Below are 144,179 nucleotides of genomic sequence, written 5' to 3' on the forward strand. Positions count from 1 at the left end.
GGTCAAACAGTACCCCATCCCCATGGAAGGGAGGAGGGGGCTGAAACCGGTGATTGACGAATTGATCAAAAAAGGAACGTTCGAGCCGTGCATGTCCCGGCACAACACCCCGATTTTGGCAGTGCGGCAGACAGATGGTAGCTACAGGCTAGTGCAGGATTTAAGGGCTGTGAATCAAAGGACTAAGACACTGTTCCCCACAGTCTTGAATCCTTACACCCTGCTGAATAACATCTCTCCTGAGGACACGTGGTACCGTGTGATCAATTTGAAAGATGCTTTCTGGACCTGTCCTTTAGCGAAGGACAGCAGAGATTGCTTTGTGTTTCAGTGGCAAGACTCAGAAACGAACAGAATGCAGCAACTCAGATGGACATTGTTGCCTCAGGGCTTCATTGGTTCTCCAAACCTTTTCGGGCAAGCACTCGAACAAGTGCTGAGTCACTTTGTACCAACGGAGGGAACAAAATTGCTACAATACGAGGATGATTTGTTGATTGCAGGCCCGAGGGAGGAGGATGTGAGGACGAGTACCATTGAACTTTTGAACTTTTTAGGGGAAAAAGGATTGAAGGTGTCTAAGTCAAAGTTGCAGTTCACAGAGCCTGAGGTCAGATATTTGGGACATTGGTTGATCAAAGGGAAAAAGCAGTTGGATCCTGAAAGGGTGGCAGGGATTATTGCCCTATCACCCCCACAGACAAAAAGAGAAGTAAGGCAATTGCTGGGGTTGTTGGGATATTGCCGGCAGTGGATCGAAGGATACAGTGAGAAGGTGAAGTTTTAGTATGAAAAACTCATCATGGACAGAATCAAATGGACAGAAAAGGATGAGGAAGAATTTAGGGGAGTCAAGGAAGCGCTCATAGCAGCACCAGTGCTGAGCCTCCCTGATGTGAGACGGCCATTCCAGCTGTTTGTGGACGTGAGCAATCACACAGCACACGGTGCGCTGACACAAGACTGGGCGGGGTCAGGAAACCGGTCGGTTACTTATCTAGGCTTTTGGACCCTGTAAGCAGGGGTTGGCCCACGTGCTTGCAAGCGATCATAGCTGTAGCACTGTTGGCAGAGGAAGCCAAGAAAGTAACTTTCGGGGGACCTTTGGTAGTATTTGCACCGCACAATGTGTGGGGTATACTACAACAGAAGACAGATAAATGGGTTACTGATGCTAGATTGCTGAAGTATGAAGCTATTTTGATCCACTCACCGGATTTGGAATTGCGAACAACAACCGTGCAAAACCCGGCTCAGTTTTTGTTTGGGGAAGCTTCGGAAATGCTTGTCCATGATTGTGTGGAGGCAGTCGAATTGCAGACTGTCGTGGGTTGACAGCCTTTATCCCAATATCGTGTGTTGTGTCTGGCAGCTGTGCCTTTTCTCTCTTCCCCCCCCCCCCCGGCTGTCTTGCTGTGGCGGGGCGGGGAAGAGAGGGGGGGAGTGTTTGACCAGGCCTTTTTGGCTTTTGGCTTTTTGCTGCTTGGCTTGGCTAGCCGCTTTGCTTGCTTGCTTTCTGCTTTTTGCGCTGTTTTTTTTTCTTTTCTTTTGTTCCCTCTTTCTTACCCTCCCCTGAAGATACTGGACCGGTTCCGGACCTGACCTGAGACGTCCAGGACACCTGGAGCTTGCAAGAGAAGCTTGAAGCCCTCACCATACACAGTCTGTTTCTTTCCTTTTCTTGTGTTGGGGAGTGTTCTTTTGTTACTTGTAAATAAATAGGTTTTGTTTTCCACTTTGCTCCTCCGAGAAATTCCTTCCCGAACCCGGTGTTGGGGGAGGGGTGGTTGGAGGTTTGTTTTGTTTTGGGGGGCTCCCTTTTGGAGATTTCCCCTAATTTGTCCTAAACCAGGACACAGACAAAGATAAGAGCAGATTTGGATAAGGAGGAATTAGACAAAGGGGAAAAATGGTTTGTAGGTGGCTCAAGCAGAGTGATCGAAGGAAAAAGGAAATCAAGATATGCAGTTCTGGATGGGAGAACAAGGAAAGTGATTGAAGCAGACCCCCTGAACGCGGGTTGGTCAGCACAGGCTTGCGAATTGTACCCAGTTCTGAGAGCCTTGAAAGGATGGAAGGGAAAGAAGGGAACAATTTTTACAGACTCTAGGTATGCCTTTGGGGTGGTTCAAACCTTTGGGAAAATTTGGGAAGAAAGGGTGTTGATCAACACACAGGGACGGGGACTGATGCACGGGGAATTGATACGGCAAATTCTGGTAGCGATAAGGGAGACAGAGGAAATTGCGGTGGTCCATGTGAAGGGACATCAGGAAGGGATGCAGTTCTGGACCCAGGGAAACAACTTGGCAGACCAGGAGACCAAAACCGCGGCATTGATGATGGTAAGTACCCCGGAGATCAAAGGGATCGAGGTCCCAGACAACCCTCCTCAATCCTCCCGAAAGGAGATTGAAAGTTATGAGAAGATTGAGGGGAAAATTGGAGGAAGGTAAGTGGAAATTACTGGATGGGAGAGAACTAGTCTCTAAAGGTTTTACCAGGAGAATTTTGAGGAGAATGCACCAGCGAACACATTGAGGTACAGGGATGCCTGATCTGCCAGAAAGTTAACAAAACTAAGGCAAGACAAGCAGTCCTGGGGAGTCGCCCCGTTGCATACTGACCTTTTGAGAGAATTCAAGTTGATTTTACTGAATTGCCCAAGGTGGGAAGGTTCAAATTTGTGCTTGTAATAGTAGACAAATTGACCCATTGGGTGGAAGCTTTCCCCAGTCCAAGGGCAACGGCTCAGACAGTGTCCAGGAAATTGATGGAAGAAATTGTGCCCCGATATGGGGTGGTGAATTACATAGACTCAGATCAAGGGACTCGTTTTACTTCGAAGATTATTAAGCAGATGGTAGAGGCACTGGACATTCAATGGGAATACCACATCCCATGGCATCCCCAGAGCTCAGGACAAGTTGAAAGGATGAATCAGACTTTGAATGCACAGTTGTCTAAATTAATTTTAGAAACTCGGATGTCCTAGCTGAAATGCCTCCCTCTTGCCTTGCTTAATATCAGGACAATGCCTCATTCAGAGACGGGGGTCTCACCCTTCAAAATGCTATATGGAATACCATATAAGCACGGGATGCCGGTGGGACACCCCAGATTGGAGGACAGCCAAATTCAACCATATTCAACCATAGTAGCGATAAACAGAAACTTTCAGGAATTGAGAAAACAAGGGATAGTATCTCAGAGCGCCCCTCTGGGATTTGCTATCCACAAAATTCAACCGGGTGACAGAGTACTTGTGAAAGTATGGAAAGACATACCCCTCTCCCCTCACTGGGAAGGCCCCTTTCTCGTCCTTCTGACAACAGACACAGCCATTCGGATGGCGGAAAAAGGTTCGACACACACGTCCAGAGTGAAGAAGGTCGAGCATCAGGAGGAGGCTCCTGAGTGGAGGAACACCTCTTCTCCAGGCAACCTGAAGATCAAGCTCCAACGTCCTCATAAATGACCAACGGTGAACGGATAGGTTGTATACTGTCAGATTGTGTATGCTATCCGTTTGTACACTTCAAGTGTGGATATTGTCAAGGGGTTTTTTTTATACATTGCAGAAGGGGACAGAGGCCAAAGGGATTATGCACCCAGTGTCTGAAAGAGGAGCTTGAGCTGACTGACCACATTCTAACCCTAGCCACAAATTTAGGAATTATCAAATTAGATTCACAAGAGTGGTTCCACATTTTCCAGAACGGGGTGCTTGGAAAACTCAAATCTAAGGCAGAAATATTGGATGTGGAGTGTCAGAAGTCAATCAAAATACCATGCAGCTCAGATGCTGTCAAGCTCTCAAGGTGGGGCACCTTTAAGAGGAGGTATGCGGCAAGGTCTGAGAATGTATTCCCTGAAGAATACTCCTGCTGCCACGAAGATGGTCTTCCTTGCCGCTGGTGGCACCCCAGGGAGTGGAGGCAAAAGCAGAGAACTATGCCTGGTGGGAATCTGATTGGCCTGAGCCTAGCCATGTTCAGGGCACAGAGTCTGCACATTGAGGTCCCGATCCATGACGGAAATCAGAGCTCTGTGGATGAGTGTAGTAAGTGCACTCAGATGGTCCCAATCGAGCAAAGGGACAAGGGGATCACAGCATACCAAGCCTCAGAGGAATGCATCAGGGAGTCTGGCAGGTACTGTTTGATAAATGGCACTCAGGTCAAATTGTGCAGATTGGGCAAAGAGATCCTGTGTTTAGATCTGAAGGCTGGGAAACAGAATGGGCAGTCAGACAAGCACCAACACCAAGTACTGAAAAGAAATGTAGAACCAATGTCGATCCTTTTCGCAGTCAATGTAACCGAACAATGTGGGTTGGGGGAAAGACAGAATCAATGTTTGTAGCATATCACCAGGTGAATCCATCATGTTATGACAATTCGAAACTGGGAATGTGCATGATGAGCGGGAAAATGTGCTGGGTGGGAAGAAATATAAAATTTGATGGCCAATTCACCCTGAATAGAGAGCTGATCATATTGGACTTAGCACAGGCAAACGATGATAGTGTCTGCCTGCAATATGATAGGGCTGTCTGTTTTGCAAGGAACAAGGATGGAATAGATCCTGAAGGAAAGATGAAAGAGATCACTCAGGAACTGAAAAGAAGGGAGTCAGAACTGAGAAAGAAAAGGGTGGAACAGGAGAGTTTGAAAACTTTGAGCGAGCAGTATGAACAGCTTGAGAGACAATACGCTGATGGGGAACTACCTTCCCCAGATCGAAACTGATTAATTGATTTAGTTCAGGAAATTGCCAAGGAATTGGGATTGTCCAACTGTTGGATTTGTGGGGGGATGAAATTGGCAGAGAGGTGGCCTTGGAAGGGTGAGGGTTTGGCTCCAGAACAGCTTTTGAAATGGGACAACCCAAGTGTCACAGACATCTTTTGTGGAAAGTCCTTTCTTTAGGATTTTTCCCTCTTCTGGAAGGCTGAGGCCCCAGAAAGAGAATGTAAACAATGGTTATCTGCTGCTGTGGAATGCAACAGGTGCACCTGTGATTGGCCCATGTTCCATGTTTACAATTAAGGGCCAATCAAAGACAAGCTCTCTCTGGGACAGAATCAGAGAGAGCTCCATTGTTGATTCATTCATTTTCTATTCTTAGCTTAGCAGCTTCTGAACTTTTCTCTTTATTCCTATTAGCATAGTCTTAATGTAATATATATCATAAAATAATAAATCCAGCCTTCTGATCATGGAGTCAAGATTCTCGTCTCTCTCTTCACCCCTGAGGAACCCTTGCAAGCCTGGTAACACCCAAGGGTCTCAAAATTGGCACAGAGACCTGAGGGATGGGTGTTGGAGCAGCAAGTGATTGAAACTATCTGCATCAGTCGAGAAGGGAAAGAATATACTGAAATGGTGGGATACGCACCATGTATATCCACTTTGTCGGTAAATTCGAACAGCAAGAGCAAAGTCTGGCAACCAGAACCTCCTATGCGGTACTGGAGCCAGAAGAATGAAACAAATTGTGATTGGAATGGTCAAATAGGACTTTGCTGGGTCAAGAGTCCCAGAGCTAATCCTTACCAATTCTTGGCAGGCCTGAGAGAATATTGGGGAGACCCAGTGAAAACTAATATCAGATGGAAAGCCCCAGATAGAATTTATTGGATTTGTGGAAAGAAAGCATACAGTGAGTTACCTCCAAGGTGGAAAGGATCATGCACTTTGGGCATGATCCATCCAGTTTTCTTCACTCTCCCTCAAACAAAAAGCAACCTACTAGCGACTCCTCTGTATGAGACCCTGAGGAGGGAGCGAAGAAGCTTGAAGAAAATGATACCTGTCATAAGTGGCAGGCAAATTTGGGGGGAGGAGGAGTGGCTGGCAGCAAGGATAATTGATTATTATGGGTGGGCCACATGGGCTCAGGACGGAAGCTATGGATATAGGACTCCAATCTATCTACTGAACCAGTTGATCAGGCTGCAGGCAGTGGTGGAAATTGTGTCGAATCACACCTCAGAGGCCCTGGACTTGTTGAGTCAGCAGCACACTCAGGTACAGGCTTTTGTGTACCAGAATTGAATAGCTTTAGACTATTTGCTGGCTGAAGAAGGGGGAGTGTGTGGAAAATTCAATGAATTGGAATGTTGTATTGAAATTGATTATGGGGAAACCATAAGAGGATTAGCAGCCAAAATAAGGAAAGTGGCCCATGTCCCAGTTCAAAAATGGAATTCGATCTTGCAGTCATCTTGGTGGGACAGATTATTTGATGGGGCCTGGTGGAACAAAATAATGTTTTTCGTACTGTGTTCAGTAGCAGGAGTCATATTTCTCCCGTGTCTAATACCTTGTTTTATTAGACTGATACACTCTGTGGTACAGGGTATGCAGATAGCTGTAGTGCCCGTGGACCCAGAGTTGGCTTCCAGAAACACCGTGTCCAAGATCATGAGCCTGGGAGAAGGGAAGTGTGCAAGCAATGCTGCCGAGGTCCTGGCAAAATTTGAGAAACAGGTCAAAAGAAATCGGAGCAATTATAATGGTTATCAGGGAATCCCGCAAGGAGAGCATGGCATGAGAATTTAATAAAGCCTTCTCTTTGTAGGAGACCCTTAAAAGTGGAGGGTAGATGTAGGAAGTAAATAGATAATAGTAATTTGGGATGTAGAGGTGTGAGAGTCTGTCTGAATTTTCCCTCATCTGCCTCACAATCGTCCTTGGGAGACCACTGGAGAGAAGATCCCCCCTGTCTAGAATATCTGGCTCTGAAGGAGAAAAGTCACATGCCAAAGGCCCTGAGACCTGAAAGCTCAGTGTTGAGTTATTGTTTTAACAAGTGTGTTTGCTGTATGCTAAGAAGGGGACAACATGCCCCATCTGCAACAATAGCAGCTTTGGAAGCTGTCCCACCTCTCAGCCTGGCTGGACTTCTCCTGAGTTTCAGGTGGTCTCCCACAGAAGACCCTCATCTGTTTTACAACCACCATGACAGACAGACTGGGATATAAGAAGCCTCTCCATCAAGGACTGAGACATGAAACTCCTAAAAGGCCCCTCTGCTCCTTCCAAGGACTGGGACTGAAACCCCCAACCTGGGGGAGGTGTGTGGGGGAGGCAAGCTGACCAAAGCGAGATGTTTGCCTGCAGGTTGTGACCACTGAACCAAGAAAACAATGGCTCTCGCTTACTGCTGAGAACATGGACTACCTGGTACATCTGTTCCCTATTGTATCTGTTTCCCCCCCCTCACAATTTTCAAAAATAAAAACCTCTGAGTTAGCTAGAGCCTTTGAGATCTCCCTAGCGTAACAGGCGATAACAGGTGGATCCTCGACTGGACTGGACCAAAGGACTTCGTCTCTGTGTTGGTAGCTATATCCCCTCTCCCTCCCTCTCTCTCTCCTCTCTCTTTCTCTCTATCTCTATCTTTTTCTCTCCCTTAATCCCTCTATCACATTTTTGCTGTGGTTATTTCAATAAAACTGCATTTGTTTTGATTATCACTGCAAACCCCCTTGTACTGTGTTGGTTTTTGCACTCTGAGATCACTCCTACGAACCATCAGGTCATCTGTTCACTAGGACGGATCCTGACAAGAGGGAGCATGAATTAATATGTTGATATTAAAGGGGAGGGATTGTAATATATGTTAGAAATAATTCATGCTAGAAAATAATGTATTTTATAAAGATTGTGGAATCCAAACAAGTCTCTGACCACAAGCAGCCTGATAGACATATGTCTATTCAAACTCTGAAATTCCTGAAGGCGGCAGGATAACGATCAGCATTTGGCCCAAGAATAGACGCACCCAGCCCGATGATCACCGCCATCCTGAGCCATCGGAAGATGCCTAAGAGCGGATTCGATCAACGCTGGCTATCAAACAGGAAACAGCAATTGCCCAGCTCTGCACAGTGAAAGAGCCAACTATGAATATGCAGAGTTACAAAAGAAACTTGGACTCCTTCGCCTTGGGCATAATAAACAGTGTAAAACATCCCTGCTAGAAGCGGCTCTTGTGAATGAGGGGAGGTCCAATGTGATAGAGATCGGATCCAGGTTCACCCAGCGCCGATCTCAGGCTCAACGCTGTGTCTTTGGCTGTGGTGGTTTTGAGGATCGTATTTTGGTTGCGGAAAAAGATAAATAAATATTTTTGCATTTTTTGATAATTTGACTTTCGAGTGATCATTTATAACAGGGCTTTCCATTTAATTTTTGTATTTTCAAGTTCTTTCCCAGTAACTCCTCAGTTCTTCCAGGGATTGGTAAGGGTTAGCTGCAGAGCCTTTGATCCAACAAAGTCCAATTTTATCATTCCATTCACAATTGGTTCCCTTCTCATGACTCCAATATCCAGCAGGAGGTTCTGGTTTCCAGACCCTGCTTTTGCTGCTAGAATTTACTTCTAGAGTGGATATACATGGGGTATATCCCACTACCTCCATATCTTCATTTCTTTCTCTACTAATGCAGATTGTTCCAATTACTCTTTGGTCTAATACCCATCCCTCAAGTCTCCGTATCATTCTGGAGACTTGAGTATTATCTCATTTTAAAAGCTGCTCTGGAGTTAAGCTCTCACCTTTTCAAGGCCATTTCTCAGCTGATTTAAGCCCCCTGCAAATCCAACAGTTAGTCAATCCTAGTTCAGTAGCAATCTCCTGAATCAAATCTATAAATAGGTTTCTGTTTGGAGGAGGTAATCCCCAATCAGTATACTGCATTTCTACTTGGTCATATTGCTCACTCAGGGTCTTTAATCTTTCTTGTTCCACCCTCCTTTTTCTCATTTCTGATTCCTGTCTTTTTAATTCTTGGGCTACCTGTTTCATTTAATGTGGGATCTCAGGACTGAGGTGCAGAGTGACTGAGACCACCCTTGGGGGGCTCGGGAGTCCTGGAATGTTGCCAGAAGTGTCTGGTGGCTGGACTTCGATCCTACATAGGAGACGACACCTGTGTGAGGATAGGAGGATTTCACTGGGGTGAATGGTGAAGGGATAAGTTAGTTAGAGTGAAACACAGGGTTTAAGATTTCTGTACAGGGGGGTCTAAAGAAGTAAGATGGAGGAATTGGGGCATGTCCTGTCCTTCTTCTTCTTCTTGGCCTCCATCTTTTGTGGTGATGTTGGCACTTTGGGATTGGTTATTACTAAAAGTGCACTGGTTAATAAGGGTAAAAGGTATTGGGGAAAAATGATAAATATTGTATACGTAATTTCGAGTATAAAGATAGGTGACCGCCCCGGGGGCTCTCAGTGTGCTCATGGCTGGCTGCTGTGCAGACCTCTGTCGGGCCAAGAGAAAATCTTTTAGATAAACAATTAATAAACACCGAGACCGAGAAAAGATCTGAAGCCTCTTCTCGTCCTTTGAAGCGCGGGCTGTCCAAGGCCACCCCGGGCCTTTCCAGGTCACCTAAACAGCCGAGAAACCGACAATTTAACTTTCTGGATCTACTCCTTCTCTGTTCCTTGAAAACCAGAAAGTTTTATCATATTGTAAACAGGCCCGATCATCGCTTTCTTCAAGAAGATCCAGAATAACAGGTTCATTACTGAGGGTGAGCCTATTCTCATATTTCAAATTTTTCCTGACCCAGTCAGTTTTTTCATCCATTACACACATTTCCAACTGAGTGTTGCCGTAACACAGTTGGTTAATTTGAAAATATGCTACAAAGACTGATTTCATTTTTCCCCCAATCCACGCTGTGCGATTACATTGATTACAAGTAGGAACAGATACTCGCCCTGCGTCCCTCTTATACATTCTGCGCATGGGTGTCTCTAACTGCACATCCTTAGATCTCACTTTTAGGTTAAAACACACTGTTTTTCCATCCAATTTGCATATTCTATACTGAGTGCTGTTTAAGGTACAGTACCTGCTTTTCCCATCACCATGGCAGTCTTCAGGGTCTGGATATGCTGAAATTCGCTTTTCTCCTTGTCCCTCCAGGACAACCCGCAAGCATTGCCCACACTCACTAACAGGGCTCTGCCCTTCCATATGGAGTGGGTTTTCAGGGTGCAGACTAGTTGTCCTGCACACGACTAGGCTCAGACCCATAAGGATTCCCCATAGTTGTACTCCTCTGCCCTTGCCTACGCCCACTGGGTTGCCATCTTCCCAGCAGCAAGAGTATTCTTCTGGGGTTCCATACCCGGACTGAGCCACATACCACCTCTTAAAGGTGCCCTACCTTGATAGCTTGACTGCATCTGTGCTGCAAGGTACCTTATTCAACCTTCAGCACTCGACTGCTATGATTTGAGCCTTTGAGTCCAATTTTCCCCTTATTCCCTTTTTATACAAGAGGTACCACTCCAGGGAGTGCAATTCTATTATACCCAAATCAGTAGTGAGTCCTAAGATAAAGCTAGTCAGGTTTTGTTTGTCCTCAAGACACCTTGTGCACAAACCCTTAGGTCTATACCCCCTTTTACAATGCGTGACCCAAACCTCATGACAATATTCACATTTAAAATGAACAAACGGATAACATTCGCAACCAGTCACTGTACAACTTATCTGATCCCTCTTGGTCATTTACTTGGTCAGCGCAATTTTATCTTTAAGTCTCCAGGGGGAGAGGTAACTTTCCACTCAGGTATCTCTTCCCGGTGTTTGACCTTTTTTACTTGAGATGCGTGCATCCAGCCTTTCTCCGCTGTTCGAATAGCTGTGTCTGTGGTCAAAAGGACAAGAAAAGGGCCTTCTCAGTGAGGGGAGAGGGGAACCTCCCTCCAAGCTTTTATAAGTACTTCATTTCCTGGTTGTATTTTGTTTATAGCGAACCCCAAAGGAGTGCTCTGTGTCACTATCCCCTGCTTTCACAATTCTTGTAGATTTTTATTTATTGCTATTAGGTAGGGTTGTATTTGACCATCCTCTAACCTAGGGTGTCCTACTGGCATCCCATGTTCATAAGGCATTCCATATAGCATCTCGAAAGGTGACAGCCCTGTCTCAGAGTGAGGCATGGTCTTGATGTTTAGTGAAGCTAGGAGGAGGCATTTTAGCCAGGACATCCTAGTTTCTAACATTAGCTTTGATAATTGGGCTTTTAATGTCTGGTTCATTCTTTCAACCTGTCCTGAGCTTTGGGGATGCCACGGGGTGTGGTATTCCCACTGGATACCTAAGGTCTCTGCTAGTTGCTTAATGATCTTTGAGGTAAAGAGTGTCCCTTGATCTGAATCTATGTAATTTACTACTCCATATTGGGGTACAATTTCTTCTAGTGGGACTTTTGACACTGTCTGAGCTGTAGCCCTAGAGCTCAGGAAGGCCTCTACCCAATGGGTCAATTTATTGACTATTACCAGTAGAAATTTATATCTCTCAATTTTGGACAATTCAGTAAAATCTATTTGGATCCTTTCAAAGGGCTGGTATGCTATTGGGTGACTTCCCAATATTGCCTGTTGTGCCCTGGCCTGATTAACTTTCTGGTAGATCATGCATCCTTGCCCTTCCTGTTTAGCCAATTCATAGATCCCTTTACACCTGAAGAATCTCAGAAGTTGTTCTGCAAGGGCCTGGGCCCCCCAATGTATCTGTTGATGTAACCTCCTCAAGATTTTCCTGGTATAGCCCTTAGACAGCAGTTCCCTCCTGTCTGGTAATCTCCACTTACCTTCTTCTAATTTTCCCCCCATTTTCTCATATCCTTCAATTTCTTTCTGGGAAGGATATGGGGGATATTCTTGGGCCTCACTTTCCTCGACTTCTGGGGTACTTACCTTCAGTAAAGGTGCATTCTTAGCTTCCTTATCTGCCAAATTGTTTCCTCGAGTCTGAAACTGTATTCCTGCTTGATGTCCTTTCACGTGTATGATCGAAATTGCTTCTGTCTTCCTGACAGCTTCTAAGATCTGTTTTATTATTTCCCCATGTACCAGCCCTTGTCATCGAGTATTAATTAGCCCTCTTTCCTCCCAAATTTTTCTGAAAGTGTGAACTACCCCAAATGCATATTTTGAATCTGTGAAAATTGTTCCTTTCTTTCCTTTTAATCTCCTTAGGGCTTGCAATACTGTGTATAGTTCACATGCCTGAGCTGACCACCCAGCACTCAGAGGTCCTGATTCTATTACTTCTCCTGACTTGCCATCAACAATCGCATATCCCGACTTTCTTTTTCCTTCTATAACTCTTGCTGACCTGTTCACAAACCATTTCTCTCCCTCTTCTAATTCCTCCTCCTCCTCTAAATCCGGTCTTATCTTGGTCTGTAGTTCCACCACTTCAGCACAATCATGAATGGGTTCTCCTGAGGTTTCTCCAAACAGAAATCTAGCTGGATTTTGTGCAGTAGTTGTTCATAATTCTAAATCATGCAAATGGATTAATACAGCTTCATACTTCAATAGCCTAGCGTCTGTAAGCCATTTGTCTGCCTTTTGTTGTAGTATACTTCTAATGTTATGAGGAGTATAAACTCCCAACAGGGCCCCAAAGGTTACTTTCTTGGCTTCTTCTACTAATAATGCCACTGCCACAATTGCTTGTAAGCAAGTGGGCCACCCCCTGCTTACAGGATCCAGAAGCTTTGAAACGTACCCTACTGGTTTCTCGGCCCCTGCCCAATCCCATGTTAATACTCCATGAGCAGTATGACTACTAACATCCACGTATAACTGAAATGGCCTTTTTACATCAGGGAGGCTCAATACTGGAGCTGCCATAAGTGTTTCCTTCAATTCTTTAAATCCTTCCTCATCTTGTTCTGTCCATTTTAGCCTATCAGTGGTGAGTTTCTCATACAGGAATTTTACTTTTTCACTATATCCCTCAATCCTCTGTCTGCAATAACCTAGAAGTCCCAGTAGCTGTCTTATCTCCCTTTTTGTCTGTGGGGAAGGTAGAGCAATGATCCCTGCCACCCTTTCAGGATCCAACTTCTTCTTTCCTTTTGTTAGCCAATGTCCCAGATATTTGACTTCAGGCTCAGTAAATTGTAGCTTTGATTTCAAAACCTTTAATCCTTTATCCCCTAAGAAATTTAATAATGCTATGGTGCTTGCCCTTACATCTTCCTCTCTTGGGCCAGCAACCAATAAGTCATCTACATATTGCAATAATTTTGTACTTTCTACTGGCACGAATTGACTTAGTAATTGTTCAAGTGCCTGACTGACATGGTTTGAGAGGAAGTAGGTTTTCTGGGATATGCTGTAGTCACTAAGTGTTCAGATTTTAATATTGGCACTTAGTGTGGCTACTGAGGACATTGAGTACACTTCTGAGAACACAAGGGTTAAAAAGCAGAGCACTCTCACGGGAAGCTCTCTTAGTTTCATCGAGGGAAGCAGGTCGGACTTCCCCTGCCCAGACAAGAGCTGGGCAGGGGAGGGGAAAGCTATGCAGCCGGGGTGAGGTAGGCCAGGCTTCAAGGACGGAAGGGTGGAAGAGCACTGAGAGGCACTAGGCAGCTCCCCTCCTTCTTAGGAGACAGAGCGAGAGAGAGAGAGAGTCTGTGAGACTTTGAAATTCGATATCATGTGCTGGCAGATTCAGCCCGGCCGGGTGGAGAAAGTAGGGGGGATGCAGCGAGAAGATGTCCGGCGCTGTAGGAGGGCAGAGCCAGAGTCTTTTAACTCTTTTTTAGACAATGAAAACTTTACAGAACATTAACTTTTCTTAGAAGAGAGATAGAGATGGAATAGAAGAAGAAATGAGCAAGTATAGGAAATTCATGTGAGTGAAGATGCAGAAGAGTAGAGAAGAATCTTAAGTGAGAAGAGATGATAGAGTGGCTTAGCTGGACTCTTCTTGTTATAGCTATGGACAGAACTATGTTCCTTGTGACACAGAGACTGCATCCAGGGGGAGGCGATGGCTCAGACCCAAGAGGGTTCAGTGTTGAGACTCCTCAGCCCCACGGGGTGAAATTTGAAGGAGACAGGTGTCCCAAAAGTGAGACTGTGCTCTTTTTAGAATGAGACAAAGCATCCTTAAAAAGATGACCCTAGAAGTAGCTCTGGTCCATGTTCAGTAGTGAGAGCACTGGACATGAAAAGAAGAGGTCACGATAGCAGATGTTTTCCAAGTGGTGCCACGAGTGACATGGAAACACAAGAAGTTTCAACGGTGTTTCCAGGGGAAGCCTATAGCACAAGAAAGACTCCTCTCCTCTTGATGAACTGAGAATTGATTACCTAGAGAGTAGTGATAGATCAAGAGTTGGTGATTTTAAGAGATAGATGTATTAGAAATTTGGTAGAGAGAGAAAGAAATGTTTTTGGAAAGTTTTAATTTTCCTTGTGTGTTTCTTGCTACTTAGAGTTGTAGTTTAGTTAATAAAGCTTTCTTTTCCTTTATTTCTAAGTGAGAGCCTGCTTTGCTTATTCCTGGTCACATCTCACAGCAGACACCAGAGAGAGTATATTTTCATAGAGGCACTGGCATTGCGCCAGCGTCAAATCATGATACTGACCCAACAGGTTTGGTGAGTCTACAAACCGCTGAGGCAAAGATGTCCATCTGAACTGCTGTTTTCTGTTGGTCTCTGGGTCTTCCCATTGGAAGGCAAAACAGTCCCTGCTATCTTTAGCTAAGGGGCAGATCCAAAAAGCATCTTTCAGGTCTATCACACTATACCAGGTATCCTCAGGAGAAACATTATTTAACAGGGTGTAAGGATTTGAGACCGTAGGGAATAGTGTTTTAGTCCTCCTGTTCACGGCTCTCAGATCTTGCACTAGCCTGTAACTACCATCCGTCTTCCATACTGCCAAGATTGGGGTATTATGCCTAGACATGCAAGGCTCCAGAGTCCCCTTTCTTATCAGTTCTTCTATTACAGGTTTCAAACCCCTCCTCCCTTCCATAGGAATGGGGTATTGCTTAACCCTTATTGGATCCTCCGGTGTCTCGATTTCGATATGGATTGGCTCTATTTCTAGCCTTCCAGCTTCCCCTTGGGTATGCCAGACTTTTGGATCTATTTCATCCTTGTCCTCTGTGGTTAATCGGTATAGACTTAACCTGAGCTGGGATTCTTGTACAATCAGGCTTATACCCAGAGCTACCATCAAGTCTCTCCCCAGCAGATAATGGTCTGCTTCTTCGACCAGCAGCATATTCCCTAAGCAAAACCTAGTTTCTGATTCTATTTCTAGGTCTTTAATAACCTGAACTTTAAAGGGTTCCCCTTTTGCCCTGATTACCACCATAGTGTCTTTGCTTTTAGTGCATCCTGGTGGCAATTGCTGTACAGAACTTCACTCAGCTCCGGAATCCACTAAGAATATTAATTCCTGGTTTTGGGGTCCTACCTTCAGCTTTATCAAGGGCTCTTTAGATGTTCTGGACCCTAAATTAAAAAGCCCCTGACACCTCTAATCCTCCTGGGAGATTTTCTCATCTTTCATTCTCTTCTTACATTCCCTCCTAAAGTGACCTCTCTGTTTACAGTAAAAGCACTCCGGGATATTCCTCTGGCTGTTTGAGTACTTATTTTGGGAGGGGTTCTGCTTCTTCTGATGTTGATGGTTTTGCTCTGGCTTTACAGGGTCTCACACCTCTTCCTGCTTCTGTGCTTTCCTCACCACTGCTACCAACACTTTCACTTGTACTTTTTGCTTTTCTTCATCCCTTTTCATATAAATCCTCTGCACCTCTCTAAGTAAATCCTGTAATCCTTTCTCCTGCCAACCTTCTATTTTCTCCAGTTTCCTCCATATGTCTTCCCATGACTTTGCAACAAATTGCATTTTTAACAGGACCTCCCCGACTGGGGAACCAGGGTCCATTCCCGAGTACATCCGAAGACTTTTTCTCAGCCTCTCTAACCATTTGGTGGGTGTTTTGTCCTTCCCCTGGCATTCCCTGAGTACTTTGCTCATATTCTGCCCCTTTGGTACTGCCTCCTGTATGCCTTGTATTACCATATTTCTTAGCTCTATCATTTTCTGCCTGCCTTCCTCCATCTGGGCATTCCACGACGGTCTCTGGTCGGGCCATCTCTGGTCACCCCACCCTCCCTGGGGGTTCCTGTGTTCCCAATCTCGAATCGTGGCTTGCCTTATAATTTCCTGCTCCTCGTTATTGAACAGTGACCTCAGTATAGCATTTATATCATCGTGCATGTAGATGCTAGTCCCTAGGAATTCATCTAGTCTTTCTGCTACCCCCAACAGATCATCCATCAGCCTTCCCATCTCTTTCTTAAAAGCTCTTACGTCCCCAGTATTAATCGGTATGTTTACAAATCTGATAACTCCTGGACCAGTTGGTACTTCTCTTAAAGAGAGGAGGTTATGCGTATCTTCCTCATCCTCACTACCGTCATTATTCACCTTCCTCGTTTTGTGCCGTGTCCTTCTGGCTGGGGGAGAACTGGTTTCCCCGGTAGGGAGGGTTTGCTTCTCTGCTGTCTGTGGTGGGGGTGGGGGCTGGGAATAATCCTGTGGGTACTGCAACATCGAAGCCTGCTCTTGTAAGAGCAGGGCTTCTGGAGGCGGTACGGGCAACGAGGGTGCCTGGGCTTGTAAGGGTTGGTGCGGAGGTCCCATGGGTATGGGCAAAGGGACCTGAGCTTGCATGGGTTGGAGTGGGGGAGTTAGATAAGGAGGTGGGAGGTTATCTGAAGGTTCCCATGCCTTGCTCTGGTCCACAGCACCTTTGCGAGTTCTGATTTGGAATAACCCCGTGCTAGCATTTCCCCATAATCTGGCATAGTCCATTTCCTCTCTATCCTGCAGATATTTACCAGCCACATTATTGTATAAATCTTGGCAAGTTCATCTTTCAAAGGTGCCAAACACAGGCCAGACCAAATGTCTTCTAATTTCCTTATCTCCCCATATTTCTATGCAATAGTGAATAATTTTCTCCTTAGACTTCCCCCTCCTTTTGAAACAATCTTCCCAATGCTCTAACATCCACCCCAACGGGCTATCCCTTGGAATATTGGGTAAACCTTTTCCTCATGCCTTTACAGGCTTCTCCTGGGTTTTTCCCTGAGCCTTACTTTTATTCTGCCCCATCCTTCTTAGAAAAACAACTGTCCTAGTGTTTCCTTACGGTAACTCTGTGCTGGGATCCTGAAAAGAATCCTATGTCTTTAACCAGTACTGTATTTATGCCTAGTATTTGTTTAAGATTACCTGCCTACTAGCCTCACAGTGAACCAATTTGTGAGTTTTTCGGATGGTAATGAGCTCTCTTTTCCTTCCCTTCTGGACTTATCGGAGTCCTGGATCAAAAAGGTTCACCAGTTCCCAAACGCCTGAGAACGTTCCTTCCCTTTTTGATCCTCCCTGTGGTCAACCCCCTGAACTCCCTGAGTTTCAGGCTTTATGCGTGAAATGAGTCTTTTACCACGTTGCGTCCGCTTCCCCCTCAACCAACCACTTCCCTTGCGGGAAAGTGGAACTGCAATCTTGGGGTCCATACTTGCTTCGTGATAATATCACGTCTCACACACGTGCTCGATCACACCTCACTCAACCACGCAATACTTATGGTTCCTTTTCCCACGTGGGCTCTTCATGCACGTAGAATTTTAAGAGTGAAAAAGCTGCGCCGCAGCTTCGGAGATCCTTTCCCTGGATCTTTCCGTATTACCCGAGAGCTCTGGGCCCGTTTTTATCCCCCTTTTGATTGTGGGTCTGGCTTTTCAGTTCGAGATATGATTGCTTCCACGAGGTTTTCCAATCCTGTCAGGCCACTGAAATCAGCAGGGCACCTCCTGACTGGAGAGGGGGTCCCTGGACCCCTAAATCAGATCACGTCGGGGTCACACGGATTGTTATAGGTAATAAATGAAAAAGCCAATTTTATCATAATAATGATAAGGGTGTCAGATAGCCACAATCAAAGGGATAGCGTCGAGCCTGGGATCAGTGCTGGGTGAACCCTGATCCGACCTCTATCGAATCAGATGCCCTCCAGTCATGAATGCCATCTCCTTCGGGGTTGGTTTTATACAGTTTTTTCCACCTGAGGCAGAGGTTCCTCTATTCTTTTCGTTGCTTTGCATATTCATGCAGCGTCCTTTCTCTGTGCAGGGCTGGACAATGCCATTTCTGGGAAGGGATGAATGCCGATGTCCTGTTACGGGAAACTGGCATTTGGATGCATGTTCCTGACGACTCTGGCTATCTTGATTGTAGATACTTATTGAGTATTCATCACTTTTGAGTGTTTCCTGGATAGTCTCAGGAAAGGGCCCATCTCTGCATGGGCTGCATCCTTTTGCTTGCTAATTAGGTGTCCTTCCCTTGCTGCCATCTGGGATTTCGCAATTTTGTGTGGCAATCTTTTCCCTGACTGTCCAACGTTTTAGGCTTTAAAGATTTTTGGGTACAGACACAATTTATTCACAACTTATTTAATGTATATTTTATATAAGCACAAATTATTTCATACCACATATTACATTGGGAATATGACTTAATGGTTTACAAAACTAAAATGAACATTATTAAGCTGAATTAACAGTAATAAAAAAGCATTTGAGACTTAATTGCAGAGGATAAAGTAACAGAAATTATGATACTGAATTAAATGAATACATTTTTGCTTAGTGGGTTAATAGTTCATTCTCCTTTGGCTTTTGATCTTCTCACCAGAAGGGATGCTGTTCTTGGTCTCCTCTTTCATGAGGGGCACAGTCCTTTGTGTTTGATCTCTGCTTCAGTACTGGTGTTGTAGGTGTTTTTCTGTTGGATTCTGATGATGATGACTGTGAAGCAAGGAAGGGTGAAAGCAGCAGTGGGACAGCTTGAAGCACATGGCAGGGCTCTGCCCTTTCCAAGGCTGCCCCGCTCCAACCCGCCACGCCGCCTCTGCCTCGTGTCTCCTGCAGGCACAGCAGGGCCCGACCATGTCTCAGGGCTCACCAGCCCCGCCTCGCCTCACACAGTCCTGCGGGCTGGGGGCGGAGCCAGCTGCAGCCGCGCGGCCGGCAGGGGGAAGGTAGGTGAGGGGGAAGGGCAGGCACGGGACCAGAAAAGAAGGACTCAGCAGGAAAGAGAGGATCTCAAAACCACATGGTCGCACCGCTTTGAGAAGGAGCACCTGGAACGGTGTGGCCAGTGCCTTCCCAGGCAGGGAACGGGGCATATGGAAAGAGATGGGGGTGAAAGCGGACGCAGGGTGGCAAGAGGACGGTAGCATTCCCAAGTCAGCTCTGGACGGTTTCCGACCTTGTCCTCCTTCAGGGAAAGGGGGTTGGTGTGGTGTGAAAAATGCATGTATTTTATGATTGGCTTTTCGCAAATATTAAAATGAATATTATATGTGTTGTGCTAGAAAGTAATGCTGTATTAATTCTCTTAAATACTGTGTTAAATACAGTTTTAGGCTATAAAAATTGTTAAAATAGAAACTATGCTATGTAAGATGCTTTGTTTCACAGAAAGGGCTTGCAGTGAGATAGCAGCCACAAGACACCTAAATCTTTCAGAGAAAAAGAATTTATTGCCTTCTTATCAGAAGAAACTAACTTCTTCCCGCCTTGGAGGCACTGTTAGGATTAGAAGGAAGAAGTTGACACTGACCAGACAGAATCCTGTATTTGAATGGAATTTATGCATCATGTATGAGGTGTATGAATATGCAACAGGCTACTGTTCTTAAGGGTTAATCCTTTGTTAACGGGGGTCCTTTTTCGGGCTCGTGATGCCCAGAAAAAGGTACCCGGAGGTCCGTAACTCTTTGTTTTTATTGTCTCATATTGTCTTAATTCAATTTGTCCAAATTGTTATTACTCTAATTGTGTTACTATTTTATAACTATTTTATTACTATTAAACTTTTACAATTTTAAAAACAAGTGATTGGCATTTTTCACAATTTGGTAGCAGAGGATGGTTACTAACACCTCGATGCCGGTGCTTTAGGAGAGTCAGAGTGGGGAAGGCGCGCCCTGCCCTCTTTGGCAGCCTCGCTTTGTTTCCCCTGAAGTGACCGACAGACGCAGGTTACGATCTGTGGACAAAAGGAGGCAATAAAACAAAGAGAAGGGAAAAAGGCTCCCTACAACCGCAGTAATTGGCCCCCTAAGACTAGTAGTGCGCACGAAGAACCCGGGAAGGAAAAAGGATTGGTAAGTATTTCTCAGGGGGGCAGGTACGGAGGGATGAATGTGTGTGAATGAGAGGCGGGCTGGTTGTCCCAGACCTGCCAAGTGAGTGCGGAGTCTCCCATGCTGCGTTTTCGTCTTTTCGCTAGAAAAGCGGCCAGTAAAGAGAAAAAGAGAGTGATAAGAGAGTGAAAGAATCCCCCGGGGTTAACTGGGACTGGGTCTCAGGGAGGGGTTGGACCCCTCGGAGGTAGGGAGCAAGGTTTCCTAGCCCAATTCACTAGGAAACGGGACAGGAGGGGCCCCTAAAACCTGCTGGGTTGAGGGATTTATATTCCAAGAGCATCCAAGAGCAGGATTGAGCAGAATTCTGTCGGAGTGAGGATATGCCCAAGAACACTCAGGGTGGGACAACACAGCTAGATTGAGGGATGAAAATTTTGCCTAACAGTATCCTGGGTTGGACAACACAGCTAGATTGAGGGAAAAATTTTTGCCCAAGAGGATCCAGGGTTGAACAACACAGCCGGATTGAGGGATAAAAAATTGCCCAAGAACATCCAAGGTTGGACAACACAGCAAAACAAATTAAATGCCCAAGAGCATCTGTAGTTGTACCACACCACTGAATTGAGGGACAGAAAATGCCCAAGAGCATCTGCGGTTGAAATACACAGCTGGATTGAGGGAAAAATACCCAAGAGCATTTGGGGTTGGATAACTGTCCTGGGGTGACGTTATGATGCTTGTATCCCCATTCATCTGTTCTGTGCCTTTAAGACTGTATCTGAGGAGTGAAAGTTTTGTTTGGGTTTCTCTTATCAGGGACACAGAGACGGGCAGTACATAGGGCTGTTTTTGCTTTTTGCTTTTGGCTTTTCTGCTTTTGCTTGCTGTCTCTCTGCTCTCACTTTTGCTTTTGCTTCTGCTTATTAGCTAGTTTAGCTAAACAGTCCAAATTCCTTCCTGGACTGTTTCTCCTCTCCTGTTTCTGTGACCATCTCGAACCTGCTCCGGACTGGGACCTGGGAATACCGAGGGTTTGCACCGTTTGGCTGCAGCAGCTGCCCAGCGCCGGAGGGACTGAGAACAGAGCAACCACCCCCGAAAGAGACTTTCTGATTTTGCCATCTTTCTCAGAGTGGTGTCATCTGGTATTGTTCATTTTGTGTGCTGGGGGGTGCTGTGCCTGTCAAATAAGCAGGTTATTTTCACTTCTCTCCGAGGAATATTTTCCCGAACTAGTTGGGGGGAGGGGCCGTGTGGGTTTGCTTTCTGGAGGGGCCCTCCTTTGGAGGTTCTCTACCAAATTTGCCCTAAACCAGTACAATAACACAGCTGGGTTGAGGGATATCCAATAGCACCAGGACTGGCCAGTAAAACCTAAACTTGTAATAGGTGATGTGAAAGTAAATGGTACCTTATTGTTGTTTTGTGGTGTGTGAGAGTGAGACACACACTAAGTCAGCCTCAACTTCCCGGGCAGGTGGGAAGGGGGAGGCAGTGGAAAGAGGAGTGAGTGACCTGCACACTCACTGTAGGCTGTAGCACCCGGGTAGGTGGGGGCTTCTGGGCCGAAGGGTATGTGTGACCTACGCACCAGGCTGTGTAGCTCCCGGGTAGGTGGGGGCTTCTGGGCCAAAGAGGAGTGAGTGACCTGCGAACCAAGCTAGCATTCCCTGGGCATGTGAGGGGCCATAGATGAAGAGTGTGAAAGACATGCAGACAGCCTCACAAGTGAACAGACACCAGAGGCAACCAGAGTCAGGGCCCTTCTAGGGGGCCTGGTGACACTGAGACCTGGAGGTAAACCCCAAAGCGAAAGAGGGGGCTACAAGGACCTGTGATTTTCTAGCAATAAGGATCCACTTTGTGTCTTGAGAGTGTGAAGGAATGTGTGAAAGTGAACGAGAAATAAAAGCGAGTGAATTTAGACGAATGAAAGTATAGGTAATGTCGATTGTGCATTTTAAGCCTTACCATATCTCCTTGGAAGGAGGTGGATTGTATTGAAAAGCAGTGAGAGAAAAAGGGGTTGTTTTTTTTTGGGGTGTAAGTAGTTGAAAGAAAAGTGGTATTTAAGTTGTTAGTAAAAAGTGAAAAAGGGAAGTGTTGCAGTGTGTTGTAATAGCCTGTTTTAAACTTCCAGGTCCCTTCCCAGTTGTGCCTATACCTCTCTCCCTTCCCCCTCGCCCCCTTGCTGAGTGAGTCCTGTCAATCAGGCTTAACATTCCAGGAAGGTCGTGGTGTGGTTGGTCAAGTTCAAAAGATGCCCCTATGCCCAGAGGTCATTGGCCTGTCTAGGTGTCATCCTCCCCTGAGACCCTGCCCCTCCCACCTGGTTGGTGGCTCACCTGTCCTTTCCCTCCCCCTCCCCCGGGAGCTTAAAAGGTGAATCAAGCCATGCGGTCGGGATTCTGTTGGAGCTGTTGCCAAGATTCAGACCTCTGTGACCATGGAATAAAGCTCTGGATATAACCCTCCATCAGAATCCGTCTCCTTCTTCCTCACCATTAGCCTGAAGCTTTCCCTCCTGAGGTAAACGGAGTTCCTACCAAGCCTGGACTTGTTCAGCTGCCCAGCTGCAACCACCAGCAAGCTAAAGGTCTCTCTGGGGTGGTACGCCACAGTTGCCACCTTTGGCCCAGCAGCAAGGGTCAGACTGGCCCAGGCACAATCTACCTGGTAATATTGGGATTCATATTCCAATAGGGAAGCAGGAGACGAATAGATAGAAAATTGAAAAATGAGACAGAAATCCAGTAAGGTAGATACAGGAAAAGAAAAGCAGAAAAAATTACCAACAGAAATACCCCAAGATAGCACTTTGGGGGTTATGTTAACAAACAGAAATACAACTCCTTGCAAAATACAGGGTATGCAGATGTTGATGAGAAAAAACATGCAAACTTGTGAATTATATACTTTAAAAAACCATTAGAAAATTTAACACAAAAGAAAGGAGTTATATATTGATTCAAGGTATGCCTTTAGAGTAGCACATACTTTAAGAAAAATTTAAAAAGGGAGACTACTTAATTAAAGAAAAATATTAGTACATGAGAAACTTATTTTCGAGGTTTTAGAGGCATTAAAATTACCTAAGAGAGATAGCAATAATACATATTAAAGGACACCAAAAGGTAAAAACCCAGAAATAAGAAAAAATAATTGGCAGATCAAGAAGCTAAAGATGCAGCAGAATATAGAGCTCAAAGAGTTAATATTGACTCCAAATGAAGAAAAATTGGAAATTCCAAAGTTTAGAGAAGCAAAAAAAAAAAAGAAAAAAAAGGGGGAATTAAAACAAGATAGGTGGCGAACAAGATAAATCGGGGAAATAGAAACATCTTGATGGAAGACAATTCGATAATAAAACCCTTACTAGGGAATAGCAGAGGACATGTATCAAAAAGCCCGGTGAGATACTCAGGCTTTGTGTTATCATTTTTTTAAGGCACCATGGGTGCAATGAGACTTTTAGAGTAGAAAAACAAGTACCTGAAACATGTGTAATTTGTCAAAAGATAAATGAAAGGGTGATGAGAAAAACAATATGAGAAGGTCGTCAGTTAGCTCATCGACCATTTCAAAGCATCCAAGCAGAAGTTTAGAATTAAGTTAAGCTCTGGGTTTATTTGTAAAAACCGTTTAATCCAGAAGAAAAAGAGTATACCACATGCTGGGGAGGGGGGAGGCTGTAAGAAAATAACATTTTTGAAAGGCAATAAAAGCAAAACGGGGAAAGTATAAAGCTGAGAACAAATTGCCTCATCCATTCCCGTTCGTTCCCCCACTCGTTCGCACCAGCCCTCCCAGCCCCTGTGCTGGCTCCGGCACAGTCCATCTGTCCCAGTCCGGCCGCCCGGCCCGCGGCCGCTCCGCAGTTCGTGCCGGGGGTGGGGGTCTGTCCTGCCGTGTAGACCGTGGTTACCGCGCTGACCGCACCGAGGGGGATCCCGTCTGTCCCATCCCCGGCTGCCTTGACTCTGTCGGCTCCCGCCGCTACAGCCGGGGTCAGTCGCCTGCTTTGTCTGTGCCGGATCAGCCACCGTGAGCCACGTGGGGGCTATCCACGCTCCTGCTCGGCCTGCACCGAACACCCCCTCGGCGATCCCGGCTGCAGACCCCGCCTTTGGAGGACCGAGACTCGGAGCCACGCCGTCTCCCCGTCCTGCCCTGAGCCCCGTTCCCTTGGTAACCACAGCTCCGGCTGCTCAGGGGAACTTGCTAAAAGAATCACTTTATCGAAACACTAAAAGTTCAGTTAGAAGGAAGCCCTCTCCTGATTCTTCCTAAAAATACGAGAGAAAGGCTATAGAAGATAAAAATCCAAAACGAATGAGATAAAGAGATTGGTCTATTTCCATTACGAAAGGTTCTCATAGGAGGGGACGGATCAGAGTTTGTAAATGCTCCTTTGACTTCGTCTGAGGTCTGAAATTTTAAGAAATAAATAAAAGGGATATTTGGAGAATCCCATAGGCATAACTGAACAATTAGACCAACTTTTAGGTCCAAACATTTATACTTGAGAAGAGATGCGGTTGGTAATGAAAATAATATTTTTCACAGGAAGAAAGGCAATTAATCAGAGCAACTGAAATAAAAGCTTAAGAAAAAGATAATCTGCGGGGACCCCCAGAGAAGACAAAATTCCAACTGTACCCCCTGAGTGGGGTTAAAATAATGAGGAGGGGAGTAAACACATGAATTGTTATTGTAATTACATAACCAAGAGAATAAATGAGACAGCATGTCAAAGGCGAAATGCGAAAACAAAAGGTTATTGAAGGGCAGCTTTTAAAGGGGAAAGAAGAAACTCCAACTAAATAGATAAACAAACTTGAGAGAAAAAGGAAAATGGTCCTAAGTAAGCAGAAGATCTGAAAATCTTTAAAGAAATGGGCACATAAAAAATTTTAAAAAAAAAGTCATAGGCTCTAATTTTTTGGGGGGGACAAATACCATCTGGAGCCTGTGATAACTTTAAAAGTGGGTCCCCAAGAAGAAGAATTGGAATTTGTAATAGACACAGGGGCAGAGAGAACCTGCCTGTTAAATGTTCCAAAAGGTTATAGTGTAAGCAAACATATAGTGAAAGTAACAGGGGCAAAAAAAAAAAAGAGAAAGTTTTACATTTCGAGTCATTAAAGATGTGGTAATTGAGGGAAGAAACTAAAATTTAGATGGGAGATGTGTTATTGGTCCCAGGGGCAGGTAGCAATTTATTGGGAAGAGTCTTAGAAGTGCAATTAAGAAAAAGAGTTATATCAGAAAAGAGGAAAATGACAGCTAGAGTTTTGAAATTAGGCCAAGAAGAACAAGAAGTTTGGGCTGGAGAAAGAAATAGAGGAAGATTAAATATCGACCCCATAAGGGTTACAATTGAGAGCGAAGAAAGAGAGAAGTTGAAGTAGAGAGGTAGTTAGGAAACTCTGAGATGTTAGAATGTGAAGTGATGACATCTTGGTGCTAGAAGAGAGCAGAAGTGTGAATGCAAGTTTTTTACATGAAAGGCAGAGAAGTGTCTTAACACATGGTTGTTAAGAGGTTATTCAATGCCACACTGGGGTCCAGAAAGGCCTTAGCAGAACGGGCCCTCCTTAAAGGGAAAAGAGGATAAGTTGACTAGAGAAAAAAAAAAAAAAAAAGAATGTCAGGAGCACCTGGGGATGCCAAGTTTGGGGTTGTCAAGGTTGGGAGGTGTCTGACCGCTCCCTACGAGCGGCGGGGTCTCGGGGGCTGCAGTAGGGACCGATACATGGAGGTGACCCGGCGGCGGTGCTGGCAGTAGAGGACACAGTTTTGCCGGCCAGGAGCGGGCTGGCTCCGTGGCAGAACTGCCGGGGGGGCTCCCAGACTGTCGGGGTCCCGAGTCCAGGATGGCAGCGTCGGCCCGGTAAGTGGGCCGAGAGAGAGAAGGAAAGAGAAAAGGAGAGAAGAGAGAGAGGGCAAAAGAGACCTAAGGCATACCCCAGGGTCCCCCTGCCCGTGGCTGTTCTCCCCTGCTCCGGCCCTGCAGCCAAGGGGCAGCACCGAGGGAAGGACGGCATTGATAGCAGGGCTGTGAAAAGAGCTGGAGGGGGCCAGCACTAAAAGATAAAATCAAAGCAGAGATTGCTGACTCTCCAAACCTCACAAAGTGATCTGTTTTTCTTAAGAAGTTTTTTTAGTTTTTTTTGGGTTTTTGTTTTTTTTTTTGTGTGTGTTTTGTTTACTGTTAACGAGAAGGGTTTTTTTCCTGAAGAAGAAGGGGCTGCTGTAGAGAAAGCTTTTAAGCTAAACCCAGAAAGTTTAGAAGGAAAGCGAATAGTAAAAGTTAATGCAGTATTATCCTTCTTTTATTACTATGCTATTAAGAAGTCCTTTCCAGGCGCTACTGAAGCAACAATCAGAATCACAGAAAGAAGGTGGATTCATGCCAGCAGAATCAAAGGACTTGTGAAGAAACCTGAGGAATGGACTATCACCTTTAAACCGGGTGATACTGAACTGACTTTCCAATGGGGACTGAGTGGTAATAGTTTAGGAAAACCCAAATGATCCAAGAAATGTACAAAGAATAATACTGAATTAAGAAATAAGATAATGCTTATATCACTGTTTTTGAGCACTGCCTGAATAGAACATCTCCTTGGGGAAGGAATACCTCAGATAGAAAGATCAAGACTATTTTTTTTTTGTATTCTGACCTTAGCCTGAGAATTGTACAGGGGAGAAGGGGAATTGCCATTTCCATTAGTAAACTTTATTTGATTCATTCCAATACTGGACATGCTATCTGGGTTATAAGTAAATGCTTAAATTGTGAGAGTAATTAGTATTGTAATTGGCAAAATTTATGCTCTTATTGCAAAAAAAGTGTTAAAGTAATAACTTTGTTTTGTGAATGGGAATTATTAGTGCCTGTTGAATGGGAGATACCTGAGGAACAGTAGGTGACCACAGTTAAAGAGTGTCAAAAACAATTTGCCTGGAAATTAGTTAAGAGAAAGTGACAAGAAAATAGAGGGCAAGACCAGATTGGCCTCTGTATTCGCCACCGAGAAGATCAAATACACCTGCTGTGGGTTGCAACCTCACAGGCATGGGAGGTGGGAGTATAAGCCATACTGGACCTCTGTTATTCCTGTTTCTGGAACTCATTTGTTGTCTTTTCCCTTTTGAGATACCAGCAAGATTGTGTCACAAATGCTACAGAAAGCATCACATGGAAAGAAACCAAAGTTCCTCCTTTATTACACACACCTATGTCAACAGCCACTGTTATAACCCATCCAAATTAAAAACCAGTAGGCAAAATGGAGTAAATTATTGGATTACAAGAAACTTAGGAAAAAAGTGGTAATAGATTTAGAATTGAATGTCCAAAAGGATAGAGATGGATTTGTTTTTAATTTAATCTTGAAGATATGATTCAAGATTTGGTAGAAAAACAAATAATAAACGAAAAGGTAAAACCAGCACAGCAATCTAACTCTGTATTGACTCCAAATTATCTGTTGAATCGCATTACAAGACTCCAGGCAGTTATAGAAATGATAGCAAATAAGGCTGCCCAGGCATTAGAGTTAATATTAAGCCAGCTAAGCCAAACAAAAACTGTAGGGTATTAGAATAAGTTGACTTTAGACTATTTATTAGCCGAAGAAGGGGGTGTTTGTGGTAAGTTCAATATATCAGATTCTTGAAAATTGGTGACCACAGAAAAGTAATTCTATCAAAAGCAAAAGAAATCAAAAAGAAAAAAATATATGCATATAATAACCCAGGTACCAGTCCAAAAATTAGAAAACAATGTTAAAATCTAGCTGGTGGGGTAATGTATTAGAATAAATTAAGATCTTTAATTTTGTGTTCCAACTGTTTTTATATTTCTTACTTGTGTAATCCCCTGTTTTATTTTGCCAGCATAGTCCAGAAGATGCAAGTAGATAAAAAATGTTGCTCAAGCCAAATGATTTACAAAGAATAAGAGTGGGGATTGTGAAAAATGCATGTATTTTATGATTGGTTTTTCGCAAATATTAAAATGAATATTATATGTGTTGTGCTAGAAAGTAATGCTGTATTAATTCTCTTAAGTACCATGTTAAATACAGTTTTAGGCTATAAAAATTGTTAAAATAGAAACTATGCTATGTAAGATGCTTTGTTTCACAGAAAGGGCTTGCAGTGAGATAGCAGCCACAAGACACCTAAATCTTTCAGAGAAAGGGAATTTATTGCCTTCTTATCAGAAGAAACTAACTTCTTCCCGCCTTGGAGGCACTGTTAGGATTAGAAGGAAGAAGTTGACACTGACCAGACAGAATCCTGTATTTGAATGGAATTTATGCATCATGTATGAGGTGTATGAATATGCAACAGGCTACTGTTCTTAAGGGTTAATCCTTTGTTAACAGGGGTCCTTTTTCAGGCTCGTGATGCCCAGAAAAAGGTACCCGGAGGTCCGTAACTCTTTGTTTTTATTGTCTCATATTGTCTTAATTCAATTTGTCCAAATTGTTATTACTCTAATTGTGTTACTATTTTATAACTATTTTATTACTATTAAACTTTTTAAAATTTTAAAAACAAGTGATTGGTGTTTTTCACAGGTGGCAGATGGGCAGAAAGTGACAGAGAAGACGGTAGCAATTCCGAGCCATCCTGGCAGTTTTCACTCCTTGCCATGCTCTTAGGAACAAAGGGTAAGGAAAGCTACAGACAGCTTCACAGAAACTGAAAAACATGGGGGTTCACAGGAGGGAGGACCACTGATTTAGGGCATGGACACTGTGCATGCAAATTGTCCGTAACTGTCCATAAATAGCCACTCAGCCTTTACCGTCCATAAACTGCAGCAGACATGTCAGTAGAGTTGGTAAGAGCACCAAGCATGGTCCTTTTTGCAGGCAGACTAGCTGCTTGTAGCTCTTAAAACTTCCATCCCACAAAGAATGAAAGGACTTGTGCTCTGATGTCAATTCATCTCTCAGTCCCAGTAAGCCAGTCCCCTTACTGGATGTTTCCCTCCCTGTAAACATTTTACCTCCATGGAAGATGGGAGTCCTGCAGGGTGTATCAATCTGCAGGTGACTCACAGGGGTGCTGGTTGGCCTGTCCTCACTGGCTGCCCGCATTCTCCACCATTTGTAGCAGCATGTGGCTACAGGGATGATGGTGTCCAGGGAGGCCAGAACCCAACGGCAGGGGAAACAGACAAGACAAGTCTCTGTTGTTTAGCACGAGAGTCCATTTATTTACCCCCTCCCCCCCCTCTTCCCCTGCCGCCCCATGCCAGAGGGGGGCAGGAGGCAGAGGCCCGGGAACCTGAGCAAAACTCAGAGAGCCAGCAGACTCAGGGCCGTGGGAGGAGTCTTAAGATCAGATTACAGCCTTCTAAGAACGGGAAGGTTCTAGAGTGAAATAGTTGATATAAGTATACTTGTGTTAAAATGCCTGCTTGGATGGAATAACATCCAATGAACATATGAAGAGGACACCTGCTACAGATATGCCAACTATCAGCACCCATCATCTGAAGACAGTGTGGGCTGGGGCCTAAAACTGAAGGTGATGATAAAAAAGGGCTAAAATCACAGCAGACCCAAGGAGGAGCCGTGCTAAACAGTTCTTGGAACATGTAAACTAGTTTGGGGAACAAGTTTACTCTGAATAAGGGTCTATGAATATGCAACAGACTGATGTAAGGGAAAAGGTATTTAATGGATATTTCCAAAGGTAATGGTGTGGTCTTGACTGAGTGCCAAGATACACCCAGCCATAATAACCTTTGCTCTATGGTCCTTGTCTCCTATTATCCTTTATTAAACTTTTAAAATTTTCACAGGAGAGTGAATGTGTTTTTCACATGTGAACTAGTAGTAATGTAGTTATATGTTAAATAGATGTTATGTAACGGTTCACAGTCACCAGGAAACATCAGGTTCTTATTAGGAAATGGAGAGAAAGACTTGCATAATACTACTGTGGATTTTTTTGCCAAGAAAATGCGAAACCCTAATTTTTTTGTTACACTTGGTAAGTGTGACTTCTCATAAATTATGTTGTAATCCTTTTAAAGTGATATGTGCACTGAATATTTGGTATGCAAAATTCAACTGGAAAACTAATCTGAAACTTCGGCTGAAATCGCAGCTGAATCAGGCTGCCCAACAGGAGGTGTATGCAGAGATGTGTGCAGGGCTGAAATCACAAGATGCAGGAGGGAATATCTGAATTAGAATGACTAGAAATTACTTGGATGAAAAAAGTTATGAAACTTAAGACAGAAATCTTTATTGTGAAAAAGAAATCTGCAAAGGAATAGGCAATTGCAGTCTTTAACACTTTAAAAAATATAACTTCAATGGTACTGTGTTAAAAAGTGTGTGTATATAAATGCTTATATTTTAATGAAATGTGTATTTCATATGTATATTTATCAATATATTGGAAGGCTTATAACTGAGAAGTTGAAAGACACTAGTACAAAGAAAACTTCTATTTCCTCTTCATCTGTGAAAAACGCCAATCACTTGTTTTTAAATTTTTAAAAGTTTAATAGTAATAAAATGGTTATAAAGACAGTAATAATATTAGAGTAACAAAAATTTGGACAATTAGGGTTAGGACAATACGAGACAATAAAAACAAAGAGTTACAGATGGTCCGGGTACGTTTTCTGGGCAAAATAAGGCCAGAAAAGGACTCAGGTTAACAGAGGATTGACCCTTAAAAGCAAGAGCCTGTTGCATATTCATACATCTCATACATGATGCATAAATTCCATTCAAACACAGGATTCTGTCTGGTCAGTGTCAACTTCTTCCTCGAAATCCTGACGGCGTCTCAGGGCTGAGCGAGGCAGGAAGAATTTAGTTTCTTCTGATAAGGGAGCAATAAATTCTTTTTCTCTGAAAGATTTAGGTGTCCTGTGGCTGCTATCTAGGTGCAAGTACCTCATTCCTCTCTTAAAAAATATCCCACATACATAGTTTCTAGTTTAATTACAAAAACTACATTTTAACTACAACACTACATTTACCATACTATTAAAATGTGAATACAGCACTGCTAATCAATACAACATAATACATACAGTAAATATCTGCATAGAGCCATATAATATGCACTTTTCACATCGTCCAAAATGCTATGGTACGGTGGTCCAGTTGTGAACAATTTTTCATAAAAACAAGGTGAGGACAGTATAGAGATCTCATTTATGTATGCCAAATTGACTGTGGTTCTTGTGGCAGAGTAAGTTCTATAGAAGACTTGTGTAGAGCCCTCTACTGAAGTACCCTTGAATATTGTGAAAGGAGTGAGGGACTTGTTTTTACAAACTAACTGTGGGTCTGCTGGTAGATAAAACTAGCAGTGAGAGAGAAAAGAAACAATGGGAAGGATTCCACTGATTGATGAGTGGAATGAGAGAGATTTGTCTTTACAAACTGTAGGTCTGCTCATAAATACAACTGGATACTGAGAGATGAAAGAAACAATGGGAAGAACCAAATTCCATAGGAATTCCACTGAGTGACACAAGGAAAAGAAAAAATTAGGGGGAGAGTATACATTAGAAGGGAGTCTTAGGTATTAGGGATCTCAGTCTGTACCTCTCAAGTACCTCAGGCAATGAGGAAAGAGAAAGGAAAATGTAGTTGGGAAATTAAGATAAAAAGGAGGCTGCATCCTCCAAAAACTTGGGAGACCCTAAGGGAAATGCCCCGTGGCCTCTCCCTTTATTTAAATAAAGTTACAAGACTCCTTTGTCTCCTTTTTGGACATAAACCTCTGGTGTTGGTGGATTAATTTTCCTGACAATAGCTTCAGGATTTGGGCTTTTGTTTTTCTAAGCATTTTCTTCACACAATTGCTGCCTTTTTTACAGAAAAGCACTTTGACTGAGAGTGAACCACAGTAGTTGGAAACTTATTCATTTTCCCATGCAGAATCCTTTTTCTATTGTACTTGATTAGGATAAGGAAGGACAAGAGGTACAGTACTATTTAGTTCCTATGCAAAGCTAATATTGGCAAGGATGTTTGGCATCTTAAGTTGCTATACTCTGCACTCAGCTGTGTGCTGAGTTTGACCTTGGCTGGATGCCCGGTTCTCACCAAAGCTGCTCTATCACTTCCCTCCTCAGCTGGACAGGGGAGAGAAAATATAATGAAAGACTCATGAGTCTTTCATTATATTTTCGGACAAGGAGAGATCACTCAGTAATTACCATCACGGGCTTAACGGACTCAACTTCAGGATATTAATTTAATTTATTACCAATGGCTATTATCAATTAACAACAGAGTGGGATAATCAGAAATAACAACAAATCTTAAAACATCCTATGCCCCACCCCTCCCTTCTTCCCAGGCTAAACTTCACTCCTGATACCTCTCCCCTGCCCCCTTCCCCAGGAGGGCGGGGGGATGGGGAATGGGAGTTGCAGTCAGTAACTATCACACCTCTCTGCTGCTTCCTCCTCATGTTCTTTCCCTTCTTTAGTCTGGGGTCCCACCAACAGGAGACAGCTCTCCACAAACTTCTCCGCTGTGGGTCCTTTCCACAGGCTGCAATTCTTCATGAACTCCTCCAGCATGGAGTCTCCATGAGGTCACAGGTCCTTTGGGTGCATCTACCTGTTACCAAATCAGTTATATTTCTTTAAAAAGGAGCCTAGGCAGAAGTGGGGGGAAACTGTTGAAAGGAGAATTAATCTGTGAAATAGGTAACAGATTATGGACAAGATCTGGGTGATGTCCATGTGATAGAAAAACAAAAGTTTAAGGCCACATGTTGCCCTCTTCCTTTCCCCATTGGCTGAGGTACTAGGAAGGTACAGCCTTTCCAAATTGCCTATCACATACCCCCCCCTCCCCCTTGATCCTTTCATTTTCATCCAAAGTTCAGAAATGCAGACTTGCACGGACCCATTTGTCTGTTTCAGGAGTCAAACTGTAGGGGTTCTGTAACAAACCTGCAGCTTGAATTTGTGTGAAAAATGCGTATTTTATGATTGGCTTTTCGCAAATATTAAAATGTATTCATGTATTTATATGTAGTGTGTTAAATATAGTTTTAGGTTATAAAAAAATGCTAAAATAGAAACTATGCTATGTAAGATACTTTTTTAAAAAGAAAGGACTCGCAGCAAGATAGTAGCCACAGGACACCTAAATCTTTCAGAGAAAAAGAATTCATTGCTCCCTTATCAGAAGAAACAAACTTCTTCCTGCCTCGCTCAGTCCTGAAGACGCCGTTAGGATTAAGAGGAAGAAGTTGATGATGACTAGACAGAATCCTGTGTTTGAATGGAATTTATGCATCATGTATGAGGTTTATAAATATTCAACAGGTTATTGTTTTTAAGGGTTAATCCTCTGTTAACGTGGATCCTTTTTCAGGCTTATGTTGCCCAGAAAAAGGTACCCGGACCATCTGTAACTCTTTGTTTCTATTGTCTCATATTGTCCTAATCCAAATTGTGCAAATTATTATTACTCTAATTATATTACTATTTTTATAACCATTTTATTACTATTAAACTTTTAAAATTTTAAAAACAAGTGATTGGCGTTTTTCACAAGTTGGTAGAGTTATTAAGACCCATTTCAAAAACGTTACCACCCATACCCTCATCCATGGAATTGTTTGGAAAGACATTAGTACACATGTTCCAGATCACTACTGTGGTGTGTTGAAGGTTTGCAGGAAAGAATGAGAAACTGACCCTATCTTTGCAATGTGAGTCCACGGGTACAAGTGTGGTGTGACTGTAGGTGTGACACGGGATGATGGAAGGAGGGAGAAAGGGGACAGGCAGGAGGAGTGGTACGTGCAGCGTTACTCTAAGAACAGCTCTTCCTCGCGCCCGGGCCTCAGCGAGGGGAACTACAACTCCCAAGAGCCTTTGCAACATCAAGCGCAGGAGGATTCACGCCTTAAGCGTGGTGGCAGCCTACGCGACATCGAGGGTGCTCTTCTGCGGGCGGGGGCGTAGTCATTGGCTGAACTACAACTTCTAGCAGCCCTTCACACATCTCGCGCGTGCGCACGGCCTTGGTCCGGCCGCACTTTGCCGTTGTCGCCGTAGGTGTGTGTGGAGGGGGGAAGGGAGTGAGCGAACGCGGCGGTGAGGAGGGGGGTGAGAGTTCAGAGTTCAACCGCCGTTGTCCCTGCTAGCTTGCACTCATGATTCCTATATGTCCGGTAGTTTCTTTCACCTATGGTAAGTAATGGCGCTCGATGTTTCTGTGTCCGTGAGCGTGGGGGGAGGGGGGCGGCGGCGAGGGGAAGGAGATGCGGCCCGCGCGTGGGGCGGAGGAACGGTGGTCCTGAGGCACCGTGTCTGACCTGCGCTCGCGCGCACTTCTGTCTCTTGTCTGTCTGTCCCTTTCTCTCCCCGCCTCCTCCTGCCGGGCCTCCTGTCATGGCCCCGACTGCTGCCGCCTCTTGGTTATCTTCGCCACAGTGCCCAGCCGCCTGGGAGAAGATGCCAAAATGGCCACCGGCAACTACTTTGGATTCACTCATAGCGGGGCTGCTGCCCAGTATAGGTAACCACCGCGACCCCTCCCTCCGTCCCTCCGTCCCTCCCTCCCTCCGTCCTTGCCCGGAATCACTTCCCTCTTCGCCTCCGGTTTCGTGTCCCTGATCGGGATCTCCCCGCCCCCTCGGGGTGAGTGCTCGGGACTGCTCCCATCCTCCGCCCCGTGTGGAGCCTGCTTCTGCAATCCGCTACTCCGCGATAGTTGTGCTTAGGACCCATCTGCTTATCTGCCTCTCCCGCAGGTCTGTTTTCTTATCCTGGTAAGGACCTCCCTGTATCCCCAGTGGTGTGAGGGTGGGGAGGTGGAGCCAGACACCACGGAGGAGGCAGCATCAGATCCCAAGGCCCTTAAATTAAAATGACCACTTAGACTCAACAACGCCAACAAGTTACTGCCTGCTGCCCCCAGACACTTTTCCTTCCGTGAAGATGGGGCTTGCTCCCCAAGTCTTTGCTTCCCCCTATGTCAGTGTGGGAGGATAGAATCCTTTTTAACATAAGTTAAAATTACACCAACCTAACCTATGGGATACATAAGGGAAGAATAGAAACACCAGAAAATACAGGGGACTGTCCCATTCCACTGAAGCAATGTTATAAATAATGTATTGGAAAGTAGAGAAAGTACTTTTGGAGCCATGCTCCTTTTAAAAAGATTTCCTCCTTGGGTATCTAAGATCAGGAGCAGGTCTTATAGTGGAGCTTGGGGACATGTAACGATATATATTTTGTATAGGTATGTTGCCTTAAATTTTTGCATCTTTGTGCATCCAAATTGTGTGTCAGACTGTTGAAAAGTAATTGGTAGCATCTATTATCTCACTTTTTCTGAAATCAAATTACCTAATTTGAGAAAACCCAGATACAATCATGAACATCATCACATTTTTGACTTGTGTTGGAGTAGCACCTTGAAGTTCATATTTGAATCTTTGTTATTAGTTTCATGAATTTATAATAAAGGCCTTCCTTGACTCCTAAGTCTTAGTTAATGGGAAAATAATAGGATAAAGCAAATATATGAAATATGAGGGATTATTGGCAAATGAATGCAGATGTGTGCTACTGTTATCTATCTAATCAGAACTGCATACCTGACATAGTCTCAGGAATATACAGTTTTATGTGGGTCATGGAACGACTCCCAAATGATTATTTTCTGGAAATGGATATAAAATAAATGAATTTTCATTTACTCCAATGTATAATAGTTAAAGGAGGGGATTAAACTTAGCTAAGCTTTTTCTTTTTTTTTTTTTTTTTTTGATTAGGTGCTCACAGTATGTTTATGATTTACTTGAAAGTTGTGAAATTTGAAACTGGGTTGTCATGGGTTATGAAGGAGCTTTTAAATAACATAGAGGATTTTTTATTTTTGTAAATAAATAAACAATATTTGAGTGAATAATAAACTGACATCTATATATAATGCATTTTTGAAGTGTAGATTAATTTTTAAAAAATGTTATTCCTTTTATTGTGGAGCTGAGGTAGTCTGTAGACTTTGAAATTTCCTTAAAACCATATAATTGGAATACAGTTCAGGTTCAAAACTGTTTTCATAGTTAATCCTAAATGTATTCTTGAGAAAATGGAAAGACTGATAGATTGAAAGCTTTTTCTTTTGCTATCAAAAGTACAAGATACCATTCCATTTACGTATCAGTAAAAGACTCTATCCTATAAATGGTTTGTATATTTGCCAAGTCTGAAAGTGAAGAGGCAAAGCAATCAGTGTTAAAGCAGTCCTTTCATAAGAATTAATTTAATATTTTGAACAGAAAACACAGGAGTCAATGTCTAAAAGGGAGTTTATCTTAATGTAATGACATGATTTAATGAGAGAAGCATTAGATTATGCAAATACCAATACAGAAATTTTTTCTGAATATTCCAATACCTTTGTGCTAGTAGTGGTATTGGGTCTAGGGTTATAAGCCTGCATGCAATGCAAAACTCTGTTACTTATTTAAGTAACTATTAATCCATTTGTTTACAAGCCTGAAATAAATGTGAGATTTGGTGATACTAGTCCTCTTTATTTTGTATGTGTGTGTGTGCATTCTGTAGGCCACCTTAACCACTGTGTGTCTATTCAGTTTGACATGAACAACCTAATATTGGCTTGTTTTTCATGTGTAAAAAATAGCATTCTTGATTCACTGCTGGAGAAGAGGCATAATTATGCTTTTATTTTGAAGTTGGCTGACTGAAATGTGGGGATGCTGATGGAGAGATAGGGACATTGAGAATTGTTTGGACAGAGAAGTGTGCAAATGTGATGGTCTCTTATCTTGTTTCAAGATTTTGGTTCCTGTTAAGAAGATAAAGAACCTTTGAGCATCTGAGTTTCATCTTACTTATGTTCATACCGTGTACCTACTCTAACGAGGCGGGTCACAGATGCGATATTCTTGGGTAGTTAGGACTGAATTGTTAACTTTGAATTGCTAAGTGTGGTGAGTCTTTGCAGGTAAAGGGAATTTATTGTAGTAAATAGGGTCCAGAGCCAATCACAATGCCTGTGAGTTTAGATTAAGATGCAGTCTTCTAGGTAGCCATATGGAAGTGAACTCTTGCAATTATAGCTAGTTTTCTATTTGAGTGCAGTGTATGATGTTACTGGATATTTGAGACTTGTACAGAAGTATTATGACCCACCCTAGAAGGCAAGGGTAACCTAGCTTCTTGTTAATCCCTTGGGGTGGATTAGAGTGAAATGACACTGATTCATGTTTGTAAATATATACATATAGGGTTTATTTTAGAACAATTTGGTTGCAATGGAAAGCAGGTATGTAGCCATTTGAGTTATTATTATCTATAGTAATATAGCAATATAAAAGCATGAAAATATAATTTAAGACAATGTATAAGAGAAAAGAAAGAAAGGATAAGAGTAAGGGAACATATCACTACCCATGGATCTGCAATGAGACTTGATGCAATTTCGATATCCATTGGTCACAGTAGTGATCACTGTCTTGATCCATTAGGGGTGGGGAAAAACCCCTCAAAACACAAAGTTCAATGGGTTAAAATATGCTCAGGCTGTGTGGGAACCCCCAGGTACCTCCCCTGGGGGGGAGCTTTCAGTCTTCTGGTGGAAGGCCTCAGAAATTAGTCTAGGGGCACTTTGGGGGTCTTTGATGGTTTATAACACCTTCTAAGACATGGCATCTGCCTCTCACATCAGCACAGTTGAGCCAGTTATGCCCTATCAGACCTGGAGACTTGTGTCCAGTTCTGGGCTCCCCAGTGCAAGAGAGACATAGACATATTGGAAATAGTCCAATGAAAGGCCACAAAGATGATGAAGGGGCTGGAGCCTCTTACTTATGAAGAAAGCCTGAGAGAGAGAGCTTGGACTGTTTAGTCTAGAGATAAGAAGGCTCAATGGAGATCTTGTTAATGTATATAAATACCTAAAGGAAGGGTGCAAAGAGGATAGAGCCAGGCTCTTATCAGTGGTGCCCAGTGAGAAGACCAGAGGCAATGGGCACAAACCAAAACACAGGAAGTTCCCTCTGGACATCAGAAAATGTTTTTTTAACTGTAAGGGTGACAGCACTGACACAGTTTGCCCAGTAACCTTCTGGAGTCCCTCAAAGATGTTCAAATAGTAGTCTGGACATGGTCCTGGGCAACTGGTTCTTGGTGGCCCTGCTTGAACACGATTGTACCCTCCAGATGTCTCTTTCAACCTCAGCCATTCTTTGATTCTGTGATTTTGACAAGGAAAATGTTAGTGGTTGATAGTTTTGCAGGCAGACATAACATCTAAAGCTCAGTTCTTTTTGTCATGCATTATCATTGTGAACATGGCTGTTATCTAGACTTGAATAACATCAATGTTTTGATAATGAGCTGTCAATGGTGCGCAATCACGTAAAGAGAAGTAGATGGATGAATTCTGCAAGATTTTGAGCCAGTGTGGCCCTTCATTCCACAGAAAATCAGATTCACATGGAATTGAAGATTAGTGTGGAGAAAAATACATGGTCACAGCTTGCTGCCATCAGCCTTATCTAGCAGGTTTATTATAATGGTATTTCATAATATATGGCACTTTTTCTGATACTAATGTATCACAGACATCAGTATTTTCCATCACTAATGTCGGTAGAATTTAGTGTAGTTGTGTCCTACCAGTTGGGGGAGGGGCCCCTTGAATCAGCTTTCTAGAGGGACTCTGGCACGGGCAGTCGCTTGGTGATGTCCTCCAGCTAGCCCTTGCCTCCTGGCCCGTGCCAAGAGTGGCTGCCCCCTATCCTCCCCTCGGGACGGTCTGGGTGGCAGTAGAGCAGGGCTGCCTAATTCCCAGAGGCAGCAAAGCTGTTCTGTGCGTCTGCTGATAGGAATCCCGAGTCGAGGAAGCCAGAACAAAGGAGACGAGAGGGGCCACTTGTATAAGCTCTCAAGAGGGTTTAATCTCCAAGAGGGTCCAGGGACAAGTGACAAGCTCCAACAGGGTAACAGCAACTTAGGAACAGGGGAGGGTACTAGGGGAGGATACAAATCTTAACCAATAGTAGAACAGCAGAGGAGGAACGTAGGGCGGGGATCAGATTCCAGGTAACCAATAGAGGATAACATGGGAGGGGATCAGGCTTGGCACACCAATGGAACTTTGAGGAAAGGGTGATAGCCAAGGAAGGTTCTAGGGAAAGGGGTGGGGTTACATTTGATGAACAAGGGAAGAGGGCAGTACTTCCAGGACTGGCAGGGAAGGGTCTGGAAATCAGGGAGGTGCAAGGGAGATTGACATGGGGACTGACATAAGATTAGGCAGGAAAATAGTAAACAACTTCAGGGCAAAACCACTGGGGAAACTAAACAGGGTACATGGAACAAACCACTATAAACTCACAATAAGGAACACTTTAGGATTACAACAGAAAAACAATCTACCACAGGACCCCTTTGGAAGTTTCCTCCCAAATTTGCCTTAAACCAGGACAAGTTGTTATTCAAAGATTTGAGTCAAAGGTGTTTCTAAAAAGCCCAAACTTTTCTCATGCACTGTAGTACAAGAATTCTATGTAAAGAATTAAGTCTCTTGATCCTTGAGGATTTTTAGGTAAGATGTGAAAGATGAGAGGAAGCTGGGTATACATTGGGGTCTAAAACTTCTGAATATAAGTGAGCTTATTTGGAAGGAGGAAGCAAAGAGCATGTCTTCCCTGAAAATGTTGGGATAAATTAAACTCTCTAACACAATTATTTGTATTAAGGAGTAGACATTACTTTATTCCAGGCCAGGTGCATAAGGAGATAGCTACACCTAGGTGCACACAACTTTGAAAACTTTTTACTTATGTATACATTATTAGTAAACAAATTAATGTTCATTGGTCTAAATTACATAATTCTCTTCATTAATTAGTATTCTATCTTCTACTGGTTATTGATTTCCCATTTCTCATGCTTATTAGTCCACATTTTAAAGTATTTTTATTATCTTTTTTCCCAGACAGGGAGTCTGCAAAACATGTTAGATTGTCTTTGTAAGTCTCTTCTTTATCTTCTGGTTGCTTCAACATGTCTTTGGAAGGCTCTAAATTCTGGATTCCAGGTGTCCAGCTTTTTACTCCCTCAGGCTTTGTTCATTGAAACTTATCAGGGTTAGTTTAGCAAAACTTAAAGTTTCAGTGATCTAATAATCAAACTCTTAACAATAACAGTCTGTTAAAAAACCAAAAGAGCTACATGCCCTGCGTCAATAGCTACATGCTGGCTAAAGTGGAAAATTACACTGCTTAAGTAATGCGGCTTTGGGCTGCCATCGGTGTCCCAGACAGCCAAGTCCAGTTAAACACAACCTGTCCGGGCCCCTCAGGCAAGCTCCAGAGCCGCAGGCAATCTTAGCAAGCTCAGCTCTTAACTGAGATCAGCTCTTTAGTGATTCTCAGCTCATTAGTGATTTTCAGCTTTTTGCTTGCTAAGTGCCTCAGCAGCTGATGCAGGGAGAGAGAGGAGAAGCACTGTATGAGGTTCCACAGAGATGTCTTTATTGGCAGCTTCTGCAAAGGGTCTCAGTGACAGGTCTTCTGCCAAACTGGGCAGAAATAGGGGTTTATATAGGGTATAGGAGTTTAGGAAAACAATCCAATAGTAAGGGTCAAGGCAAAAGTGACCTATAGTCTTACAGAGAGATAACAAGGGTCCGAAGATGGAAGAGGGGCTTCTTTTGGTCCAGTCATCATGGCTAGGCATTTCTTATCTTAGGCTGCTGACCGCCAGGGAGGCCTTGCAGGCCCTGTGCCTGCTACAACTCCACTTTCTGTATTTAGTAAAAAAGCGTTCCCTATAGTTCTTTTAAAACAATGGAAAAGGCATGAGAACATAGCTAACACAATGACAATTACAATGAAAATCCAGAACATTCCCTTAACCAAAGATGCAACCCATCCTGTTTATCCTCATTGATCAAAAAGGTCATTGACCCAGTCAGGGTTGTTTTCTACTTTTAAGTCTTTCACAAGTTCCTTCAGTTTCTGGATGTTTGCGTGGATGGAGTCTGAGCATGAAGAGAGATCGAAGCAGCACATCCCTTCAAAGTCTTGGCAGCTGTGTCCATGGGCAAGCAGCAGGAAGTCAATTGCTGCTCGATTTTGAAGTGATGCATGTCTTGTGGTTTCTTCTTCCTTTAAAAGATCACTCAGGGCAGCAGATGTAGCATTGGCTTGCTTATTGAGCCAGCACCCTAGGTGATTTATTTCACTGAGGGCTTTAGCTGCAGCTATCCATGGTAGGAATAGGGAGACAGCAATCTTTTTTTGTTTGTTCCAATCGTATAATTTGGGATTGCAATTTTCATTAAATTTCTTGTAGGACCTTTTGTGGCATTTTAATTCACTTTCTTTTTTCCAATTATGTAACAAGGTGATATTTGGTGTGAGGGTAGAAAGTTTTCCAAGCATACAGGGACCTCTCTGGAGCTGCGAGGGGATCCCAGCCCATACTCTGTCACCACAGATGAGAAATGTTCCCTTGGGTAATACTTTGGGGTGGAGAGAGGATACAGAGATCACGTGAGCAGTGTAATTACACCAATTGGTCTAGTTATAGGCTTTGTTAATTGTTGATATGTCTTTTCAGTATGTGTTTTTTGTCTGGTCAATTTCTGGCCAATTATTTTTCAGATGTCTAAAGTAAAATTTGACACAGTATGTTGCCTTGGAGGACCCAAACAGGTCCAATTCTTGGGGTTCCTCTAGAGCATTGGCCAACATTTTTGTCTACTCATCCCAAGTATCTACCAGGTTTGGTCTCTTACCTGTGGTGCTGAGGAGCTCTAAATTATAGATAGGCCAGTTATCAACTACAAAAGGAATTCCTATCAGACATGTGGAAAGTGGATTATAAATGTTTCCCATGGATCAGCACATGTTATCCTGTTTCAATGTCCTTGCTAAGGTTACCCAAACATTATAGCTAGGCTGTGGCCTAATCCAGCCCATGGCATATGGTACGGTGAAGAACATCCAGGCAGCAGTGAGGACAGCACCAACTGAGATATTTTTCATCTTTGGACAGGAATGGGACTTCTGATAGGGAATATAAGCAAAATTTGTTATCTTTATGATGGGAGGGGAGGGTTAGGGTTTTCTCCCTTGTTCCTTTCCTCCATTCCTTTCCCTCCTGCTTCTTTTGTTTTTTTCTTTCTTTTTCTATAAGCCAAAGATGGGGGAGTGGGTATAAGGTTAGAGGGTTTTTGGTCAGAGTTGAGAAAGGGAAATAATAGGGTTTTTTAGGTTAAAAAGGGGTAATAACATATAATTCAGAGAACAGTTGTGTGTTCCAGCTGGGTCTGGCTTATGGCTTGATGCAGCAGAATGTTGTTTAGCTTTCTATTTTGTCTGCTGTCACGTGATGGGACGGTCTTTTCTTCTGCATGTGGATATTCGGCGACATCTTTGTCTCCAGGCAGAACTGGTCTGGTTTTGAGGAGGATTTGTATTTGACTCAGGGGAATTCTTGTCAGTGTTTGTGGGAGTAGTGTTTGCATTGCCTAGGTATGGTTTTATGTTTTTTCTTGGGTATCATCTTGGACCAGATGGTAGTAGAACACACACATATCCTCTTCCCCAGGTAATCAACTGGAAAGGCCCAGAAATTTGATGTATTTCTGGGTCCTTCACTAGCACAGGTGGTTTCTCAGTTAACCTTGCTTGGGTGGTATTTGCAAAGTGGCAAAGTATTGGGGGGGTCAGGCTCTGATGTTGTACAATTTATGAAGTTGATAATGTAGAGAGCCTTGCAAAGTCTTTCAACTGGAGATATGATTTTTGTTACTCCTGACTGTTGATTGAGGACTCTTTTGAGGGTTTGATTTGTCCTTTCCATGATGGATTGTCCTGTGGGATTTCAGATATGCCTTTCTTGTGTTCTATTCCCCACTCACTGAAGAACTCTTTTAACTTACAAGAGGTATAGGCAGGTCCATTATCTGTTTTGATTTCCTTTGGTACTCCCAGGGTAGTGAAGGCAAGGAGGAAGTGCTTAATGGTGTGCTGTGTAGTTTCTCCTGGATGAGCTGATGCAAATACTATTTCAGGAAACATATCAACTGATACGTGCACATATTTTGACCTCCCAAAAGGTCTGAAGTGAGTCACATCTGTCTGCCACAGCTGGCAGCTGTTCAGACCTCGGGGATTGACTCCCGTCCCCATAGATGGTATTTGGTAGTTTTGACAGTTTGGGCATGTCGCGACAATAGCTTTTGCTTGATCTTTTGAGAGCTTGAACATTCTGATAAGGGCAGGCACATTTTGATAAAAAAATGCGTGTGACAACTTTGCCCGGGCAAAGATGTTAGGGACATTAGCAGTTTGTACTGTCATGGCTAATGCATCCGCTTTCCTGTTCCCTTCTGTGATGATACCTGGGAGGTCAGTGTGTGACCTCACATGCATGATATGGTAAGGTTGCTTTCTTTGAGAGATTAAGCGTGTTAATGCAGAAATCAGTTGGTGTAACTTTGGATTAGTAAATCTCTTTGAGAAGAGCATGTTCCGCTCTCATAGCTATACCAGCAACATAAGCTGAATCTGTGACCAGATTATGGGGTTCGTATTTGAATTTCTCAAAAGCTCTGACAAAAGCTGCTAACTCCACAATCTGTGGAGATCCCTCCACTATTTGGATTTCAGATTCCCATTTTTGGGTCTTAGGGTCTTTCCTTGTCATTACAGACTTGTGGGAAGGCCTTGAGCCATCTGTGAAGATGGTTAGAGCTTTGAGAGGTGTTTTAGTTTGGACTAATTTTGGGGTCAGATGAAAGGTTACATCACGATTAAAAAGTTTATGTTTTTGGATATGGATAGAAATTTGGCCTGTATAGCTATCTAGGGCAAACTGGAGATTTTCATTGGTCTGGAGCAAATGCTCCAGGTTCCCAGTTGTCAGTGGCAAGTATTTGCATGTGAACTCACACCCTGCAAGGGAGCGGAGGTGAGTTCTGGCCTTTTTTATTAGATGTGCCATGATTTCTTGGAAGGTGGTAATTGTCTTTGTGGGTTGGTTGTTTGTTAAGATACATTCTAGTATCAAGAAAGGGTCTCAAAGTTGAGTATCCCATTGGAAAATCAGTCCATAGAACCAGGGTGCTTTTCCCAGAATGACGAACTGGAAAGGCAGGCTGGGCTCGAAGCGATGGGCTTTGCATGAAGACAGGGCTTCTTGGACCTTAGTGATGGCATCTCAGGCTTCTGTTGTGAGAGTGCGTGGAGAGTCCAGGTCTTCATTGCCATGAAGAAGGTTGAACAGGGGAGCAAGGTCCTCAGTTGTAATTCCTAGCAGTGGATGTACACAGTTGATGGATCCACACAGGCTGTGTAAGTCTCTCAGGGTTTTTGGTTTGTCTCGGATGGCGAGCTGCTGGGGTATGATGGTCCTTTCCCACATCTGGGCTCCAAGCTAAGTCCATGGGTTGGAGTACTGTATTTTGTCCTCACGAATCTCAAATCCTGCCTTTTCTATGGTTTCAATGGTCTTTTTAACTGCTTTTTCTAAGTAAGCTTTATCTGATGCACAGATCAGGATATCATCCATATAGTGGTGGATGATTGCATCTGGGAATAGGTTCTGAATGGGAGACAGAATGTGAGCAACATATCACTGGCATATAGTGGGACTGTTTTTCATTCCTTGAGGAAGAAAACACCAATGATATCTTTTGAGTGGAGCCTCTCTGTTAAGAGAGGGAATGGAGAAAGCAAACCGTGGAGCATCCTGGGGGTGCAGCGGAATGCTGAAAAAACAGTCTTTAATATCTATGATAGCAAGTGTCCAGTCTCTAGGCAGCATCGATGGGGAGAGCAGGCCAGGCTAGAGGGGGCCCATGTCCTCGATGACCTCATTGATTTTGAGAAGGTTGTGGAAGAGCCTCCACCTGTCTGTTCCAGGTTTTTGCAGTACGAAGACTGGAGAGTTCCAAGGGCTGGTGGTCTCGACGATGTGGCCTTTGGCAAGCTATTCTTCCACAAGGGCTTGTAGTGCACACAATTTGACTTTAGAGAGGGGCCACTGTTCGATCCAGATCAAGTCTTGACATTTCCAGGTGAGCTGAGGGGTATCTGGTAGTGTTCTCTCCTCAGTGGCTCCAATTAGAAATCCCGAGTGGGAATATGTAGGGAAGACCCTCATTGGGATAGAACATCCCTGCCCCAAAGGGTGATGGGGGCCCTTACCACAAATGGATGGATAGTTGCCAACTTGCCTTCAGGCCCTTTGACAAGGATGTTGGTCTTGCTTCGCATAGACTCTGGCTCCACCAATCCCTGAAATTATGCCTGTTACTGGTTGTAGTTCCCAGTGTGCTGGCCATTCTGAGAGAGCAATGATGGTCACATCAGCACCAGTGTCCAGCATCCTTGGTCAGTAGATCTTCTCTCCTCTGCAGGAAAGACCACACTCGATGGTAGGCTTACTTGGTCCCACAACTCATGCCCACATTGCTGTAGGGTTGAGAGGAAGCTGTTCCCTGTGATTCTTTGGGAGTAGAAAGGCTTGTGCGATCGGAGTTCTCTTTGAAAGGAAAAATGGTAAGTCTGTGCAGTATACCTGGACAGAGATTTCTTGTCCCGGGTGCACTGTTCGTATTTCTGAAGCAATGAAGATTTCCTCTGGGCCATGGAGAGTGTCACCTATAATTAAGATGTCAAAAGGACCACCTTTTGGCCCATGTTTGCCTGTGGGAACATGATAAACATTCTCATTATTAAAGTCAATGGACAGAGCAGTTACCAGCTGGTGGCGGGTTCCCATCTGTATTGCTCCGTGTGTTGGATCCTCTTAACGTGATCTGGAATCTCCTGGGATGATGCATGGTTGGGTCTGGACAGCTTTTGATTTGTTGCCTTTGCGCGGGGCCTGACCATGCTCCGCTGGAAGTTTCCCGAATGCTTCTGGTAGCGCTGCTGATTCTGGGGTCTTTGGTAGGTGTTACGGGGGTTTCGGTTAGGTGACCTGTCTGGACAGTCCTTTATAAAATATCCAAAATCTCCACAGTGAAAGCGGCAGGCTAGGTCTTTGGAAGCCACTACTGCAAATGCACCAGAAACTCATTTTGCAGTACCCTTAGCAACTGCTTGGGCCACTGCACTTTCAGTGGACAAATTACATGTACAGCTTTCCAGCATTTGCTCTATGGTAGGTTCTGTATCTAAGGGTAGGGCCCTCAGAATTGTTTTACACCATTAATTAGCATTACTCATGGCAAGGTTGCATAACAGCTCCTTTCTTGCCTCTATGCTCTCTGTTTTTCCAGAGCATCCTTAATTCTGTCCACAAATTTGATAAAGCTTTCATCTACTTCTTGTTTAATATTAGAAAAATGTTGAGTAGGAATAGCGTCATCTGGGGTAAGAAGTAAGGAGGTTTTTCCTGCAATAGCAAAGTCTTGTAGTGCTGCCTTAGGTAAGGTGTTAGCTTGGTCAGAGGGTTTCTGTAAATCCCCTTCTCCAGCCAGCTGTTCAACTGTAAAATCTGGCCCATCAGCATCTTTAGCATAGGTGTCTAATGAACGGATTTTTCATAAAATTTGTTTGTGACATGTCACCCTTTTTATTTAAAATAAATTAAAAAGAAAAATGTTTGTAATCTCATCTGCTGGGCCCATGCAGAAGAGAGAACAAACACTTCTCAAGAGGTTAATCTGTTGCCAATCAAAAACCTCAATCAAGTGCTGATGTGGAATGATCAAAGAAATTCTTCACATCTAGAACATCAAATTCTATCATATCACTAAAACAATCTTACAATATAAGAAAATGCAAAAACAATGCAAAGAAAGTTCATTGCTTCAAGTCCAAACAGCTGAGTTTCAGGAGAAAGTCCATGGACTGAAGATGTTCCTCTTTGACATCTCTGGAAGTCCCTTTTGGTCCTGAAACAGGCTTGCAGAATCCTGAAACAAAGAACTGCTAAAGAAAATCATCAAGAGTTATAAAAAATCCATTGACAGTTATCAAACAATTTTGAGAAAATTTCTGGAATGTCTTGGCCACAGCCCTTAACTGAACCACTTGGGCTGAGGTTAATCTTTGGCTTTTCAATGCTTTTGAGCTGCTAGCTCTTTCAATTATTTTTTTTAATTTTTAAATTTTTTTCCTTTTTTTTTTTTTTTTTTTTTTTTTTTTAAGAGCAGCAGCAGAGAGGAGCTTCTAGGACCCAGCAGAGGTCCTGGCCCTCGTGGATGGATCAGGAATTCCAGACCTGGCCCACAGAACAGTGGCTGACAGGGGAAGCAAAGCCCCCAAACCCAACAGCCGGCTGGGTGGAGGGCCCAGCCCAGGTAACCGAGCCAAACGGTCCAGACCTGGCCTGCGAGGCGGGCTCTGTGTTCTCACAACCCTGCACCCTGCTGCCAATACCTGGGCTGCACAAGTGACCGAACGCCTCCAACCCCATGAACCACCGGCGCATACTGGCAGTTGGGGAAGAGAAGTCTTTCCAGGGATCATCACCCTGGATCTGAGGATGTTTTGTCCCCACAGCAAGTGAGCGATGCTCGCTTTCCACTGCTTCTCTTGCCCCTGCAATGCAAGCAAGAGCGTTCCTGCATCCTGCCCCTCGGCACCACCCCAACCCCCTCTGGGCTGGGGACCAGAGGCAGAACTTTCGGGAGCCACCCCCCCGATGCTGCTGGGGCGTGCGGGGGAAGTCAGGCATTCCAACCCCCAGCGAGAAACCCCCGGCCAAACACGAATTGGCCCACGAAAAATGCTGTGTTCCACAAAAGCGCTAAGTTTGAAAGTGGTCACTCTTGTGGCACCAGTGCGTTGCCTAGCAACACAGAGACAGGCTCTTGTCGATCGTCGCTGCTGTCGATTGAGTCGCCTAGCAACACGGGCGAAGCCATGGGAGGCAGTGCTTCTGTGATCGGAATACAGAAAAACTCTGCTGGAGGTGGTGGGGCTGGCTGGGTGGCGAGCGGGGCCGTGGGGACTAGCTCAGCCCACGGGGCTTGCCCGGGCGGGGCCACAGGGACCGGCGCAGCCCGCGGTGCTGGCTGGGGCAGGACCTGTGGGACTGGCCAGGTCGAGGCCCGCTGCACCAGCCAGGGCAGGGGAGCCAATTCACATCCCACCTGAGGGCAATGAGGAGGGGAAAACGCGGCTCCATTTGAGCATGCTCCAAAGAAGCAGAAAAAAACTTTTCCTCGGTTGGGGGCAAAGCCTCGCTTCCCCTCCACAATGCGAGGGGGCTGGGAACCAGCAGTTCGTGTCCCTGGACAGGTTCCTCTCCTGCTGAGTCTGGAGGGAAGGGAGCACGACCTCTGCATTCGGCAATCCATTCAATTAAAAATTCTCTCTGTTTCAAAACTTTGAAGAGAGTTTTGAATGCCAGATAAATTCGAGGAAATCCAAAACCCTTGGTAAAGAGCCTCCCCAAAAATGAATTCCATGCATTCCTGTATGTATGAATTGAGGGAATACACCACAAAAAAATCCATGGAAGTTTGTCCATCTGAAAAACTCACAAAAATGTCTCGTCACCATATGAACTCTGTCTTCACAACCCCATATTTGACAGAGGGCAATAATTTTCTCCTCTTAGGGAGAGAACAGAACCTCTGTCTCCATAGGCACCCTCTGCCAAATACCAGCCCACATTCTGCGAAGGGCAGCATTTTCATAAAGGGAAGAGTTAACAGTACCTTGTGACAGTGTCCTCTGGGCTTCATCAGGCTGCTCTGTGCTGCGAAGGTTTCTGGACATCCTGTCTGGGAGACTTTTCAAAAGGTTCTCCCTGTGGTCAGCCTTGGCTGTGAACTCAGGGTCTTCGGTTCTTCAGCTCCAGGCTAGAAGCCACTTCTGTGGTCACTTGTGTGGTGATCATCAATGCCACACACTCAGGGTTCACCCAGTGTAGCAATGCTCCTCTGGGGGCTCACCAAATGAGGAATTTTTCTTCACTTGAGGTCACCAATTGTAGTGGTTTGCAGGGGTCCCAGGAAGAGGGAAGAGATGAGAATTTGACTCCATGTATCAGAAGGCTAGCAAAGAAAGGAAAAAAATTATAACAAAATCTTGTGACTGACCGAGAGTCCGAGACAGCTAAACTGTGATTGGCCATTAATTAGAAACATCCACATGAGACCAATCAAAGATACACCTGTTGCATTCCACAGCAGCAGATAATTACTGTTTACATTTTTTTCCTGAGGCCTCTCAGCTTCTCAGGAGAAAAAATCCTAACGAAAGGATTTGTCATAAAATGTGTCTGTGACATTTGATAATGTTTTTAATTGTCTTTTCCAATGCCTTTCCCATAACATTCTGCTGGGGAAAGAAGGCAGTGGGCAGTATTTTTAACATCGTGGGGTACTAAAATATGTGCTGAGAAAATAGCTTCTAGGAAATTTCTAAAAATATGTGAACTTCTACCGTGTTCTTTGGCTATATTTCGCAGTTGTACTAGTTCTTTATTTGTGTTAGGTTCCCACGTTGTTCTAGTAGTGGAACCTCCTCTTCTTCCCTTTATATAATTTGCTGGGAAGGCAGAAATTTTCTGAGCTAGTTCCCAATCTCCTGCCGGAGTGGCTTCCATTTTGATTAGAGGCTATGGGTCAATGTCCTCTGTATCAGAATTGAATTCGCTGTCACTGCTGTCCTCAGAGGAGGAGTGACAGTGAGCAGGCAGTGCCCTATGCTTTTTATGGCGTGTTGGAGCAAGATTTTGCAGGGGTGTATGGGAGTGGAGAGAATGTGAGGAGGCACATGGCAGGGCTTGGCTAGAGGGAGGCAGCAGTGGAGCTGGAATGGCAGCGCCACGAGTGGCACAGCATGAGCAGAATTGAGGCGCATGGGGAAGTGGGGTGCTACCATGGGGGGTCTTGGAGGTGCCGTTCAGGGGACCCTTAGGGTGGGTGGGCAGTTGCAAAACCTGGGGATGGGGGCAAGGGAGAAGTGGTGGGAAGGAGGCAGTGGGATTGGCAGGGGCTGCCGCGGGTACAATGGGGCATACAGCGTGGTTTGCTGGGGCTGCAGTGGGCAGGCAGGCAGGGAGAAGACCTACTGCTGTGGCAGGAATGGTAGCGGGGGTAGGAAGACATGCGAGAGTGGGGGGGCGGCGGCAGGGGTGGGGAGGGTCACAGTAGGGGTGGGGTGGTTGACTGATAGAAACCGGTGCAGTTACATTCGGAGCTAATGTGGAGGGAGGACACAGGCAGCATGCTGTAGGATGCGCAACTGGTGGAGCAGAATCTGTGCTTGCTGCATCCAGTGGGGGGCCTAGGGATAAGCAGACCCCGCAGGCGCGAATGGGGTGGGTGGGAGCAGCACGAATTCTGTGTTCTCTGTCCCAGGAAGGGGGATCCAGGTTGAAACAGCCCCAGAGGCAGCATTAGGACCCAGAGAAAGCAGAGGACTGGATTCAAGGGCTGAGAGGGGAAGATTGTTATCAGCATGATTAGCATTTGAAGGGAGAGTCTCTGGTGGAAGATATAAGGTCTGGATTCCCTCCCCAGGGGAAGACTGCACAGGAACTGAGCTTTTTATATTTGTTTTCTCTACGGCTTTGGTTATAGAATGAAAAAAAGGTAGAAACTGAGTTACAGAAAAGTCTGCATTAGTTTGGAGGGTATACATTCTTCTGCCTACTGTGTCCCAAAAGGAATCTAGAGTGATAGTGTGTGTGTTAGTATCTGGAAACTGGGAAAGAATCTATTTTTTGGAATTTATTAGTAACTGCCTCCAGTTTGTTGGAGGAGGAGCAGGCAATGAGGCTTTCCAGCCTTTCCTTTCCTCCTTCTCCTTTGAATCTGTTATGTCAGTTTTTGAGAATGTTATAAATGATCAATCGAAAGCCAAATTATCAAGAATTGTGAAAAGATTTATCTTTTTCCGTGACCAAAATACGATCCTCAAAACCACCACAGCCAAAGAGACAGTGTCGAGCCTGGGATCGGCACTGAGTGAACCTGGATCCGACCTCTATCTCACTGAATCCCCCTCTGTTCACAAGAGCCACTTCTAGCGGGGATGTTTTACACTGTTTATTATGCCCGAGGTGAAGGAGTCCAAGTTTCTTTTGTAACTCTGCATATTCATAGTTGGTTCTTTCACTGTGCAGAGCTGTACAATCGCCGTTTCCTGGTTGATAGCCAGCGTTGATCGAGTCCCGGGAAGTCACGTATTCACATGTATCTTTCTGGCGACTTCGGCTATCTTGATCGATGTTATCCACTGGGTGATGATCGTTCTTAGGCTTTTCCAATGACTCGGGATAACGGTGATCATCACGGTGATCATCACACTGGGTACTACTATTCTTGAGCTAAATGCCGATCATTATCTGGCCATCTTCAGGAATTTCGGAGTTTGAATAGACATCCGCCTCTCAGGCTGCTTGTGGTCAGATTTCACAATCTTTATAAAATACATTCTTTTATAGCATGAATTATTTCTAACATATATTACAAGAATGTTCAGTTTCCCCTGAATGTTAAAGAGACCATCTTTCTGGTGTTTATTCTGGTAAGCTTCCTCTATATGGTCTGCAACTTCTCTAGAATGAGGGCTGAGATGTCCAGAGGAGCTGATGAGACCCCTGACCCAGAAGTAGACCCAGACGTGGAAAATCCTGAGTGGTGTGGAGAATGGGAAAATATGAGCCAAACCCTGAAGGAATTTTCAGACCCTGTAGACTGGGATTTTCCACGTGAACAAATTCAGAACCCAGCTGAGGTGGGGGAAATACCTGAAAGAGAAGTCAGAAGTGCCATGATGACTCTAAAGAGAAAAGGCTCATTGCAATAAGCTGGGCCCTGGCCTATGCTTATCGCACACTGCTAGATACTGTGGGGCAGCACACAGAGGAAGGGGGGCAGAGAGATAAATCAACAGCTATCCCAATCACTCAGGCTGCAGCCAACACCCCAGCCACTCAGGCTGGAGCTACAGCAGACAGTGAGCCTAAGCTACTAGCAGTAGCCGCAGGAAAGAAGCACACAAGCAAAACCAATTGGCCAGTGACCGAGGATGATGATCCAGGGGAAGGACCCTCAACACCAATTACTGATACAAAAGCCAAAGTTTAAGCAACTGACACAACATTAGAAGCCACTATTGAGTCCTATTCCCTGAAGGACCTTCATAGCCTAAGAAAGGATTACACTCGAAGACCTGATGAATCCATAATTAGTTGGTTAGTCCATCTTTGGGATGATGCAGGCGAGGCTACAGTTTTGGATGGTAGTGAAGCGAGGCATTTGGGATCCCTGTCACATGATCCTGTCATCACCAAGGAATGATGAGGGGGGCTAATCCTCACAGCCTCTGGGCACGGGTCCTGGAAAGTGTAGCACAAAGATACCTGTATGCAGATGATCTCTATATGCAGCAAACCCAGTGGAAGACCATAGAACAAGGGATTCAATGCTTGAGGGAAATGGCAGTGGCAGAGATTGTCTTCTCAGATGACGTAAACACTGTAAATCCAGACTTGGTACCATGTACATCTGTGATGTGGCAAAAACTTGTATGACTTGAGCCACAGAAATATGCTTCTGCTTTAGCAATAATGAAGTGGGATGACGGTGAGGAGACTGTGCTTGATATGGCAAAGAAACTCCGAGCATATGTGGATGCTGTACATGGCCCAACACATGCCAGAATTGCAGCGGTGGAAACACATCTGCAGAAATTAGAAGACAAGATGGAGGAGAATCACAAGAAACTGAGGGAGGAGATTAAAGAGGGCTTTCTCCAAATCTCAGCAGTACAGATCGAAGGTTCTGGTACCCAACGCAGACCTTCCCCAGATGGAGAGAGAAGGTACACCCCACAAGCTGATCTGTGGTTCTTCCTGCGCAATTGCGGAGAAAACATGAGGAGATGGGATGGAAAATCTACTGCTACTCTGGCACAATGGGTGCGTGAACTGAAGACTCAGAGAGGAAGTTCCAAAAGGGAAGCAGCTCCAGTGGCCCATAACTGAACTGCCATATATGATGATGATGACGATATTTTTGATCCCCTTGAAGGAATCCCCAAGACATATGCCCAAAGAAAGAAGGATAACCAGGCTTAGAGGGGCCCTGCCTCTGGCCAGATAGAGGCTAGGGAAAACCGTGTTTTTTGGACTGTGTGGATTCGTTGACCTGACACATAGGAACCACAAGAATATAAAGCTTTGGTGGACACTGGTGTGCAGTGCACATTAATCCCATCAAGACATGTGGGAGCAGAATCTGTTTCTATTGCTAGTGTGACAGGAGTATCGCAGGATTTTACTTTGGTGGAACCTGAGGTGACCCTGACTGGAAATGAGTGGAAGAAACACCCTGTTGTGACTGGCCCAGAGGCCCCATGCATTTTAAGCCTAGACTTCTTCTGAAGTGGGTATTTCAAAGACCCAAAGGGACTCAGGTGGGCAATTGGGATAGCAGCTGTAGAGAGAGAGGGTGTCAAGCAATTGAACACCTTGCCTGGACTATCAGAAAGCCCATCTGCAATAGGACTCCTGAACGTGGAAGAGCAATGAGTGCCAATTGCCACCTCGACAGTGCACCGCCGACAGTACCAAACGAATCAAGATGCCATGATCCCCATCCACAAAATGATCCATGAGCTGGAGACTCAAGGGGTGGTCAGCAAGACTCAGTCACCCTTCAACAGCCCCATGTGGCCTGTGTGTAAATCTGAAGGAGAATGGAGATTGACTGTGGACTACTGAGCATTGAATGAAGTGACTCCACCACTGAGCACTGCTGTGCCAGGCATGCTGGAACTCCAGTATGAGCTGGAGTCCAAGGCAGCGAAGTGGTACGCCACTATAGACATTGCTAACCTGTTTTTCTCCATTCCTCTGGCAGCAGAATCCAGGCCTCAGTTTGCCTTCACCTGGAGGGACGTGCAGTACACCTGGAACTGACTGCCCCAGGGGTGGAAGCACAGTCCTACCATCTGCCATGGACTGATCCAGGCTGTACTAGAAAAGGGTGAGGCTCCAGAACATCTGCAGTATATTGATGACATCATTGTGTGGGGGAAGATGGCAGCAGAAATGTTTGAGAAAGGAGAGAAAATCATCCAGATTCTCCTGACAGCCGGCTTCGCCATCAAGAAGAGCAAAGTCAAGGGACCTGCTCAAGAGATCCAGTTTCTGGGAGTGAAGTGGCAAGATGGATGGCATCAGATTCCCATCGATGTCATCAACAAGATCACAGCAATGTCTCCACCAACCTGCAGGAAGGAAACACAAGCTTTCCTAGGTGCCATAGGTTTTTGGAGGATGTATATTCCTGAGTACAGTCAGATTGTGAGCCCTCTCTCCCTGGTCACCCATAAGAAGAACACTTTCCACTGGGGCCCTGAGCAGCAACAAGACTTCACCCAGATCAAGCAGGAGATCGCTCATGCAGTAGCCCTTGGCCCAGTCAGGACAGGACCAGATGTGAAGAATGTGCTCTACTCTGCAGCCAGGAACCATGGTTTGTCCTGGAGCCTTTTTCAGAAGGTGTCTGGGGAGTCTCGAGGCCGACCACTAGGATTTTGGAGTCGAAGCTACATAGGGTCTGAAGCCAACTATTCTCCAACAGATAAGGAAATTTTAGCAGCCTATGAAGGAGTCCAAGCTGCCGCAGAGGTAATAGGCACTGAAGCACAACTCCTCCTGGCACCCCGACTACCAGTATTGGGGTGGATGTTCAAAGCAAAGGTTCCCACCACCCACCATGCCACCAGTGCTACATGGAGCAAATGGATCACCTGTATTGGAAAACTGAATCACCCTGGGATTCTGGAAATAATTACAAACTGGCCAGAAGGTGAAAACATTGGTCTCGCTGATGAAGAGGAACAAGAAGTGACACGTGCTGAAGAAACTCCACCATACAACTGATACCGAATTTTGCCCCAAAAGGCGAGAATAACTGCTTAAGAGACTCAGCCTAAGTCAGATAAGCAGGAGGTATTTTATTGCGACGCGTCGGAGAAATCACAAAATGGATTTCTGAGTTTCCCGTAACAAAACAAGCTTTTTATACAGTTTTGAATATAGGATTACATCAGATCATATACATCATCATTTCTTTGCATGCATATTCATAGGGGGTGTGGTGTAGGCGGAGCGTGGCCGGGACACTTCTTTTGAGGATCATCTTGGTGGTCGTTCCGGTTGCCTTCATCATGGGCTAGGGTCTCCTGATGAGTCTTCCTCTTTAAACTTTTGAACTCCTCTCCTAATTTGGTCAATTCTCGGTGTACTTGGCTTGGTCTCTATGGCTTGGCAAAGTCCTTAGGGTCAGTTTGACACTGTTGGCTCTGAACATGCTTAGCCCATCAGTTCTTCCTAACCCTATCTCTTTCCTGTCATAGTGTTCCATGCTTTAGCTGATTAATTACTCTATGTGTTTCCTAACATTATGCCTCCCTCAAATGCCTCACATTCTATGTTTTAACTCATGATTTCTTGAAGGCTATCTGTTTTGGGGGCTTCATTCTCCCCTTTTTCTTATAACTTACGAATTCTTTCATCAAGTTCTGATCCTGTAGGGCGCTGATACGCTCGTACCATAGCCTAAACCATTTGGGTCCTTTTCATTATGACTCTTAGTTTCCACTACATACAAATATTTGTGAGAGTTAATAGTAACAGAACTGCTATTACTATTAGCATTGGGTGCACCAGGTAGTGGAAGACCTGTGTAGCTGTTGGGGAGTATCTTGTAAAGATATCTCACCAATGATGCTGGCCCACTTGTTCTACTTCGGTCAGGACGTTCTTTATCTTCTCTGAATTATGTTCTACTTGCCATACCATTCGTTTAGTCGTTTGGTTTACCTTTTGCACCAATTCCTTTACTTTGGGATGTGCGAGCATTGCTTTAAGAATCTTGACGTCCATTCCTATTTGTAATTTCGGTATCTCTTGGTATAGGTTGAAATCTGCGTTAATTAGCTGTTGGGTAGTTATTGGGACAGTGTAATGAAAATCACAACCTATGATCTTGGTAAAGTTACATACACAGAAGTTAGTGTTGTTAGTCTTTTCTTGGCAATTATCTATAGTGACGTTGTCACAAGCTGTCCTCACGCAAGCACACCCATTTCCTATATAGTAAACTTGTGATTGTGTTCTATCATGCGGAAGCATTTCTAAGGTACATACACTATTTTCAGCATCTAAGCATAAATCTTCGGCTTCTACTACAGCATTTTCGCAAACATAGCCTAATTGTCTTCTAGGAATACATGCTTCTGTGCTAATCGACTGCCACCTATTTTTGGTGTAATCATAACTGGCCTAGACGTTATGGTCTATTGGCCTGACAATGACATCTTGGTGCATTGTCCCTAGAGTGAGGATGGGAAAGATAGCTCTTTCCTCTGCCGCATTAATGGTGAGGACATAAGCTTCAATGTGTTCTTGTTGAGGCTCATAAGTGAAGTTCACTAATTGCCACTAAGCCTGGTGGTCCCTCTCAAATCGTGTAGTATGATTGTCTTTTAATATTGTTTCCCTTATTTCTTGAGGTAATATACTTGATGTTCCTTCTCTCATTATTCTTGCCGCTACTGATTGTACCCATTGTTGCGTCTGAAAACATTGGATAGCGAGTGCAATGTCTCTGCTAAGTTCTCCTGTGTAGTCAGCGAGCTTTACAAAATCTTCTGTAGTATGGTTTGCTACCATGGTTAGTAATTTTACCACTAGCGATTGTGTTTCAGCTAATGTAAGCATGGATGAACTGAGGGGCATCTTAAGCTTTCCTAAGTTCGGCGTGACGGTACTCAATTTGTTTACTAATACCTCTTGATCTATCGTGTTCACTATACTAAATCTGGTGCCAATCTATCCACTTAAATCTCTTTTTGCTCTTCTGTGATGAAACCTTGTCGCTAGCCATGCATTCCATCCCTTAAGGCTTTCCTGTACAAATGGTCGGCAATCTTTTTGCAAGTACGTAATATCGGTGTGAATGTTCATCTGCACCTTTTTCAGGGAATAAGTGGGGTCTAACAATAATTTTAGTTCATTAGATTTTCTTATCACCTGAGGCCTTATAAAGGTTAGGTTATGTACTGCTTTACATTCCACCGGTCGAGTGGTTTCTTGGGGCAAGTCTAAATCTGGATACAATGAAATCACGTCTCTCGGTAATTCTACCTTATACATGGCGACACGCCTAGGGAAGTTGAAACCCTGTTCGAGCGTTTTCAACTCCCTTTCACATGTGAACGTCATCGACTGATCCAATCTAAATGCCATCTCACACTGTGCTTTTCCTTCCTCAGGACCACTAGATGCTACGATCTTTCTTGCAGGATAGAGAAGGGGGTAAGGGTTATAGGTTATGTTTTGAGGATGTAGCTCCCCAAGCGAATCTTCTCTATAAATCACTGAGGTTCGGGGTTGTGATCTGGGTGGATCTTCCCTGAAGTCACTCTACTGACATGAAATTGGGCCCTTTTGCTGAATCTAGGTAGTGGGCTTACTCATTCTCACTGGACTAAAGGTAATAAGGTTATGTTCAGAGGCTGGCTCCAAGGGTTCAATTGTTAGTACTAGCCGCCTTGTTTTCTTTTCTTCTACTGGATCAAGCTCTCGACACCCAATTTGGATTTGGTCTCTCTTGTGTGCTACTATGGGGGACTGATGCCATATCTCACTCGCGTATGGCTGATTGTTACGTAAGGCATAAACCTCAAAATGGGGTCCTCTCAATCCCAACTCCGGGTGGATACACTGGTGTGCATGAGACCATGGGTCTATTGGGGAAGAGTCTTGGGGAAGAGCTATACTTATTGAGAGTCCAATGATCAGAGTTGCAAAGGTTTGAGGTGGAGTCAGGATCATGACGTCTGCTCTTCTTGTTTGTTCTCTTCTTCTTGTTTGTTCTCTGGAGCTTTCTTGACCTGTGAATAATGGATCCACGTAGGTCGCTCCTTGATCCGCACCGCGGTGAAGGTGGTCAGCAGCACTTGGAAAGGTCCCTCTCACTTTTCTTGTAGGGGTTTTCCTAAAAGATTCTTAACATACACCCAATCACCGGGATTAAACGGATGCAATTTACAGTCAGGTTGTTTAGGTTGGTGCTCTATCATTACAGTAGCATTTTTATCAAACTGTTTCCCTACCGTAATTACATAATCATAAATGTATTGATTTCCGATTTGGTCTATGGCTTCTCCATTTACAACTTGCATAGCATAAGGTCTACCATACAAAATTTCAAATGGGCTTAACTTTTCTTTGTATCTTGGTTTGACTCTCAGCCTTAGCAGAGCAATAGGTAAAGCTTGATACCACTGCAAATTAGTCTCCTGGCATATTTTGGCAATTTGCTGTTTGATAAGGTGATTCATCTTTTCTACTTGCCCACTGGCCTGTGGACGGTAAGGCGTGTGTAATTGCCATTTGATTTGTAATGCTTTACTTATTGCTCTCACTACTTTTGCACAAAAATGTGTACCCCTATCCGAAGAAATGCTCTTCGGTACCCCGAACCGTGGGATGATCTTATTCAACGGTACTTTAGTTACCTCTCTTTCTTTATTTGTCCTACAAGGGAATGCTTCAGGCCACCCAGAAAATGTATCAGTTAACACTAACAAATACTGAAACCCCCCTTTTCTTGGGAGTTCAGAAAAATCAATCTGCCATACTTCACCTGGGAATTTACCTCGGTTTATGGCTCCTTGGTGTACCTTGGTTCTTGTATTCGGGTTGTTTTTCAGACACCGCTCGCACCGGGACATAACGTGTTTTACAGTGGTAAATAATTTCGGTCCTGCTATCCTGGTCTGCAAATATTGGTAAAACGGGTCTAGACCCCAATGGGCCTTCTCATGTTCTGCTTTTACAAACTGCCACATCACGTTTCCTGGTATTACTAACTGTCCTGTTTCCAATTGACCCCAACCATTTTCTAACATTTTGCCCTTATTTCTTTGAATCCATCTATGATCTGATTCCTGGTAATCTGGCTGGGTATCGGTATCCAGCTCTCCTGGTATTAGGGCCACTATTTCCACTTCCTTAGTTCTTGCGGCAGCCAATTTAGCTTCTGTATCTGCCTTCCTGTTTCCTATTTCTGGAATAGTGTTACCTTTCAGATGTCTCTTACAATGCATTATGGCCACTTGTGCTGGGAGTTGGACCGCCTCTAGCAGTCGCAGAACCTCTTCTGCATGTTTGATTGTTTTTCCTTGTGTAGTCAACAGTCCTCTTTCTTTCCAGATGGCCCCATGAGCATGTACAACGGAAAAGGCATATTTAGAGTCTGTCTATATATTGATTTGCATGTTTTCTGCCAATTCCAGGGCTCGAGTTGGAGCTATTAGCTCTGCCTTTTGGGCTGAAGTCCCTGCAGGCAAGGGGTTCGACTCAATTACCCTTTCTGTAGTAGTGACTGCATAGCCAGCCATTCTTACTCTTCGCTTCACGAAGCTGCTGCCATCCGAGAACCAGTTGTCCGCATCTTCGAGCGGCTCTTCTTTGAGATCTGGGCGACTGGAGTAGACGGCTTCAATTGTTTCCAGGCAGTCGTGTTCGATGGGTTCTGCTGGGGCTCTCCCTTCTAGAAATGAAGCTGGGTTCACAATGTTAGTTACCTGAATGGTTACGTCATCTGATTCAGCCAGGATGGCCTGGTATTTTAGGAATCTGGAAGGCGACAACCAATGGTTGCCTTTCTGTTCCAGCACAGCCGACACAGTGTGAGATACTAACACAGTCACCTTTTGGCCCAACGTGAGCTTCCTGGCCTCCTCTATGTTGATTATCACTGCGGCCACTGCCCTCAGACAGCCTGGCCATCCTTTACTTACTTCATCCAATCGCTTGGAGAAGTAGGCCACAGCTCTCTTGTGTGGTCCCAACTGCTGCGCTAGGACTCCTAGGGCCATCCCTTGTCGTTCATGGGAGAACAGCCAGAATGGTTTTGATACATCTGGGAGACCTAAGGCCGGTGCTCTCATTAGCTCCAGTTTCAACTTCTTGAAGGCCCCTTCTGCCTCTGGGGTCCAAACTAGAACGTCCTTAGCTTCCTTCAATAAATCATACAGTGGTTTAGCAAGTATCTCATACTGGTAGATCCATAGCCGACACTAACCTGTCATCCTCAGAAAGGCATGCAGATCTCTCACTGTCTCTGGTTTAGGCATCTGACAGATGGCCTCTTTTCTAGCTGCTCCCAGGGATTGCTGTCCTCTGGAGACTTCGTATCCCAGGTACACCACTTCTTTTTGCACCAGCTGTGCCTTCTGTTGAGAGACTCGATATCCACTTAAACCTAGAAAATTTAACAAGGAAATAGTCCATTCAATGCATTCTTTCTCTGTTGCTGTTGCTATTAGGAGGTCGTCTACGTACTGCAGAAGGGTGCCATCTCCCAGCGGCCTTTCCCACTGTTCTAATTCTTTGGCTAACTGATTCCCAAAAATCGTGGGGGAGTTGACCCATCCTTGAGGCAATACCGTCCAGGTAAGTTGGGTCTTTCTTCCTTTATCTACAGATTCCCACTCAAAAGCAAAAATCTTTTGACTCTCGGGAGCCAAGGGAAGGCAGAAGAATGCGTCCTTTAGATCTAATACGGTGAACCAGGCCAAATTATCTTTCAGTCTAGTTAAAAGTGTGTATGGATTAGCAACCAACGGATGTAATGTCTTAGTTATTTCGTTAACTGCTCTCAAATCCTGAACTAGTCTATAAGCTCCATTAGGTTTCTTTACTGGCAGGATTGGTGTATTAAAATCCGATTCACATTCTACCAATAACCCCAGTTCCAGAAACCTTTTGATTGTGGGCTCAATCCCCTTCCTGTCTTCTATCCTCAAAGGGTATTGTTTTCTTACCACCGGTCTTGCCCCGTTTTTAAGTTCAACAACAATCGGTGCTGCTTGTTTTGATTTTCCAGGTACATCAGTAGCTCACACTAATGGGTATGCCTCGCTCAGGATTCGCTCGAAATTGTGATTCTCAGGTTTAGGTTCCACACAACTGATTGTTAGGCTTAGGGCCGTGATCAGTCGTTCCTCATTTACTTGAAATTCCAATTTGTCTTTGTTGAACTTTATTATGGCCCCCAAGTTTTCCAATAGGTCTCTTCCCAATAAGGGTTTCGGTGAATTTGGTAAATATAAAAACTGATGAATTCCCATTTGTTTCCCAATTTTGTATTTAATGGGTTTCAAAAAGTAAGCCTTTTCTGGTTGGCCTGTTGCTCCCACAACCTGTTCAAATTCATCACTTTTAGGTACCAGTTCTTGATTTAAAACCGAAAAAGTTGCTCCCGTATCAATCAAAAAGTCCAATTCCTTTTTACCTTCCCCTAGCTCCATTTTAACCAGTGGGTCTGCTAGGGTACGGCCCACCGGTCCCCCTCATTCACTTTCCTGCTGTGTGGTAGTAGTAGTGGCCACCAGCCTTTCCTTTAGTTGGGGGCATTCTCGCTTCCAGTGTCCCGTCTGTAGGCAGTATGCACATTGATCTGGCCCTACTCTAGCTGGGTGGGGTTGGAGTCTCCCTCTCCCTCCTACTGGGTTGCCTCTACCTCTTCCCCTAGTTCCAGGTTCCGAGTAACCTGTCTTCTGAGCTGCCACTGCTACAGCCACTACTCGAGCTATCTTCCTGTCTTCTTTTTTCTTCTCCTCCACTTCTCTATTATTATATACTTTCCATGCCTCATTCAGCAACGCCTCCAGGTTTTTATTTTCTGGATGTTCAAGCTTTTGTAATTTCTTCCTGATGTCTGGGTTACTCTGTCCCATCATTAATCCTAACAGGTGTTGTTTCCCTTCTTCCGTTGCTGGGTCCAGGGGTGTGTATTGTCTCATGGCTGCCCTAAGTCTATCCAAAAACTCTGATGGGGTCTCATCCTTTCCCTGTCTGATGTCATATAACATTGACCAATTGATAGCCTTAGGGATTGCATTACGCAAGCCCATCGCTATTAGTTTTCTATACTGCACCAGTTGCCGATAATGTTCTTCGTTGCCCGGGTCCCATTCTGGTTTACTGCTGGGGAAATTATCTTCTAGTCTCCCTGATAATACTTGAGCATGTCGTTTTCCTGTCTCCAATACGAGTTCCCTTTCTGTATCTGTCAATTCTGACAGCATTACCTCTATATCTTCCCAATCAATATCTAAATTCCTTGCCATTAATTCAAACCTCTTCGCTACTCCCTCTGGATTTCTCCTGAAGTTCCTTGCCTCATCTCTCCAATTGTTCAGGTCACTCGTGGAGAATGGCACCTTTATCCTAGTCCTTTCCCCTACCATTGGCATAAGTTGTCGGAGAGGAGCTATTGTATGGTTCCCTTCCTCTCTTTGCTGTGCTTCCCTCCGTGCTGCAGATCTGGTATAATACGAGTGGCTGGTCTCCTCTCCGGGATCTTCTTCCTGTGTCTCAATGTCTTCCCTATTCTTTCTCTTCTCTTTTCTCTTTCCCTTTCCCTGTTCTTCATCTTCCCCTTCTATTTCAGTTAACTCTTTTCCTACTACTCCCCTAGCATGGTTTACACAATCCAACCGCCTTTCGTTCTGCATCTGTCGCCTTTCTTCCCGCATCTGCCGGCGCCTATTTTGTTCTGGGCTACTGTCCTCCTCATCCTCTATTCCTCTTCCATCTCGCTTATCCTCTATCTGAATTACTATATTCAGCTTCTGTGAGCTGCTCTCTGCCTCCCTTTCGCATGTCTCGCTGTCATTCTTCTCACTATATTCCAACTTAGAGATGCCGCCTCCCAGTGAGTTACTTTTATCTCCAGTCCTCGGTGTGCTACTTTTGTCTTCAGTCCTCGGTGTGTTGGTTTCTATTCTACAGGAACTTGATTTTCTTAAACTCCCATTCCTAGGTGTGGTACCGTCCCCACATGGGCTTAGTTCGGGCAGGCTGCGTGTCTCCCCTCGGCTCTCTGCTCCATGTGGACTGCCTTCTTCCTTTTCAGCTTCTAGTCTGGGTGGGCTGTCAGCATCCCTGTAGCTTCTCGACCCCTGTGGACTATCCGGTCCCTGCGGGCTGCTTTCCCTCCTGTCAATCCCCGATTTTAATGGGCTATCTTCCCCCCAACTGTTGTCTAGTCTCTGAGGGCTGTGCCCAAACCTGGATTTCCACCATCGGTCCAGTTCTCTTAATGGGCTAGGATCCTCTTGTTCCTCTTTTGGCTTGGGAAGAGGCCCTTCCCGTCCTGGGGCAAATGGATGGTACTCCCACAGGCTTATTTCGCTCTCTTTTCTACTATCTCTTCTTGTTAATTTAAGACATTGTTGCCCAATGCTACATGCATCACAGCAACGTTCTTTAGGCTTTGAACCTTTCTTATCCTTTTCCAGGGCTAGTACCAGGGGGTCCTGAGGTGCTACGTTTACCCCACACTCTCTTTGCCACTCCGGTTTGTTTCTTAGGGTAAAGAACATGTCAGCATACATCACTTCGTCCCATTTATTAAGTCGACGGAGGAAGAGCATCAGTTGTAGAATAGTGTTATAATTAGTTGTTCCCTCCGGTGGCCATTTCTCATTGTCATCTAACTTATACAACGGCCACTACTGTGTGCAATATTTAAGGAGTGTCTTTTTACTTATGTTTCCCCCTGGAATCCCTCCCAAGTCCTTCCAGTGCTTTAAGATACATCCTAAGGGGGTTTTCATATTTACGTCCTTACTCTGTTGACCTCCCATGGCTATTCCCTGTGTCTGTTTAACCCGATCAGTCCCTTTCTCGCAAGCACTGTGAGCCAATGCAGAGTGGGACTCCCTCTTGCTTCGCAGCGATGCTGCGTTTCATTCACTCTCACCCACACCCACACACCTTTATGAAATAGTTCCTACCTTATGGTCTATATCAGAACAGACTGTTTTACCAGGTTTGGTCACGAGAGGTTGCCTACAGACCGTGAGATACCGGTTTGCCAGATTCATGCAATCGCAACCGTAGACAGTATAAAGATGTTTCCTGTAAGATTTCGCAACAGACACATAGAACAGACACAAAAAGATCACCGGCTGACAGACCTCTCAGAGAGCAATCTTAGTTCTTAACCCTTAATCCACAGTATTATAACTTTAAACACAATATTAAAACAGTTTCCCACACAGTAAAAACAGACCAAAGATACCAAGATAAACAAATACTCCTATACTCCTTCCAGCAGGACTCTAACCTGCGTTTTCTTTCTTTTTTTTTTTTTTTTTTTTTTTTTTTTTTTTTTTTTTTTTTTTTTCTGCGTTCACAAAACCAAATGCTGGGACTCTAGCCCAGTAGCTGGGACTCTAACCCAGTAGCAGGACTTTAACCTGCTTTTCTATTACCGGGACTCTAACCCAGTAGCAGGACTTTAACCTGCGTTTCTATTTCTGGGACTCTAACCCAGTAGGGATTCTTTACCGGGGCGTCCCCCATCTTTCCCTTCGGGCAGTCATGTCTGACCCCCGTTTCCCAACAAAGCGCTTTATTCCAAAACCAATAAACAATTGAAATACCTCTTAATTGGAGCAGGAGATGCAGGGTACTCTTCGTCCACCAAAAGCACTGGTCCGGGGGGGAGTCTCTTCTGACAAAAATTCGTCAGGGCGCCCAGAGAGTCCCAACCCCGGACTCGGCCTGGGAGGACTTCTCAGGGCCCGGATCTCCTGTCTGGTCCCATCTGGGTCGCCAGAAATGATACCGAATTTTGCCCCAAAAGGCGAGAATAACTGTTCAAGAGACTCAGCCTAAGTCAGATAAGCAGGAGGTATTTTATTGCGATGCGTCGGAGAAATCACAAAATGGATTTCTGAGTTTCCTGTAACAAAACAAGCTTTTTATACAGTTTTGAATATAGGATTACATCAGATCATATACATCATCATTTCTTTGCATGCATATTCATAGGGGGTGTGGTGTAGGCGGAGCGTGGGCGGGGACACTTCTTTTGAGGATCATCTTGGTGGTCGTTCCGGTTGCCTTCATCATGGGCTAGGGTCTCCTGATGAGTCTTCCTCTTTAAACTTTTGAACTCCTCTCCTAATTTGGTCAATTCTCGGTGTACTTGGCTTGGTCTCTATGGCTTGGCAAAGTCCTTAGGGTCAGTTTGACACTGTTGGCTCTGAACATGCTTAGCCCATCAGTTCTTCCTAACCCTATCTCTTTCCTGTCATAGTGTTCCATGCTTTAGCTGATTAATTACTCTATGTGTTTCCTAACATTATGCCTCCCTCAAATGCCTCACATTCTATGTTTTAACTCATGATTTCTTGAAGGCTATCTGTTTTGGGGGCTTCACAACCAACTGCCACCGTAAGATACACGATACACTCTTTTTACTGATGGTTCTTGCCGCATTGTGGGAATGAAACGAAAGTGGAAGGCAGCCGTATGGAGCCCCACACGACAGGTCACAGAGGCCACTGAAGGAGAAGGTCGATCAAGCCAACTTGCTGAACTCAAAGCTGTTCAACTGGCCCTGGACATTGCAGAAAGAGGGAAGTGGCCAAAGCTCTACATCTACACTAATTCATGGATGGCAGACAATGCTTTGTGGGGATGGCTGGAGAGGTGGAAAGAGGCTAATTGGCAGAATAGAGGAAAACCAATTTGGGCTGCTGATGAGTGGAAAGACATCGCTACCAGGGTAGGGAGGCTACCTGTGAAAGTCTGCCATGTAGATGCCCATGTACCCAAGAGTAGGGCCAATGAGGAGCACCAAAACAATGAGCAGGTAGACCAAGCTGCAAAGATAGGGGTGTCCAAAACAGACCTAGATTGGGAACATAAGGGAGAGTTATTCCTAGCTAGATGGGCCCATGATGCCTCAGGCCACCAGGGCAGAGATGCCACCTATAAGTGGGCACGAGACCGAGGGGTAGATCTAACCATGGACAGTATTTCTCAGGTTATCCATGACTGTGAGACGTGTGCTGCCATCAAGCAGGCCAAGCGAGCGAAGCCCCTGTGGTACGGTGGGCGGTGGTTCAAGTACAAGTATGGGGAGGCCTGGCAGATTGACTACATCACACTGCCTCAGACACGCCAGGGCAAGTGCTATGTGCTGACCATGGTAGAAGCCACCACTGGATGGTTGGAAACCTACCTTGTGCCTCATGCTACGGTCTGTAACACCATCCTGGGCCTTGAAAAGCAAGTCCTGTGGACACATGGTACCCCTGAGAGGACTGAGTCAGACAACGGGACTCATTTCAAGAACAGCCTTATCAACACCTGGGCTAGGGAACATGGCATTGAATGGGTGTACCATATCCCCTACCATGCACCAGCTGCTGGCAAAGTGAAGAGATACAATGGGCTGTTAAAAACCCCCTTGAAAGCATTAGATGGGGGATCTTTCAAAAATTGGGAGCAGCATTTAGCAAAGGCCACCTGGTTGGTTAACACCTGAGTCTCTACTAAGTGAGTGGGCCCTGCCCAATCTGAGCCTTTGCATAGAGTAGATGGAGACAAAGTCCCAGTGGTACATGTCAGAGGTTTGTTAGGGAAGACAGTTTGGATCAATTCTGCCTCGAGTACAGACAAACCCATTTGTGGGGTTGTTTTTGCTCAGGGACCAGGTTGCACATGGGGGATAATGCAAAGAGATGGAAGAACACGATGTGTACCTCAGGTAGATCTGATTGTTGGGTGAGAACTCTGTGTAAATATCACTGTTTTCTGAATGTTACTGCCATTGTCTGTGTATAGCTGTATATTGGATGTGTAATGTATGTGTTTGTCGAGTTAGAATATATATTAGTTTTAGTAGTAAGCTGACGATATGGGGATAAGGGGTGGAATGTTCTGGGTTGGCTATATGATGCTTTTATCCCCAATCGTCTGTTCTGTTTATGCTGAATAATAAGTTTTGCACCTTTAAGACTTCTTGCAGAGAGTGAAGGGGGGAGAGAAGAAGCATGCACTTTGTTTTCATACACTGCACTCACTCCTCCGCATTCCTGCTCCTGGACTGTGTTGTCTGCGGATGGACAGACAGCAGGACAGAGCTCTCCTTTGTTTTAGTTAGTTTTACCTAGCTGAGGGAAAGAAGTTCCCTGGACTGTGGGTTTTTTTTCCCTTTTCTTTGGACCTGTTTAAACCTGCTCTGGACTGAACACCCACAAGAGCACTGGCAGCACGCAGCTGTGGCCCACCGGGCAGGGTCTGGGCTGCCCCATTTCCAGCATCGGAGGGACTGATAAGAGACTGAGTGAGCCAAGGTGCAATCCGGGGAGGGGACTTTCTGAGTTTGTCATCTCTTGGACCAGCAAGGGGTTTTATTGTTTAATATTGTTTAGGTTTTATTGTTTAATAAACAGGGTTTTTTCCACTTTTCTCCAAGGAGGTATTTTCTCCTGGACTGGTTGGGGGGAGGGGCTAATTGAATCTGCTTTCCTAGAGGAGTCCCTTTGGGGGTTCTCTCCAAAATTTGCCCCGAACTAGGACAACACCCCAGCTAAATCTTTCAGCCTAAGACAACCTGTCATTGACTAAAACATACATCTGCAGAACATGAAGAAGAACAATTGAGTGCAACATGTAGCCTGTACACTGGCTGTGATTGCGATAGTAAAAACACTGTGATATAGAAATCCAAGATGGAAGATGAGTGTTGCAGAATGTGTGTTGTTCCTAAAAAATTGAAATTAAAGTGAGCTTGGTGTGACGCTGCTGAGTCAGGGACGGAAAGAAAGACTCCAGTCTTCAGGTGGATCAGAAGGCAAAACAGAATAATCCCTTTATTAGCAAGAAGTTGCGAGCTTTATAGTCTCACTCGCTAAGCTGAGACCTGATTGGTCTCAAAGTGAAAACATCTCACACTACTGGCATACTATGGATAGCACACTGTGGAGAACCATAACTATAAAAAATGGTTACAGAAAGAGAGATAATAATTGTTTTAATTTTTTTCCTCTAAGATTCCCAGGCTCAGCCTGGGAGAAATTATCTCTGTTCTTTCTTCGACTGAACTGAGAATATCCATACTTGGTGGGGAAGTACTGTTACTTTTATTATCAGCTAAAGAAATAGATGTGGTATGAATAAAATACATTCATTTTGAATTAAAATATTTGGCAGAAGGTATTATTAATGCAATGTAGCAGAGTAAGATTTAAAGCTAACGAGTCCTTTGCCTGTAACTTCTTAAGTCAAAGAGTGATGTTTATTTTGATAGTAAGTTAAAATACTGTAAGAATTGTAATATGAAGTTACCTTGAATTGGATGTTCACAAACTGGGTTTGCTTTAAGTAAACATCGGTTTAGAAGTCATTTGCTTTTGAAACAATCTTTCATAAACTAAGGAAAAAATTTTGACAGTGAGGTGCTCAGATATTGGAACAGTTTGTCTAGAGCTGTCTTGGATACTCCATTCTTGGAGATGATTGGAACCTGACTAGACACAAAGCCCTGGGAAAACGAATGTAACTTTGTTATTAGCTGTGCTTTGGGCACAGAGTTAGAACAGACGACCTCATAATATTTGCTTCAGCCTAAATTACTCTGTCATTTTTAAGTTCTGTCTAGTTAGTAAAGCCTGTTGGACTACATATCTTTTCATATAAAGAGCACTCAAATTCTTTGAACTCAAAGATGCTGTTAAGGATATTAGAATTTATTTGGGGGAAGAGAAGAATTGATCTACAAAGAAAACTCACTAAGGTACCAGGTCAACCGGTTAGCTTCTCTCTCTGCTTCTAATTTGGTTCAACTTTTCCCCCACTGTGTTAGGGGATTAAGCTAAACTGAATTACTTTCTTTGTTGTAGTAAAAAGCACACATGAAGTTTGTTACCATAGCTCAGCTGACATACCGTATTTCACTGTTGCTCTAATAACTTGATTAAATGCCTAAGTTTTTTGAGTGTTATTTATTAGGATTAAGTTGAAATACTTGATGTGGTGCAATATGGAAAACTATAATCTAGCTAGAAATTAGTAAAAGAATTGTAGAGAAGGAGCCAGTAGAGGTGGTTAGTAGAATTAGAAGAGTGATTATCAGAGGAATAGTTGCAGTGGAGTACTCTAGGGATTGATCTTGAGTCTTATTTATGGTGCATTGTGATATTTGATGCAAGGGAAATATTGTCAACACACAGGTAACTTTACAAGAAGCTGCTCTGAGGAAGCTAGATTCTTTGGAAAAAAAGTTTGGAGCAGAGTGAGTGGCACAGCTGAAACCTCAAATTATCCATAGAGTTTTTGCCATCTGTAGTAATGAAAAAATAGATAATACTAGGATATGGGCAATGAAAAATTGCAAGAAAGATTGGTGGAAGAGGGAGCTAGAAAAATAGTCTGGAGAGAGGTAAGTTCATCTTGGCAAATATGATGAGCCACTAATCACCAAACAAGGATTAAAAACTCTTTTAAGTTAAATGACAGTGACACAAAAATATTTTGATTATAAATTAATTAACTGAAAGTATCTGGTCATCTTTATGTTAAAAGGTTCTCAGTAAGACCATGGGGAGAAAAAGAAGCATTAAGTTAGAAAAGATGTTGATATGAATTTCTGTAACATAGCACAACAATTTTTAAAAATGAAGTAGCAGTCAATTCTAGAATATTTTTCTTGTGGTCTTGCAAACTCAGTCACTACACTAGCTCTGCATGGTGTTGCAGAAGCAAGGGGAACAGATTTGATAAAATAAACATGGTCATAGAATTATATTAGCCTTAGAAATCAAATTATTTGAGCTGCTAATTCTACACCATGATAAGGAAGTTTGGTACAAAAATAGCACAGAAGAACTTAAACTGTTAGCACAATCTTGTTAATAGTCCTCATAATGATCACAATCTCTTCACAATATTAAACACTGAAAACTGTCAGGCAACTCTAATCAAATATATATATATATATTTCTGAGAACAAAAGCATTTTAGTTGATAGACTGATACTATTACCTCATAGTGTGTTGTTAACACTGTATTGTATTTTGTAATAGTAACTTAAGCTTGATTTCATGTAACTTGTGACAGATTAATGCTTCCTGAGCAGGTCCCTGTTCTTTCTCTCTCTCCCATTATTTATTTTCCTCTGCTTCCATATGTATAACTTATGTGGGTTCTAGCACTCAGCAGACTGTTTTGTGAGCTACAATGCTTCTAACATTTCCACCACGATAGAAAATGAACTCAGGAAAAAAATAATTTAAAAAAATCTAGTTTTCTGCTAGATTAATGAGTTAAATCAGTGCAATGAATAGCTTGACAAGTAGCAGAATTAGCACTAGGGATGAAATAGGATGACATAACCAGGTTTGGTATATGGGAGGAAGGAGGAATAAGAGTGAGGAGGAAGACATTTCCTTGTTGGCAGTATTAGACTGGTAATTTGTTCAAGTGCAGTCTGAGATAGTCTGCTGCCTGTTTTCCCAATGTAATGTACTTTTAGTAGGTACGCATGATAATGTGAATTACCTCAGAACGTATGACTATTTTACACTTCTGTACTGTTAGTTATGTAGATAATACAGCCTAATTTTATAAATTGTCATTCACTTTTACCATCATAAAATAGTCTTCCTGGATTTTCTGATGGAGTCTGATTTCTCACTTTAAACTGACAAAATAGATAAACTGTTTATATACATCAAGCAGTGGTGGGAGCTACACCAGAGTGAGTGAGGTCTTTTCCTTCGACTGTTATGCTAAGAAGTTGAAAATGAAATGAAACATAATTGTGAGTACAACTCACAACTGAATTAAATTTGGATGAAATGCAAGTGGCTTTTAAAGCAAACAGGGGCTTAAGATGGGAAAAGGTGGAGTCCGGGTGTGTAAGTACAATAATAATATTTTCTCTGTGTGTTTCTGCTGTAAGAAATTTTTAAAAATATATTGAAGCTATTGGGTTCTGCTGTAATTAAAATTACAAAATCAGGGTTTTTTTTTAAATAAAAGTTATTAAATGAAAGGGAGTTATGGAAATGTCTTTTGCAAAAATAATAGCAACTATAGTTAAAAGGTGCTTTGTTTCTGATAGCTATGTCAGAGAGAATATTGCAGTCTTTAGGAAAGAAATACTGTAACTCATTCCTTTTCGTTTTGAGCATAATCATGCTGAAATTCCACTTTGAGTGTTTGCTTCCAACAAGATTTCATTTAACTATTTTTTTCTAAAAATTAGAGGATATTACCTCCTTGATAGTCATGGAATTGTTTTTGAATAATCTTTTAATAGTGCTATGGAGATGTGAAACTCTATATAGACTCTAAAATATTGAAAATCAGTACAGGAAGTATACTAAAAAATTCATAATAATCACTCAATCCCCTATTTAATATAATTGTTCCAGATAGTGATATTTTGCCCAGTTCACTTTATTTGTTTAAAAATAGCTATTTTATAGGATTTTAATAATGATGCAAAGTTATAAATCATTATAGGACAACAATATTAGTCTTAGTTCAAATAATAAATCTTAGAATCCATAATTTTTTTATTTCCACTATTAATATTTATTTATTTTTATTAAATAGCTACATAGTAATGTTTTACCTGCACATTAAAGAGAAGCAAATTAGTTTCAGCATGTGCCTGGAAGATTTCCAGACCTCTGGTAGCAGTTGTCTTGCTTGATTTGACTGCCCGTTCTTTTGATGCTTCATGTTGAGAGGCAGTGGACTTCTGTTTGAGTGAGTGGGGCCAGCTTTTATAATTTTCAACTTTTGTGGGAAACCTCCCACATCAGAAATATTTAAACTTTCTCTTCCTTAAATTTAAGAGTTCTGAGCTATTTTTCACAGAAGTCTTTAAAATCTCATTACTTTAATATGATTTACTGAAAAACATCATGCAAGTGCATATCAGTAATGAGCTCCCATAGAAAAGCAGTATTTTTCTTAATTTGACAGGTATATCAGTTTTGTTGAAGAACCACTAAAACATTTAAAAACGTATTGGTCATGAAAAGATAACTGTGTAAGACTTGTGTATTATTTTGAATGAAAGGCTTGAGATCTTTTCAAGCAGTGGAACACAGCTACCACCACTCCTTGCTAAGAAGAAAGTCATTGCCTGCGCAATATATTTCCATTCACATAAACTTCAAAATGATACAGCCTTTTTAATGGGGTGGATAAGAGGTAATAAAAGTAATTACAGTGTATGATAGCTATTCCAGGTCTGTTTGTAGAACAGACAAGTATGAATCAAATCTGGGAGTTTGAAATGTTTAGGCATTAGATGAGTATGTTGGATTAATCTAATTACTTACTGTCTTTTTCCAATGTAGCCAGCAGCCAGCGTCAGGTGTAGCTTATTCCCATCCAAGTACAGTTGCCAGCTACACTGTCCACCAAGCACCAGTTGCTGCGCACACTGTCACTGCAGCCTATGCTCCAGCAGCAGCTACAGTTGCAGTAGCCAGGCCTGCTCCAGTAGCTGTTGCAGCTGCTGCAACAGCTGCTGCTTATGGAGGCTATCCTACAGCGCACACAGCTACAGATTATGGTTATACACAGAGGCAACAAGAAGCTCCACCACCACCACCTCCTGTCACTACGCAGAACTACCAGGTGTGTTTTTTTTAAAAAAATAATTGTGTAATTTTCAAATTATATGTTAAAAGGAGGAGGCATGTTTGGATAAGAGAATGTGGTGATATTTATATTTTTTTCTTCCATGGCTCACAGCTAAAACTGTGATAGAATGTGAAGTGACTGCTGTTCTGTGTGGTGTGTATAGAGGATTATCAGCAGTAATACTGATAAAATTTAGACATTCACACAATAAACAATGCATTGACATTTATCTCCAGATTATTTTGTGAAGTACTGCTGAAATACTTGTCTTGGCTAGCCTGTCTGTCATGGTTTGACGCTGGCGCAATGCCAGTGCTTCCATGAAAATATATGCTCCCTGGTGTCTGCTGTGAGATGTGACTAGGAATAAGCAAAGCAGGCCCCCACTTAGAAATAAAGAAAACTTTATTAACTAAACTGCAACTCTAAGTAACAAGAAACATACAGGGAAAATGAAAACTTTCCAAAACCATTTCTTTCTCTCTCTACCAAATTTCTAATACATCTATCTCTTAAAATCACCAACTCTTGATCTATCACTACTCTCTAGGTAATCAATTCTCAGTTCATCAAGAGGAGAGGAGTCTTTCTTGTGCTATAGGCTTCCCCTGGAAACACCGTTGAAACTTCTTGTGTTTCCATGTCACTCGTGGCACCACTTGGAAAACATCTGCTATCGTGACCTCTTCTTTTCATGTCCAGTGCTCTCACTACTGAACATGGACCAGAGCTACTTCTAGGGTCATCTTTTTAAGGATGCTTTGTCTCATTCTAAAAAGAGCACAGTCTCACCTTTGGGACACCTGTCCCCCCCAAATTTCACCCCCTGGGTCCGAGGGGTCTCAACACTGAACCCTCTTGGGTCTGAGCCATCGCCTCCCCCTGGATGCAGTCTCTGTGTCACAAGGAACATGGTTCTGTCCATGGCTATAGCAAGAAGAGTGCAGCAAAAGCCACTCCATCATCTCTTCCCACTTAAGATTCTTCTTTACTCTTGCGCATCTTCACTCACCCGAACCTTCATCATACTCGCCCATTTCTTCCTCTATTTAATCTCTATCTCTCTTCTAAGAAAGGTTAATGTTCTGAAAGGTTTTCATTGTCCAAAAAAGGGTTAAAAGCTCGGGCTCTGCCCTCCCAAAGCTCCCACTCGCGGCCGCGGCTGGCTGGACACCTTCTCGCTGCTCCCTCCCCCTTTCTCTGCCGGCCGGGCTGGGCTGCCAGCACATCATATCAAATTTCAAGGTCTCACAGGCTCTCTCTCTCTCTCTCTCTGTCTCCTGGGGGAGGAGGGGGGGCTGCCCGATGCCTCTCGATGCTTTTCCATCCTTCTATCCTCAGGGCCCGGCCTACCTCATGGCGCATGGCTTCCCCTCCCCCACCCAGCCAGGAGCTGGGCAGGGGAGGTCCGACCTGCTTCCCTTGCCAGACCCAAGAGAGCTTCCCCCGGGAGTGCTCTGCTTTTTAACCCCTGTGTTCTCCGAAGCGTATCCATTGTCCCCAGTGGCCACACCAGGTGCCAATATTCAAATCTGAACACCCATTGGTGTGACCACAGCATATCCCAGAAAACCTACTTCCTCTCAAACCACGGCACTGTCCAAGTGGCATGCAGTTAAATGGGTCATGGAACTGATTTAGATGAAAAAACTGTTCCAATAAAATTTTTCAGTGGGAGATAGTAGTTCCTTTGTCAGATTCCTGGTTGCCACAGGAGCTCTAGCACCAAATGTAAGAGGATAGAAGATTACTCTAGGAGAGGAACTGTCTTTTGAGTAGATTTTGGGTACCCTTTGTGAGATGTCTGCCTACCTTTGTGTGGCTACAGGATTTTACAAAAGGAAACTGTTATGTTTTCATCTCGCTCTGACCTTTACTGACACTTCTTTGCATTGAATCTAGCAGTTGTCAGCATTTGAGTGGGTCAGTTCAGGATAAGGATTCCACAGAAGGTTAACCAACTTAAAAAGGAACAGCATCTTTCCATGGGATTGACAGACTTCTGCAGAATTTCCTTGGTTCTGCATAGTTGTGGTGCCAATGCAAGAGATGGATGTGGGATCATGTAGGGTGAGGAGAGATGTGATGGTACCTCAGACAACTTCCCATTCTTACACTAGCTTAAATGTCTTATGAAACAACATCCTGTCAGTGACTGGTATTACTCTTCAGAAATAAAGAAACTTAGAAGTACAAATCAGTGCTGCATCAGTTTTGCAGTCGGAAGATTTCAGTATGTAGTGGTTATCTTGGGACTTATTTAAGATAACTGTTTACTCCAAAGAGCAAGAAGTTGCAGTCTTTTCTGTCTGTCTAAATTGACACAATGTAAGGGTATATACACATCAGTAACCCTAGCCCATTGGTTTCAGACAGCTTAGATGCAGAAAGATGAGCAGTTTTACATGGCCAGGTAGTTTCCTATTAGAAATGTGAGCTTTATTTGTATTTTAGCAGCTTTTTTTGTTACATTATCTAGACTCTAATTTGCATTTTTATTTGTTTAAAGCTACTATACTGTTGCTGTATGTTATTAATTCCCTTGTAGGGCTTTGAACTTTGTTACATATGGTAATGAACCAAAATGTAGGAGTCTTTCCAGTAGCATATTTACACATAATTACAAGGTTGTTAAACTAGTCAGTTATTAGATGCATTCAGATAGATAATAGTCCCCTAAATTAAAGTAAAATACTACAAGAAAGACATTGAGGCACTGGAGTGTGTCCAAAGAAGGGCAGTGAAAATGGTGAAGGGTCTGGAACATAAGTCTTCTGAGGAGTGGCTGAGGGAGCTAGGGTTGTGTAGCCTGGAGAAGAGGCTGAGGGGAAATCTTACTGCTCTGAAAAGAGGTTGTAGTGAGGTGGGTCTCAGTCTCATTTCACAAGTAACAATTGACAATACAAAAGGAAATGGCCTCAAGTTGAACCAGGGGAGGTTTAGTTTGGATATTAGGAAACATTTATTTATGGGAATGGTTCTAAAGCATTGGAACAGGCTGCCCCGGGAAGTGGTGGAGTCACCATTCCTGGAAATGTTCAAAAAATGTGTGGATATGGTTTAGTAGTGAACATGGTGGTAGTGCTTGGTTGACTGTTGGACCTGGTGATCTTAGAGGTCTTTTCTAACCATAATGATTCTATGATTTCATTCACCAGCACCCCCAAGTCCTTGGCAGGGCTGCTCTCAATTTCTTCATTCCTTACCCTGTATTGATACAAGAGATTGCCCAGACCCAGGTGCAGCACCTTGCACTTAGTCTTGTTGAACCTCATGAGTTTCCCATGGGCCACATCTTGAGCTTGTCCAGGTTGCTCTGGATGGCATCCCATCCTTCAGGAATGTTAACTGTACTGCTCAGCTTGGTGCCATCTGCAAACTTGCCGAGGGTGCACTCGATCCTTTCATCTACGTCATTGATGAAGACATTGAATAGCACTGGGTCCCAATACGAACCCCTGAGTGACACCACTTGTCACCAATGTCCATTGGGACACTGAGCTGTTGACAGATACACTCTGGATGCAACCATCCAAGCAATTCCTTATCCACTGAACAGCCCACCCATCGAATCCTCTCTCCAACTGAGAGAGAAGGATGTTGTGGGGGACCATGTCAAAGGCTTTACAGAAGTCTAAATAAAGGATATCTGTAGCCCTTCCCTTGTCCACTGATGGAGTCACTCCATCGTAGATGGCCACTAGGTTGGTCAGACTTGCCCTTGGTGAAGCCATGCTGATTGTCCTGAATCACCTGCCTGTCCTCCATGTGCCTTAGCAGAGCTTCTAAGAGGATCTTTTTCAGGATCTTCTCAGGCACAGATGTGATGCTAACAGGGCTGTAGTTCTCAGGGTCTTCATTTCTATCCTTTTTTAAGATGAGTGCAAGGTTTCCCTTTTTCCAGTCTCCTGGGACTTCATATGACAGCCATGACTTTTCAAATACAATGGAGAATGGCTTGGTGATCATGAACCTGATCTTCTCTTACAGTGGGAGGGACTTTGCTCTCCCAGTCTGTCTTGCAGTCTATCCACTTGAGAAGTGTGGGAAGAAAGGTTGCCATTGAAGACTGAGTCAAAAAAGCTGTAGAGTACCTCAGCCTTTTCCTCATTATTATTGAGAGTTTGCCAGTCTTGCTTATCAGGAGTGGTACATCATCTTTGATCTTCCTTTTCTGGCTGACATACCTGTAGAAGTCCTTCCTGTTATTCTTTGCCTCCTTTTTCAAGTTCAGCTCCTGCTGCACCTTGGTCTTCCACGCATCATCCTGACACAACCGGTGTCTCTATATGCTTTCCAGGACACCTGCTCTTGATTCCATTGCCTGTGCATTTCCCTCTTGCCCTTTAGTTTGACTCAGCCATGCTGATCTCTTGCCTTCTTTGCCTGACTTGTGCTGGGGGATTGCAAGCTCTCTTTGCTCAATGGAAGACTTCTTAAAGATCTGCCAGCTCTGTTCTGCTCCTTGGCCCTGAGGGCAGTTTCTCAGGGGGATCATATTGACTAACTCCTTGAACAGCTGGAAGCTTATTTTCCCAAAATTCTGGGTCTTGACTCAGCCTGACCCATATTCCTCAGGACTGCAAATTCTATGAGTGCATGATCACTGCAGCCCAGGCTGCCTCCAATCTTGATGACCCTCATTAGCTCACTTACACTGGTGACCATCAGGTCCAGTATTGCATCCCCTCTGGTAGTGCTGTCTATTAGCTGGCTTAAGAAGTTATCCTCCATGCATTTCAGGAGTCTTCTGGATTGCCTACAGTTCACTGTGCTACTTTCTCAGCAGATGTTGGAGTGGTTGAAGCCCCCCAGCAGGACAAGAACCTGCGATTGCGATGTCTCCTGTAGCTGGAGCAAGAAGGCTTTGTCAATAGGCTTCTCCTGATTGAGCGGCCTGTAGTAAGCACCAACCACAGGGTTCCCTTTTTCAGCTCTGTCTCTATTTCTCACTTATAAGCTTTCAACCTTCTCATGGCTGTTCTTCAGAGACAGCTCTTCATAATCTATCCATTTCTTGACAAAGGGGACAACCCCTCCACCCCTCTTTTTATCTCTGTCCTTTCTAAACAGTCTGTAGCCATCAATAACCACACTCCAGTCATGGGATTTGTCCCACCAAGTTTCAGTAATGGCAACAAGGTTGTAGCTTTGTAGCAGCATGGAGACTTCCAACTCCTGTTTGTTGCCTATGCTGCGTGCATTGGTGTAAAGGCATCTCAGCTGGGCTGTCAGCATATCACCTTTTTTATAGGAACACCTCTCCTCTGAGGTGTTTCCCTAGTGACTTCTATTACCTCAGGAGCCCCTGGCTCATCTCTGTAAGTCTTCAGGTGTGCTTCAGTGTGGCTAGCACATCTCAGAGTCACTGGCTGAAGGCCCTCGCTATCACTCCATCCCTCTAATTTTGATGTGTTTTCCCACCGCTTGTCAAGGACAAGACTGATATTATCCCTCTTCCCCTGTCATGTCTGGTTTAAAGCTCTATATCAATGAGTGCTACTAGCTCCTGAGCAAAGACCCTCTTTCTCTTTTGAAAAAGGGGAATCCCATCTGATTCCAGCATGCCTTGTGTCATATAGGCCATTCCATTATACAAACACGTGAAATTGTGGCAGCGACACCAGCCATAGAGCCATGTATTAGACTGGGTTCATCTGTTTCTTCCAATGTCTCTGCCCACAACTGGGAGGATAGAGGAGAAAATAACCTGTGCTCCATATTCCCTTACCAGCTATCCCAAGGCCCTGAAGTCTCTTTTGATTGCCTTTGGATTACATATTGTGATTTCATCACCACCCATGTGGAAGACCAATAATGGGTAGTATTCTGAGGGCTGTACCAGGCTAGAGAACTTTCCCAGTCATGTCTTTAACCCTGGCCCCAGGGAGGCAGCACACTTCCTTAAGAGGAGGATCCATCCAGCATATTGTACCCTCTGTTCACCTTAGAAGGCAACTGCCTACAGCTGCAACCTGTCTTTTCCTCATGGAGGTGGTTGTTATACAGAGGATAGGCCTTTCTGATTCTGGCAACACCTCTGGCATAGATGGACCTCTGTCCTCATCATCCTTTGACTGGCCTTCTACATCTTCGTACCTATTGTACAGAGGCACCTGGGAGGGTGAGGTGGGCAAGGAGGGGATTCACCTGATGCCCCGAGCGAGGACTTGCCTCCATTCACCCCTTTTCTTTGAGCTACTGCCTTCTACTTGCCCAAAGGGAAAAATATAGGACCTCCTTGATATTTTTTTTCTGGTGGCTCTTCCTGTCGCAGGGAGGGCCAAGCCATGGTTCCATGTTTTTAAACTTGTGAATATATTGCGGTTTGTGGAGATCTGTGGTGGGTTTTTTCCTTCGTATTTTACAGGAATGCAGTCTGATATAGTCATGAAAAACTAGTGTGCACTGAGCTGCTTTTTGGTAACAAAAATAATTTGGAAGGGGAAAAGTAGTTTAATAGCATGAGATTAACTCCTATATTATGTCTGAAAAAGACCATTCAGGCGTGTCTTCAGGCCTGAAGTATCTGTAAACATAAATTTAATTTCTTTAATACATATATTGGTATATAATGTATCTGTAAATATTTTTTAAATCTACTTAAGTAGAATAGAAGAAAAATCTTTGACTCTGCTAATGATTTTTCTTATTCCAGATATATAGTTAAGGAGAAATTTGATGGGTTTTCTTTTTTGAATTTTTAGGATTCCTATTCTTATGTTCGATCTACTGCCCCAGCTGTAGTTTATGACAGCAAACAATATTATCAACAGCCAACAGCAACTGCTGCGGCTGTGGCTGCTGCTGCACAGCCTCAACCTTCAGTGGCTGAGTCATACTACCAGACAGGTAGGTGGCATGAATTAACTCCTGTCATTATATACAGTCTGTATACTATTTTAATAGCTTAAAATATGTCTTTGATGATTTCATATTATCAGATTTATTTATTGTTTTGACATGTAATCCCTGTCAATATGTAGAAAAAACTTGATTCACCTAGAACTTGAACATTATTGTGACATTGCCATAAGTAACTATCTTTGAGGTTTGGCTTGTTATTAATACACTCAAAACATACTTCTAGGCAAAAATTTTTGCTGAAGTAGGTTGAAAAAGTCAGTGCTGGTTTCAGATGCTAACTTGGTTAGAAAGACTTTTTAAAAAATTTTTCAGTTAATGTATATAGTTCTTTAATTATCGATATCACAAATGCTACAAAACATAAATCCTATTTACTTTTTTTTTATTATAATTAGAAATAATAGCCAAGTTTAGATGTACTTTGGTTTAGTGTGTACTCCAGTGAAACCATTGAAGGAGAAGGTTGTTTAAAAACATGGCAGCACAGTTAAAAATAAATAAATAAATCTGAGGCTTGCTAGTGTGAGCTTCGATGTGATTAAACCATTGTGGGATATATGGTAGCTGAAGCATAACCATTACTGTAAAAAAAACAAACAATACCCAATCAAAAAAAGGCAAAACCCAACCAAACTAAAACAAAACCCACCTTGTTAATGTGTTTATTCCCTAGCATATCATTAAGTATTGCTTCATATGCTTTGCATTTTATTCAGCTAAAGCATATCAATGTTTGTACACTTCTATTTTCTATCCTAATTAGCTCCAAAAGCAGGATATAGCCAAGGGGCAACTCAGTATACCCAAGCCCAGCAAACACGACAAGTGACAGCTATAAAACCTGCAACCCCAAGTCCAGCAACAACGACATTTTCTATATATCCAGTATCTTCTACTGTGCAGCCAGTAGCAGCTGCAGCTACTGTTGTTCCATCCTATACTCAAAGTGCAACATACAGTACAACAGCGGTTACTTACTCTGGTAAGAATTTTGCATATTATATTGTTGGGATCTTTGCATTTGTTACAGGAGAGGATATAAATACTCAGCATTTTAGCAGTTTATGTTCAATTGCTTCATAGTCTATAGAGAAATATCAACCAGCTAAATCATAATAATGGTAAAATATTTTTATGTATCTCTAAAGAGGTTTGATGCTTGTATGTGCCTATTTTGTTCCATGTGAGAATATACAGAGTGTTGGCATTACTACATGCACAAATATTTTGTGATTTACTGTGAAGTTTGGAGAGAAAAGATGGGGGATAGAAAAAATATGGAAATACAAATATAATCTTGGGAAATTTGGAGCATGCTGCCATCAAGCAGCAATTACAGAGACAAGAAGGAGCAGTCAAATATAAATTTTTTAAGTTTGGGTTGTCTTGACCCAAGACGGGAGGAGAATGGGTGCTACAAAGAAAAACTTTCCTTCAAACACTAGAAATCCAAAAAGTAGTTAAAGGTGAGAAGATGTTAATTTTATGGCCAGATGGTAATTAACTGGCATATTATAGCTAACTTTAACTATTTGTTTTGGTTTGTTTTCAGTTTAAAAAGGGATTGTAAGACATCATCGAAACAGAGCTTTATTAGAGGATTAAAATAGTTGAATGAGTAGATCTGTAAAGTTTATGGGAAAACTGGCTCAAAAGGTATGAAAGCCCAGTTTCCTTGATTTACTAAAGTTTGATACTAGAAATCAAGGAGTGTCTAGACAGGGTGTGCTACAACTCATTTGAAATAGAACAGCTAATGCTATTACATTCTATCTTTTATCTTATTTTTTTTCCCTTAGTCTACATAATATCTTTCCTTTTCTCTTTGGAACTTGAACAGTTAATCTGGCTCTGGAAGACTGCTTATTTCAAGTGACCTTTGATAAATCTTTGTCCTGGTTTAGGGCAAACTTGTTAAAGAATCTGAAAAGGAGGGCCCCTCCAGAAAGCAAAACCCACACAGCCCCTCCCCCCAACTGTTCGGGAAAAAAATTCCTCGGAGAGAGGTGGAAAGAACCTGTTTATTTGACTGGCCCAGCACCCCCCAGCACACAAAATGAACAATACCCGATGACACCGCTCTGAGAAAGATGACAAAATCAGAAAGTCTCTTTCGGGAGTGGTTGCTCTGTTCTCAGTCCCTCTGGCACTGGGGCAGCTGCCACAGGCCAAAACGATGCAAACTCTCCATGTTCCCAGGTCCCAGTCCGGAGCAGGTTCAAGATGGTCGAAGAAGAGGAGAGGAGAAACAGTCCAGGAAGGATTTTGGACTGTTTAGCTAGAGCTAGCTAATAAGCAGAGGCCAAAGCAGAGCAGAAGCGAGAGCAGAAAAGAGAGCAAGCAAAGCAGCAAGCTGAAAGCAAGAAGTGAAAACAGCCCTAAGTACTGACTGTCTCTGTCCCTGATAAGAGAAACCCAAACAAAACTTCGACTCTTCAAAGCCGGTCTTAAAGGCACAGAACAGATGAATGGGGATACAAGCATCATAACGTCACCCCAGGACAATCTTTTATTAAAATTCTTGTTTCATCATACTCAGTCTTACCAGATGTACCAGGAAATTTCACATATTCTTTAGGGATGCTTTGATATATTTAACAGAACAGCGTGTCTGCAAAGTTTTGTCTAAAATCAAATAGACTCCTGATACAAATGGCATGCTATGTATTTGTGTACTGTGAAACATCAAGAAAAATTCAGACTGCCTGACAAGATCTCAATAAATCTTTTATATCCTACTCTATTATGCAATATGCTTGGAATTAGTGTATTATGTAATTGATACATGATGTACAGTGATGTAACATTTATTTTATTTTAATCTTTGAGGTACCTCTTATTCTGGCTATGAAGCTGCAGTATATTCAGCTGCATCATCATATTACCAGCAGCAGCAGCAGAAACAGGCAGCGGCAGCAGCTGCTGCTGCTGCAACAGTTGCTTGGACAGGGACCACCTTTACTAAAAAGATACCGTTCCAAAATAAGCAACTGAAACCAAAGCAACCTCCCAAACCACCCCAGATCCACTACTGTGATGTTTGCAAGATCAGCTGTGCTGGACCACAGGTACCTGTATTATGTAATATCCTGCTATATGCTTTAGTCATAATTTTTTCCAGCTAAAAAAATGGCCCCTTTAAGAATATTTGTTAATTTTTAAAGACCTGATTCTATACTTATACTAAATGAATAATTAAATGAAAATGTATGCTATGACAGAAAGAGGCCATAAGAGAAGACAAAAAGATGCATCTCCTTAGCTTGGACAGAGAAGCTTCAGCTGTGCTTTCGACTCCAGAAGTATTCTAAACTTTGAATTTTATTTTCTTTTTAACATAGCAAACTTCTTAGAAAATACTTTTTTCAAAACTTTGTGAATGGTTGTCATGGTTTGACACTGGCTAGAAGCCAGGCACCCACAAAAACCATTCACTCATTCTCCTCTGCTATAGTTGAGCAGAGGAGGGGGAAAGAAAAACTAAAAGGCTCGCAGGGTGAGATAAGAATTAGGAGAAAACATTCTAAGGGCAAAACAGGCTCAAAACTTAAAAGGTATAAAGAAAAAATTATTAACAGGATTAAAAGAGGATAATGAGAACTAAAATAAACCTTTAGAGCACCTTTCCCCCCCTCCCCTCTTTCCTTCCCAGCAACAGTGCAGGGAGACAAAACATGGGGTTTTTAATCAGTTTGTCATTTCTAAAAATCTTTCTTCAGTTTGCTTAGGGAGAGGAGTGCTGTGCCATGGGGTCCTTCCCACAGGAGACAGTTCTCTGTGAACTTCTCCAACATGGTTCTAATTTTCACAAGTAGCAGTCCTTCCCAACCTGCTGCAACATGAGTCCTTCCCACAGGCAAACGGTCTTCCCACAACTGTTTGCATGGGTCATTTAGTTCATGGGCTACAGTCTTTTAAGGATGAGCTGTTCTAGTTTGGAAGCAAGGATCCTCTTCCTTTTTTCCTGGAAGCAAAGGTCCTCTCTCTATGTTCAAGTTTGTCACTAAATTACAGCTTTTCAGCATTCACACGCTCTAGCCTATCTTTTCTCACAGGCTGCAAGTAGGCTTCTACATATCCCCCATGCACTTCATGAATTACAGGGAAAAAACCCCGTTTGTTGTATTATAGTCCTCACCATGGCTTGCAGAAGAATCTCACCTCCAATGCCCAGAGCACCTCCTCCTCCTCCCTCATTTTTCACCGACCTTAGTGTCACCATGTTCTCCTCATGTGTCTTCACCTTTTCCTTTTCTCTGACTTGGGAGAAAATTGGTGTCCATTGGTTCATTTGTTCTCAAGTTCTATAAATTGAAAAGTTTTTATAGAGTTCCACAGTGCTGAAAGGTTGAGCCTGTCTAGGCTCCACATTGGAGAATTACTTGCTATGCCTCTCACTGTTGGTCACATGGTCCCCGCTGGCACCGCATGAGCTGCTCCGGCTGCCAGTTCCAGTCAGCGCCTGTCCTCATGTGGGGCGCCAAAAAGGAAAAGCTACTGCTGCTTCTGCCCTCCTGTTCGCAGCATGGCTGGGCTAAAAGTGTCTAAGCAAGTAAAGTTCATTGCGAGCCATGCTGAGATGGCAGCTGCCGCGTGGCACCACCCCAGCTGCACCGATCCCAGCCATGCAGCCGCTCCCAGCGCCAGGATGGCAACAGCCGCCCTCGGCCGCATGAGCGCTCTGGGCACTGGCCACATGGCCACATGGTCTCGGCCCCGTGGCTGCTCGCGGTGCTGGGATAGTGCCCCAGCAGCACAGCCTCAGTGGCCGCGCCAAAAAGAGTCCCGGCCACACCAGGAAGGGGCCTGGCGGCCCTCTCACCACCCCTCTGAGGGGAGAAAGAAAGAGAGCTTGCACATGTTTTTTTGTTTTTAAATATGCCATCACAGAAGCATTACTAACTTCTGTAATTGGGCCAGCCAATATGTCCATTGTCAGAGTATTCAGGGATTTGCTCTACTGGACATCGAAGTTTTGAGGAGCTTCTCTCTCAGAAGCAGCCTCTGTGGGTTCCTCTGCCCCCACTGAAAGCCATATTGTGTTAAATGAACGCGATGGTAATCCTGAAAATGTATTCATTTTATTCCAGCATCCCAGTTTATTTTCAAAGGGGATACAAGTGCATAAAAAAGTAGATATCAATCAATGAAATATTTGTGTGTGTGTTTGGCAAAACAGTTCTCACTCTTTAGGTAAATTAGTCATTATTTTCTACCCTGTCTGCTCCATAGATTGCCAGTGTTAGTATAGGAACAAATAGCAACTTCTGTATTTTATTTTCAGCATAGCTTTATTTATGCGCTACCTTTTTTTGAATTTACTTTTTTAGTTATGTGGATACATTTAATAACTGTGGTCTTGCAGTTTGAGGAAAATTCAAAATCAAGAATAATTCAATGCAGTGTGGGAAAATGCAACTGAGACAGTTTTCTGATCTTATCAGGCTTTCAATGGTAATATATGTTGACCAGTACTTGACTGAGGAAGTGAGAAGGTAGAGGAGTAAAGACCGTTTTGTATTACCCAAGATTGGAATCCTGGTGGTGAAGAAAATATCTTGGTTTTGGAAGTGGCCTGCTTATGCCTTAAAACATGTCATAGGGAAGCAATGTTCAGTGTAGGAAGTATTTTTCATACAAAACATGTCTTTTATGCTATGCTCTATATTACATGTATACACATGAATGATGAACAAACAGTTCAAAACCAGCTGTGTGTATTTTTCATTTAAACAGACTTATAAAGAACACTTAGAAGGCCAGAAACACAAAAAGAAAGAAGCGGCATTAAAAGCTTCCCAGAACACCAATAACAACAGTACTTCTGCTCGTGGAACTCAGAATCAGTTGCGCTGTGAGCTTTGTGATGTGTCTTGTACAGGAGCAGATGCTTACGCTGCCCATATCCGTGGAGCCAAACATCAGAAAGTAAGAACTTTCTCTCATCTATATTATACAAGTCAGTCATATATTTCTTCCCATAATTTTTCTCATTTTAGGAGAAAATACGCAGAAAGAATATAATTAGAATTTTGTTTAAAGACAGTTCTGCTTTTTGTTTCAAAATTATCTTTAAGCTCACTAGTACAAGGGCCTTGTTGGGAGAAAGGGGGAAAACATATTGCCACAGCATCAAGGAGATGAGGATATATTGGGAAAGGTATGTAAATAGTAGGAAGAAGGTATAGAGCAAGATGGGGAAAAGTGTCAATGAGGACATGCAGTAGCATGCTTGTGCCCCCTAACACTTTTCAAGACTTGTCTTGACATTCTTATTTGGCACTGTGAAGTGCTCTGTGCTTTGAAATACTGTAAACTGAGTCAGTGCCAAGGAATGAGATTATTATGTATCACTTTTTGGTATTTCTTGCAAAAAAAAAAAAAAAAAAGGCATATGGAAACAAGGAACAATTTCCTGTAGTAGATTTTATGAGCATGTTTAAAGAATTTTGGTGAGCATGCTTCCCCTATTGTCTGTGTGCAGTTAGGTGAACATTTTAGAATTAAGACTATGAGCTGCACTGTGAACTCCTGTGACCTGTGTTCTAAATTTGGTCATACGACAATAAATGGAATGGTGCAGTGTAGAATGCATGTTTAGGTATTACAGTATTGGGGTACACAAAACAGAGAGTACTTTGGACCTTATTAACATAAGAGATTTGATAAATAAAATGCCTTGGCAAGACCAAACAGAACTTTGAGAATTAAATCAAGATTGCAAGAATATTAAATCTGACGGATTTACAGGAAAAAGAAAATTACCTCAAATTCTGCAAGCAGGAGATGTTGTAAAATGCATAAGTTTATTTATGCAATTTTTAACCCAATCATTGTAGTAAAACATTACTAGCCTTCCTAAAATACTATATAAGCATTTGTATCCCACAATAAAATCAGATTCTTTGATCATCTCAAAGTCTTCCCTGTCTCTCTTGATCACCCATATTACAGATTTTCCTCAAAGCTGTGGAATTATTAATGTAAGTAACAATGTAATAATATTCAGCTTTTATAGACCTTTGTATCTCAGAACACTGTACAAAGTGGCATCAGTAATATCATTCCTATTCAAGTAAATAAATCTCATAGCAAATTTAAAATAATTTTCCAAATTTTTTTTGTTAGTAGAAGAACAAAAATTATCATTTATATAGATTTGCCTAGTTTGTTCTTTCATTAATGAAGTTGAGTCATTACATTTTTGTGTTGTGCCCAATAACTCCATAGGTATATGGAGTACAATAATATATTATCTTTGTATATTTGGACGTCCTTTTCTCTTCCTCATAGATAGTTGCTAACTAATACTAAGTTAGGTTGTCATCTTTGCAAAAATGAAATCTCAAAGGACTCTTTCTTTGGTACACTGAAGAATCTTGTGCATTCTAGTGGGAAAAAAGTAATCTAGAAGAGTTTCTTGAACTTAAATTTGTAATATTACATGACATTAATATGTCTGTATTCTGATGAGGAACATGCTTAAAATAAGAATAAAAAGCTAAGAAGTGTATGTATACACTTGTGTGCATATCATAGAATTATTTAGGGTGTAGAAGCCCTCTAAGATCATTGACTCCAACTGTTAAACTAACACTGCCGAGTCCACCACTAAACCATGTCCCTAAGCACCACATCTACATGTCTTTCATGACTTTTAAATTCCTCCAGGGATGGTGGCTCAGCCACTTCCCTGAGTAGCCTCTTCCAATGCTTGACAACCCTTTCAGTGAAGAAATTTTTCCTAATATCCAATCTAAACCTCCCCTGGCACAACTTGAGGCCATTTCCTCCTGTCCTAGCTCTTGCTACATGGGAGAAGAGACCAACACCCACCTGGCTATAGCCTCCTTTCAGGTAGTTGTAGAGAGTGATAAGGTCTCATCTGAGCCTCCTTTTCTTCAGGCTAAACAGCCCCAGCTCCCTCAGCCGCTCCTCATAGGACTTGTGCTCTAGACCTTTTACCAGTTTTGTTGCCCTTATTTGGATGCACTCTACCACCTCAACATCTGTCTGGTTTTGAGGGACCCAAAACTGAACACAGGATTCAAGGTGTGGCCTCACCAGTGCCAAGTACAAAGGGACAGTCACTTCCCTAGTCCTGCTGACCGCAGTATTTCTGTTACAGGCCAGTATGTCATTTGCCATCTTGACCACCTGGGCACAGGCTGGCTCAAGTTCAGCTGGCTGTTGGCCAACACTCCTTGTTCCTATTCCATCTTTCCACCTGCTCTTCCCCAAGCCTGTAGCGCTGCAGGGGGTTGTTGTGACCCAAGTGCAGGATCTGCTACTTCACCTTGTTGAACCTGATTGTGTACATGTATTTGCATTAAAGACACAGCTAGCAGATTTGCATTTTTTTTACTGCTACTTTCAAACCCAGTCTCCAGTTTTCATTCTGCATGTTTTGTTCTTATGGACTGCATGTATTGCTTTTTCAGGTGATGGTTAGCTGTCACCAAAAAGAAGTATTATTCTATCTCAAGTGTGTTGTAAAAAGGCCTCTGCTTATTACTTCTAAGAATAAGCACATACCTCTTAACTTTCAAGGAGATAAAGAGCTCTGAAATATGCCTTTTGCATCCTCCTTAACTCTTTCTGCAGATGTGCTTTAACAAAAAGAAAAGAAAGCCTTTGTCCAAGGAATATCTTCCATTTTGCTAGGTAACCTGGAAAGTCTATAAATATTCTTAAAATGTAGTGATGAAAAGAGACAGTGTTGAATCTGAATTAAATAACTTATTTACAAATATTATTTGGAACTAAAATAACTAAAATAGTTCAGCATACTACAATTTTTGGAGGGAGAATAAAAAGCAACCAGGCAACAAAATAGTCACGTTGGAAACATTTTGCCCAAACTGTTTTGTGAGTTTTACTGGCTTGTGAGTTTATTGACTTTCTGTTCTTATTTACACAGCTTTTGGAGTAAATGTGTGAATTTCTAGGGGAAATAAGCAACCTGAGATAAATATTAACTATTTCCTCATCACAGACGATAAGAACTTTTGCATGTCCCTTTCTTTTCCTCCTGAGATTGCTTTTAGTAAAGAGGCAATAACTTTGAAATAAAATAAAAATATCAATATCACTGGTGATATTGATGTTTTTGTTAAAGCTTCAATAACCTATAACAAGTTCAATTTTTTATAGCAACCCCAAGGAGATAATATTATTAATTTCTTGTTATTTTTATAGGTAGTAAAGTTGCATACAAAACTTGGCAAACCTATTCCATCAACTGAACCAAATGTGGTTACCCAAGCTGCAACTTCAACATCCACATCTGCTTCTAAACCAACTGCTTCTGCTTCAGATATAGCAACTAGCAGCAGTACTGTGAACTCCTCTGTTGCATCCTCTACAGTGAAAATTCTTACTCCCACGGCAAATGCACCACTTAACACTGTGTCCAACAACAAAACATCTTCAACCGCTGCTAATATAGCTGTAAAGAAAATATCTCCACCAAAAATAAACTTTGTTGGCAAGTACAGAAGTCAGTCTTTATTTTAAACCTAACCTATTCTATAGTTTTTAAAAATATTTTAGTGCAACAAGTACAAATATATTTAATTAACTTCTGCATGAGTAATTCTGTTGTGTTTACGAGAATTATTACTAATGGGGAAAATAAGAATGTGTTTCGAAATTTTGCTTCACAGTTTATACTGTTTTCTGCCCTTTTGTCTTCACCTGACCTCTCCTGGAGGCCTCTCCCACCTTCAGAAAAAGCCTCCCACCTTTGGTTTCTTCTGTAGTAGCTGCTGGAGTATTGCAGATTATAGTCCAGTTGCTTCTAATTTCAGTTCACAGCCTGGCCTGTTAACACAGCCTGCAGTAGGTTGGCAATTGGTAACTGGGAAACTGAAACATTATTGTAACACTGGAAATTTAACAGTGGAAACTTATGAAATAAGCATGACAGACATTTAGAGACAGAAAGCAGTTGTTCAATAGTAAGCTAACTTGCTCTCAAAGGAAAGATCTATGCAGTTGCAACACTGAAAGTATGCTGTCTTTTTTAGTCCCTCAAAACCTTTTAATGTTTGTACTTTCTTGGATCTATTTGCAAAAAGAAAACAAATCTGATGACAAAAAAAATTAAAATATATTTGCTGAGTTGTTCCCATTCAGTCCTATCTCTTGAAAAAGCATGAAAATTACAATTACAACTATATAAAGCAAAAGATTTCTTGCTAAAATAAAAAACTAGGTTTTTAAATAAGTTTGTTTTAGCTTTAAAAAAAACCAACTTTAATAGTATTTAAAAATGTTTAGTTTAACTAAAATTCAGACTGATAATACTTTGACCAGAACACTGATACTTGCAAATAAACTCTTCAGTTTGCACATCATGTATAATTCTCATTTTATGAAAGTTAGAGATTTAACTTTTTTGATTTGTAGGTGGTAATAAACTTCAGACAACAGGAAGTAAACTGGAAGAAATGAAATCAGCTGAAAGTGTTAAAGTAACAACTGCTGCTACAATACAAACACAGGAAGTAAAACCAGACACAGCAGCTGAACCAGTGACATCTACGAATCTTGCTGCCTTGCAAAGTGATGTCCAGCCAGTGGGCCATGACTATGTGGAAGAGGTATTGATATGAAAACATGGATTATTTTTTAGCTATTATATGGAGAGAGGTTCTAGTCCCTTCATCATCTTTGTGGCCTTTCATTGGACTCTCTCTACTATGTCCATGTCTCTCTTGCACTGCGGAGCCCAGAACTGGACACAAGACTCCAGGTGTGACCTCACCAGTGCTGAGTTAGAGAGGAACGATTAGCTTTCTCAATCTGCTAGCAATACTTTGTTGAATGCAGCCTGGGATGCCATTTGCCGCCTTTGCAGCAAGGGCACATTGTTGACTCAAGTTTAACTTAGTGTTCACCAGGACCCCCAGGGCCTTTTCTGTCAATCTGCTTTCCAGTTGGGTGGCCCCCAGCATATATTGGCACAAGGCTGTTCCTCCCCAGATGCAGGACTTTGTACTTCTCCCTGTTGAACTTCACAAGGTTCCTGTCAGCCCGTTTCTCCAGCCTGTTGAGATCTCTCTAGACAGCAGCTCAACCCTCTGGCATATCAGCCACTGCATTCAGTTTTGTGTCATAAGCAAACTTGTTGAGGGTGCACTCTGCCCAATCACCAGATCAATAATGAATATGTTAAACAGAATTAGACCCAACATTGAGCCCTGGGATACACTGCTAGCTACTGGCCTTCAACTAAATTTCATTCTACTGATCACCACCCTCTGGGCTTTGCCATTCAGCCAGCTTTTGATCCACCTCACTGTATGTTTATCCAGCCCTTACATCAACAGTTAGTCTATGAGCATATTATGGTGAGACTGTGTCAAAGGTCTTACTGAAGTCCAGGTAGACAACATCAACTGCTTTCCCCTCATCTACCAGGCCAGTCACTTCATTGCAGAAGTTTATCAAGTTGAACAAGCATGACTTTCCCTTGGTGAAGCCATGCTGACTACTGATGATGATTTTCTTGTCCTTAATGTGCCTGGAACTGGTGTCCAGAATTAGGTGCTCCATCACCTTCCCAGGGATTGAGGTGAAGCTAACTGGCCTGTAATTCCCTGGGTCCTTCTTGAAGATAAGAGTGATAAGGCACTGAACCTGCAAAGGCTTGTGCATATGTTTACATTTTTGTACTGTGCATGTTTCTTTTGACCTCAGTGGGGCATTCTTCATGTTGGTGGAATGAGATATGTGGATGAAATATGATGCAAATTTTTCATAGTTTGTAATTATTCAACTCATTATGTTCGGGCTCAAGTTTAAAGCTGTTGAAGAACTTTGTTCCTTACCAAACACCATGGTGTGTCTGTCAGAATTGAAAGTTCTATTTTGCCTTTTTTCAGTTCCTGTGTGAAGTTTTAAGCATGTTTTGAGATGGGTAGACATTACCCAGTGTCACTGAATTCGATTAATTTTTAAATCAGCTTTTGTTAAAAAAAAAGTAAATGTGTTTTATAACTTTTATTTTCCAGGTAAGAAATGATGAAGGAAAGGTGATCCGCTTTCACTGTAAACTTTGTGAATGCAGTTTTAATGATCCTAATGCCAAAGAGATGCACTTAAAAGGGAGGCGGCACAGACTTCAGTATAAGGTTGGTAAAAATGCTAATACTTTTATCTGGAAGTCTACGAGATGACAGATGACTGATTACATGTTCTTATAATTAAAGACTAGTCAGAAGTAGGTGCTCTGACTAAACAGCATATAAAAAAAGCTAGAGAAATATATTTCTGAGGGAGTATAGTCTTTAAAGTTGTAATGCAGACTGAAACTGCATTTTTGTTTGGGTGTTGCTTTAAACATTCTGAACATTGCTTTCAGGCATTTTTTTTCCAACATTAAAATATTGTACAGTGTGTGCAAGCAATAGTAGGTGCTTTGTTGCTTACCATAAATTTCAAAGGGTCAATGTTTTTGGCAGGATAAACCACATAAACCCCTTATGGAGACATTTGAGAAACAAGTATTTGCAGACATTTTAGTCATGAATGGAGAGACACCTATAGTGACACATGGTGTATTAAGATTATATAAAAAGAATTTACTGTGGTCACAGGAGATACAATGGGCCTGCATAATCATGAAAGGGATGAAAGAAGAGGAAAGAAAAAATTGCCAGAAAAATTTCTTTAGTGTCTTATGATTATGGTCCAGTATGAGGGACCCTTCAGGAACAGGGCATCAGGAAGCGCACAGTAGTTAAGATGAAATGGTTTTTTTTCAGGCTATATTGTAATCATCCTGCTACAGAATGAACAGCAAATTACTTAGTATTTCATGCAGCATTTTAATTTTAGATAGTTTTGTTCTCACATAGCTGAAAAAGGAATTAATGCTATATGTAGTACATTGCTGTTTCTTTCCTTTAAAATACCAGACACAGATTTTTCTTCAGCTGTTTTTTCAGTGCGGTTCTAAAACTGCATTTTACTCCCCTTGATTTTATCATAGACTTGTAGTGTGTGCTAAACATGTCAGAAGAACTCCATAACCTTGAGATGATAAGAGGCAAACCAACATTTCATTTGTTATTTTTCTGAACTAGAAAAAAGTAAACCCAGATTTACAAGTAGAAGTAAAGCCCAGTATTCGAGCAAGAAAAATTCAAGAAGAGAAGATGAGGAAACAGATGCAGAAAGAAGAATACTGGAGAAGGCGAGAAGAGGAAGAACGCTGGAGGATGGAAATGAGGTAATGCATTCTGTTTTATCAGCAAATGAGACAAAGTTGCAGTCAGATTATCTAAAACTAACTCTTCATCTGTAATGACTTATTTTAAATACTTGTTTTGGGAGCTCTATACTGTCTTGTTTTAAATTAAGTTGTCATTATCCCTCAGGATTTTTTTTTGTTTTGTTTTGTTTTGGGTTTTTTGTTCAATCTCTCTGAGGAATGTAGACTCACTAGAATTATTCCCTATGAATTCAGACCTGCTTTCAAAATAACCATTCATTTTAGGTACCCTCTGGAGTTCATTGGTATTTGTTCTTGATTACTAGAAATGAGTTAGTGAGAACATCCAAGAATTTATTTAGAATGGTTGGAAGTATTAACTGCTATATAAAGAGGACATTTTGATGTACTTCAGGCGATATGAAGAGGACATGTACTGGAGGAGAATGGAGGAAGAGCAGCATCACTGGGATGACCGTCGCAGAATACCAGATGGAGGATATCCTCATGGTCCTCCAGGATCTCTAGGCCTGCTGGGAGTTAGGCCAGGAATGCCTCCTCAGCCCCAAGGACCAGCCGTGAGTTTCTTAGCTTGAGGGGAAAAAAAGAAAGAAGAAAATGCTTACCAAGACGCACAGTTAAGAACTATAAATTATTCAGTGCTACTTCAGTTGTCTCCAGCGTTTCTTAATAAAGCATATAGAAAAGTGAAGAAAAAATTATACTAATGAAACTCTATAGTTGGACCGCTTTCAAAATAAGCCCACTTATATGACAAAAGGATGCCTTGAAGACAAATATTGTTTCTTCTGAAATAAAAGTCACTCTGGATTTGTGTACTACTTCTTATTTAATTGCATTATACTTTTATTTATCTAATTGTGGACAAATGTATGGATAAAAAGTGGTTGGATCATCAGTCCCAGAGGATAATGGTTTAGTGGTGGGCCATACTCTACCTGGAGGTCAGTAAACAAGTGCAGTGCTGCATGTGTTTATCCCGGGATTTTTCTCATTAGCATCTCATCAATGATCTGAAAGGTGATGGAGTGAGTTCGTGCTCATCAGGTTTGCAGCTGACATGAAACTGAATTGGTTCCAGTAGGGAGAACAGTTGATACCTTTGAGGGTAGGGCTGCTATCCAGCATGACCTAGACAGATTGGAAGAATGGACCAACAGGAACTTTATGGAATTCTGCAAGGACAAATGCCTAATGCTACACTTGGGAGGGCATAACTGCTTGCACTGAAGGGCTGGATAGAAGCCCTGCTGAAAGGCATCTGGGGTTCTTGGCAGATGGTAGTAAGCTGAATGTGAACCAACCATGTGCCCTGGCAGCAAGCAAGGCTAATAGCATCCATGGTGATATTAACAGAAGCATAACCAGTAGATAAAAGGAAGTGATCCACTTTCATGAGACCCAAACTGCAATACTGCATTCAGTTTTGGACTTTCCAGTACAAGACAGATTCTGATAAACTACAGCAGGTGTGGCTGCTGGGATCAGGGGTCTGTAGTGTGCCCTGTGAGGAGAGACTTGAGGGATCTGGGCCTGTTCAGGCTGGAGAAGAGAGCTTCAGTGGGATGTAATAGCCTTCTAATACCAGTGCGTTATAAAGATAATGGTGCCAGGCTCTTTACAGTGAGAGGGTGAGATATACCAGCTTAAGCTGAGACAAAAAAAGTGCAAACTGAATACAGGATTTTTTTTCTTTTTTTCTCCACACAGATGTTGTGAAGCTCCCTCTTTGGCAGTTTTCAAGAACCAACTGGATGAAGCTCTGAGCAACATGATATAGTCTTATAGCTGACCATGGTTTCCACAGGAGGCTGGACTAGAGGACCTCCTGAGGTCCCTTTCTATTTGAATTTTTCTGTGATTCTATGAAAGTAATCATGGATACTTTATTTTATGGCAGTATGCAAGTATTTCCCAGTTAACAGAAAGACAATAGATATTTATGTTGGGGAGGTACTTTTGATCCTGGGATTTCCCAATTTATTTTTTAAATACATCTCATGTTTTTTACAGATATGATTGATTGTGATCAGGGTAAGTTATTAAGGATACTTTATGTTTCCTTACGTCTCAATAATTTGAGGTTTGAATATTCTGTTGTTTAGCCATGTTTGGTTTTTGGTCACACATCACCTGTGAACTTGAAAGTATATAATAGAATTATAGAATAGTTTGGTTTGGAATGGACCTTAAAGGTCATCTAGTTCCAACCCCCTACCATGGGCAGGGACACCTTCCACTAGACCAGGTTGCTCAGAGCCACATCCAACCTGGGCTTGAACACTTCCAGGGATGGCACATTCACAACTTCTCTGGACAGCCTGTTCCAGGGCCTCACCACCCTCACAGTAAAGAATTTATTCCTAATATCTAATGTAAACCTATTCTCTTTCAGTTTAAAGCCCTTGTCCTTTCACTACATGCCCTTGTAAAAAGTTCCTCTCCAGCTCTCTTGTAGGCCCCCTTTAGGTACTGGAAGGTGCTCTAAGATCTCCCTAGAGCCTTCTCTTCTCCAGGCTGAACAGCCCCAGTTTTCTCAGCCTGTCTTCCTAGGAGAGATGCTCCAGCCCTGTGATCATCTTGGTGGCCTCCTCTGGACTTGCTCCAGTAGGTCCACATCCTTCTTATGTTGAGATTGCCAGAGCTGGATTCAGTACTCCAGGTGGGGCCTCATGAGAACAGAACAGTCACCTGCCTTTACCTGTTGTGTACCCAAATTTCAGAAATGTGCTTTTTCATCTGTTTAGCCTCTACGCCGCTCTGACTCCTCTGATGACCGCTATGTGATGACCAAACATGCAGCTATATATCCAACAGAGGAGGAACTTCAAGCAGTCCAAAAAATTGTCTCTATTACTGAGCGTGCTTTGAAACTTGTTTCTGACAATATGACTGACCATGAAAAAAGCAAGAGCAAAGAGGGAGATGACAAAAAAGACAGCAGTAAAGACAGGTATTTTTTTTCCTTCTTATTTTTAAAGAATTTTACGACTTCTTTCTGAAGCCATTTTATGTTTTTCCTTGTACTGTTATCAGTGCTTTCAGGAAGTCTGTTCCCTTCGGATTTTAATATGACATATGTCACTGTGGCTTCAAGAGTATATGGAATACTGCTATTTTATTTAATTTTGCTATCTTCATGTTTAGTTTTATGATTTTTATAGTATTTTAAATGCAGCTTTTAACTATAATTCACAGAGCTTTGAAAGGAGTTTTACGGGTGGGCGTTTTGGCTAAAGGTTTGTTACTCCGTGGAGACCGAAATGTCAATCTTGTTTTGTTATGTGCTGAGAAGCCTTCAAAGATGTTACTTGGTTTTATTGCTGAAAGTCTTCCCAAACAACTTGCAGTAAGTAATATTTAGATTTTTGGATCTGAATTTTGGTAAAAATACTATAAAAGTCTGTCCTCAAGTCAAATGTCTGTCGGGCTGACTGTGCTGCATTTCATAGGTCAGGTACAGTTTCTTTTCATTTTCTGACTCTGTCTGAATTCAGGGACTATGCTGTGTGTTTTGCTTTCTGTATATTACATCCATACAAGTGTCTAGGTGCTTATGCTAGCAGTGTAGTTTCAATCACAATTTAATAGATTTCCTTCAACTGGGAAATAGAAATGAGCGGAAGAAAGACTATTATCCAGTTACCAGCAGCGATAGACATAATTTGTGCGGTGTTACAGGAAGCTTGCACTGCCTGAAGGTCAAAGTTCTCCATTAATGCCAGTCTCTTTGTACTCGTCTTGTTTCCAGTTTGTATGTGTCAGCGCTTTGTAGTCCCAGAAGTAGTTAACTAAGTCTTGTATGTGTTTTTTTTAATTTGGCCCTTCAAAAAAAAGTACATGTAGTCTTAAACCATTCAGCAAAATTCATATAAACCATTTGTTGTATTTCTACAATAAATGAAAGTACAGAATAAAGTTTTTAGCTTGAGTACTCTCTACTGAACAAAGCCTGTCTAGTATTGCTATAGGATGTTTTTCACAGCATTAGTACTTCAGTGCAGTCTGGTAAAATGCTCAACAGAATCCATGGCATGGTAGAAGCATTAGCAGGATCAGAATAATTAGAAAATAATCTTGGGTTTGCTCTTGTTTGAAATAACAGAAGAAAGCTTTAAACCTGCACATCTTGGTCTGGCTTTGTGGAGAATTCACTTGTTCCTCTAGTTTGTGGAAGAAGGCGATAAAGGTGCCTACAGCTTTATTTTGGGGATATTTAGAGTTAATAAATCTAGTCCCAAGAAGAAATTCTGAGTGACCACCTTGTTACTCTTACTATTTTTTCCCCCTGGTGTTAATCTTGTCCTTTGCTCTCATCAGAGGATGTTGTGTTAGCCAAGTATAGAATGTGACTCAGTACTCAACTTGTAACTGCAAGCTTGAAGAACCACCTCTGCATCTTGGTGCTTTTTAAAGGCTCCTGTGTTCCAATAAGAAAAACATTCAACTGGCATTTGAAGTGCCACTGAGGCTTTTATTTATCTCAAATGCTGTCAAGGTTCTTGTTATGTAATTTACTTATTTATATGAATTTCACCTGGTTGTTTTTTTCTCATTTGCACACTTGGCAACTGCTGTGTGTTTTCATTAATGATTTGGAAACAGTATGCAAGTCCATATATATATGTATTAATTGTGTATACTGTTGTTTCTTTGAATACACAGGTATTTGCTTCATATAATTATATTGCGTTTCTGCCTTTCTGTTAAAAAAGGCTATGATGAAATCCATTTTCTTCCCTTTACTTTTCTTGGCCACATGCTAATGGAAGTTTCTCTTTTTTGATATTTAGGTAATAAGTCCCGAGAAATATGATATCAAGTGTGCAGTCCCAGAAGCAGCAATAATTTTAAATTCATGTGTGGAACCCAAAATGCAAGTTACTATCACACTGACATCTCCAGTCATTCGGGAGGAGAACATGAGGGATAGAGGTTGGGAAGTTGTTAAAGATGTTGCTTCTATCTATTCTGCTTAAGATAGCATTGAGGCCCTAGAAGGCAACATGCTGGCATAACTAAAGTACTTGATCAAAACCTTGTTTTTCAACAAGCAGTCTCGGTAGAGAACAATTTCCTATAAAAAATGCTTATATGATGCATTTAATTTTTTAAAATTCTAATTTGAAGTCCAACTTCAGCTTTCTGGAAAAGGTACAAACTTGATTCTTTTTCACCCCTCTTATAAAATTTTAGGTAAAACTATTTTATAACAAGTGGCTATAAACTGGCTTTAAAATGCAGTCCTGCCCTAAAAGAAAGATCACATTTTCAAGTTTTAGCTAGATCAGTATTACCATCATTGACATATTCCAAATAGCAGCACCACCTAAAATGTACTTTTGTATTTTTGATGGTAACAGTGCTTATAATTTTAAAAGAAGATGTAATTTTGTTTCCAGCACTCTGAGGTTGCTTTTTGGCCTGGAGTTATTTTTGAATATATTTAGGCTCCTGATATTGCAACCAGTCTTCTATCCAACTGGCAAACTCAGACTAGGAAAATAAGAAATGGCTTTGTCATTTCATCTGCAGCAGAAAGTGAAATTTGTAAATAAAATTACATTTCTGAAGTTCACAGTTTCTCTGGTGCCAGCAATGTTGCTTTACGGTCTGTTTTGTAATGCTTTCCAAGCTTTAAAAGCTTTTAAGCCAACAAGCATGAATAATGTTTACAGTACATTGGTTCCTTTTGTTTTTGGGTCAGATAAAACTAACTTTTGTTTCCTTTTAATCCTGTATTTTCATAGTTGAAGAGATCATGGCAAACAGGGTTCTGGTGTTTGACAGTGAACCTACATATAGCAAATCTGAGGCTGTCTTAACACTTCTATGCAGGTTGAAAAAAATTGTATGTATGTATACTTGTGCTCATGTATATATGTATTTATATAAGCCACAGAGACTTTTTAAATTTCATCTCATCATTACATGCCCTCTACATTACTTCAGATTTTTATATTGCATTAGTAAATGTTCTGTAGCTATGACTAATGCATTGTAAGCAAGCTGTGTTAACAAAGTCATCCTACATAATCAGAAAGAAAAATGTCAAGATGCATTCTCTAGTTTGGATGACTTCTGGAGTCTTTAAGAGTGCTTTGTACATGATTTTTGAGCTTTACATATTATTCCTAGTTATAAAGTCTTTGTACATATACTATCACACCAAATCAGTTTACTCGTTTTTTGAAAATCTTAAGTGTAACATGACTTTTAATTTTCTGTGCTGAATGAGGCTTCATGTATTATTTAAGCTCATAAAGAATGCTTTAAAATATTTGATTATTAAAGTACATTAAGCATTAAATTAAATTAACCTTAAACACCATGTTTGCTTATTAACATACTGTGAAAAGGTGCAATACTGATCCTGCCACAATACTAAATTTCCATTTTCTGGCCTAAAATTCTATGATGTAGACTAAAAAGAAAACAAATTTCAAATTATTATGATCAAACTCTTAATTTATGCCACCTAAAGGAAACATATCTGTACTTTTGTCTGACCGACACTTGAGTTAAAATGAGTTTATTCACTGCTGGAGTGCTGTCTCTAGGCAAGCAAAATCAAGTTAGATTTCTTTTCAAGACACTGAGCAGTATAAAAAGTTCACTTTTGAAGCTAGAGCAAATAAAAGACTGAATTGCAAATTATTGCAGCAAAGGAGGCCTTATTATGAAGACTTCTTTTTTGCTGCAGAGTAATAGTATGTGTTTGGTTTTTTTATGTTTGATGTGTAATAATCCCATTACATTATAAAAAGCTAAAAAAAACCAAACCAAAACTAGTGTGAAATAAAACTGTTAACCACATAGCTACTGTTCCTTACAGTATTGTGCATTTGACAGTTTACCAAATTGGATATATTCAAAGGGCTCTAACCCAGTTGTGGATTCTTTCCTTCAGCAGACAAAGTGTACATATTTATAAAAGCATATGTATATGTGCACATGTCTTTATTTTTTTATCCTTAGCTAACAGCCCCAGTCCTAAGCTTTCTAGCAAAGGGTCTTGATTCCTGTCAGGGGTTGCTACCAAGACATCAGAAGAATTTTTGACCAAGGTTTTCTAAAGCTCAGTGTCACACCTGCCATACTTTACAAAGGAGGTGTTTGGACGCACAGTCCTAGGACCTACTGTTACTTTGGGTTTTTTTCTTTTTGTCTTTATCCTAGAATTAAGCAGTGTTCACACTAGTTTTCAAATAGTTGACTGGGTAAATTGCATTCTGTGTAATAAAACTTAGTAAAATTGGTACGCCTGTTAACTTTTAATGACGAAGTAGTGTGGACACAGAATGTCTAACTGAAGATTAACCCCTTATATTTAGGGTAGTAATAAATTAAGTTATATAAGGTAAGAATTTGTGCTTGTATTTTGTAAATTAATTTAACTGGTTTTGTTTTAGCTCAACAGGATGGTAGGTTAGGCATCTGAATTTATTTAAAGACTATTTAAGGGGTTAATCCTAAAATGTAAAACAGATGCAAAAATTCACAGATTAAGTATTACAAGTTTCCTTGATACATTTTTTCCAGTCAATATATTCTCAGCTCAATTAGGTGTCTTACAACTTCTTAGTCTTTTTAAGTTTCAAGGATATTCATATGATACCTAGTAGTAGTACATTTTAGACTGACATTTCCAGCACTGTGTATGATTATTTTCTGTGCACTTAAACTGTAATTCTTTTTAGTAAAATTGTTTTCCAAATTGAATTTTTTGGAGCTAGAAGTAATTGGAATTTCAAATTATGAAGTGAGTTATTGTGATTAAAGTCTGCACAGTATAATCTATTTGCATAGTAGCTTTAAAAAAAGACTGTAAAAACAGACTGATTAGGCTAATGGACAGAAGAGACACATTTTTAATTTCTCAGTCTTATTTTGCCTCTTATTTTCCTGCTGTGCATTTCCTCTAAATATACTCCTTGTCTTTTTATATCCAAGTTTTACTTGTTTCATCAGTTATCTTACCTGGCACCCCTCTTGTATAAGTTTTGGTTTGATTTTTGTTTTGTTTTAAATGAAATGCCCCTTTAAATGTCTTCATTTGCTGTGTAAATACCTTGTTGGTTCAGTTATTCTTCTTTCCACTTTAATATACAGTACATAATTTTAAACATCTGTTTGAGAAGATACCTATGTTCTTAACTTTGTTCTTATTTTGAAATCTTCCCCCTTTTAGCCCCATGTAGAGCAATGGGACTATCCTATAAAAAAATGCCCAAATCTGAATGGAGTACTTCAGATTTAAGTTTTGCAAAGTTATAGAACTATGTTCATTCATAGCTTTTTAGTTCTCTCTAAAGTATCCTACTATTTAAAGTATCCTACTATTTATTTTGCATTTGTGTATAAATAGGTGGTTTCTGAGCTCTCTGCATCATCCCTACTTGCTGGCATGTTTCATGCAACTATATATATAACTTCTATTCTCTGAGTTACCTAACTTTAAATCTTGCTGGAGTAAATCCTGTGAAATGAGTGCCATTGAGTGAAGGCTTTTTTTTTTCATCTTGTCTGGTGTATCACCAGTTATGCTACCAGTATACTTTGGCACTAGTCACAGTAGCCATTTTCATAATTAGTAAAACAAAATACTTTTAAAAGTGATCATTACATTATATTCCTACAATTTTTAAAGTAACTTGAAGATACCGTTTCATATTGTTCAGTGGTTCCAGTTTCACTGATTTAAACCACTTCCAAAAGGGTCTTGTGGTCTTTTCTATTTTAGTAACAAAGCAATCTGCTTTGTAATTAATCATTTTCTGAACATTTAAACATAAAAGATCTACCATATTTTAGAATAATAAAATCATAGAATCATTTAGGTTGGAAAAGCCCTTCAAGATCATCAACTCCAACTGTTAAACTAACGCTGCCAAGTCCACCGCATCTAGTGCCACATCTGTACTTCTTTTAAATCCCTTCAGGGATGGTGACTCAGCCACTTCCCTGGGTAGCCTCTTCCAATGCTTGGCGACCCTTTCCTTGAAGAAATTTTTCCTAATATCCAATCTAAACCTCCCCTGGCACAACTTGAGGCCATTTCCTCCTGTCCTATTGTTTGTTACTTGGGAAAAGAAACCAACAACCACCTTGTAACAACCTCCTTTCAGGTAGTTATAGAGAGTGCTAAGGTCCCTCTTGAGCCTCCTTTTCTCTAGGATAAACACCTCCAGCTCCCTCAAGCACTCCTCATAAGACTTGTGCTCTAGACCTTTCACTATATTCGTTGTCCTTCTCTGGACATGCTCCAGCACCTCAGTGTCTGTCTTGTTTTGAGGGGCCCAAAACTGAACACAGGATTCAAGGTGTGGCCTCACCAGTGCCAAGTACAAAGGTACAGTCACTTCCCTAGTCCTGCTGGCCACACTATTGCTGATGCAATCCAGGATGTCATTGGCTTTCTTGGCCACCTGGGCACACGCTGGCTCATGTTCAGCCACTGTCAACCATGGCCCCAGGTCCTTTTCTGCCAAGCAACTTTCCAGTCAATTCTCCCCCCAGCCTGTAGTGCTGTGTGGGGTTGTTGTGACCCAAGTGCAGGACCTGGCACTTGGCATTGTTGAACCTCATACCATTGGCCTCAGCCCATCAATCCAGCCTGTCCAGATTCCTCTGCAGAGCCTTCCTACCCTTGAGCAGATCAACACTCCCACCCAACTTGGTGTCACCTACAAACTTACTGAGGGTGCACTCAATCCCCTCATCCACATAATTGATAAAGATATTAAACAGGACTGGCCCCAGTACTGAGCCTTGGGGAACCCCACTAGTGACTGACTGCCAGCTGGATGTAACTCCATTCCCTGCCACTCTGAGGCTGGTTGTACAGACAGGTTTTTACTCAAGAATACGTGCACTTGTCTGAGCCATGAGCAGCCAGTTTCTCCAGGAGAATGCTCTGGGAAATGGTGTCAAAGGCTTTACTAAGTCTAGGTAGACAAGATCCCCAGCCTTTCTCTCATTCACTAAGTGGATCACCATGTCATAGAGGGAGATAAGGTCATTTAAGCAGGACCTGCCTTTCCTAAACCCATGCTGGCTTGGCCTGATCCCCTGGTAGTCCTGTATGTGCTGCATGATGACACTCAAGATGATCTGCTCCATGACATTCTGTGGTACCAAGGTCAGGCTGACAGGCCTGTAGTTCCCCAGATTTTCCTTCTGGCCCTTCTTTCAGATAGTCTGCTTTGTTTTTTTCTTTCTTGGCTTTTCTTTTTCTTGATGAATCATAAGTAAAGCAGTCCCTATTCAGATCCTTCCTTGCATCCTGAATGATATTGGAACACATATATAATGGATGAGGAATTTATATGAGTAAGAGAGGATATTAAAAAGTAATGGAACTCTTAAAACTGAAGAGATTTCACATTCCTTTAGTCAGGTTTTTTAAAATGCATAATATTTTCCATTTCAAGTTTAAAGTATGATAAAAATAACATTACAAAATATCTAGTGCTTTTAAATGTTTTTTTTTTAATATACTTAGCTTTTCTTAAAAAGAGTAAGTCCCAAATAGCATGTGACCATTAAAATTTTCATGAAACTAAGTGTGAATATTTCTACTTTAAGTGGATTTTTAGTGTTCCTTCTGTCTTGTGGTCTCTGTGCTGGTGCACTGTGTCCATTCATTTTTCCTTTTCTATTCAATTTTAGGGGATATATGTTTTTCCAGTGTTAGCTTAAAGAAAGAAGTACTATGTTTTGCATAATTGCAATGCATTTGAAAATAACATGACAGCTAAAGTTTAATATGATTCTACAATCTTCATACTGGGTTAATGCCCTAATACTAATTGAATGACTTTTATTGAACAATTGCATTTGTTGTTCATGGGTTCAAGCTTTAAATGGCATGTGTGGCATTGAAGCTACTTTAAATGGTCAAACACCCATTCCTCACTGCATTTTGCCAATTCAATCCATTTTAGATGTAACCTCGGGTATGGTGAAAGACCCACCGGACATCTTGGACAGGCAAAAATGCCTTGACGCTCTGGCTGCTCTACGCCACGCTAAGTGGTTCCAGGTAGGGAACTTAATTTTATTTTCTTCTTGTAGCCTTATGAGAGATTAGTTCAGTTGTAATATAAATGTCTAACTGGGTGAAAACACTCAGTGTTGTTCATGCTAATAATACTTAATATTTTTCTGGTCCCTGAATTTAGGTGTAGAAGGTTGAGTAGAGAGGAACTGCTGTATGCAGTTATTGTTTATTTGACCTTTTTTTTTCTTTTTCTGGTCATGAAGAAAGCAATGTGGCAGGCTTGATTCACTTGGGGTGATCATATGTTGTATATTTGTTATATGTTCCATAAGGCTGCAGAGTAACTTTGCTTTAAATAATGAAATATTTGTTTAAAGCTTTGTGTTTAGATTTAAGACGTTTTTCCTATTTCTTTAGGTGTAGGGAATGAAAGGCAAGAAGCAACTGTTTGGTTTAGTGACTTTGCATTCTGTCAAAGGCACAATAAAGAAACGAAACAGATTCCCTTCACCTTTCCATCTCTATACCTATTTCTTAGACCTTTATTTCTAATATAGAAAAATACTGTATTTATTGTTACAGGTGAACATAGGTCAAAGTGTATAGGGGATCAAGAAATGTTATTCTTGTATGACCTGTGCACTTTGACTTCTATCACCTTAAATTACTAACCCTGTATAAAATACTGCTGTAAATGGCAGCTCTTAGAATAAAGTTGTAGAATTATTTGTTTTGGTCTTGTATCTGAGCTTCCATTGAACAGCAGTGTTTTAGTCTTTCAACAAGTCCTATTTGCTGTATCTGCTGGGATTAATTTGATTTTGTATTGTTCTCAAGGCTAGAGCTAATGGTCTGCAGTCCTGTGTGGTTATCATACGTATTCTTCGCGACCTCTGTCAGCGGGTTCCAACTTGGTCTGATTTTCCAAGCTGGGTGAGTAATGTTCTTTTGAATGAGTTTTTAATGCACATTGGGGTTTTTTTAATCCACTGCAAATAAAGCATGGGAATGTGTTACTACAGATTTAAAATTTAGGTTTTTAAAAGGAGTAATGTAGGGTTTTGCTTGGGCGGTTGGTTGGTTGGTTGATTTTTTGGTTTTCCCCAACAAACGATCCAGATTACCTCTAAAATTTTAATTTTCTGTGGTTTTGCCATGTGGAGCTGAAAATGTTTTTTCAAAATGAAATTTCTTGTTGTTTTTGGAATTCTTTGAGAGTAGCATTCTTATTCTATATTTTAGCATTTTTTTCCTTTACTCTGTATCAAATAATCTATTTTTTACTTACAACCTGCTCTGAATTGCTTGGACTTTACTGAAACTGGTAGAAAATAATGTCAGCTGTACCCAGATAGCTCTGTGATAACAGAAAAGCTGCTTGAAAGAATAATTCACAGCAATTCCTGCAATCATTAATATGTTGTTTCTGCAAGATGAAATACCACAGTACTAGTCTGTGGATGTGTAACCATCGGCATTTTAATCAGTGTCACTTAGACACAGCTCTCTAGGTTGTAACTGGTTACCTATCTCAATTCTTGCAGCTGAGTGGTTTTGGAGCATTCTTTTACATTGACTATCTTAAGTTATGCTCTCCAGGAGTGCAACTTGTGCTCCAAATATTAATAAATGTTCAATCTGTGGACTGCACAAAGTTATTCTGAACCAAAATCTCCAAAGCGTATATATGTGGAGGTAAATTCAACTTCGACTTTTTTGTTTCATAGACCAAATCCTGTTGCACTGTGCTGCTTCCTAATGTAGACTTTTCAGTTTTGGCAGGAAGAGTGCTAACATTGTCAAGACAGTTATAATAGTTGGCATTATTTCAATGAGAAATGTTTTACAATTGTAATAAGCTTGCTGACCAGAAAAAATGTGGAGCAATTATTTCTGCTTTTTAAAATATTTAAAGTTTAAAAAAATCTGCTTTCTCTGCTATACTTCATGAAAGATATACTGTACAAATATAGTTTTACAGAAGCTCGGAAGTATGTAAGTACCCTCAATATTGCTTACTAAGTAGCCAAAGTATAAACCCAGACATACTTTTAAAAAAGCATTCTTTAAAATATTGCAACACACAGCAGGCACATAGATGAAGAACAAGGAATGTTGTTTCTTATTTCTCATAATATCTGTTCTAAGGCACAGCCAGAAATGATGTGTCACAGAATCACAGAATGGGTAAAGTTGGAAGGGACCACAGTAGGTCATCTGGTTCAGCCTCCCTGCTTCAGCAGGGTCATCTCAGAGCACATGGCACAGGACTGCATCCAGATGGATCTGGACTATCTCCAGTGAGGGAGACTACACAATCTCTCTGGGTAACCTGTTCCAGTGCATGGTCACTCACAGAATAAAGAAATTCTTCCTTATATTCAGGTGGAACTTCCTGTGCATCAGTTTCTGCACATTGCTTCTTGTTCTATTGGTTGGCATCACCAAGAAGAGCCTGTCTCTATCCTCTGACACTCACCCTTTAGGTACTTGCAGACATTGATGAGGTCCCCTCTCAGTTGCCTCTTCTCAAGGCTGAACAGGCCCAATTCCCTCAGCTTTTCCTCTTAAGAGAGATACTCTAGACCCTTGATCAACTTCATAGCCCTCTGCTGGACCTGCTCCAGGAGCTCCATGTCTCTCTTGTTCTGAGGAGCCCAGAACTGGACACAGCACTCCATCACACCAGGACTGAGCAGAAGGGCAGGATCACCTTCCTCGACCTTCTGGCAACACTCTTCCCAATGCACCCCAGGATGCCATTGGCCTTCTTGGCCACAAGGGCACTGCTGGCTCATGGGCAACTTGTCCACCAGGACCCCCAAGTCCTTCTCTGTAGAGCTGCTTTCCAGCAGGTCACCCCCAGCCTGTACTGGTGCCTGGGGGTTATTCCTCCACAGATGCAGGACCCTGCACTTGCCTTTGTTGAATTTCAGATGGTTCCTCTCTGTTCATCTCTCCAACCTGTCGTGGTCCTTCTAAAGAGCAGCACAGCACCCTGGGGTATTGGCCGTTCCTCCCAGCTTTGTGCCATCAGCAAACTTGCTGAGGAGGCATCTGCCCCTTTGTCCAAGTCATTGATGAAAACATTAAACAATACTGGACACAGTATAGAACCTTGGAAAGCACCACTAGTGACAGTCCTCCAACTAGAGTGCCACTGATCACAACCCTCTGGGATCTGCCCTTCAGCCAGTTCTCAATACACCTCACTGTCCACTTATTCAGTCCATACTTCCTGAGTTTGCCTATGAGGATTTCATGAGAGATTTCAGGCCTAGGTGTCTCAGTTCTCTCTAAAAGTGCTTCCTGTCTTGCTCTTGTCTCCGAAAAATGAGAAATAAACTCTCCAACCAATTTGCTAGGTTAGAAAGCCAACATTACTTTATTAGCAGCGCTGGATACATGGGGGATTCTTCTCAAAGCATGCATGAGCAGCAACCTAACAGACCAGGTTATATTCCTGAAACTAATGCATATTCATCACATTTCCTGAATGCATGCATATATGCTAATTATTTCCATGGACTTGTTTGGATATGGTTCTAGATCTTCTGATGAATCTTTTCTCTTTCAGAGTATCTCAAGTATGTCATCAGGTCATAATGTACTTCACTTATCATTCTTTGCTCTGACACACAATCCTTGTTCTCAAAACTAAGATATAAACTAATACATATTAATCACTGATAGAAGTAAACAAGGATACATTAGCTGGCAGAAGACTTATTAGTCACAGATATAGGGAGTTAACACAAGGCCACAATCATCTCTGGTATTTGCATAAGCAATGTATGGTACAAAAGTAAACATGAACCACAAATACAGGGATCATACACTATTGTGCTGAAGTTAAAAGAATGTTCCAACATCTACCCCCAGTGCTGCATAGACTTCTTATTAAAGAAATTTAACTTGTTCAGTAACACTCTTGGTACCCGATGCATTGCCAGTGCCATGAATCACCATTGAAATTTGTGTATTCAGTTGTTCTTTTGGCTTGTTAGCAAAGTCCTACTGAAAAAAAAAGACATTTAAAATATATATTATTTCTGACAGTTACAGATAAAATTTTGTAGATTGAAGAAATATATTTTCCTAGACGCAGAACTTCTCCTGACCTTTATGCTACAAGTCTGTTACAAGCCAGAGATGCCAGAGCATTTCAGAAAGAGCCTAAATAGTTTTAATAATAGAAAACATTAGGAAATCTAAACACACATTAGTATCAGTCTCTTTATATAGCTAGAAATAAAAACTAAATTAGAAGAATTGTGTCAAGTTTCTACAAGTTAGAAGGAACCAATATTCAAAATTTATTTTTATTTTCCAAACTTGAAATCTAGCCGTTTGTGCACATAAACACTGGGGCATCATAATTCACATTTTCCTATGATGAAATTGAAGACTTTAGTGTATTTTATGAGAATCCAAAAGAGTTAGACTTGAATAAATAATGCGATCTGCTTTTTTTCTTTCCCGCTGTATTTTGCTTCATACTTGAAAACAACTAAATTGTTGCTAAAACTCAAAAGCTTGACCCTGAGTGATACAGTCTAAGTCCTAAAATACCATGATCAAGAATTGAAATTTGTCAGTTAAATTGAGCTAAAATAGAAAGGAATAGGCACCCTTAGGGAGTAATTGTAATCAGCACTGCCTGTAGTTACTTGCATGCATTAGAATGGACATTTATTCTTGGAAAATAGAAATAGAAGGCAACATTAGAGCAACTGTAACTTGGAAGAGGAACCAAAAAAAACCTAACTACCAGAAATCCCAGCAAAAACCAAGAGAGACATATTGTTTGAAAATAAAACTTGCCAAGGAGGTGGTATTGAAACATCCATTTAATGCTTACTTTGCAAAAATAAGCATAAACTTTTATAGTTTTTTTTCTTTTTAATGGTGTCTAATAAAGGCAAACAATGGAAACATTCACAGAAAAAAAAGGTGTAAATTTTAGAAAACCTGTTTATCATCAAGGTTTTTTTTACACTTGTTTAACATCTAAGTTAGTGTTAGGGTATACCCAAAAAACAACAATTGAAGTGAACTTCAGTTTTGCAAAACTGAAGAATTAGTAACCACTTAAATGTTAAAAGGTCATTAAATGTTGGATACTTTAAGTTTCTGTATTCTTGTAGAAAAAAAGATAATTTCTCTGTAGCATCCTGTTAATTTCATTAGATGAATCAAATTCATCATTTCATACTGATTTGTGGAAGGAAAATTACTCCACAACTTGTAAAAGTTGTAAAGCCGGTATGTTTATTACAGCGCTGGATGCATGTGGGTATTGTTCCCCATAAAGGACATGTGCACCCCTGAGAACTCCCAATCCTTTTTTATCTCCCTTACTGGTACATATGCATAGAATTTCACAATAGTTTCATACATATTCATTTTACTGGTTTCCCGTTACACTTGCAGATAGTTTTTTTATCAGAAAATACAGAAAGAACTCCTGGGTCACTGTTTTGCGGAGAAAAGAAGAAACCTCACAACTTTATAAAAGTTGTAAAGCTTGGTATGTTTATTACGGCGGCCGGATGCATGCGGAGAATGCTCTCCTTAAAAGGCATGCTAAAAGGCATGCGTACCTCTGAGGATTTCAGGTCTCCTTTTATCTCCCCTTCCAAATACATATGCATACAGTTTCACAATAGGTTCATACATATTCATTCCACGTGACATTTATCGCCAGTTCCTCTTTATCAAAAGAATTTGTAGGTTAGGGCAGATCGACCTTGTGGTCGTTTCTGTTTTTTCTCTCTGTCTCCTCACTATCTCTGTCCTGCAGTTTTTCCCTTCAGCTTTGGCCTCACAGACTTTTCACCTCTCCTAGACATTTTACCTAATTCAAAATGGATTTTTACTCTGTCTCAGTCAGCTTGCCCTGTCTCCTGCAGCCTCAGCTTTGGTTTTCGTCTGTTTCAAAGTTCAAGGGGTCTCTCTTATCTCTCTCACATTTTTCCTTCAGCTGAGGCATTTTTTTTTAAACAGCACATTTCATCCAAATCCAAAATGGATTTCCACCCTGGTAAATTTCCAGTCTGTTTCAATATTGTGTGCTGTTTACTCACATGGCTAACAGATTCCAGTGACCTACCACGTTTCATGCTCTCAAAAAATGACTGGACAAGTTCTCCAAGGAGGCTAGTACTGTATAAATTTCTAAGAAAATCTTTGGGCAATTTGTCATGAGAACCAGCATATTGGTACTCAACACTCAATGTTAATCTTACAGTAGCTTTCTTTTTATTAATTGTTAACAAACATCTGATTTTTAAAATTTTAACTGAAAGTGTTGTGTGATGTGTAATATCCTTCAAAATTTCAGTTTTAAAAGTTCTATACTGAACAACAGTAGTAGATTTGTTTTTAAATCAGTCTTCTAAATTGTCTGGATTTTCTTGTTGTTCTTCTAGGCTATGGAGTTGCTTGTGGAAAAAGCAATTAGCAGTGCTACTGGACCACAGAGTCCTGGGGATGCACTGAGAAGAGTTTTTGAGTGTATATCTTCAGGAATCATCCTTAAAGGCAAGTTGCAGTTGATTAGTGTTTGTATACTTATGTTTAAGTAATGTAAAATCTGTAATCTTGATTGAAATAAGATGGAGATGTGCTACTAATTAGCCTGTTTTAGGTGGTCCTGGCCTTCTGGACCCTTGTGAGAAAGATCCTTTTGATACACTTGCGGTAATGACAGATCAGCAACGAGAGGATATTACTTCAAGTGCACAGGTAAGGAAAAGTGTCACAGTACGATAAATTGGATTCAAACCTATACAGGGGACCTTCAGCCAACCCTGTTCAACCTTAACTGCAAGCAAACCACTGGCCAGAGAGCTGGGCAGAGAGCAGTCCCATCCAAGCAGCTATCTGGGCCTTGGAGATTCAAAGCCCCTATGAAAAGGGCAGCCATATTAAACTCAGGGCTGTTTGCTGATGATGATTGGTGTGTTGTGTCGTGTGTCTCTCTCTAACCCACGACCCCACATAACAGAAAAGTGTTTTAAGTAACTAAATTTGATGGATAGTTTTTTTGTGGGGATGGTTGGTTGATTTGGCGGTTTTTTGGTGTTTTTATTAATGAAACGAAACTATATGATGGACATGAATTTTCTTTTCTTAGAATGTAGTCTAGTCTTTCAAATGATCCGTCTTAAGCTAGGCAATAAAAATGTCACAACAGAGAATGTATTATAGTGTCCATTTTTGTACTAAAATTAACAAATTTTCCTGAAAAGTTTGAAGCACTCCCATCTACATATATATAATCTCTGTAAAGATGCCTACTCTACAGTAGTATGTTATTAGATTTAAAATTGGACTGGCATTTAATATTTTATAAATTGTCCTGGTTTAGGTCAAATTTTTGGAGGAAACCTCCAAAGGGGTCTCCTCTAGAAAGCAAATTTCAGCAGCCCCTCCCCTAACCAGTTCGGGGGAAAAAAGTCTCCTTGGAGAGAAGTGGAAAAAACTGTTTATTTAACAAGAAAATACTCACAAACATGAAAAAAAAAAGTAATATAAACAATGGAACCTCTTGCTGTTCTGAAGAGATGGCAAATTCAGAGTCCTTCTGTGGATGTGGCTCAGTCTCTCTGGGGCTTGGGCCCAGCATGCCAGGCCTGGCATTTAGCTTAGGGGGCCCCTGGGTGATTCTCCTGATGTCCTGGATTGGAGACAAGCTGAACAGTCCTAGAAGAAGGCACAGTTCAGGGAAAACCTTTCTTGCCTTAGCTAACAAGGAAAACCAGTGAAAAAAAAGCAAAGAGAAACTCATTCTCTCTCTCTCTGCAGAAGCTGAGAACTCTGAGAGCACTGAGCTCTTATCTGTCTCCTGCTGTCTGAGCTAGGCAGCACAGTTTGTGAGAGAGGGGAATTCTGGGGGAGTAAAGTGAAGCTTCTGCAGATAAACTGCATGCAGCATCATAAAGTCACTCAAAGAAATCTGTGAAAGCTTAAATTTTAATATTTATTGTATCTACTTACAGTATTGGCTATTCATGCTTGCAGCTTAAGAGTTTACTGCCCCTACCTCTTAATTCAATCCTTTTGCTGAAGATCGCTAATGCATATTGGGGCACATGACAAGCCTTGGCTGCTTCAATGCAAGTCCAGCAGCTAAAACACATGTATATTATTTTTAAGTTAATATGTTGTATTTTGTGTCAAAGCAGCAAATGGAACATACACATTTTGTTGTGTTGACTTTGTTGGGGGAAGGAAGAGAGGATAATAAGAGCTTAGGATAATATCATATACCACTAATGTTCTTCATTAATTGTTTGATAAAGTATTTTAAATTGACATTTGTTTCTAGCAGAAATATCTTCTTTCTATCCTTTTTCTAGTTTGCGCTGAGACTCCTTGCATTCCGTCAAATACACAAAGTTTTAGGAATGGATCCATTACCACAGATGAATCAACGCTTCAGCATTCATAATAATCGTAAAAGAAGAAGGGACAGTGATGGGGTTGATGGATTTGAAGCAGAGGGAAAAAAAGACAAAAAAGATTATGATAACTTTTAAAAACATTTGTCATTAGTGCTAAGATTGAAGGTGATAAAAAGTCCATTTGTTGCCTTGCTTTTAAATGGACATTATAATGTATGTTTAAAATATCCAAAAACAACTTAGTAATTATATTTGGAAGAGAAAAATATAGCTCTTCTGTGAGATTGTGAATATTTTAATGATATACTGTATCAGACAAATTATTAATGGAAAGACTGCAAATGGAAACTGTCATTGGAAAAAATAGTGTTAAGTTTTTTCCTCATTACATTTTCTTTAAATGTGTTGCTACCTTTAGTCTCCGTTTCTCTCTCATGTGCATTGTTTTATCTTAACTGTATTTAATTCAGTGTTTGTGCTTCTGTTCCTGTGTGTATATTGATTATTTTTTTTTATTTGGAAGGTTTTTTCTTTGCCTTTCACACTAGTTGTATATGTTACATTGTGTTAGCATAAACTGTTGCCCTCCCAGTTAATATTTTACAGAACTTCATTTTGTAAAGTCAGACTGCAGGATTATGTTTTTGCTTTTGTTTTCCTAAATGTGAAGGGGTTGCAACACATAATTATCCTGCCATTTGAGTGCTCAAAATTAAATGTTTTTGCCAATCTTTTGGCATTTGTCTCTTTAGTGTGATATAAAGTGTGATATAGTGTGATACCAATATAAATATTTGTTAATCTAATCAACTTTGCTGTTAGTTGTGTATTAGCAGTATTAAAACTAATATATAGAGCATGGTCTTACAACAGTTTTAAAGCAGCTGCATAACTGATCCAAGTTTTGCATGATGTTTTGGGGCTTTTTTAATATAAGGGCTTTTAAAACTATCATTTTAGATTAAATGTGTAGGTCTTTCTATGACTGACTTTGTGACATAGCAAGGTCAAAATATAACTTTCTGAATTTCCTTTTTCATCATACAAACAGAAACAGGCATTTCCCATTTAGACAAAGTTAGTAATTCTTTTCAGTCCACTTGGTTGATATTAATGCCTCTCAGGCCTTAAAATAAACGTTTGTCATATCAGTGCCTGTAAGGGTATTCCTTATAGCTATTTCTGTATAAATCCTTATAGCTATTTCTGTATAAACTCTCAGTGATTTTTTTTTCAATAATTCAAATTTTAAAAAGTGAAGCATAATTTAAAAAGTGAACATTATTAAAGGAAAAAAGTAACCCTGAAAATTGTTTGATGTACGCTTATGTCTCTTTCAAAAAGCTAAGTATAGCAGTGGTATAGTAATGTTACACTATACTGTTGATGTATGCTCTGGTACACAGGTGTGATTTGTTGTCACAGCACTACTGTGGAATATACAACTAAAAGCTAAAATTTATTAAATTATTAAAATTCATTATACACTTGAAACTGAAGTTTCCCTCATTCTGTTCAGTGTGTATTATAATTTTTGCAAACCCATAAAACTCACAGATAAACATAGACTAACATTCTGGTAACTACTGATGGCTGTAGGAGTGTATCACACATTACAAAGATAATTTGTTATTTCTGGTACAATTTAAAAAAATTTTTTGTTCCATTTTGAGGTTGAATTTATCTTTGACCTTTTTAATAAATGTCTCTTGGAGTAGGATGGGGGGATGTTTTTGTTTGCAATGCTTACTGCTAACAGCATGGGCCTGTAAAATAGAAATATACAGTATTTTAGAAAAATTGAGAGAATCTTAAGGAAATATATTAATAACATTCTTCAAGCATTAGAGTGCAGTTTTAAAATGAGTGGTTATTAGTGGTTATCAAATAAAAGGAAGGCTTTCTCATTGTAGGAAAGATTTCTTACCAATTTCAGCATCAGAAATACAATAATTAATGCATGCTTTAAAATTACTTTAAAAAAGGATTATGCTAGTTTCTTTTGTCTAGCCTTGATGTGTGCCTCCAAGCATGTGCTTGGTCTTAGTTGGTGGGTATTGGTTGTTTGGGTTTTTTGGTTGGTTGGTTGGTTGATTGTTTTTTTTACAAGGGCTATCTTGCTGCCATGGTGTCTAATAAGCCATTACTGTTTATTTTGAAAGTTACAGGTGCTATTCATGTGGCTAGTTCAACTCCATACCAAAGTTTCTTTCTCCATAAAACAAACATTTATTTGGGCATGTGATTAACCCTAAAATTTAGGATTAAAAAGGTCAAAGATGTATTTTGGATTTCCTGTGTTTTTGTTCTACTGGCTTTTAACTCTTAAGCAGTTTCTGGGTCTTTTGAACTGTTGTATACTTAAAATGATTCCACATTAAATATGAAGCTGTGATTATGATTTTTGCACTGTGTGGTAAAGAGTGAATTTGCAGTTTATTTCTGTTTTACTTGCCCATTTTAATGGGCTATTTTAATGATGTAACTTCTGACTCCTGTTAAGCTAAGAATAATGGAAAAACAAGGTTTTAAAAAGTACAGCATGAACTTTGTTTTTAAATATTACATTGTGTGCTTAGGAAGATAAAGTTAAGACCAAGTAATCAATTTACAAGCAAATAGCCATTTTAATACTCTATGTTTTGATAATGCTATTGGTTCACTAATAAACAGTGTTTGCCTTTCTTATTGAGCAATGCTGTGTGTTAAATCTCAAAGTGCCAGACACTATAGTCATAATATACAAAAAAGAAATGTACACAGCAAGAATTTTCCCCTCAGTGTTCACTTTAGAGGAACAATTTAGTAAAATGAGAGCTGTTCTGTTTTGAAGTATTTTCAAGCTTTGTCTGCCTAGTTTTTAGGTATGTGCTGTCTGTGAGTATTATGGTTTCACATGGGTTTCTCTAGAGGCATTGGTAGAAATGCAAGTCTGTTGGATACATTCCATCAACATCTTACCCTATTATAGAATTCTATATGAATTGTTAACCTTATGGAGCTATTGAATGTGATGGATTCATTTGCTGCTTTTATTTTTAGACCTATTTCACTACTCAGAAGTGATTTAAAATTTACTTAAAATTGTACCTAGAAACTTTCTGAGAGTTGAAATCAACTTTAAATATTCCTACAGCAATTTTCATGTATATTTAACATTCTTGTTGTTTGATGAATATCTGGTGATGATGGGTCTATGAAGAATTTACTCAATGCCAAATTCATTTCTTTATTAAACAAGACCCATTTGCACTACCCAAACAGATTTTATCAGCATACCACTAGTAATAGAGAAGGGGAAAAAAAAAAAGAAATTGGGAGGCATAATTTGCATTCTGCTGTTTTTTCCTACTTACATCATAGGTTTACAAAGTACAGTGATAGATTCAGCCAGAACATGTTTTCCTTCTGGGTGGTATTTTTTTCCTCTGAAAGCTGTAAGCCAAAGAGCTTTCCTAGGCAAAAAAGGCTAGCAAATTAGATTTCTTCTGAGAGATACTTTTATAAATCTTCTCAAGAGTTCTCTTTTCCTGTACTGTGATATTTCTCAGCCTTTTTAAAATGAAACAGACAACTAGTCTTTTGAGGAGGAAAAAAATTAAGGAGTGTCATCAACAGTGTTATCACAGTGGTTTTGATTTACATCCAAATAAAAATCAGGCTTAATTTTGTTAATATCTGTTGATTTGTGTTCTCCAATTTTGTTCCATTTTCTCATTTAAATTTATGAAAACGTGCAAATCATATAATCATTAAGGTTGAAAAAGGCCTCTTAGATCATCAAGTCCACATGTATATATATTCCATATATTCCTAGCACTGAGAAAATTTGAAGTTATTGAACTGTGTTCTGTTAGGTTAGAGTTTACATTTTAAGAACTGCTGCCCTAAAAATATGTGGCATGTGTAAAGTTCCTAACAGGGTAAAGTTCATTGGTTTTCATGGATACCTGTTTGGCAGCTATTGATGGGGATTTTTAACCTGTATGGTGCACACTTTCCCACTTAATCTAGCCTTAGCATGTCTGCATTAGCAAAGTTCCTCATTAAGGGTTGTAGTCCTTAATAGGTATGTTTTCCTAAACTATTTTGTCCTGGGGTGACTTTATGATGCTTGTATCCCCATTCATCTCTTTAGCCCAGAAATAAGTTTTGCACCTTTAAGACTGGTTTCGAGAGCGAAGAGGGGAGAGAAGAATCGCAGAGTTTGTTATCAGAAACTGCACTCACTCCTCCACATTCCTTCTGGACTGTGTTGTCTACAGCATGGACAGACAGCAGGACAGAGCTCTCCTTTGCTTTTTAGTTAGTTTTTAGCTACCTGAGGCAGAGAAGTTCCCTGGACTGTGGGTTTTTGTTTTTTTTTTTTTTTCTTGGAACTGTTTGAACCTGCTCTGGACTGAAAACCCAGAAGCGCACTGGCAGCTCACATATGTGGCCCGCTGGGGCCTGGCCTGGGCCACAGCATTTTTCTAGCACCAGAGGGACTGATGAGAGACTGAGTGAGCCAAGCTACAGCCCACGAAGGGGACTTTCTGAGTTTGTCATCTCTTCGAAGCAGCGAAAGGTTTTATTATTTAATATTATTCATTTTTTGTGCTGATGAATGCTTTGCCCTAAACCAGGACAAAAGCCAGGGCAACTAATATTTATTCTGAAGCCAGTGGTTCATTTATTGCAGGATAGTTTAAGTCCTATAAGCTTTTAGAGGCTTAGCCTAGCTTAAATATTAATGCATATATTCTACATTAATTCTATTTAAGGTTAATATCCTAAATCCAAAAAACCCCATAGAATGGTATCAAGAAACCTCTATCAATTTTTGAAGTTTTCTATATTTAAAAATCCAAGATTTCAGACTTGAATAGCTGACCAAGAGTAAATAAAAAACTTTCTACAGTAAAAAGTTACTTTATCATTAAAAGGGAGACACAAAGCCCTTTGTTTCTACATGAGAATTGCAAACCTTGCTCCCTGTGTGATTTTATTTTTCTTTTCTGCATGCAGCATTGTGTTTGTCTTAATTGTATGTATATGATTAGGAAGAATTCTGTTCAGAATATGTAAGACACCCTTATTACAGACAACTTCTGGCATGCATTTAGGTTTGTCATTAATTTGCTGGTTATATGTTGCAGTAAAGATGGACAAGGCACCTTTTCTTCATGCAGTAATAGCCAATCTATTGTTCATGGCTCATATTTATATCGTTGTCTAAAAGCATTGTGTTTAATTCTAGTTGGTTAGTAACTTGTTGCTACCCAGTGTAAGAGACAACTGCTGACTTTAAAAATTTTAAAAGGTTTATTAAACCTTAACAAAAATACAACAAAAGGACTAAATAAGGAAAAATTGCAGCACTGGGAACTGCCTTCATAGCTGCCTACCACATGGCCAGTTCATCTTCAAGATGGATGCTCAGTCTTTTATACCCCTGGGGGGGGTTGCATCAGCCAACCCTGGCTCCTCCCAAAGTCTGTCAGTCAACTCTTCTTTGCTGTTTATTGGTGGAGACTGCTTTCTTGTAACTTGATTGGAGGGCCAGGTGTTGTCATGCTGCGCCCCCTTGGGAACAAGTTCTAGAAATCTCAGCCCTCATTCTAGAGAAGCTGCAGACTGTATAGAGGAAGCCTACCAGATTAAATACCAGAAAGATGGTCTCTTTAACATTCAGGGGAAACTGAACATTCTCCAATGGGGATGTAACAGATTCAGAGAAGATGGAAAGCAAAGGCTGAAAAGCCTCATCCCCTGCTCCTCCTCTAACAAACTGGGTGCATAACCATAGCCATGAACCATTCATACCTAGAACAGACCCCAGCACCTTTATAAACTTCCTACAAGTCATTACCACCAAGCCCAGCATGATAGCTATTCTAGTCACTGCCCCTCTACTGCAAAAACTATGTATTAGGCACAATACCAGAGCTATTTCTGGATAAGAAAATAAACCTAGGGACCATAGTGGTATTAAGACCTCAAAAAAAACTAGGGACCAGAAATACATGCAAGCCTCCAACCCAAGAGACATTATGAATTCAAATAACATGGCTATTAACTGCTTTATACCAACACAGAGTAATTGCAACCAAAATGCAATGAGAACAGAGTTTTTTCCACTCTCTCGAACCACACGTTGGCCACCAATCATTTGTCCTGGTTCAGGCCACATTTGGGAGAAAAACTCCAAAAGGAGTCCCTCCAGAAAGCCAACCCACACGTCCCCTCCCCCACCTGGTTTGGGAAAAAATTTCCTCATAGAGAAGTGGGAAAAAACCTGTTTATTTAACAGGCCAAGCACTCCTCAGCACACAAAATGAACAATACTGGATGACAAAACTCGTTTGCTGCTCTGAAGAAATGAAAAATTCAGAAAGTCTCTCTGGTGGGTGGTTGCTCTGTTATCAGTCCCTCCAGCACTGGGAAAGGCTGCAGAGTAGGCCCCGGCAGGCTAGAAAGTACAAGCTCTTGGTGTTTTCCTGGGTCCCGGTCTGGAGCAGATTTGAATGGTTCCAAGAAAAGGGAAAGAAAAACAGTCCAGGGAAAGCTCAGACTGCCTCAGCTAGCTAACCTAACTAGCTAACTCAAAAGCAAAAGGAGCACGGTGTGGTGTTCTTCCGCACCTGTGCCCAGACAACAACAGTGTTCCAGCAGACTGTGGAGGAGTGAGTCTAGTTCTTGATAACAAAACTCTGTGCTTCTTCTCCCTGCCTTCGCACTCAGACAGTCTTAAAGGCACAGAATATAATATCCAGCATAAACAGAACACACAATTTGGGGATGCAAGCATCATAACATCACCCTAGAGCAGGAAGCAAAAGAAAAGCAAAAGATTTGTTCTCTACTTCGCATCAGCAAATGATATCCAGCCACTTTATGGGAAGTAGGGCTTCAGTATGTGTAGTGGTTGCTCTGGAAGGCAAATATAGCAATAGTGAATGACCCCCCACACACACTTCCCTTAGTTTTTGTATCTGAGCTGACATTATATGTTATGGAATATCCCTTTGGGTAATTTGGGTCAGTTGTTCTGGTTATGTCCCTTCACGAGATCTTACCCACCCCCAACCTATTGGCCTTTGGGGATATTGAGAGATGTTGAAGAGACAGTGCTCATGCTGTGCCACTGCTGCTCAGCAGGAGCCAAAGCACTGGTGTGTTGTCAACACCTTTCTAGCTCCCAATGCAAAGCATAGCACTGTAAGGGCTGCTATGGGAAAATGAACTGCAATATACAAAAAGGGTGTGAGGGAAGACCCAGGGAACTACAGACCTGGTAGTCTAACCTCAGTTCCTGGAAAAACTATGGTGAAGATTACTCTGAGTACTACTGAAAGGCATGTAAAGAACAATGCAATTATCAGGCACAGTCAGCATGAGTTCACAAAAGGAAAGTCCTCTTTGTGAAAAATGCATATTAAAATGAATACTATATGTGTTATGTTGGAAAGTTATGCTGTATTAATCTCCTTTAAGTCGTGCTGTGTCAATCTCTTTTAAGTAGTGTGGTAAATATAGTTTTTAGGCTATAGCATATTAATAAAATTGAAACTATGTGATGTAAGATACTTTTTGTAACTAGCTCATGGAATGGAAAAGATAATCAAGAAATTCTTCACATTATCCTCTCTGGATAGAGATAACAGCAACAGACACCAAGATCCTAAGAGAAGAATTATTGCCTCCTTATCAGGAAAGCTCAGACTTCAAGGAACCAAGAAGGTTGATTTACAAGACTGAGGGGGAAGCTAAAATTAGGCAGAAACACCCTAGTTTGAAAGGAATGTTTGAATCGTGTATGAGATATGTGAATATGCAATAGGCTATTGCTTTTAAGGGGTAATCCTTTGTTAGCAAGGTGTGCTTTTTGGTGGAGTGCCAGGCACCTGGACGTCCATAATTCTTTGCTTTTTATTGTCTCTTATTGTCCTAATTTTCATTACTATTTTCATTACTATTGTGAAAAATACCAATCAGTTGTTTTTAAAATTTTAAAAGTTTAATAGTAATAAAACAGTTATAAAGATAGTAATAATATTGGAGTAATAAAAATTTGGACAATTAGGGTTAGGACAATACAAGATGATAAAAACAAAGAGTTACAGACGGTCCAGGTACCTTTTTCTGGGCAACATAAGCCCGAAAAAGGACCCACGTTAACAGAGGATTTACCCTTAAAAGCAATAGCCTGTTGCATATTCATACATCTCATACATGATGCATAAATTCCATTCAAACACAGGATTCTGTCTGGTCAGTGTCAACTTCTTCCTCTGAATTCTGACGGTGTCTTCAGGGCTGAGCGAGGCAGGAAGAAGTTAGTCTCTTCTGATAAGGGAGAAATACACTCTTTTTCTCTGAAAAATTTAGGTGTCCTGTGACTGCTATCTCAGTGTGAGTACCTCATTCCTCTCTTAAAAAAATAACCCACATACATAGTTTCTATTTTAACTACAACACTACATTTACCATACTATTAAAATGTTAATACAGCACTACTAATCAGTACAACATTATGCATATAGTAAATATCTGAGTAGAGCCATATAATATGTACTTTTCACAGAGACCAAGACAGGCACTTTGTCATTTGTATTATTCTAAGGAAACATAGGCTACTCAGAGAGCTATAAGGGTTTTAGTAGGAACCGGTCACGAGAAGCAAAGAAGTAATAGGTTGTTTGAATTATTAGAAAAGAGAGTTTCAAGTAATTAAAGAAACCCAGCAGAAATAATTAAAGGTGAGTGTACTCAGCCTATTTTTTCTACCCCAAGACTTTTGAATTAAGACCAATATTACTGCTCCTGTGTGGGTCGCAGCTGGTGAGAGAGAGACGGTGAATCTTGTTTCTTGATTCAGAAGGCTTGATTTATTTAATATAATACATTATGACTATACTAAATGGAATATAGAGAGAGGTTTGCAGAGCAGCTAGGCTAGGCTAGGAATAGATCGAAAAGAATCTACAACAAATCTGTGGCCAAGGACTCAGTCCCCTGGCTTGCACTTTGTGATTGGCCCTTAATTATAAACATAGAAAATGAGCCAATCAGGAAAGTCCTGTTACATTCCACAGCATCTGATAATAATTGTTTACCTTGTCTTCTGAGGCCTCTGGCCTCCAGAAGACACAGAAATCCAAAAGAAAGGATTTCTGTGAAGAAATGTCTGCGACAGACCAAGATTTGGGATGGAGTAGAAAAATGGGGACTAAGAATGTAGCAGGAACAGGGCCTGCAAGACCTCCATGGCAGTCAGCAGCCTAAGATAGGAAATGCCTAGTCATGATGACTGGACCTAAGAAGCCCCTCTTCCACCTTCGGACCCTTGTTATCTCTCTGTAAGACTATAGGTCACATTCACCTCCACCCTTAACATTGGACAATTTCTAAAGCTCCTGTACCCTATATAAAGAGCTACTTTTTCCCAGTTTGGCAGAAGAGCTGTCCCTGAGAACCTTCGCAGAAGACTCCAATAAAGACATCTCTGTGGAACCTTACACAGCCTTCTCCTCTCTTTCCCTGCATCTGCCTAAGGCACTTAGCAAGCTAAAGAGCTGAAATCACAAATGAGCTGATAATCACTAAAGAGCTGATATCACCTAAGAGCTGAGCTTGCTAAGGTAGCCTGTGGCTGGGAGCTGCCTGGGAGCCTGGGCAGGCTGTGCTGAGCAGGACTGCGCTATCCAGACCTGCAACAGCCAGCCAGGGATACCCCGAAACCAGGCTGAGGCACATATTATAAGAAAATGGAATTTTTAGGACAGGGGGGCAACATAGTATTAAATAAAGCCTTGATGCCTGTAACAGATGATTATGTTATGATAAAGGGGAAACTGGCCAATCTGAAAAATCATATTTTTGCAAACCATCAAAATATTCATAGATTTTTGTATATGCCCAGCTCTCCAAAGGCACTGTGGGGGAGGGATTTGTTGGAGCAGCTGGAAGCAAAGATCACATTTAAAGATGGGGAGATTATTTTGGAGGTAAAGGATCAACAATATGTAGACATACTAAGCTTAATTTTGACAATTAGTGAGACCAAAATTGAAAATAAGAATGAAATTAATGGATCAGGTGTTTTCTGGGGTATGGGCCTCTAACATACCAAGGAGGGCAAAGAACACACCTCTTGTGCAAGTTAAGCTTACAGAAGGAAAACAACCAGCTAGGGTCAGGCAGTAAAAGCCTGATCTGCACCCAGTGGTGGCAAACCCAAACACCTTGCTAACATGTTTGACACCTGAACTAACCTGGTTTACCATTTTTGGTTTGAAGGATGCCTTCTTTTGCCTCCCTCTCCATGAAGCCAGACAGAAAATTTTTGCCTTTGAATAGGAGAATCCCAAGAGCGGGCACAAGACTCAGCTCACATCGATGATATTACCCCAGGGTTAAACAACAGCCCCAGGATATTTGGAGAACAACAACCTACAAGAGATATAGAGTCCTGGGAAGCTCCATCTGAGGAAGGACAGCTGCTGCAGTATGTAGACAACCTCCTGATAACTACCTGAACCCAAGAGACATGTGTGGATTAGATGGTAAGCCTCCTGAACTTTTTTTGGGTTTACAAAGGTATAGAGAACTTCAGAAAAAGGCTCAGATAGTGAAGCCAACAATCACCTACCTGAGTTACAAAATCAATGCTAGGCAAAGGACTCTAAGGCAAGACCAAAAAGAAGCATGCAAGTTCACCCTGGGCCAGAAGATGACTCTGCTAGGGTCCCATACAGTGTCTGCAGTGCTGGAAGTAAAAGGCGGACACTGGCTTTCCCCAAAAAGATTCTTGAAGTACCAAGCTGTCGCAGAGATTTTTTCATAGAAATCCTGTCTTTGGGATTTGTTCATCTTCTGGGAAGCTGAGGCCCCAGAAGAAGAATGTAAACAATTGTTATCGGCTGATGTGGAATGCAACAGGTGCAGCGGTGATTGGTCTTCTGTGAGTGTTTGGATTTGCTGACCACTCCCAGGAGAGTTTGTCCTTGCTTTCTGCTGGACACAGAACTTTGTTATTCATTCTTTTCTATGCTATTCTTAGCTTAGCAGCCTCTGCAACTTATCTCCTTATTCTTTTTAGTATAGTAATAATGTATTATATATCATATATCAATAAATCCAGCCTTCTGATCAAGAAACAAGATTCTCATCCATCTCTCACCCCTGAGACCTCATCAGGTCGCTGTAATACCAAGCCATAATAGTAGAACAAGATGATGTAGAGACTGTAGTCACTAACCTTGTGAACCCAGCTTCTTTTCTCAGTGGGATACCAGAGAACCAGTGATCCATGATTGCCTGGAAGCTATTGAGGCCACCTACTCCAATCATTCAGATTTGAAGGATACCCCCTTGATAATGCAGAAATCTGGTTCACCGATGGGACCAGTCATGTCATCAGTGGAAAGGGACATGCTGAGTATGCTGTCACCACTTGCAGGTAACAAACACCTCTGCACAAAAGACAGAATTGGCAAACTCAAGGTATGCATTTGGGGTTGTGCATGCACACAAAATTATTTGGATGCACAGGAAAGAATGAAACTGTTAGAAGCTGTCCAGCTACCTGAGAATGCATATCAAGGCATGACAGAAAATGAACTCAGAATTGGAGGAAGGAAATGGTCTGGTGGACAGAGAGGCAAAAGAAGCAGCAAAAGGTGAGATTCCCACTGAGGGAGTCCTAATTCCAGATGGCCCTTGAAGGTAAGACAGAATAAAGACAGAAAGTTAATCCAAGATCAGGAAGGGATATATGACAAAGAGGGGTGGGCTACTATTAGCAAGAAGCTAGTAATCCCTTCCCATTTGTTGTGGTCACTAGTAAGGGAGGAGCACCAGAAAGCACACTGGGGAGTTGATACCCTGAACACCTATCCAATTGAAAGAATCATTGCCAGGAGTTTATATGCCACTATTACTCAAGTGACCCGACAGTGTGATCTTTGCCACCAGACTAACCCCAAAAATACCCCCAGACCAAAACTTAGATTGAGAGGGGCCATGGGCCTGGACAGCAGTGGCAAATTGACTTTTCAGAACTCCCAAGGAAAGGGAGGTATCGGTGTTTATTGGTATTGACAGATACATTTTCTGGGTGGCCAGAAGCATTCCCCACCAGGACGGTTAAGGCTCAAGAGGTGACCAGGGTATTATTACAAAAAAAAAAAAAATACCACGCTTTGGAGTTCCAGTCATGATGTCCTGAGATAGAGGATCACATTTCATTTCCAGGATAGCGCAACAAATTAGCAGCCACCTAGGCATGGATTGGGAACTTCATACTCCATACCACCCCCAATTGAGTGGCCAGGTGGAGAAAATGAACCATTTGATTAAGCAACAAATTGGCTCCAAGCTCTTCCACTGGCATTGTTGTGAATTCAAACTAAACCTAGAGCCAAAGAAAGGTTAAGTCCCTTTGAAATGCTTTATGGAAGACCATATGGAATACAAAAGAGAATGTCCACCCACATCAGAGAGGTTACATTGGCCGAAAACATGATGGCTTAAAGTAAACAGCTCAGAGGAATTGAAAAACATGTGGCTGGAACTCGGAGCAGGGAGTTAGATGGACCAGTACATAACATACAGCCTGGAGATTATGTATATGTTAAGTCTCTTACAGGAAATACTTTGGAACCACAGAAGGCAGGACCATTCCAGGTGCTTCTCACCACTTTCACTGCAATTAAGATCAAGGAGCAGAGTGCCTGGATCCACCACTCTCAAGTGAAGAAGGCCCCAGGTGCCACTTGGAAAGTGACACCAGGAGATAATGAACTGAAACTAAAACTTACTCTGGTAAAATGAGTATATTGCGGCTGGGAGTAGTTAGTAATTTCATTTGCAGAATTGTTCTGTGTGTAATTGCAATTGAAGTCTTAGAATTAGAAGGTACCTCTGGAGAGTTTTTGTGCAGATGTGGCTTGAGGGAAAAAGGCCATGATCATATACAGCTGGTTAAGCAGTAAAAATGCAGCTGTAAGCAGTAAGTTCTCAGCCTTCTGATTAAAAGAAAACAATAACACTGTGTCCTTGAGCAGGTAGTAAGGCAACAACAGCAGGATGTGAAAACAAGTACTAGCCTCAACAGAAAACCACAAAGCATCCTGAGAATGTAGCTACAAAAAAAGGAGCTGACATTTAATCTGTAGCCAATGATGAGCTTAGCTTTTGCAATATGTATGAGCTTAATTAACACTACTATGAAAGCATGTAAGCCGGATCAATAAATTTGAGACTCAATGATCATCAATAGGATGTGCACGTCTCCCTTCACTTCCATCAGGTACCTCTATCCAAAACGATGCTGAATAGCCTTGGTCCCAAGCTTTTTTTCGGTACACTGGATCCATGGGAAAACATTCTGATGTAAAATATTTAAACCTATCAACTGTGGTAATGCATGGGAGTCAGGTATATGGGAAGCAGGAGTAGCAAGAACAGAGACTGTGAACACTTCAAGGGATCAAAGGAAAAGAAATCAGGGTAGGATGGCGGATGGTCAAGGGGACCACCCATAAGAGACCAAATCAAATTAGTGTTTCAGCTTTTCCTACATACAGGCACCAGGAGGTTTATGATGGCCCAAGTAAATCAGGCTGTTGGAATAATTTCACATTAACACAGCCTGTAGAGTTGACCTGTCTTTGGGCTCATGATGCTATCAGACTCTCATTCCAATTTAAAATATATGCTATATCTCTTACAACAACAGAACCTCATACAACTCACACCAGTACTCAAGCAGTGCAAATCCAAGCCAAACAAACCTAAGGTCTATGAAATAGGCCCATACATAATAAGGAATATGGGTCAACAACAACTGTTGTTTAATTCAGGGTGGTCTCTCAAACGTGTCAAATTGCTGATGCAAATCAACACATCAGAAATCCAACCAGCCTGCTCCTCTTTCCTGAGGACATCTGCCACCATTGAGTCAGAGATGACACGGAGTCACATCAGAAGGCAAAATGGCAAAAAGCCTCACGTTTATTGAGATGTCTTCTTTTATATCCTCGTCCGGCACAGGTGGAGCTGATTGGTCATTTAATCAATACATTTCACATGATTGGCTAATTAAGAAACCACACTTGTTTAAACAACCTTACTGTAAACATCATGTAGCACACGTTAACATGATCACAGCTGCAGAGATTAAGGATTGTTTGGATTCTTTCTCTGAGCTTTCTCATACTTCCCCAGGATGATGCCTGGAAAAGTTATCTGTTTCTGTCTGTGACCAGAGAGCCACCACCACAGACATCCTTCGAGGGCTGGACAATGTGGTTACAAAGACAAATACACCTCAGGAGCAGAATAAGAAGGGATTTAACTGGGATATTAGGGACAGGATTGGGAGTTGTGAACAAAATTGACTCAGAAATATTAATGAACAACTTGGCTACTGCAACAAGTGATCTAACAAAACTAAAACAGCCCCTGCAGTCATCTTTATTAGCATTAGGAACTAGTCGGTGGCAAATTTCAAAAGTGCTACCAAAATGGGAAAAGGCCAGGGACCAAGACCACAAGTTGATAGTAGAGGCACTTAGTTGTTGGGAAGGATGAAAGTTTGACAAGAAAGTCTCACAGGTATGCTTGGCAGAAAGATCTTTGAATGTAGAATCTGAAGAAGGAATAGAAATGAAAGCAAGTTTTGATATAGAAGAAAAGAATTGCTGAGCCAGTCTTACTGGATAACCAAGGAAGCAAAGGGTATGTTAGTTAGAAGGGGGCTTTTATGACTTAGAGCAAAGGATAAACCCACCTCAAACAAGATGTTTTTACCAAGCAGAAAGATAGCACAGGCAAACAAGACATGTCGATGTTGCAAGTAGAACAAAGGTCTCAGAATTTTCCAGTGCAAGGAAACTGAAAAACAACTTCTAGCTTAAACTGTAATGTACTAACTTTTAGTGATTGGAGAATAGTAACATGAATATCATAATTATAGTAGTTATGATAGGCTATAGATAAAAGTTAAGGTATAGATTGGTTCTACTGTATTAAGATGCTCAGCAAAGAAAAGTATATAATGCATTTGTAACATAAATTCAGGGTCTCCAGGCCTGCCTGCAGCTGGAGCTGACAGCTGTAGGCACAGGCTCTGTCGCCCAGAACCCTGGACTGCTGTAACGTCCTGGACGTAATAAACTGAATTTTGAAGAGCTGCCTGGAGTTTCACATCCCTCATTTCGGCTCTTACTCTTAGTACAGTTCAAGATAATGTGTCCTTATCTTTCAGTTGTATACAAGCACAGTTATGGATGCAAGCAACACCAGCCTTGATCATACGGAAAGGGGGTGAAGGTGACTTTCCAGTTGAGATACGAAAGATTGTTTGGGCTAATGTGATTAATTTTGAAAGAAAGTTTCAATCTTGGCAGACTATGGTAAATTTTACCTATGATCCTGCTTCTAATGTGGCCACTGCCTTTGTGCTTACTGTATGTAATGCCACTGTTTATGTTATTCACCCCATCATTGCACTATGATTAAACCATGAGAAAATGGTGCTTTATCACTCAGAACAGAGAATGTGGGCACAAAAGATGAATGACGAGCATCAAACAGTAAACTGAGAATCTTGTGTTACTCGGGAACAAGTAGGATTCATCTGTGAAAGCAAAATTATTGATGCTCAAGATGTGTGTCATGACACTGGACAAAGTATTTGACACTTCAAGATTCATCCAGTCACTAATCAGAAAACTGTGCTTGTATTGAATCATTAAAACTGAAAATCACAGACAAAGACGCTCTAATTAGTTAAAGTTAGAAAGTGGTATGTTTATTATGCCAACAGGTGGCACAGTGAGGCTGTCCCCGAAATGCTTGACCGCACCGTACAAGGTTCTTTGCCTTCTATTTATTTCCCAAAATAATACATATGCATAACACCAGCACCTCCCATCCCCGCTTTGTATTAAAATGAAGTTATTAGTCCTTCACGTGTGTGCAATTCTTCTCTTGAATTGGGTCGATGGTCTTGAATTGGGTCAGTGGTCCCAGGGATGAAGTCAGGAAGGTCTTCATTAGGTCTCTGTGACCCTCTGGCACAATCCAAGGCCCCCTGCTTCATGATGGATTGACACAGAGTCCAGGTGCTGGGAATTGTTCTACTGGTTTCAATATGTTCCTATAATGGTTCCCTTGCTTCACTTATTTCTACAAATGAGCTCATAATATAACAATTACCTTTAGCTTAAGCATTTAATAATCATTAACCTATCGTTAGTGCATCTAACTTCAATATGAATTGGTTATACCCCTCAGCTAAAATCTTAACCCTTTCAAATCATGATTCATTCCCCACTCCTTCTTCAAGGTTAGTAAATTCTTTTACTATTATATAGATTCTTCTTCATCTTGTAAAGCTGCTCGGTAGGTGTCTCTCAAAACTACCATATGCTCTTGATATTGAAGTTAAAGCTGTTACTCACTGCAACAGTCTCCAATTCCAAACAAGTACTATAATAGACAAAATCAAACTTATACCAACTAAGATAAGCAAAACAATAATTGGATGAACTAAGGTATTGAGTAAGCTGGTTGCCGTTGGAGACCACCCAAAAAGCACATCCCACCAATGAAGGGATGGGCCTTCTTCCAATCTTTTAAATACTCTCCATATAGTCTCTGTGTCATGGTGTATTGTAATCAAATTTTTCTTTCCTTCATCTTTAATTTCTTTAAAAATTCTCTTTAATTCATGATGTTTCAACAATTGGGTAACCAAAGCTAAGTTCGTCCCTATAGGCACAGATAATATTTCTTGGACAGTAATCAAATTTGCCTTTATATATTGGTATGATACAACAGGCGCCTGATAGGAAAAACCACATCCTTCGATTTTGACAAAGTTACAAATGCAGAAGTTAAATTGAGTTTCATTCACAGTGATCTCATCTACCATTATAGTGGGGCATGCTGTTCTGAGGCAGACACAACCTTGTCTTGTATACAAAAGCAAGGTTGTCTGGTTAATGGGATGCATTTCAAAATGACAAATGCTTTGCTCTGCATCCAAACAAGTATCTTTATCATCACTTACATTGCCTTCACATATAAACCCCAATTGTTCCCTCATTGAGCAGGGTTCTAAGTTAACAGTTCGCCACATTCCTTCGACCTTTCGTGCCCACATTCTGTGTTCAAAAGGATATAGTATGGTCTCCTCGTGATTTAGCCCTAAAGGAACAATTGGATGCATCAAGCTTGCTGATGCATCGTATATGGTTAAAACAAATGCTGTTACCATACTCATCATAAGATCATAAGTAAAATTAACTAAAACCCACCAGGATTTAAATTCTTTTTCTAAATCTGAGGCATTATCCCAAAAAACTTCACGAATTTTGGCAGGGGATATGCCTTCTTCCCCATCCCTAATGATTGAGACCGCCACTGATTGCATCCATAATTGTGCCTGTGTACACCCAAAAGCCAAAACAATGTTCCCACTAGCTGTGCCTAAACTATCAATCATCAATTGATGATCTCACTCTTCTGTATTTTCCCATTCTGGTTCCACTGGCTGGTACCGAATGCCAACAAGGAGAATTGTAAGGGTTGTTGCAATTTAGCCATACCACTGCCAAGTTCTGTCAATTTGTTCATTAATACTTCTGAATCTATTTTATTTAGATCTCCTAGTCCCATTCCTAATAATCCAGTAAGGTCTTTCTTCTGTCTGGACATATAAGGCATACACTTCTGCAGCCAGGTAGTCGAGTCCATAAAAGAGGTCCTTAAAAATGGAGCACACTCAGGCTGAATAGCAAAGGCATTCACTTGCATTGCCATCTCTACCCGTTTTAATGACCACTTTGGATTAATCAGGAATTTTTTAATTCCAGCCTTTTTAACAGCATATGGTCCACTTTTGGTAATTATGGGAACAATGGGTTCTAAAGTGATTTAAGTAGTCGTGGTTTCTCTCAGTGTTGGCACTGGTTGAGTTATTTTAACCTTTTCAATTCGCGAAACAGTACAAAATTGAGTTATATTATAATCAGTCTTAGAATCCTTGGTTGCACAACCTTCTATTTTGAGTCTAAACTCTGGGCAATTGGCTAAGCATTTGTCACAGCATTCAGAACCAATTCAAATAGGTTTCATGGTTTTTTGATAAAATTTATGAAACCCATCCTGGACAAACGCATATTCACACCCCTGAACATTTCTTCCTTCCCACGCAGTTGCATTTGTAACTTTTAGCATCTCATCCAGAGACTTACGGGAGTCAGAGTCATAAGCTTTCCCTTGGCTCTTATATATACCAGTCAAATTATATGCAAGTGGTACTGCATTAGCTGTGGCTATAGTGATAATCACAAATACCACAACTCTCCAGGCTACACCTACTTGATTTTCCATTATAACTACAAACTTATTTATTCTTAAACTATGCTTATCATTTCACCCACACTCTATTTATTTTCCCAAGAAAGTTTTCATTTCAGTTCATTGTCATCCGGTATAACTTTCCAGGGTCCCTTAGTTGCCTTCTTCACTTGGGAATGATGGATCCAGACACTTTGTTCCTTAATCTTGAGTGCAGTAAAGGTGGTGAGAAGCACTTGGAATGGTCCTTCCCACTGAGGTTCCAGAGTCTTCTCTGCAAAAGACTTAATATATACATAATCCCCAGGCTGTACATCATGTACTGGTCCATCTAATTCTCTGCTTCAAGCCCCAGCCATATATTTCTCAGTTTCTCTAAGTTGTTTGTTTAGGGCCACCACATATTTGTGTAGGGTTTCTTCCCCTACTTGAGTGGGTGTTGTCTCTTCTTGAATTCTATATGGCATTCCACACAGTATTTCAAAGGGAGTCAATTTTTCTTTTACTCTTGGTTTGGCCTGGATTTGTAATAATGCGAATGGAAGAGCCTGAGGCCAAGGTAACTTCGCCTCTTGTCCCAGTCTTATTATTTGCTGCTTAATCAAGAGATTAATTTTCTCCACTTGACTGCTTGACTGAGGGTGATATGGAGTATGAAGTTCCCAGTCTATGCCTAAATGGTGGCTAATTTGCTGCACAATTTTTGAAATAAAATGTGGCCTTCTATCTGAAGACATTGTCACTGGGACTCCAAAACGCAGTATTATTTCTTGTAACAATGCTTTGGCTACCTCCCGCGCTTTAGCAGTTCTCATAGGGAAAGCTTCTGGCCACCCTGAAAAGGTATCTGTTAACACCAATAGGTATCGGTACGCCCCTTTCCTGGGTAGTTCTGAAAAATCAATTTGCGATTGCTGTCCAGGTCCATATCCTTTTCCAATTTGTCCAAGTTTTGGTTTAGGAATATTTTTGGGATTAGTTTAGAGGCAAAGGCTACACTGACGAGTCACCTGAATCACTGTACTTTGCAAGTTTCTGGCTATGATTCTGTCTTTCAAGTAATTATACAAGGCATCTATTCTGCAATGTGTTTTCTCATGTTCATCTTTCACTAATGACCATAGCATGTAAGAGGAGATCACAAGCCTTCCTTTCCCTTCATCTGTAACAGCCCATCCCTCTTGATTATAACTTCCATTTTCTTTTTCAATAAGTCTTTTTTCTTTTTGACTGTACCTTGGCTTACCTTCAATAGAAATTTGTCCATCTGGGATTAAGGCTGACTCAACTGTCTCAACAATTACCTCACCTTTAGCCGCTTCTTTTGCCTTTCTGTCCGTGTCATGATCAATCCGCTAGTACAAGCGTGGGTCGTGATGGTTCATTTTACTGATCTCGGAGTGCAAAAGACACATAGCAGGGGACTTTCAGTATTAATCAAAACAAATGCACCTTTTATTGAGTGCCCACAGCAAATGCGATAGAAGGATTAGAAAGGAGATAAAGGATAGAGAGAGAGAGAGAGAAAGAGGGGTGGAATAGCTACCAACAGAAAGATGAAATCTTCGTGGTCCAGCCAATAAATCTGTCTTGTCACGTCAGGGAGAATCACAAAGTCTTTGGTTAACTCAGGGGTCTTTTATAGCCTTATGTCGATGGAACAGGTACAGGGCAGTGGAGAATATGTCCATTGAGAACCAGTACAGACAGTCCAGTTCAAAACAGGACAAACCAGGCTCAGCAGTGGTTCCCATGGGAAACCAATCTTGGTCCACACACCTGCAGGCAATACTTGGAAGACATCCCGCTTCAGTCAGGCCAGTGCCCCTGTGTTAGAATTTTAAGGGTCTCAGTCTCAGTCCTTGGGAGGGGGCTTCAATCTCCGTCCTTTACGGCAGTCGTGAGGCAGATGAGGGATCTTCCTTGGGGGATCACCAAAGTTAAAGTGAGTGGCATCTGGCCAAGAGGTGGGGAAATTCATGGGCTATTGTGATGAGCGGGAATTATGAAGCAGGTGTAAGCATACAGAGTAAGCCACTAATTGCCAGTCCCTGCTTGAAGCAGTGTACCATGGTAGCACAGCAAGTACACCTGCAAACAATCACTTGGCAAGCATCCACCTCAACCAGGCCAGAATTCCAATTGAGTCTTAGTCTCTGTCCTTGAAACGGTCGTGAGGCAAATGAGGGAAACTTCGGACCATCTCTTACAGTCCGCCAGCTCATTTCCTTCCTCTAATTAAGAGCTCACTTTTTGGTGTGCCTTGATGTGCATGATGGCTACCTTTTCAGGCAGCTGAACTGCCTCCAACAGTTTTATTATCTCTTGTGAATGTTTAATGTTTTTTCCTTGTGAGTTCAACAGTCCTCTTTCCTTCTAGATGGCTCCATGTGCATAGATTACCCCAAATGCACACCTCAAGTCTGTCTAAGTTTTGATTTTCGTTTCTTTTGCCAGCTCTAAAGCCTGGGTTAAGGCAATTATTTCAGCCTTCTGTGCCAAGGTGTTGGTTGGTAATCATCCAGACTCTATTATGTCTCGGCTTGTGCTAACCGCATGCCCAGCATGCCTTTTTTCACTGATGACATAGCTACTTCCATCAGTAAACCAGGTCTCAGTGTCCTCGAGAGGGGTGTCCTTCAGATCTGGGCGACTGGAGTAGATAACTTTGATAGTCTCCAGGTAATCATGGATCATCGGTTCTCCCATATTACCACTGAGGAAATGCAGCGGTGCGGCGGTGGTGTTAGTGTCAATCGCCCAGGCTAGCTGGCCAGCAACCGCTAGCAGCACGGGGGGCACTTGTCCCGATAGCTGGCTTCGGGAGAGCGCCTCAAGCAGGCACCTAGCGCTACGGCTGTAGGTGCTGCCAGGTGCAGACGAGACCCGGAATCGCTGCGATGAACAGGAATAAAGAGCGCTCTCCGTTTTGGGGCAAAGTCCGGCTTTAATGGTGTCCAGGGGAGCCAACAAAATGAAGAGGATTTGACAGTTGATACACGTGGTTATAAAGGGAGTGGGAGGTAGGGGTGGAACCGGCACAGAGACCAATGGGAATCCAGGGGGGAAAGGGGTACAAGAGATTGACATACGCAGGAGATCAATGGGTACAGCTTAAAGGAGGGACCCCAGTCTCTGGCTCAATCACTTCAAACCCTGGAGAGAAGCTTCTGGAGAAAAGGGAGTGAGCAGGGAGTGACTGGCAGGGCCCTGGGGAGGAGTAGGGGAAAGGATACATTGAGCTGTCAGGGTAACCTGGGAGGAGTAGAACTGGATACATTTGGCGCCATGGGGACCAGAAAGATTGACATTTAACTGGGAGAGGAGAGAGAACCTGGGCAGAACCATTACAACATGGGGGGGGAACAGAGCATTTCAACTTCAAACAAAGGGAGAACAAATCAAGCAAAGGGAGAGTAAAACAAACACACCACAACAAGGAAAGAAGCTGAGTTCACAATGTTAGTTACCACAATTTCTACATCATCTTGTTCCAGCATTATGACTTGGTATTTCAAGAATCTCTATGCAGAGAGCCAATGTCCCCCCTTTACTTCCAGCACAGCAGACACTGTATGGGAGATTAGCACAGTCATCTTCTGGCTCAGGGTGAACTTCCGTGCTTCCTGGATGTTCACTGCCACTGACATTCTGGCCATCCCTTAGGCACTGCATCCAGCTGCTTAGAGAGGTAGGTGACTGGAAGTCCCAGGGTTGGAGCTGACATGAGGGCCTTCTTCAGTTGGCCGAAGGCTCATGTTGCTTCTTTTGTCCATTGGAGGTCTCTGTTTCCTTCCATGATCAAGGCATATAGGGGTTTGACTAACAGTCCATAATTATAAACCCACAGTCATGCCCAAAAAGGTTCTCAGTTCTTTTACTGTCTGGGGCTTTGGGGTCTGGCATATTGCTTCCTTGCTATCCTGTCCTAAAGTTCTTTTACATCACTAACCTCGTAGCTCAAATAAATAACCGTTTGCTTCACCATCTGGGCTTTCTTCTGGAATACTCAATACCCCTCTAGGCCCAAAAAGTTTAAGAGGCTTACTATCTACTCCATACATGCCTCTTGAGTTTTGGTAGCTACCAAGAGGTCATTCACATACTGTAACAGCTGTCCTTCTTCTGATGGAGCTTCTCAGGATTCCAGATCTTTTGCTAGTTGTTCTCCAAATATCGTAGGGGAGTTCTTGAACTTTGAGGCAGAACTGACCATATGAGCTAGGTTTAGCATCCAATTTTGGGGTTTTCCTATGCAAATGCAAAAATTTTCTGGCTAGCCTCATGGAGAGGAAGGCAAAAGAAAGCATCCTTCAAATCTGAAATGGTAAACCATGTTAGTTCAGATGTTAAATGAGTTAACAGAGTGTAGGGGTTGGCAACCACTGGGTATAAATCCACAGTTATCTTATTAACAGCTCTGAAATCATGTACTATTTGGTATGATCCATCAGGCTTTTTAACAGGTAAATAGGAGTATTGAACTCAGACTGACATTCTTTTAATTGCCCTATCTGTAAAAAGTGTTAGATTACTGGGCTAATCCCTTCTCTGTCTTCCTTTCTCAAAGGGTATTGCATGACCCTAACTGGTTGTTTTCCTTCTTTAAGCCTAATTTGCACAGGGGGTGAATTCATTGCTCTCCCTGGTATGTTAGAAGCCCACACCCCAGGAAATAACTGATCCAGTATTTTCCTGTGAATCTCATCTTCACTTTCAACTTTGGCCTCATTGGTTATTAACATCAGGCTTAACAATTCCACATATTGTTGGTCCTTAACCTCCAAAGTAATCTCTCAATTTTTGGATATTATTTTTGCTTCTAATTGTTCCAATAAATCTCTACCCAAAAGTGCTGATGGAGCATTGGGCATATATATAAGAACTTGTGAATTCCCCATTGTTTCCCAAATTTATATTTCAATGGCCTTCAAAAATAAGCTCTTTCAGATTGTCCAGTTGCCCCTTTTTCCATGATATAATAATCATCTGTTATTGGTATTAAAGCTTTATTTAACACCGAATATGTTGCCCCTCTGTCTATCAGGAATTTAATTTCCTTTTCTTTGTTCCCTAGTTTCATTATAACCAGACGATCTCCTAGGGTAAGATCCTCCAGTCCACATCAGTCTTCCTGAACATGGGCAACCACTGTCCCCCCTTTTTTATCTCCTCTTCTTTGTTCATCACCTTTTCTTTGTTCCAGGCACTGGTTCTTCCAGTGTCCAACTCTCTTGCAGCATGCACATTGATCTCTCCTTAGCCGAGGTGGTCCCTGCCTTAGTGGCCCTTGTCCACATTTCCCTTTTTCTTCTTCCCTTACTACTGCTAATAAATTTTTCATCCCTTCTTTGCACTTTTCTTCCCAGTTACTAAATACTCTCCATGCTTCTTCTAGCAAAGTCTCTAAATCCCGTGCTGTCGGACCCTGTATCTTCTGAAGTTTGCGTCTAATGTCCTCTGTAGATTGTCCTAAGAATAAACCCACTTCTCAGGTTCGGCTGTCTGGTCTCTGCCTCAAGATGCGTGGGATGGTTCTGAGGCAGCCCACACTCCCAAGAATGAGTCTGGACTCTTCACTTTTTGGTCTTTAGGTTGTTTATTATTTCTTATCTACAAAATTTTTCTCTCTGACCAGCCGAGATCTGCTCAGCAAGGCAGCCACGAGCACTCTCCCCCGCCCCCAAGGGGGTGTTGTCTTTTATACTACAAACTACGTATATCATATTTACTTTTAATTCCCAATACCTATCACCTATGTTAGACAGTGCACTTCTACTCTAAACCAATCCCCAAGTGCCAACATCACAGCAGAAAATGGAGAACAAGAAGAAGAAAGAAGAAGGATGAGACACACCCTGATTCCTCCATCTTGTCCCCATAACCCCTATACCAAAAATCCTAAAATCTATATTTTCACCCTGTGAACACATTATTTTTGCACCATTCAAACTGGTGTGGCTCTCATGTCCTCATACACAGGTGGCACTTCGTTAAAAGGATCAAAATCAAGCCACCAGGTGTCTCGGGCAACATGCCAGGGTCTCCGAGCCCCCTGAGAGGATTCTCAGCAACTCTGGACATCCAGAGGGATGTGCTGAGTTCCCACACCCTCTAGATGTAGTATCCCTTCCTCAGATTCAGGATCTAAAGTTGTATAACAATGCATTGCATCCCGCAAATGTTCTAGAAATTCAGAAGGTGTTTCAGAGGGACCCTGCTTAATTGTATATAGGGCTGACCAGTTTATTGTTTTAGGGATTGCCCTTTCTAACCTCCTTAATATGAAGTCTTGATAATTCTTTAGTTTTTCCATATCACTAACATCATTAGCATTCCAATGTGGATCCTGTAGAGGAAAGACATCTCTCGTTTCCCTCTGTGTTATTCTACAGGCATCTTCTGCTAAACCTCCAGCTGCCTTTAAAACCAATTGTTTTTCTATTTCAGTTAAGGCATCCAATGACAGTTGAAAATCTGACCAATCAGGCCAATGCTGTTTAATCATAAACTTCAATTTCTTTGCAATACCTATTGGGTCACTCCAATAATGTTTAGCAATCTTTTCCCAAACCTCTAAATCCATTGTAGAAAAAGGATTTTTAACTAACATTGTCTTCCCTTCAGTACTTACTGCCTCCCTCAAAGGTGCTTGAATAATTTTCTTAGTTGGTTTCCGAGTCCAGAGTGCTGTAGGACCCTTTGGAGAGGGCTCCTCTTCCTCGTAGTCAGTGCTGGGCAGTTGGAAAGATTTACGAGTAAGTAGAGAAGTCGAGGTGGGAGATAGAGTAGAAGCTGGAGTTGAACTTGAAATAGAAATCAGAATTGATTCAGCTGAGCTTAAAACTGGAGCTGGAGTTGAAATAGAAATAGCTTTGTTTAAAGCTGTGTTGGAAAAGAAATGAAATTTAGCAAAATATTTAATTATAGTGAGTTGTGTGTGAACTGGTTTGTTAAAAAGTAGTTTTGTAGCAGTTGAAAGTGTGTGTTGGGTTTTGTGTGTAACCTAGCAGGTAGTCTTAGGGATTTAATAAATAATTAAACTAGTGCAGGAAAGTAAGAATGCTAACCTGTCTGGAGGCAGCATACAATGCTCTTAGAATAAGATAAGCAGAGGATTAATGATCTTGTTTGTGAATCAAGGAATGTATCACAAGGGGTCTGTGACCAGGCAAGGGGAACGGGAAACTGTTTCTTGGAGACTTTGTTGTGAATCGCATGTATAAGAGGGAAGCACCCATACGTGAATTTGGGGGCTCGGACTTTGGGACGTGAGTCCCCCAGTTCCCCGGGCCCTTAATAAAGCACTCACAAAACTTATCCGAGTTTTGTGTCATTTATCAATCGGGCAACAGCTGGAGCTGGAGTTGAAATAGTAATAGCCTTAATTGGAGTGGAGAATGGGACAAGAGCTGGAGTCTGGACAGGGATGTCAGGGGGTGGAACAAAAGCTGGAGTTGGAGTTGAGGATGAAGTCTTAGGAGGTGGAATGAGAGCTGGAGTTGAGGTTGTTCCCAAATTTGCTGTCCCTCTGCATCCCCCTTGCCTTCTAGGGATGGTTCAAACAGATCCCTCAACTCTTGCTCCAGTGACTCAGCTGGGTATACCTTGTCCAGGTATGTGCAGCTTTGATTTACGGAGCATGCACTGCAACACTGTTTCAGCCTCTCCCTACTAGCCTCATTGTCTTTTTCCAGGGCAAATACAAAAGGATCAGAGGGAGCCCTGAGTCCACAGTCCCTCTGCCACTCAGGGTGGTTCCGGAGGGAGAAAAACATGCCAGCATACATCACCTCTTCCCATTTTTGCTCCTGTCTCAAAAAGAACATAAGCTGTAACCAAGTCTCATAATGTAGGGTTCCAGTTGGGGGCCACCTAACCCCCTCTTCAAGCCTATAAAGTGGCCACCACTGTGTGGAAAATTTCATGAGGATCCTTTTATTTTCTATTCTTCCATACCCTCCTATTCCTTCCAGAGTGCCAAAATACACCCTAGAGGACTACTTTACACTACTTTTACTTACTCTTTACTCTGGTTGCTTCCCATCGCTCCCTTTCTCCTTATCAAAACCAGCCCTCCACTCCAATCCTTATTACTTCCTCCTTTGCTTCTTGTCTCGCTTCCAGCCAAACCTGGCTTCACAGATTCGTACAGTCCTTTCCCAGTCTTCTTCTCACACATCTCACCTCTCATGTACTAAATGTGACTTTCCACACATCAGCTTTAAAGTCCCTGATTCTAAATCAGCTCGATCAGGGAGCTGTCAGCACTAGGCACACTCTCTGTACTGGTTAGCAGAAGAACAATAATAGCGTCCTGCACAAATCTTGCACTGCAGTAACACCCACGCACAATGCCAAACTCTAGATGCACCAAAAGCTGCAGGAAAATTCCCACAAATGCAAGCTATTCCATTCACCCTTCCTTGACTCTAAATTCTTCACAGCCGATTGCTCTCAATCCAAAGCCACTAGTCCCCCAGCAGTCTGATATAAACCTTCTAAATATACTTGATTTGCGGAAAAAACCCCTCCTCACTCGGCCAGTGGCTGCCGACAAAACTTCAAACCTTTACTTACACGGATCGAGGCCATGCACTCAGACGTCTCTGAGCAGCCCAATTCCTTCCCCAGGGCGCTTCTAAGGATACATACCGTTTATCCGCACACCAGCAGGCGGTTGTCTGTCCCCGAAGGAGGCAAGCCGAGACACGAGACACGAGACACGGAGATCCTCCAGGGAAAGTCCCCTGGAGGGGCGCCAAGGAGGTCCGCCTCCCCGCTCTGCCACTGCGGGGTACAGAGACGATCTCCTGGCTGGCTCTCGCCACAAATGATTTGCAGAAAAAAACCTCCACAACTTGTAAAAGCTGTAAAGCCGGAATGATTTATTTCAGCGCTGGACAAATGTGCACTCCCAGAAATTCCCGAGTCTACTTTATCCCCTAACCTGTTGCATATGCATTAAAGACATATGCATATGTATTAAACTGGTCTTATCAATTTTTGAGTCTGTGCAATTTTTCAGTCAAGTAACCCAGATTCAGTTTTTCTGTCTGCTTCAGCCCTGTCGCAGACATTTTTTCACAGAAATCCTTTCTTTCAGATTTCTGCGTCTTCTGGAAGGCAGAGGCCTCAGAAGAGAAGGTAAACAATTGTTATCAGCTGCTGTGGAATGCAATAGGATACACCTTGATTGGCTCATGCTTCTTGTTTATAATTAAGGGCCAATCACAAAGTGCAAGCTAGGGATAGAGTCCCTGGACACAACTTTGTTTTAGATTCTTTCTTTCTATTCTTAGCATGGCCGAGCAGCTCTGCAACTTCTCTCTTTATTCTATTTAGTATAGTCATAATGTATTATATATCATATATCAATAAATCCAGCCTTCTGATCTAGAAACAAGATTCACCGTCTCTCTCTCACCAGCAGCGACCCACTCAGGTCGCTGTAATACAGCCCCAAGGTCGGTAGGGCCTCTTATCTCTCTTCAGCTTGGGTGCTTACATTCCTTTCTAAGTAGCCTTGAATCTCTTTGTTCTCTCTGCAGGCCTTTTTGTGAGCATACAAGTTAACAGACTAAACAAGCAGATTCCAGCTAAATCCAAAATTGGTTTCTACCCCGAGTTAAATTTCCAACCCCCGTTTCATTCCCCTCTTTTCTAGAAAATGAGTAAATTCTTTTACTTAGTACAAATTTCTATGATAATAAGTGTCCCTTAATGGTTTGCCATGTACATTTGATAAGGAGGTCAACACCGCTATTCGCTGTAGTATTCTCCAATTCCAAATTAGCACTATAAAAGATAAGTCTAAATTCACCCCAACTGATATCAATAAAACTACAATGGGGTGTCACAACATATTGAAAATTCTAGTTGCATTTGGTGACCATCCAAAGATTACATCCCACCAGTGATGATCTGCATTTTGTTTTATTCTTTGCAGAATTCTGCTTATTTCTCTAGTATTATGATGGACCATAATTAGAACATTTTCTTTGCTTTTCTAGATCTTCTTCAAAATCACAATTAGTTCTTGGTGTCTAATTAATTGTCTTACTAATGTAAGGTCTATTCCAATAGGAGTAGATGATAGCCTGTGATACATTGTGTAATTGTTTCTGATCAACTGGTGGGATCTTGCTGGTGCCAAATACAAAAACCACACCCGATAATCCTAACAAAATTACAAATAGAAAAATTAGAATGATTTCTACTAGGTAAAACTACTCTGTTGCTATTGATTTCTGCAAAAGTACAAGCAGTCCTTAAGTGTACACAAACTTTACCAGTGCATACTGAATCATGATTTGAAAGGGTTAAGATTTTAGCTGAGGGTTAGAACCAATTCATATTGAAGTTAGATACACCAATAATAGGTTAATGATTATTAGATGATTAAGCTAAAGCTAATTGTTATATTATTAGCTCATTTGTAGAAAGAAGTGGAGCAAGGGAACCATTATAGGAACATATTGAAACATAGTAGAACAATGCCCAGCACCTGGACTCTCTCTTAATCCATCACGAAGCAGGGGGCCTTGGATCATGCCACAGGGTCACAGAGACCTGATGAAGACCTTCTTGACTTCATCCCTGGGACCACTGACCCAATTCGAGACCACCGACCCAATTCAATAGAAGAACTGTGCACGTGTAAAGGACTGATAACCTCATTTTGATACAAAGCGGGGATGGGAGGTGCTGGTGTTATGCATATGTATTATTTTGGGAAATAAATAGAAGGCAAAAACCTTGTGTGGTGAAGTCACACATTTCGAGGATGGCCCCCCATGCCACCTGCCAGCGTAATAAACATAGCACTTTCTAACCTTGTCTAGTTAGAGAGTCTTTGTCCGTGATTTTTGGTTTTAGCAATTCAGTTGGTGAGCCAGCCAGGGGGAGACTCTGCTCGGCTGTGAGACTAGCTCAAGTTGTGGACTCCCTTGGGGTGCCACTGGGATATTCCTGGAAGAGTGGGCTCCACTGCCCAGACTGTTCATCCAGCAGCAGACAAGGACCCCTGAATACTAAAATTCCAGAAAAAATGGTATGTTTAAAAATTAAAGTAGCTTTAAGTAGTGACCTGTAAGGCATACACGTGGTCAGGAAAGACCGTTTGATAAGTCGTGGGAGACATCTCACGTGGAAGTTGTGCCTATGTAGTGTGCTTGGAAGCTGAAGTTGCAGTTGAAATCTAGTTGTCAGCAGAAAGAGTTGTTGAACTGTTGTACTGAGCTCAGACTTTTGTTGCTGGCAGAAGGGGATTTTGCCATTTGTTTCGCTGTAGAGGGCTCAGTTTGCTACCGATGGGGCTAGCAGTCATAAGGGCAAATCCTGGTCTAAAGTTTTTATGCTATTGTTAGTGTGTCCTGATTGTGAGAACAATTGTGAGAGCATTTGTTGAGACGTGCTGGTTAGCACGACACAAGTGGGAGTTTGGACCTGCAGTTCCATTCTCGGGTGACTGAAACGGCCAGGGAAAAACAAAGCGAGTGGGGTGCATGATCCTTAATAAAATCCCCTCCCCGCTGTGACTTTGTGTGTGTGTGTGTGTTTTGCTTATGGGGGATGGAATTTTCAGGAACAGCCAGTGTTCAAATGAAAAGGGTTCAGACTTTGAGAAATTATAGAGGCATTGCTTTGCTGTTCAGGTGTTTATGTTTGTGGAATTTGAAATGTAGAGGTTAAGTGCTTTAGTGTAGTGTGTTTGTATATTGTTCGATTGCATGAAGTGTTTCCTACAGGAATGAGAGTGTAATGTTGTAGTCGTGTTTGGAGCTGTGGTGTATTTTTGAGGCAACACTGCCATATTGTGTCAAAAGTTTTAAGTGTAGCACACGTCGAGTATGAAGTAGTAAAAGTGGTTTGTTTGAAAGAGTTGATTAATTTTTGAGAACTGAGACGAGAACATTTTTAAGTAAATTGGAGACAGACAAAGGATGGGGCCAGTTTGGCAAGAAAAAGTAGAAGCCTTTGATAAGAGCTTACTTGTGGTTTTAGGTACGGGGATTGTGTTTATAGATGCTGATTGCTAGAATCATAATAGAGGTAGTTTTGGTCTGAGAATCCAATCTGGCCAGATGGATAGAAGGAATTCCTTTGCTTCAGTGGTCTGGGCTCGACACATGGGAGTTTGTGAATTCAGTAAACTGGTGGACAGACAGGGGAAATGAGAGAGTATTGAAACGGGGCAGAATAGAATTAGGTATTAATACTCCTGTCGCAGCCCCCGAGACCTTGACACTTACTTGAGAGCAGCCAAACACCTCCTAAACTTGATAACATTTCACCTGGTGTCCCCAGGTGCTCTTATCATTAATTTTTCATTTGTAGGCATCCAGACAAACCATCAACATATTTTCTTTCCCCTTCTAGGAGGGCTTGTTCTGCTAGATCTTCCCAAACCCCAGTTTGGCACTGAACAACCTCCAAACAACCATGTGTTAAGGCACCTCCCTGCCCTTTATACAGAAATTGTATTCAAACTCCTGTCCTCCTCCAGTACCAAGTTACCATTATTCCACATTCCAACATCTTAGAGTCTGTTAACCACTCTTCCCCTTTTCCAATCTTTTTCTATTTTTTCCTCTTTTTTCTCTCTTTTTCCTTTGATTTAACACACTTTGGACCGCACGAGGTATACACACAACTAGTTTATCTCTAAAAGTAAGTCCACAGCCCTTTCTTTTTCTGGTACAATCCCCATTTCCAGTTGCATCTGCAAGTCTCTCTCCAACAAGCTGATACCTGCCCCAAGAATCAACAAGACATTGCCTATCCCCATGTCAGTCTCTCTCCTAATTATTCCATCTTCAATGACAGGGATTTTAAACCTTTCTCCTTCTGCCTCTGCCACTTCTACCCTGTCACCACCCATATCACATCTCCCTGGAATCCCTACAACACAAGTTCTCTCCACCCCAGAATAAACCACGAATTCCAATACTTCCTCTTGGGGGTCTGCTTCCCAAGTTATCAAAGACTCTAGACAGCATTTATCCCCCAGAAAACAGAGCCCATGTCCTTCCCACTCCTGCACAGGGCACTTCCCCTGAAGCACCTTCAAGTCTCTCTCTAGATGAGGGTGCTCCCTCCCCCCCCGCTACAGAAGAAACAGGCATCCCTAGTGCCTTCCTGGGACCTTGACCACACCAGGGCTCTGCCTCCCTCTTGAACCCCTCCCATAGATACAGCAGGAGCTGGATTTGCTGAGGGAAGAGACAAGAGCGGGGTTCAGAAGTGAGGCTGGAACCAGTAAGTGGACAGTTAAGAGCAGAAGTCAGCAGGAAAACTGGAATCAAGAAAAAAGCAGAGGTAGGAACAGGAGCAAGAGGCTCCAGAGTCACAGTGGGGACGGGAGTGATCACAGTCAGTATGGATGGGGTGGGCTGAAACTCCTGACACAGGCAGAGAAGCTGATATGGGTAAGGAGACCAGAGCTCCTGTCATGAGCAGAGAAAGTGGAGACAGGAAGAGGCAACATTTCCAGGGGGTCCCAGTCCCTTTCTCTGGTTCCCCATCTCATTTCCCCATGACCCTGCCCGCACGTCCCTGGCTTCTGTCTCCCTGCTGCAATCCATTCCCTTGACAGCTCAAATACCTCTCACTCTTCACAGCACAGAAAATCCTTCCTCTCCAACAGTATAATACAATCTACCATACTCCAGAAAATAGGGTTAAACTTTAAATCAACAATCCATATCACATATACTTTCATTCATTCATTCACACTCACTTTTATTTCTTTAATATCTCACTCATTTTGATTCACAAC

The 144,179-nt window shown here is 41.9% G+C and overlaps 1 protein-coding gene and 1 non-coding gene across 2 annotated transcripts; both read left to right on the plus strand.

Moving 5' to 3' along the window:
* Nucleotides 1-34,211: 34,211 nt before the first annotated feature.
* Nucleotides 34,212-112,180, plus strand: LOC131095407 (zinc finger RNA-binding protein-like). The gene is made up of 20 exons (XM_058043102.1): nt 34,212-34,248; nt 34,492-34,576; nt 72,240-72,522; nt 79,236-79,380; nt 80,159-80,377; nt 82,225-82,463; nt 85,132-85,323; nt 88,594-88,882; nt 89,806-89,999; nt 91,413-91,532; nt 92,487-92,632; nt 93,030-93,192; nt 95,383-95,588; nt 95,834-95,984; nt 97,429-97,570; nt 103,582-103,679; nt 104,475-104,570; nt 110,069-110,180; nt 110,287-110,384; nt 112,001-112,180. Exons 1-20 carry the CDS (start codon nt 34,212-34,214, stop codon nt 112,178-112,180), a joined length of 3,195 nt encoding a protein of 1,064 aa, XP_057899085.1.
* On the plus strand, nt 69,580-69,721 carry LOC131095438 (small nucleolar RNA SNORA66). The gene has a single exon (XR_009115874.1). It is a non-coding gene; the product is annotated as a small nucleolar RNA SNORA66 (small nucleolar RNA).
* Nucleotides 112,181-144,179: the final 31,999 nt, after the last annotated feature.

Source organism: Melospiza georgiana, chromosome W (genome assembly GCF_028018845.1).
Source record: "Melospiza georgiana isolate bMelGeo1 chromosome W, bMelGeo1.pri, whole genome shotgun sequence".
In the NCBI taxonomy this organism is placed as follows: Eukaryota; Metazoa; Chordata; class Aves; order Passeriformes; family Passerellidae; genus Melospiza; species Melospiza georgiana.

Coding starts and splice junctions, on each gene's coding strand:
- LOC131095407 (XM_058043102.1), top strand. CDS start 34,212: ATGATTCCTATATGTCCGGTAGTTTCTTTCACCTATG. Junction 88,883..89,805: donor ACCAAAAATAAACTTTGTTG/GCAAGTACAGAA, acceptor TTTGATTTGTAG/GTGGTAATAAACTTCAGACA. Junction 92,633..93,029: donor CGCTGGAGGATGGAAATGAG/GTAATGCATTCT, acceptor GATGTACTTCAG/GCGATATGAAGAGGACATGT.